Source organism: Erythrolamprus reginae, chromosome 2 (assembly GCF_031021105.1).
Source record: "Erythrolamprus reginae isolate rEryReg1 chromosome 2, rEryReg1.hap1, whole genome shotgun sequence".
In the NCBI taxonomy this organism is placed as follows: Eukaryota; Metazoa; Chordata; class Lepidosauria; order Squamata; family Dipsadidae; genus Erythrolamprus; species Erythrolamprus reginae.
In genome coordinates, this window is record NC_091951.1 from 275119404 (window position 1) to 275234480 (window position 115077).

General features: G+C 38.5%; 1 protein-coding gene and 1 long non-coding RNA gene across 11 annotated transcripts; both read right to left on the reverse strand.

Moving 5' to 3' along the window:
* Positions 1-2219: 2219 nt before the first annotated feature.
* TRPM6 (transient receptor potential cation channel subfamily M member 6) lies at positions 2220-101404 on the reverse strand. 10 transcript variants are annotated; one of them, XR_011558318.1, is made up of 41 exons: positions 100851-100875; positions 95929-96029; positions 90290-90369; positions 87228-87275; positions 86421-86459; positions 84949-85129; positions 81016-81229; positions 80216-80340; positions 78362-78533; positions 74746-74920; positions 72797-72920; positions 71039-71111; positions 70834-70934; positions 69863-69997; positions 68074-68127; positions 63624-63764; positions 62502-62636; positions 59791-60071; positions 55901-56129; positions 51769-51924; positions 48728-48871; positions 48129-48257; positions 42859-43110; positions 41134-41308; positions 39036-39150; positions 36865-37067; positions 35374-35506; positions 32446-33581; positions 29405-29511; positions 26135-26261; positions 23221-23318; positions 19601-19665; positions 19082-19107; positions 17500-17550; positions 15167-15232; positions 13731-14017; positions 11223-11305; positions 10000-10205; positions 4906-4957; positions 3957-4142; positions 2220-3119 (listed from the first exon to the last, which is right to left on the reverse strand). XR_011558318.1 is itself a non-coding variant. In XM_070742671.1 (41 exons), the coding sequence occupies exons 2-41, from the start codon at positions 96001-96003 to the stop codon at positions 2983-2985; spliced, it is 6231 nt and encodes a 2076-aa protein (XP_070598772.1). In that variant the 5' UTR covers positions 96004-96029; positions 101221-101238; the 3' UTR covers positions 2220-2982. The 10 variants fall into 10 exon arrangements, 9 of the variants coding, with proteins under 9 accessions (XP_070598772.1, XP_070598775.1, XP_070598773.1 ...); XM_070742671.1 differs by lacking the exon at positions 100851-100875 and adding an exon at positions 101221-101238 and having other exon boundaries at positions 4042-4142; XM_070742674.1 differs by having other exon boundaries at positions 4042-4142; positions 62589-62636.
* A 5875-nt stretch (positions 101405-107279) lies between these two features.
* Positions 107280-112077, reverse strand: LOC139162386 (uncharacterized). Its single transcript, XR_011558319.1, has 2 exons — positions 111687-112077; positions 107280-109640 (listed from the first exon to the last, which is right to left on the reverse strand). It is a non-coding gene; the product is annotated as an uncharacterized lncRNA (long non-coding RNA).
* Between the last annotated feature and the right edge of the window lie 3000 nt (positions 112078-115077).

Here is a 115077-nt window from a genome sequence, read left to right on the forward strand (position 1 = left end):
CAGGCCAAGGTCAAGAAGATCTTCCTATGAGAGTTTCTGATCTTGTACCAGAAAATACTCATTTATTATCATGACTCCAAGGAAAACACAGTACTAAACTGCAATACCTTGATTCTCATATGAAATTCATTCATTCATTCATTCATTCATTCATTCATTCATTCATTTATTTATATTTGTATGCGGCCCTCTCCATAGACTCGGGGCGGGTAACAACAGTAGTAAACAGCATATAACAAATCTAATGTTTAAAATAATTAAAAACCCTTATTTAAAACCAAACATAAACACAAACATACCATGCATAAATTGTATAGGCCTAGGGGAAAAAATGGTAGTTCAGTTCCCCCAAGCCTGATGATAGAGGTGGGTTTTAAGGAGCTTACGAAAGGCAAGGAGGGTGGGGGCAATTCTGATCTCCAGGGGGAGCTGGTTCCAGAGGGTCGGGGCTGCCACAGAGAAGGCTCTTCCCCTGGGTCCCACCAGACAACATTGTTTAGTTGACAGGACCTGGAGAAGACCGACTTCTGTGGGACCTAACCGGTCGCTGGGATTCATGCGGCAGAAATATAAACAACTGAATACAGAATCACTGTGGTAGATCCATCATAAGATCAATATCAAAACCCAGAAACTGAAGAGTTATTCCTTCTCTTAGATTAAAGGAAGGTTTGAATCTGAGCACATCAACTGTAACATCTCTACTGTGTCAGTGTTTGCTGTTGACATGGCTACAATTTGTAGCATTTATGATCACCCAGCAATGCAAGCAGTGAATTTAAAATTCTCCATGGGGCCCTTACTGGTGCAGTGTATATTGAGATTAAAAGGCTACTTATGTAAAGAGTTATTTCATGGTTGCTATCTGCCTGCTGTTGAGTTGAACCTAAAGTAATAAAGTGACCACAAAATGCACAATTTCACAGGAGGCAGTTTTTCAATGATGCTAAGGGGATCACCCTGGCACACATTTGTAACAAGAAATGCAAACAAAGCTGGATGGATGGATGGACGGATGGACGGATGGACGGATGGACGGATGGACGGATGGACGGATGGACGGATGGATGAGAGATGAGAGATGAGAGATGAGAGAGAGATGGATATTAAAAACAGCTTCAAAGGTTCTCCAGAAGGTTATGTATCTCGTAACAGAACTATGGTAATAAAAGTAAGCCGTAGTGATTTCAATAATGGTAAAAATGCTAGAAAATGTCAGGGGATACAAATGATCTGTCTTCCTACCCTAAAGCATTGAATTAACAATTTGGTTTTTTTCTTCTTCCCCCTTGGCTTTTGACAACACAGATTATATAGTCAGTTCCACATAATGTATTTATTTCCCTGTGCTTATAAGAAGACAATGATGGCCAGTACAGTTCATGTTAAATTGATCTATTCCTCATCTCTCCTAAAACAGATACAGAGAGAAAGTGAGAGGAGGGATGGAGGGGGAGAGAGAGAGAGACAAAGAGAGAAAGAAAGAAGGAAGGAAGAAAGGAAAGAAAGAAAAAGAGAGATCTTGTATAAAGTTTAAATATTGAGTAATAACAGATTTATTCTTTGTTTGAGATTTTTTTTTTTGTACATTGGTTACTAAAAGTTGGAGGACTCAAGTGAAATTAAAAGAGAACCATTCCAAGAACTAAATTATACTAGCTCTTCAGGTAACAAGTCACGTTTGATAATGTTGACAATTAATATTGACAAGAGTATTAAATTTGCATACCGCACTGTGTGTCTATGGTGCATTTCTATTTTTAAAACATTACTCTAATCCTCATTATAAAGACAGGAAAACATCTGTCAGATACATTCATGTAGGAGATTTAGCTATCTTTCTTCTAATAATTTATTTTAGGACAACACAGTGCAGCCTTGTGTTGTCTGAAATACCTCACACTATTTCAATACTAACATTCCATTCTTTTTGTTATTGTTGTTGTTGTTGGGAAGGGCTGCAGCTTAGTAGGAGCTCACATCATTTTGTGAGAAAAGATCTTTGTTCAATCTGCCTTTTGTCTGTAGGGATAATCTATGCCTGAAGCCCTGAGAATTTGATTTCATGCTTAGGATAAAAGACATGAAGTTAAATCAAATCATAAATCTGACTTGTAATAAAATCCTGTACCTTATATTTCCAAGTTAGATCATCAGGATATTATTTGTCAGTCATCCTAATTTAAAGTTTCATCAAATCCCAAGTAATTTACAGCACATTTATACAAGAACTGGTTTTATTTACACAGAGACACAGATAAACAATGAAAATCTAGATACAAAAATGTATTAGGAACAGGTCTTATGGGGAACTGGGGGTAAAGGTACATTCCCATTGGAATGAGTTCAAATGTTAATAGATATCCACCAGATTAAATTTAATAAATATTTTCAGTGTATGTGATCAGAACGTACTTGAAATAAAGTCATGGTCAACCCAAACACTCAAAATTTTATTAAAATTGCCAGCCATAATTATAGGATATTCCATTAACGTAAAAAGATGAACAAAATATTCATAAGATATAAATGCAAGATATTTTTTCAGATGCAACTTCTGTTTTCTTGGAAAATTTGAGCTTCAAGTTTTATCTGGCCATTTTGTGAATATGTTTGACCGCCTTTAACCAGGATTGAATATTTTTGGTTGCCATCTGGAGGATTTCTTTGAATTCGTTTCTAGGAAATTTTCCAATTTCTCATAACCATTGGAACTTTTTTTTAATTTTAAGTGACCCTTTTAAACATTCATAAAGTGAAGCACTGGCACTGTTGCAATTACTCCAGTGACCTTGGTGAATAATCTTTAAAAACAGGGGAGACTTCGTATTTTAGAAGGAATTAATTTGCGAACCCTTTCACATTAATGGTTTTTATTTCTTTATTCTAGAAAAGTACAGTCCGTAGATGTAGTGAAGCTCCCAGGATTTGGCCCTTCAGGGGAAAAAATAATTCCAATGATAAAAATTAGCAGCTCTTGTTTCACAGCCGAGTATAATATTCCAGTGGTTCATCGTTCCTATTGTTTGTAGTCTCATCTTCTGCTGCCATTGGTATTTCAGTTTCAATTTCAAAAGCTGGATTGACTCTCCCGGATGTATAATCATTTCTTTTCAAATCTATGAAAACAGGGGGAAAAGCTTTATCTTAGATCATGTATCTTTACTACATGCTGCTATAATCTCCAAAAAACATATAAGCAATATACAGCATTAAAATATCCAGTGCTATTGCTATTAATATATATATATGTCACATGTTTTTTTTGCTGAATTTGAAAATTAAGGGATGAGATATATATATGGCTGACTCATGACTCTGATCCCCCCTATAGGACATGAAGAGTGAAGAACTTTCTGGGTCATATACGTCATTGGACGTTGGCGGCTAATATGAACAGTGAAGGATATTCCAACATTTGCCCAGAGACAAAATCTATGAATAAATCAGATGGTACACCATAGAGATTCCCAGTTTGTAACTCAGTGTTCTATCATCTTAACAGCAGCAATTCTGGTCATATCTTGATCTTGATATCTTGATATAATATTGATATCTTTAAATATCAATGTTATCATTCTGAAGTTTGCTGCAGGACATGGTTGTGTGTTTAATATGACATTTTAGGGCACAGGTCCAAAGCCTACAAAAAGGGTTGACTTTAATGTGATAATATGGAATGCAATGTAATATAAACATTTTCTTTCTTTTTATTCTTTCCTTTTCTTGCCCCTTCCATCTTTGGAAAGGATCGTGAAAAGCCAAGTGAGACTTTTTGCATTAAAAAACTGCACCCCATATTTAAAGTTTGCCACATCCAGATTTGAAATACAAAATCAAAAAATAAGGCTTAGTATTGATTTTTTTTTCTAGACATATGTTAGTATTGTGCTGACCCTTAGAATATTAAAGGAAAATGTTAATTTGCACAACTCTTTCTTGGAATATTGTATTACCAACGTCAATGAGGTCAGTCAGATTCAGGGATAAGATCTAAAGCCAGATTTGTTCAAAAACATTCAGAGCTTTGCTACTGCATACCAGGAAGTTTGAGTTTCCTGCAACAAGAATTGCAGCAATGCTTTGAAATGAAGTTTTTGAAAGCTTCTTCTCCAAGATTTGCCGGTCCAAAGGGCATCCCACTAGAATTGGAAAATAACAAAGGAATAATAAATGTCACAATATATCTGCATATAACTTTTCCTCCTGCATATCACAAATACACTTCGTTGGATGCCCAGTTTTGGGAGCACCTGCTCTAAACAGATTGGAGGATGAGCGCTAGGAGGAATGGAATAGCAAAATGCTTCATTGTGTGAGCTTCTATTAGTCCAGAGGATGTAACATTTACTAAAAATTAATGTTCTAAACTCATAGCCACAATCTAGTTGGACACAGATACCACTTTGCAAAGTAACTGGAGGGTAAAACCTAATCCTTCAACTAGTGTCATAAGCATTACTTATGAGAAACTGTGGTTAGATAGCATTTCATTAACCATAGTCCATTTCTTGTGGATCCCTAGAATTAAAAGGCCTAATTAATCCACAAGAAGCAACATATTATCTTCAGCACTACCTTTTGTATCTGAAATGAACTTAGAAATCAGTTATATCCACTCAATAGAAGCTAAATATTTATCTCTTCTGTTGCCAGGTTTTTCGGTAAGTATCTGCATTTATAGCTTTATTAAATTTTCTTGTTACCTTTTTGTCCATACATTACATTATTCTTAATTGGACATTTTAAAAGATACATATACAAACTGTGCTGTTAACCAAAAAGAACATCACTGTCAGCAATGTGTAAAAATATGCATAAGTGCATTACAGTTAATATTGAAGATTAATTGAATCATGGAATATATGTCAAATTTTATATGATATATATACATGAGATACTTACTGTTTGTCTTCGGGTTTAATAACAGATGGATCTGTGAGGTTTTCTCCAACACCTGCAAAATTCATATTTATAATGGTTATTAGAAGGTAATTGTCTTCTTGAAAACCATTTGTAAAATTATAACCTGTGCAATTATTATACAGTTATCTAATCTTTGGGGTTATAGAGTAAAAATGGAAAAGCAATATTAAAATTATAAATTGCATCAGACTATAACAAACAAATGTTGCATACTCAACAATTTTTAAAACACATTTTAGCTTAAATGAAAAGCAAACATAAAAGCTATAATTCAAAAATACTTTGTGGATCCAAATGTATATTGCTGGAACTATATATAAATCGTATACAGTATATGTTTCAATGTTAGTGGAAACTAAGTTAAGAACTACTTTTCTCCCTGTACAAGGAAACTTTCCTATTCTGAATAAAATAGATAAACACCTTAGACATATTCCAGCTCTGATATTTTCCTATGCTGAATATCTAGATCAAGGCTGAAATTTGGATCCCCATTTATTTATGTCAAAGTTGCATAACTTTTATGGGTCATTCTGGAATTGCAAAAGCTTCCATAGATGACTTCCCTAGTCACAAAACTACAATTGTGTGGCCTGTCACAAAACATCCATTTATTAGAAGGCAAACTAATCCTCAAGGATTATTATTATTATTATTTATTAGATTTGTATGCCACCCCTCTCCATAGACTCGGGGTGGCTCACAGCAACAATGAAACAATGTACAACAAATCTAATAATTTAAAAACAATAAAAAACACATTATTAAAAGCAAACATACACACAAACATACCATACATAAACTGTATAGGCCCGGGGGAGATGTCTCAATTCCCCCATGCCTGACAGAAGAGGTGGGTTTTAAGGAGTTTACGAAAGGCAAGGAGTGTGGGGGCAGTTCTAATCTCCCGGGGGGAGCTGGTTCCAGAGGGTAGGGGCCACCACAGAAAAGGCTCTTCCCCTGGGTCGCGCCAAATGACATTGTTTAGTCGACGGGACCTGGAGAAGGCCAAATCTGTGGGACATAACTGGTCACTGGGATTTGTGCGGCAGAAGGTGGTCCTGGAGATATTCTGGTCCGATGCCATGAAGGGCTTTATAGGTCATTATCAACACTTTGAATTGTGACCAGAAACTGATCGGCAACCAATGCAGACTTCGGAGTGTTGGTGTAACAGGGGCATATCTAGGGAAGCCCATGATTGTTCTCGCAGCTGCATTCTGCACGATCTGAAGTTTCCGAACACTTTTCAAAGGTAGCCCCATGTAGAAAGCATTACAGTAGTTGAACCTTGAGGTGATGAGGGCATGAGTGATTGTGAGCAGTGAGACCCGGTCCAGGTAGGGCCGCAACTGGTGCACCAGGTGAACCTGGGCAAACGCCCCCCTCGCCACAGCTGAAAGAGGGTTCTCTAATGTGAGCTGTGGATCAAGAAGGATGCCCAAGTTGCGGACCCTCTCTGAGGGTTATGGACGGACAGATGGAATTGTCCCTGGGAGGCAGAACCCACAGCCACTCCGTCTTATCAGGGTTGAGTTTGAGTCTGTTGACACCCATCGAGACCCTAACAGCCTCCAGGCACCGGCACATCACTTCCACTGCTTCATTGACTGGACATGGGGTGGAGATGTACAGCTGGATGTCATTAGCATACTGATGATACCTCACCCCATGCCCCTGGATGATCTCACCCAGCGGTTTCATGTAGATACTGAATAGCGGGGGGAGAGGACCGACCCCTGAGGCACCCCACAAGGGAGTAACCTTGAAGTCGACCTCTGAACCCCCACTAACACTGACTTTGACCGACCAGAGAGGTAGGAGGAGAACCACTGAGGAACAGTGCCTCCCACTCCCCAACCCCTCCAGCCGGCGCAGAAGGATACCATGGTTGAAGGTATCGAAAGCCACTGAGAGGTCAAGAATCACTGGGACAGAGGATAAACCCCTGTCCCGGACCTGCCAGAGATCATCAATCAATGCGATCAAAGCAGTTTCTGTGCTGTAGCCGGGCCTGAATCCTGACTGTTGAGGGCCTAGATAATCGGCTTCTTCCAAGGACCGCTGGATTTGGAGCGCCACCACCTTCTCAACAACCTTCCCCATAAAGGGAAGGTTAAAGACTGGCCTATAGTTGTTAAGAATGGCTGGGTCCAAGGAAGGCTTCTTGAGGAGGGGGTGCACAAGTGACTCCTTTTAGAGATCTGGAAAGGACCCCCTCCCCAAAGAAGTGTTGACAGTTTCCTGGACCCAGCTCCGTGTCACTTCCCTGCTGGCCAAGACCATCCAGGAGGGACATGGATCCAGTAAGCAGGTGGCCGAACTCACAGCTCCAATGGCCTTGTCCACTTCATCAGGTGTCACCAGATGAAACTCTTCCCAGACAGGTGGACAAGTACGGGCCCCAGTCACCTCTGTTATCCAATTGGAGTCGAGGTCCACCCAGATCCGAGCGATTTTATCAGCGAAAAACGTGTTAAAGTCCTCGGCACTACTCTGTAAGGGCTCCCCAACTCCCCCTTGGTTAAGAAGGGAGAGGGTCACCCTAAACAGAGCGGCTGGGCGGGATTCCGCTGATGCAATCAAGGCGGCATGATACGCACATCTTGCCGCCTTAAGCGCCACTTTGTAAGTCTTAATATAAGCTCTTACAAGTGTTCTATCGGATTCGGACTTACTCTTCCTCCATCGCTTCTCTAGACGTCTCTTCTTGCGTTTCAACTCCCGGAGCTCCTTGTTGAACTATGGAGCTCTACGGGGTCTAGTGTATTATTAAACTGTATTATTAAGAAGACAGAACATTTAGGTAAACATCGATAAGGAATCTCTGATTCTATTATATTGTAATGCCATGCCATTGCCCATGTGTGAGTGCCCACACCTATAATTAAATTTCTTGGAAGGGTGGAAACAGCTTCCCTCACCCCCTGGAGGCTGGAAATGGCCTGTTTCCCAACTTCTGATGGGCCAAGTAGGCTTATGTTTCCCCCTTCCCCAGGCTCCAAAGGCTTCCCAGGAGCTGAGGAGGGTAAAAATGTTCTCCCCATCCCCCTGGAGGCTCTCTGGAAGCCAAAAATGTCCTCCAAGAGCCTTTGTACAAGCAAAAAATCACCTTGCCGGCACCCACATGCATGTTGGAGTTCAGCTAGGGCAACGGTTCATGTGCCAACAGATATGTCTCTGCGTGCCACCTGTGACACCCATGCCATAGATTCACCATCACTGAACTATACTGTAGTCCACAAATGCAGACACCAATGTTCCCTCTATTTTTTTTCCGGGGTGAGTGGAAAAGTATAGTTTCTGAGCAGCAGTCCCTTTGGGACTGGGTGGCATATAAGTATAAAGAAAGAAAGAAAGAAAGAAAGAAAGAAAGAAAGAAAGAAAGAAAGAAAGAAAGAAAGAAAGAAAGAAAGAAAGAAAGAAAGAAAGTGTGGGCATGCGCTATCACACATGAGCGAGTTCTTGCATCCATAATTCTATCTTTTCTATGTCTCCCTCCCTCTTTCCTCCCTCCCTCTTTCCTCCCTCCCTCTTTCCTCCCTCCCTCTTTCCTTTCTATCTCTCCCTCCCTCTTTGCTCCCTCCCTCTTTCCTTTCTATCTCTCCCTGCCTCTTTCCTTTCTATCTCTCCCTCCCTCTTTCCTTTCTATCTTTCTCTCCCCCTGCCTTTCTCCAAGCCCTTCCTTTTCCCTCTCCCTATCCTACTGGCTACTACCCCCTCTCCCTGCTTTCTATCTCTCCCTCCCTCTTTCCTCCCTCCCTCTTTCCTCCCTCCCTCTTTCCTTTTTATCTTTCTCTCCCCCTGCCTTTCTCCAAGCCCTTCCTTTTCCCTCTCCCTATCTAACTACCCCCTCTCCCTCCTTTCTATCTCTCCCTCCCCCTTTCTCTCTCTCTCCCTTCCTTCATCTTTCTTTCCCTCTCTCTCTCCATTCCTTTTCCTTTCTCTCTTCCTTCCTTCCTTCCTTCCTCTTTGTTTGCTCTTTCTCTCTCCCTCCTTCCCTTCCTCTATGTCTTTCCCTCTCCCTCCTTCCCCCCTCTCTTTCTCTCTCTCTTGCTTTTTTCCCTCTCTTTCTCTCTTGCTTTCTCTCTCATTCTCTCTCCCCTCCTTTTTCTCTCTCTCTCTCTCTTTCTCTCTCGTTCACCACGCCGGCAACAGAGAGAAAAAGAGAGAGAGAGAGAAATGGAGAGAGAGTGGAGGGCACCGTTGTCTTCGCCTCCGCCTGGCTCTGCAGCTAAGAGGCAGCAACCGTCAACCCCCTCGCCCTCCCAGGCGTCCCCAGCACCCGGGACTGTGTGGCTTTGCACCATGAAGAAAAAACTGCTCCGGCAGCAGGGAAAAGTCGGCCGGGCTTCTGGAACACCTGCCTTGCCTCTACTGCAGCCCCCTTGCTGGAAGTCTAGGATGAAAGCGCTCCCAGCGAAGGGGCTGCAAGAGGGGCGGGGCGGGCATTCCCGAAACGGACGGAAAAAGCCCTCCCTCGCAGCAAAAGCGCTCCCAGCCAGGGGGCTGCGAGAGAGGGCTTTCTCTGTCCGTTTCGGGAAAGCCCGCCCCGCCCCTCTCGCAGCCCCCTGGCTAGGAGCACTTTCGTCCTGAGGAGCTGAAGCCGCAGCCTCAGCCGCTGTGAGAGAAGTCGCGCCCCAAAGCAGGGGGCAGCGGAGGAGGAGAGGGGGCGGATCGGGAGGGTGGGGGGCAGGGCCGAGAGACCAGGAACTCTTCAAGCTGCCCCAAGTTTGCGGAGAGGGGCGGCATATAAATCCAATAAATCTAATCTAATCTAATGTGAGGGGGGCGGAGGCACCATGGAGAGGCAAGGGCGGCCGTGGCTCCCTTCTACTGCCTGCACCTCCCCGCCTGCCGCCCCCCGCAGGCTGGCAGGGGGATGGGGAGCACGCGACTGAGGAAAAGGGTGCGCGCAGGGGTATTTTGGAGCGCGCGCGCATGCGCTCACACGCGCAGCTTACAGGGAATGGTGACAGACACCCAAATAGATGTATTAGCCATTCATGTGTCATATACCATTTTTCTAGCTTTGAGTTTCCTAATTTTCATGGTACAGTCTTTTTTACTCACCTTGCAAATCTAATACAAGAAGTTCTCCTCGAGTATATTCATAACTCCAGTGAGAAAAAGCTAGCATAACTTCTTCCAGCAAATTGCTGGGTGTGATTTCATCCCCATTGTTGTTATTGTACTTGCGGAATTCTCCTGTCATGTATTTCTCTATTGTCAGCCACTGATTGGCTGAATGGCAATAAATTAAAAAGACTTCAAGGAATCTGAAAAGAAAGGATAGTATCTTTTCAGGAGATCAACAGTAGATAGTCTAAGGTTAAAGTTTTTGAGGTTTGGAGGTTTGAGGGGGGGGAACCACAGAGTCAGGAAGTGTATTCTATGCATTGAGCACTCTATTGCTGAAGTTGTATTTCCTGCAACCAAGTTTGGTGTAGTTTAAGTTTGTATCTATTGGGTGCTCATGTATTGTTTTGGTTGAAGCTGCAGTAGTCATTGACAGGTAGGACATTGTAGTAAATAATTTTATGCAGACTGAAGACAGCGTAGTTCTAAGTTGTTTAAGCCCAAAATTTCAAGTCATGAAATATCTCTGGACTCTCAATTGTATTAAAGTCCAATATGCAGTGCGGGTTTCAGAGAGATAAGCTGTATTCAAGAATTGGTCTAGCAAATGTTTTCTATGCTCTAGTTAGAAGTACAATATTACCGGAAAAGAAGCTATAGAAGATTAGATTAACAACTCAATGCTTTTTTTGCAATGTTGTTACAGTGGGCTCAGGCACTTAGATCATTAGATGTAGTTTTTGACATTTGAGCTTCAATTTCAATTTCTGTCCCTCCAAAGAACAATCAAGGTTGATTTCCTTTAGAATTGACTGATTTGACCTCCTTGCAGTAAAGAGTCTTGTAGCACCACAATTCTAAAGCATTCTGCCTTTCCTATAGTCTCATGCTGGGAAAACCATAGCTTTGTCTATGGTTTTATAGCTATATCATAGCTTTCCTCCCCAGGAGGAAAGCATCTTTTAATTTCATGGCTGCATTCATCTTGGAGGCCAAGAAAATAAAATTTGTCATGGCTTCCATTTTGATGGAATATAGACTATATATGTAAAACATATGAATAAATAGTTGTAATAATTGTTGGAATTCTAGTGCAGGATTGTATCTGCTTGTCTATTATTGACAGATATTATTAATTCAATTAACTCATACGGTAGTATATGGCATGAATAGGTTTAATCTTTTACATTTTATTTCTAAAAACACATTTTTCATACCTGGGAGTATATGGAATGGTATGAGGTTTCATTTGATTGAAGGTATATATCAATTTCTGAGCTGCCCTTTGCTGCTGTATTTCCTAAAAGTAATAACAACCCCACCCCAAAACCCTAGGTATATTACTTCAGTAATGTTTGCAATAACATTTTAACAAGTTAGCACTATTTCCACCCATATTTTAAGTACGTTCATCCTTTTTAGGATTGTTATGAAACAATGTGATTTGACTGCCCAATGACTCTTTCCAGAAATGAAGAACTGAATTATGAAATTCCAGCTTAGAGATCGCATCTAATTGACTTAGGTGGGGAAAACCTAAAAGTACTCCTAAATATCCTTCAAAGGACAAAAACCAAAAAATGGAAATTTTGTTAAAAAACAAAACCACAAAATAATTTACAAAGTATGAGTAAGATGTATTTCCCTGACAAATAAGAATACTCTTTCTGGTCTATTTCTGTTTCTATTACAATGATATTAACAGCTTTATGACCCCCACCCCTGTTGTGGTTAGCTCTGGCCCAGCTCCTGCCCCAAGGACTGTGGATGTGGAGGAGACATCCACATGCTGCAGGCCTGTTTTGCCCCCGGTGGAATCTGCTGATGAAGGCTCCTCTGACCAATAAGACATGAGTGACAGGGAGGAGGAGAGTGTGGCAGACAGCTCAGAAGGAGATCAATTATCTAGCTCCTCCTTGGATTCAGAACAAGAGTTAATGATACAGCCACGCATGCGGAGAGCGATGCATAGGCAACAACAACTGAGAGATTATTATCAAAGAAAATGAGGCCACCTGTGGTTGGGTGGGGCTGTGGCAATTAGTGGGTTTGGCCATTGTGGAGGATTATCTGATCGTTGTGTTTCATGACTGCTTTACTGACTTTGACCTTTCGTGTGCTGATTTTTCCCCGCTTTGAAACTAAACCAGGGCAAAGTGTGTTTCACTTTGTGAAAGAAGAAGGACTGTGAATTACCTCACAGCTGCAAGCTAAGTATCACAGAACTGATAAGGGACTTGTACAAATTACCAGTTTGGTTGAAGACGAGTGCTCTTTGCTATACCAAAAGAGGGCTTGGTTTAAGTGAATTTTCATTATAAAGTACATTGTTTTGAATTTTCAAATGTGTGTATGTCTGAAATTTGTACCTGTGAATTTTTGGGAGGAGTCTACCAGAAAGCCCGACAGAACAACCCCCACCCCCACTGCAGAATAACAGAGTTGGAAGGGACCTTGGATGTCTTCTAGTTCAACCCCTGCCTATGCAGGATATCCAATATCATTCCAGACAAATAGCTATCCAATCTATTCTTACAAACTTCCAATGATGAAGCACCCACAACCTCCGAAGGCAAGCCTTCACTTATTAATTGTTCTCATTTTAAAATGTATCTTTATTTCTAAATTGGTACTAGTTTGAATGCACTACAATCAGAGGTGGGCTGCTGCCCGGACGAGGGGAAATGCAGTGGGGTAGCGAAAATGGAGCTCTACCCCAGATCACCCAATTGCACTGAAAGATGTTGAAAGAAAATGCAGGGTGTCCTGCATAAGCCACACCCACAGTGTGGTAGTAAAAAGTGTGGTAGCCCTTCACTGACTACAATATACACTGCTCAAAAAAATAAAGGGAACACTCAAAGAACACATCCTAGATCTGAATGAAGGAAATATTCTCATTGAATACTTTGTTCTGTACAAAGTTGAATGAGCACAACAGCGTGTGAAATTGATTGTCAATCAGTGTTGGACAGTTTGATTTCACAGAAGTTTGATTTACGTGGAGATATATTGTGTTGTGTAAATGTTCCCTTTATTTTTTTCAGCAGTGATCTGAGAATACTAGTAGTTACTGGTGTCACTATTTGTGTGCTATAATGAATCTGTTTTAGCCATTTTTATGAATAGATATACAGTGGTACCTCTACTTAAGAACGTACTCTATCTACTTACGAACTTTTCTAGATAAGAACCAAGTGTTCAAGATTTTTTTGCCTCTTCTCAAGTATCATTTTCTACTTACAAACCCGAGCCTCTGAAACTGTAACTGGAAACTGGAAAAGGCAGGGAGAAGCCTCTGTGGGGCCTCTCTAGGAATCTCCTGGGAGGAAACAGGGCCAGAAAAGGCAGGGAGAAGCCTCTATGGGGCCTCTCTAAGAATCTCCTGGGAGGAAACAGGGCTTCCACCCTCCCTGTGGTTTCTCCAATCACACGCATTATTTGTTTTTACATTGATTCCTATGGGAAAAATTGCTTCCTCTTACAAACTTTTCTACTTAAGAACCTGGTCATGCAACGAATTAAGTTCGTAAGTAGAGGTACCACTGTACTTTTGGGGAAGCAGGGTTGAGATGGCTGTTCTCAGAGTTGGAACTTAGGTAACAATGGGATTTGACAGACCTCTTGGTGAACCACAATGGTGGATCACAGTGAGGGTTTCTTCTGTAGAGTATTTCTAACATCCTGTTTTTATTATTGGGGATTGCTGGTCAGATTATACTCACTCTGAGACACAGATGGAGGACTGTGCTTTCATGGAAGATTTTCTGCCAAGTCCGAACAACTTCAGGAAGGAAAGATTTTACGATGAAAACTTCACCTAACTTGAGCACATTATTTTCAGACCAGGTGCAGACAGCTTTCATGGCTCTCCTCAACCCTCCATCCATTTCCTCCTGAGACAAAACTTGAATCATGGCAACCATGCCGTGCTGTGACCAAGAGGACATGCTTCTATCAAGATTCGAAGGTGAACTTTCTTCCAGTCTATAAATGGTTACTTCTTCTCCAGCTAAATAAATTGGACCAATAAATAAATAAATTGGAGATGTTGTTAAAACAAATTCTGTTAGTAACAATAGAAAAACAATGATATTAACAAAAAAAAACCCAATGAGATTAACAATAGAAGAAAAATGGATTTATAATGGCAATGTTTTCTAATTATTTCTTGGTATGATATTATAGAAAATAATGCAAAAGAGATATAGATGAGAGAGAGAGAGAGAAAGAGAGATAGATGCACCCTGATTTAATAAAAATAACCAGGGACAATACCCTGTTTCCTTCAAAATGAGACATCCCCTGATAATAAGCCCAATTGGGCTTTTGAGTGCATAACAATAAGGCCACACACTTATTTCAGGGTTCAAAAAAATATAATACCGGATCTTATTTTCAGGAAAACATGGTAGCATGATTGCACATTTTAAGTCTAAATTTTAAGGGGCTACCTTTGAAAAGTGTTCGGAAACTTCAGATCGTGCAGAACGCAGCCGCGAGAGCCATCGCTTCCAAGATTCGCCCATGTTTCTTCAACACTCCGTGGCTTGCATTGGTTGCCAATCAGTTTCCAGTCCCAATTCAAAGTGTTGGTCATGACCTTTAAAGCACTACATGGCATTGGACCAGATTACCTCTGGAACCGCCTGCTACCGCACGAATCCCAGCGACCAATAAGGTCCCACAGAGTTGGCCTTCTCCGGGTCCCATCGACTAAACAATGTCGTTTGGTGGGGCCCAGGGGAAGAGCCTTCTCTGTGGTGGCCCCAGCCCTCTGGAACCAAGTCCCCCCGGAGATTAGAATTGCCCCCACCCTCCCTGTCTTTCGTAAACTACTCAAGACTCATTTATACCGCCAGGCATGGTGGAGTTGAGATATTCCTTTCCCCTAGGCCATTACAAGTTATGCGTGGTATGTTTGTGTGCATGTTTGGTTTTATAAATAAGGGTTTTTAGTTGTTTTATTATTGGATTGTCACATTTTTTTTTATCATTGTTGTTAGCCGCCCTGAGTCTATGGAGAGGGGCGGCATACAAATCCAATAAATTATTATTATTATTATTATTATTATTATTATTATTATTATTATTATTATTAATATGAATTTTCCTAATGACTAAAATGTTTTCATACATCAGCATGGAATCTGGTACTCACCAAAAAATTGCACTGGTGTGAAAGGGATGGTTTGAGCCAGCCTCATTAAGTTGTTTCTTTCAACAGCTGCAAAGAAACAGGTGAATCATATGATCTGAAAATTCTTGCCCACCATTTTAAAAAAGAAAATTTGAACACAGTTGTTACTCATACCAAAGGCCTTTGACTGGGAGACATAAAATACGATACAACATTCGAAGTGATCAGAATAATGTTTTAATTTCATTTATGGAAATAAAACTAACTTGTTACCCAAAGGGTATTTATTTCTGCATTTTAATTTTCTTAACACTCCTATTTTCTGGCAACCAGTTGGAATGGGCAAAAAATATTGAATGGGGGAATAAATCTACTAGACAAATATTGAGTTAGAGATGGAAAGGAACTTAAATGAACGCTATAGCACTGGAAAACCTTTCCAAGAAACCACTGAAATCATTTATTAAACCCTCAAGGGCCACCCACTGAATTTATTCTTCTGATTTAAATAAAATGGGCAGTATTTGATTATATCATTTCAACCCTACAACTGATCTAAAGCCTTACTGTAAAAGACTGACAAGAGTTATTAAGATTTAAAGGTGAGTTTCCCTCAGATCTTCAGCAAATTACTGATACTCTGTCTGAACTCAAGGTATGCCTTTCTATATTTCTTCTCAGATAGCAAAGCAGACTATATTATAGGCTGTATTTATTGCTGGATATACATCAAGGTGAGCTAATGGTATTTCAGAAATTTCTGGAAGTATTTTTATAAACTCTACTAGATATAAAACGATCCTTCATTTTATCCACATTTGCAACATAAATTTAAACTATCTTATGTTCTGTCTAACACGGCAAATGAGACCGCAAGCACAACATCTTATATATTCTAGACAATTTTTCTGCAATCGTTTACCAGAAAATATATTTAACACTTAGCTTTTTTTTTCTTCCTATATATATTTTGACATATCTTTCTGCCATTGTTCAGTTATCAGAATAGGTATTGTTTGAAACAAAAAAACGTCCTTGGCAAAAGATTCATTTTTCTGAGAAAAATTTTCCTCAACAAACACAATTATAATTTCTTCCATGTTGAGATTCTTTTTAGGTATGATTATACTGCAAGATTATTATATGCACAAACACGGAAAGGCTGAAATATCACAATGGAGGAATGATTGGGAAAAATGACAGATTTACGATGGCAAAATCATTTTATTAGTGACAGATCAACAAGTACACTTATCAGTGATTCAAAATTCCTTATGGACTTCTTGTTGAAAAAAGAGAAAAATGAACTTGTGATTTATGGGTTTGAAGATTAGAAAGGGTAACTTATGGAAAGAAAGACATTATGATATAACTCTAGATAAAGAGGACAAAATATAAAAGAAATGTATTTATAACTATTGTCAAGAAGATGGGGAGCCATTTATATATTTCTTTTCTCTTTTCTTTTTCTTTTTTCTATTTTTTATTTTTTCACCATTTTTACTATTGTCTTAATTTTCTTTTATTGAAATAATATAAAAATTATTTAATAAAATTAATTTTAAAAATTAATGTGTAAAATTTGAATAGATTTTCTTTTAGGTTTTATGAAAATCCAGCTTGATTCTATTTTTAATATATACTAAACTGACTGCAGCAGATTTGGTATATGCTGTTGTGTGTTTATAATGTAATAGCTTTCATACTCATTGCAATAACAATATACTAACTAACTATCATACAATTGTTACCTGCTACAAATATTTCATTAGCAATCTAACCCTGGACAATATTTGTAAATATCTGTGATATACATATGTTCTTAAATGTGTGACGGCAAGGCCATCTGCTGGTGGGTTTCACAAATTTCATCAGCTTTGAATATGTAGCTGCTTAGCAGGTTCATATGTGTTCAATGCTTCCGATACAGTGCGAAATCATTTTTAAGATATGAATTCACTAGGGATTGATACTAAAAGCAGATTTATTTAATCAGAAACTGAACTAACTGATCCTCAGTCTCATCTACTTCTTTTTATTATATTTCCTAAATATAATATAAATTATATTGATAAAAGAAATTACATTACAAAAGAAATTTTATTTCTATGGCTTTTGATTATAGATCTGTTGTTATCTTTTCCAGTAACCAATTTATTTTACCAACAACTACTTGGCATGCAGAAAGCAGTGCTAACATAATAAATTATCTTAATCTCCCCAAGATACTCTCTTAGGAATTATTTTAATATACGGCTCTTGATAATGAGCTACTTCAAAGTCAGATAATTATAAAATGATAGAGGGAAAGAATTAATATACTCAGCATACTCACTTAAATACTCACTACGTACCTGAGTAATGATGATGCAAATCTTGAGGGGGTTTTAAGGAGAGAGAGATATCTGAAATATTTTTAAAACATTTATGTTAAATATGGAAAGAAAATACACTGTTGTGAGTACAGCGAAGTCAAGTTTTGCCAGAAAGTAATTGGAATGAAAGAGAATCCATTTAAACTTTTTATTAAATTATCAATAAAAAGCTTATAATTATACTGGGGACCATAATATTATTTGTTTATTTTGACCTATATCTTCCTCTATTTCTAGCAGTCTTTGGGCAGAACACAACAGGATTAAAACAATTTTTAAAATATTGTCTTAATTGTATTTATATACAATTAAAACAATATTTTAAAAAGTTAACGATCAATGTCATAGGTACCAATAAAATTAAAATAACAGCTAAACATATACCAGAATAAGATGCATTCAACTGAAATTCTGTTCATTTAAAGAACACTGTTTCCCTAAATTTGAACATTTATTATACATTTTATAAAGATAGATCTGTTTTTATGGCAAAAGGCCAGGAGTTTAAATAACATATCAGGACAAATTATCCAGATACAGTTCAAAATTAAATTATGAACCAAATATAATGAAAAAAAGGGGGGGGGGGAGATGGTAGATGAATAAAATAATTGAAAAGACTTTTTAAAATTTTAATTTAAATATAGTGCTTACTGACAACACTAGAGACAAGTGTTAAAAGTTTGCTATTTTCCTGGAAGCATCACTACAGCAATCACTTAATTTTAAAAATTGCACTGCATTCTGTTGGCTCCAAATCAACAATTTTGCAATTAGTGGTATTATTAATTCTGTTTTCCAAGATTGGACAGGCCAGGAATATATGTGTGACCATATTGATTTCAATATTAGAACAGATAAAAAGATAATATTCAAAAGGAACACGATGACATTTTCCTGTTTCCTGTATAGAGGGGAATGGTCCCCCAATGAATATATTTTGCTGCATTGATACAGAAAATTTGAGCATACACTAAAATGTAGTGAAAGGTAGAGATCAAAGTAAAAGTGGTGTAAGCTGGTTGAACTAATCTGAACTGGAGAGATGTTTTTTTCAGAAAGGGATATTACAATTTGAAACTAACCATAATTTTCAGTAGCTTGATATAATAGCTGAACATCCATTACAGGTCTTCAACAGATCTTTGGATTTTTCTGGAGGCCTTCAGATATATGTCTGTCTGTCTGTCTGTCTGTCTGTCTGTCTGTCTGTCTGTCTGTCTGTCTGTCTGTCTGTCTGTCTGTCTGTCTGTCTGTCTATTTATTTAATTGGATTTGTATGCCGCCCCTCTCCAAGGACCCGGAGTAGTAATGCCTGATTTATGCTTTTTCTTTCTTTCTCAATCCCTATCTATTTTCCATTTATTGTTTGATATTTAAAAGGTAAGTCTAAACAAAACTCGTCAACAATCTCTACAAATGTATCTGCAGGATAATTGGCTATAGCAAGTTTTCATATAGGAAAGGGTAAGTGAGTTATTAGTGAGAAGCTCTTCTAAATTAACTTTGCTCTAAAGATGCATTAGAATATACTATTTACAAATAAAATACAAATACTTACTGCCATCTCCATCTAAACTTCTCAACCTTTTTGAAACAAAAAGTGGAATTAGATTTTTATCATTAACTTATCATGCACTCAGACACTAAATGTTTCACTGTATTGAGAAACCTTCATAGCTTTTCATTCATTTTAATTTTGCAGAAGATATATAATAGTCATTACAATTAAGACTAGGTTCATTGAGCATTTATACACCAGTGTTTCTTGATATCTTGTGACTATTGATAGAGAAACTATTTAATTGTAAATTCTATAATTTTTACTTGGCATTCATCTTCTTGAAATATCATAAGTGGTGCATGTAGAAATATATTTCTGTGCATTTTGGCACTTGTTTCAATAAGAATCACATGCAGATGGAATTCATATTTATATTCACATATAAATATAACCCCTTGTGATAAGCTTTTAGAATGGGACATCTCTATGAAGTTATCAGGCATGTCAGATAATAGAAATAATATAGTTAAAAACCATCAAAAATGCCATCTGCGATCAAACAGAAAGAATACTTACGAGTAGCTTCTACTCAGATTGTTCTTTCTATTCTTCCTGGTCCAAGCAATGCTGTTATTTAAATCCTGAAAGAAAGGTTCTTGTTTCTGTTATTTTTTTAATGTACAGGGTTCCCTCGATTTTCGCGGGGGATGCGTTCCGAGACCGCCCGCGAAAGTCGAATTTCCGCGAAGTAGAGATGCGGAAGTAAATACACTATTTTTGGCTATGAACAGTGTCACAAGCCTTCCCTTAACACTTTAAACCCCTAAATTACAATTTCCCATTCTCCTAGCAACCATTTAGATTATTACTCACCATGTTTATTTATTAAAGTTTATTTTATTTATTTTTTATTAAAGGTGGATGAAAGTTTGACGATGACATATGATGTCATCGGGCAGGAAAAACCGTGGTATAGGGGGGGGGGAAACTGCAAAGTATTTTTTAATTAATATTTTTGAAAAACCGTGGTATAGGCTTTTCGCGAAGTTTGAACCCGCGAAAATCGAGGAAACACTGTACAGGCATTTTAAATAAAAGTATCTCTTAGTTCATGATTACATAATTGTAGCTCCTTTTAACTACAGTTTATTGAATTCACTTATAATATTAATCCATATTTGTGACTCATCAGTTATAATGAGTCACAAATATGGCTTGGATTGGCTGCCGATCAGTTTCCGATCACAATTCAAAGTGTTGGTTATGACCTTTAAAGCCCTACATGGCATTGGACCAGATTACTTCCAGAACCGCCTGCTCCCGCACGAATCCCAGCGACTGATAAGGTCCCAAAGAGTTGGCCTTCTCCGGGTCCCGTCGACTAAACAATGTCATCTGGCGGGCCCCAGGGGAAGAGCCTTCTCTGTGGCGGCCCCAGCCCTCTGGAATCAACTCCCCCCGGAGATTAGAACTGCCCCCACCATCCCTGTCTTTCGTAAACTACTCAAGACTCACTTATACCGCCAGGCATGGGGGAGTTGAGATATTCCTTCCCCCTAGGCCATTACAAGTTATGCATGGTATGTTTGTGTGTATGTTTGGTTTTATAATAAGGGTTTTTAGTTGTTGGTTTTTTATTACTGGATTGTTACATGTTGTTTTATCATTGTTGTTAGCCGCCCCGAGTCTACGGAGAGGGGCGGCATACAAATCCAATAAATAATAATAATAATAATAATAATAATAATAATAATAATAATAATTATTATTATTATTATTATTATTATTATTATTATTATTATTATAATAGCTGGATTTTTAGTTTTTCACTTACAGAAAGGCAAAGAGCATCTAAGAATATATACCATATTTAAAGCTAAACCTCTAGTTTTCATCTCAAAATGTTTTCAAGACAACCTTTGTTTTTAATATTTAGTTACTATAGATTTATTCAATAGACCAGAAAACAAACCATGGAAAGTAGCTTCCAAAATAGCTACATGAAACTGGGAACAAATATGACTTCTTTATCAAATTGAGAAGATATGGTATACACAAGCTCTCTACTTTCCAAAGGATCTCTTTGAAGGATTGCCTATCACATTCAATTTGCCAGCAAATTTAGAAAAACCAACAGTGGCCACAGGATTGGAAATAGTCACTTTACATTCCAATTCCCAAGGAAGGCAATGCCAAAGAATGTTCAAACTACTGCACAACTGCACTCATTTCACATGCTAGCAAAGTTATGCTTAAAATCCTACAAGATGGGTTTCAGCAGTATGTGGACCAAGAACTACCTGAATACAGGCAGGATTTCAAAGAGGCAGAGGAACTAGAGATCAAATTGCCAACACAGGATGGATCATGGAGAAAGCTAGGGAGCTCCAGAAAAACATCTACTTCTGCTTCATTGATTATGCTAAAGCCTTTGATTGTGTGGATCACACCAAATTGTGGCAAATTCTTAAAGAGATGGAAGTACAAGACCATTTTATTTGTCTCTTGAGAAACCTACATGCGGATCAAGAAGCAACTGTGAGAACTGGACACGGAACCACTGATCGGTTCGAAATTGAGAAAGCAGTTACCAATATACCAAAGTATGCCATCACCCTAGCTATTTAACTTATACGCATGGCACATCATCAGAAAGGCAGAGCTAGATGAATCACAAATTAGAATTAAGCAAATTAGACAGCATACTAAAAAACAGAGACATCATCCTGCCAATAAAAGTGCATATAGTCAAGGTTATGGTTTTAGTTTTCCCCGTTGCAATGTATGGCTGCGAAAGTTGGACAATAAGGAAGGCTGAGTTCAAAGAATTGAGACCTTTGAACTATAGTGCTGGAGAAGACTCCTGTGAGTCTCTAGGGCTGCAAGGCGATCAAAGCAGTCAGTCCTAGAGGAGATCAAACCTGACTCCTGAAGTTGAAACTCAAATACTCTGGCTACCTATTGAGAAGGAAGCATTCACTGGAGAAGAGCTAATGTTGGGAACGATTGAGAGCAAAAGAAGAATGGGACAACAGTGTTGTGGTTAGCTCTGGCCCAGCTCCTGCCCCAAGGACTGTGGATGTGGGGGAGACATCCACATGCTGCAGGCCTGTTTTGCCTCCAGTGGAATCTGCTGATGAAGGCTCCTCTGACCAAGAAGACATGAGTGACAGGGAGGAGGAGAGTGTGGCGGACAGCTCAGAAGGAGATCAATTATCTAGCTCCTCCTTGGATTCAGAACAAGAGTTAATGATACAGCCACGCATGCGGAGAGCGATGCATAGGCAACAACAACTGAGAGATTATTATCAAAGAAAATGAGGCCACCTGTGGTTGGGTGGGGCTGTGGTAATTAGTGAGGCTGCTATAAATAGCAGCCTGTGGGTTTGGCCATTGTGGAGGATTATCTGATCGTTGTGTTTCATGCCTGCTTTGCTGACTTTGATCTTTGTGTGCTGATTTCCCCCCGCTTTGAAACTAAACCAGTGCAAAGTGTGTTTCACTTTGTGAAAGAAGAAGGACTGTGAATTGCCTCACAGCTGCAAGCTAAGTACCACAGAACTGATAAGGGACTTGTACAAATTACCAATTTGTTTGGAGACAAGTGCTCTTTGCTATACAAAAAGAGTGCTTCACTTATTTGCATTTTGGGTATAAAGAACATTGTTTTGAATTTTCAAACGTGTGTGTGTCTGAAATTGTATCTGTGCATTTTTGGGAGGATTCTACCAGAGAGCTCGAGAGAACAAACAAAGAATGAGGTCTCTGGATGGAGTCACTGAAGCAGTTAGTGTGAACTTAAATGGATTCCAGGGGATGATAGAGGATAGAAAGGAATGGAGGAATGTTGTCCACATGGTTGCAATGGATTGGACACGACTTTGCGACTGACAGCAACCACCTATATTACTCGTCAATGCTATTTCCTGAAGAACTCACAATTGTATAAAACCTCAGCTTTTAAATTTATTCTCCTCATATATCCTTGAGTTTATGTTTTGATAAGTTAGGGTTTTCAATCATTGATCTTTAAAAATATTATATATTAATTACTTATTTCTTTACCAGCATCTTCTGTGCTTTGCATATTTAAAAAAAATATCAGGTTTCTTTGGTTTACTCACCAGAGATTCAGCAATTAATATTAATTATTAATTATTATTAAATACCATCAAACTCTACCTTGCAAGTCTTACCTCTTGCGACTGTCTCAAGTAGTCACAGATTTGTACTGTCTGCCTCACCAGTTCTTGATTTTTCATTTCCTGATGCATACAGTTGATATGATCTAAACCTAGCCAGGTAAACGAATACAAGAGGGGTATGTTAAAAGTCATTGCAAGTATCTTGTTCCCCCCCAAAATGAAGATATCCATATCAATAAATCCATTTAAAGCAAGATGGTTCTTATCTTCTACCTTTGAGAAATAGGACTTTCATAAGGGTTATACAATGTCAACAGAGGGCTGTATCTAGCCAGCTTGCACTGGCTGCCGATCAGTTTCCAGTCACAATTCAAAGTGTTGGTTATGACCTATAAAGCCCTACATGGCATTGGACCAGAATACCTCCAAGACTGCCTTCTGCCGCACGAATCCCAGTGGCCAATTAGGTTCCACAGAGTTGGCCTTCTCTGGGTCCCGTCGACTAAACAATGTTGGCTGGCGGGGCCCAAGGGAAGAGCCTTCTCTGTGGTGGCCCAGGGCCTCTCGAATCAACTCCTTCCAGAGATTTGAACAGCCCACACCCTCCTAACCTTCCGTAAAATGCTGAAGAAACATAGAAACATAGAAACATAGAAGTCTGACGGCAGAAAAAGACCTCATGGTCCATCTAGTCTGCCCTTATACTATTTCCTGTATTTTATCTTAGGATGGATATATGTTTATCCCAGGCATGTTTAAATTCAGTTACTGTGGATTTATCTACCACGTCTGCTGGAAGTTTGTTCCAAGGATCTACTACTCTTTCAGTAAAATAATATTTTCTCATGTTGCTTTTGATCTTTCCCCCAACTAACTTCAGATTGTGTCCCCTTGTTCTTGTGTTCACTTTCCTATTAAAAACACTTCCCTCCTGAACCTTATTTAACCCTTTAATATATTTAAATGTTTCGATCATGTCCCCCCTTTTCCTTCTGTCCTCACCTCCCCCCTTTTCCTTCTGTCCTCTGGTGAGTAAGACCCACCTTTGTCACCAGGCATGGGGATAATTACCACCTCCCCCTTTGTTATGTTTTCGACCTTATTGTATGATGGGTTGAATGTGTATGATTGTGTAGTTAGGGATTTTATTATGCTATTAATGTTTTTAAATTGGTTTAAATTTTTTACTATTGGATTTGTAATGTATTGTATCACTGCTTTGTTGTGAGCCGCCCCGGGTTTTCGGAGAGGGGCGGCATACAAATCTAATAAATAATAATAAATAATAATAATAATAACAACAACAACAACAACAACTAAAATAAAATAAAATGAAAAAATAAAATAATAAAATAAAATAAAATAAAATAAAATAAAATAAAATAAAATAAAATAAAATAAAATAAAATAAAATAAAATAAAATAAAATAAAATAAAATAAAATAAAATAAAATAAAATAAAATAAAATAAAATAAAATAAAATAAAATAAAATAAAATAAAATAAAATAAAATAAAATAAAATAAAATAAAATAAAATAAAATAAAATAAAATAAAATAAAATAAAATAAAATAAAATAAAATAAAATAAAATAAAATAAAATAAAATAAAATAAAATAAAATAAAATAAAATAAAATAAAATAAAATAAAATAAAATAAAATAAAATAAAATAATAATAGCTGGTACAGGCCACACTGCGTTCCAGCAGCGAAAATGAAGCTGTGCATGCAGCTCTGCATTACCAGTGTGTGCACCTGCGCATACCAGTGAGATTCTGTGCATGCGTAGGAAACAAAATCTCGTGAGAGGATATGCGCGTGTGAAAGAGATTTCAGCAATTTTTTGCTTCCTGCGCATATGCAGAAGCTAATCTTGCTGGGGTGAGCATGCCTCCACACCTGCGACTCGGAGCTGCGCATGCATCATTCTGGTAAGTAGCAGCGATAAGTAGCAACCCTCGCCTATGTACCACCTTTGCAGCATCCCCTTAGTCACGTGATCAAAATTCAGGCTCTTGACAACCGGTTCATATTTATAACAATTGTGGTGTCTTGCAGAGGGGTCATATCATCCTCTTTTGCAAGCTTCTAACAAAATCAATTGGGAAGCCAGATTCACTTAACAGCCATGTTACTAACTAACTTAATAGCCGGAGTGATTTACTTAAACAACTGTGGCAAGAAAGATCGTAAAATGGGCCAAAACTCACTTAACAACTCTTTCACTTAGCAACAGAAATGTTGGGCTCCATTATGGTTGTAAATTGAAGGTCACTTGTTATTAATATGATCTGGATAAGATAGGTGAAAATTTGGGGCATGGGGCTGAAGCGTGCTAAATATTTTAAATCTTTCTGTCATTCTGGGATAGAGCAGGAATGACTTGCACGTATTAACTTCCTGTGGTATTTAAGGCATGAATTTTACATTTAAAAAATTCCACAAATATAAAAAGGCTAAAAATACCCGCTTTCTAGTTGTATCAGTGCTTGGCTGCTGCAATTCTCAGACAGAAGAGGAGGAGAAGTGGAATTTTTAGCAAAATAAAATTAACCTATCCTGCTCTTTGGAACTGATGAAAGTTTTTGCTGGTCTCATGCAATTTCTTCCTACTGTACCACAAATGGAAACCAATATACTAATGAAGCCAACATTCAATAGTAAACCCTGTTAACTCTGTAGAACAGTCATACATTCCATAGGGACCCAGGATTTGCTGTAACTTGCATATCTGTTATTTGTTATTTATGATTTGTAAATGTGTTTATTCTGTCCATCATGGTAGATGATGTGAACTTAGATTAATATATTTGTTATTCTTCAAATTGATAATATTGTAATTCTTCCCAGAATTAGGTTAGACTATCTTTAAAAGATTGTTCTCTGAAATAGGTTCTTTTCAACAATATGCATGGTTTTCTTTTAGTCCTGTATGTAATCTTCATGGGCCTAATATGACATACTTAGTTGCTTGAAATGAGACACAGTCAACCATTTGGCTCTGCGTTCCTCTTTGTCTTCGGTAGGTTTACTGTCAAGCGGTTCCAAATTCACTTGGATGCTCTGAGGGCAACTATCTACTGTAATCAACTGCCAAGAGAAAAGAGAAAATAAAAATCATCAGAAGGCCCAGAAAAACAACCAGTTGAATATTCAGCTGTGGTGGCCTAGTGGTGGAGCTCTTGCCTCAAAATTAGGAGGTTGTCGGTTATATCCTAGGTAGAGGCAGATGTAGGGTCTCCTATTGGGCAGGGGTTGGACTAGATGACCTGCAAGGTCCCTTCCAAGGCTGTTAATATGTTAATTATCATCTGGATTGCTGTTAGGGTCTCGAAAAGCAATGTCTTTTAGCCCCATACAAACAGAGATTAGGGAGTTAAGGGGAAATATTGCATAGAGTAGAAGCAAGGTTCAAAATATACTGTACATAGCCCCAGTTTTTCATCCAAAGTCAAATCAAAATATTTAAATAAAAGTATTTGCATGCTCCATGCATTGTACTCATTATGTAACACAAGTGATTGGCAGATGGGAAGAACCGATTTTGCTTATATACTAATCAGTTGAAATGGGGAAAATGTCATGAAATGTAGGATTAAAAGTCACAACGCTTTGGAGAATTCTATTTATGGGATGAAATAGAGTGATTAAGTAAATGGTACTATATAAAACATGTATTCTTCCTTCAATTGCAGATGACTCATTTAATCAAATATTTGAAAATTCAGAATATGATTCACAGAACGAAAATTATCTCTGTGGATTAACTACTCCAAAATCTGCTGTTCTGAAATAACCTTCAGAGGAGATGAACAGCTTTTCTTTGAGAATATCGTAACTATGCATTGTAGTTTATAAATAGCCATCCTCTATTTCAGTGTTTCCCAACCTTTTTTGAGCCGCGGCACATTATTCATATTTTCAAAATTCTGGAGAACACTGAGGGGGGGGGGGCGGGGGGGACTAAAGAAAAGTTTGGACAAAAAAAAATCTCTTCCTCCATTTCACTCTATTTCTCCCTCCCGCTTTCTCTCCCTTCCTTCCCTTCTTTCTCTCTCTCCATCCCTCTTTCTTTCTTTCTTCCTCTCTTTTTTGCTCTCTTTCTCTCTCCATCCTTCCCTCCCTCTATGTCTTCCCCTCTCCCTCCTTCCCCCCTCTCTTTCTCTCTCTCTCTTGCTTTCTTTCTCTCTCATTCTCTCTCCCCTCCTTTTCTCTCTCCCTCTTTCTCTCTCGTTCACCACGCCGGCAACAGAGAGAAAAAGAAAGTGAGAGAGCCGGAGAGAGTGGAGGGAGAGAGCCAGTGGCTGTTGTCTTCGCCTCTGCCCGCCGGCTCTGCAGCTAAGAGGCAGCAGCCATCATCCCCCTTGCCCTCCCAGACGTCCCCAGCGCCCAGCCACGCGCCGCCTCCCGTTAGCCTGGCTGACTTTTCCCTGCTGCCGTTTTCTCTTCATGGCGTAAAGCCACAATCCTGGACTCCCGGATCGCTCGCTTCTCCAGCCAGCAAGCCGGCTGCCGGAAAAGCATCGCACTTTTTCAATGTGCGGCGCTTTCCTGGGCAGATGGCTTTGCTGACCGGAGAAGCGAGCAATCCGGGAGTCCGGGACTGTGTGGCTTTGCACCATGAAGAGAAAACGGCTCGGGCAGCAGGGAAAAGTTGGCCATTTTCTCTTCATGGCGCAAAGCCACACAGTCCCGGACTCCCGGATTGCTCGCCCCAAGGCAGGAAGCGGCGGTGGAGAAGAGGGGGCAGATCATGCCCCAAGACAGGAGGCGGCGGTGGAGGAGGGGGAGAGGGGGCAGCTTACAGGGAACGGTGCTCGCAGCTGTCCCCCGGCTACTGCCAGATGCCGCTGTTTCCAGCGCTTTCCTGCTGGGCCCCAAAGAAGGAAGGTGGGAAAAAGGAGGTGCGAATAATGAAGCTCTCCTTTTTCCCGCCTTCCTTCTTTGCGGCCCAGCAGGAGAGCGCCGGAAACAGCTGCATCGGGCAGTAGCCGGGGGACAGTTGCGAGTGGGAGCTCCAGGTCCGAGGCACCGGCGGTCCGGCACCAGCAGCGCCCCGCCCAGCTGGAGCTTCCCTAGGCTTCGCGGCACACCTGGCCGTGTCTCGCGGCACACTAGTGTGCCGCGGCACACCGGTTGGGAAACGCTGCTCTATTTGAAGGACTAGCTTCTAGTTTTGATGAATGTTTGTCCTTTGCTTTGGTAATGCACTGTCTGCAAACAAATAATAGATATCCCCAGAAGTTTTAATCACACTCAGACAAACCCATACCCACACCCACACCTACAGACACACCCACACTGAGTAACTATGTATATTTGTGTGTGTGTGCATATAAATGTATGTATGTACACATATGCAATCATAAACACATATGCACACTCTGTGTGTGTTTGTGTGTCAGTGGTAGATTGCTATCGGTTCATACCAGTAGTGGCGGTGGCAGGAGGTTCCGCCCACCCACCTGGATGTCATCACAGACAATCAGCACACACGCAGAATGCATACGTTCACAGTTCCGAACCAGTAGTGAAGGCAAGTGAAACCCACTACTATGTGTGTGTGTGTGTGTGTGTGTGTGTGTGTGTGTGTGTGTGTGTTTTATGTCGGATCACCCTGGTATATTGAAGGAACGTCACAGCTCCTTTTTGCCTCTAGGCCCAACCCAGGACCATTTCAAGGCAGTTAATTTATTCATAGCCGACAACTATATTCTGTATGTATCAAATGTTTTTAGTTGGAATTTTTTTTTAAATTAAGGGAGACTAGGATGGTCCCATTTCGGCGTTGTTCTGGCCTCATCAGCTAGCCACACCCTTCCTTACTGGGATTCGGTCTGGTAGTCTCTGCCTTGTAAGGCAGAGAATTAGCAGTTGAGCCATCAGACCTGATCCCTTCCAGCTCTGTACCAGGGAGGGGCTATATGGTTTTTTTTATGTCGGATCACCCTGGTATATTGAAGGAACATCACAGCTCCTTCAATATACCAATATACCACGTTCCTTTATAGTTGTCGGCTATGAATAAATTAACTGCCTTGAAATGGTCCTGGGTTGGGCCTAGAGGCAAAAAGGAGCTGTGACGTTCCTTCAATATACCAGGGTGATCCGACATAAAAAAACATATATATATATAGTGTGTGTGTGTGTGCATGTGTATGTATGTATATGTGTATATACATTTATACACACAAACTCTAACAACATGTAACTCTAATTCTATTAATACCTACTGGAACTTGAAGGGCCCCTCGCTTTTTCCTTGACGATCTCCTTTCTTTGCTTCCAAATTTTGCCTTGGCCCACACTGACTGACAGAGCTGAGTAGACTTTGAAAATTCTAAGAATAAAAAAGGAGGAGGAGACAAATTCATATTTCAAATAAGTCTAAAAGTTTTGTTGTGAATTAGGTCCCACAGAGTGGATCTTCTCCGGGTCCCATCAACTAAGCAATGTCGCCTGGCGGGACCCAGGGGAAGAGCCTTCTCTGTGGCGGCCCCAGCCCTCTGGAACCAACTCCCCCCAGAGATTAGAACGGCCCCCACCCTCCTCGCCTTTCGTAAACAACTTAAAACCCACCTCTGCCACCAGGCATGGGGGAATTGAGATCCTCTTTTCCCCTAGGCCTTTACAATTCTATGCATGGTATGTATGTATGTATGTATGTTTGGTTTTTATATTAATTGATTTTTAATCATCAATACCAAATTACTATTGTACACTGTTTTATTGTCGCTGTTAGCCGCCCCGAGTCTCTGGAGAGGGGCGGCATACAAATCCAATAAATAAATAAATAAATAAATAAATATATTGTGGTCAATGAAGTTTACTTTTAGATATGCCTCTTTTTAGCATTAACAGCCTACAACACTCTTGGAAGTCAATAAATAAAAGTAGCTTGCCACAGATTTCTTATAGGATGTTTTGTAGCAATGTTTTTTAAAAACATTGAGTATATGTATTTATCTAGCACGTACAGCCTCTATTCTACAACTAAACAAGTTCAATTTTCTGTTTAATCATAGAATAATATATATTTTTATTTTATAAGTTTCCAACAATTTGTGTAATTTCAACATACTAATATTCCATGTTTCCTTGTCTGTCATTTTTGTAACTACTTATTTAATTACAAATATTCATCGGCCCATCTTAAACAACTCCAAGTGGTTTACAATTTATTTCCTCTTTTCATGCTTCTATTTTCCAGATTATCTCTCCTATCATCGGCATTGTAACAACTGACTATGGATGAAAGGTAAACCCAATATATATCTAGACCCAGGATAGTTTGGGGAAGGCTGAATTATCACAATTGATCTTCACATTACGCTGATGAATAGCTAAGGATCGGCAGCTATTTTTTCTTTTGTAGACATCCTATTCCAAGATACTATTAATATCATTAGTGACTGCAGTTGCCATTTTGCTGATACTTGAGGTAAGATGGCTCTGTTTATACAACAGACACACACTATTACTATTAACACACTATTGCTTAGGGCTTAGGGTATTGTTTGAACCAAACCTCTGGCTAATATTAATTTAATTTATTTGTATCCCGCCTTCTACATACACACACAGAGAGAGAGACAGACAGACAGACAGACAGACAGACAGACAGACAGACAGACAGCTAAAAGAAGGCAGAAAAATGCAAATATAGAAAAGCTCTTTTTAAAAAATAAAAAATGCAGGTATTCCTTGACTTACAACCACATTGGCACCAGATTTTCTGTTGCTAAGTGTTGTGGTTAGCTCTGGCCCAGCTCCTGCCCCAAGGAATGTGCAGGTGGATGTGGGGGAAACATCCACATGCCGCAGGCCTGTTTTGTTCCCGATGGAATCTGCCGACGAAGCCTCCTCTGACCAAGGAAACGTGAGTGACAGGGAAGAGGGGAGTTTGGCAGACAGCCCGGGAGGAGATCAATCATCTGTATCATCCTTGGATTCAACAAGAATTAATGACACATCCATGCATGCATAGAGTGATGCATAGGAGACAACAACTGAAGGATTATTACAAGAGAAAATGAGGCCACCTGTGGTTGGGTGGGGCTGCTGTAATTAGTGGTACAGATAAAAAGAACAGCATGTTGGTTTAGCCTTGTGGCAGTTTATCTGATTCATTGTTTCGTCAAGATCATGGTTTGTGTGCTGTTCAAGATTGTGTGTGGACTCTCTGGACTTTAGAATTGGACTCAATTTCCCAGTTATTGGGTGAACAATTGGATTGCATTTAACCTGTGCCTTGTGTGTACCAGAAAATCCCTTTGACATTTAAAAAGGGAGCTGTTTCTGTTTTTCTGTTTATAAAAACTTTTGGGTTTTCCTTTTATCGTGTGGTGTGTGTCTTCCTGGACTGATTAAGCAAGGTGATTGTTAAGTGACTTGCACCCGATTTTACAACAGTCATTAGGTTAATCACTGCATTTGTTAAGTGAATCATGCAGTGGTCGTTAATCTGGCTTCCTTCATTGACTTGTCTTGTCAGAGGTCAGCTAGGAAGGATACAAATGGCAACCCCAGGGTGCTGTAGCCATCGCAAATACATGCCTTTGCCAAGTGCTCAAATTTTGATCATGTGACTGTTGGGGATGTTGGAATATGATGATTGGTTGTAAGCAGTATTGGGCTGCAGCTAGTATGGTTGGGTACGCAGTCCCGGTTGGAAAAATGGAGCTGCATGCACAACTCCAGCTGACTGGCAAGCGGGCATGTGTGTCGGCATGAGATTTGGTTTCTGCACATGCATGAGGAGCCAAATCTCCCATGAGGATGCTCACGTGTGTGAGATTTCACCAATTTTCGGCATTTTTTTTGCTTCCGTGCATGCACGGAAGCCAAGAAATTGCCGAAAATTGGTGAAATTGCACACGCACATGAGATTCGTCTTCTGCGCATGCACAGGAAGCTGAATCTCTCACTGATGCACGCGCCCTGCCCGCTGCCAAGAGCACACCAATAGCACCAGCAACGGGCAGCCCTTCACTGGTTGTAAGTCTTTTTTTCTCCAGTGCCATTGTAACTTCAAGGTTGCTAACCAAATGGTTGTAAAGCAAGAATTACCTGTAAATGCAATAGAGCAGGGGACTCCAACCTTGGCAACTTTAAGCCTGGCGGACTTCAACTCCCAGAACCTGGATGGGGAATACTGGGAGTTGACGTCCTCCAGGCTTAGTGTTGCCAAGTTTGTAGAGCCCTGCAATAGAACTCTCTCTTTGAAGATAAAAGCACAAAAAGAGGAGAAAACTCAATTTTCTGTTGTTATTGCCTCTTATTTTGCAGGTTTTTGCTGTCTTCTCAGCACCGCGGGCACAAAAGCTTCTCCCCTTGTAGAAAGGCCAATTTCTCTTGAGAGGGTTGATCCAGACAGACATACTGCGCTGGAAAGTCAGGCGAGACTGCGAGCTGTCACTACTGTACTCTGATATGTCCGAACTGTAGGAGAAAGATTTGGACTCCTTGATCTGCACGTGCGGAGGACTGTAACGGCCGTCTTCTTTGTCACGGAGCGTTTGTTGACATGCTTGCTGTCTTGACCAATTGCCACAATCTCTCTTCTCGTTGTCTTCCAGGAAGCCCCAATTTACATAACCTTTTCCTGGTCCGTCACAGTGATAAGGAGAAGATCGAGAGATCTCACTGATGCTATTAACCGCGTGGACGGACAAATGGTGTTCGGCAGCAGTTTCATTTTCTTTCTTAGCCAAGGAAGCATTCAGCTCCTGCACTTGGCTGATAACCGGCATTGTTTTTGCCACATCATTGGCACTGCATACATGGCATTGAAGGGCAGTGTCACTCTGTTCCGTTTCGTCTTTAGCTTTTAAGTCCTCGTCCTTAAGTTCACTCAGAGTAGTCGAAAAGGCCAAACTTAAACCAGCATCTTCAGAAGCTCCTTTCTGATCCGGAGGCACAAGAAGAAACTGTCCGTATCGAGAACCTGATTTATTCCCTGAAGATAACTCCGAAGTCTGAAGGCCATTTTCCACTTCCTGTTCTTGATCTTTCTTCATTAATTGGATTTCACTATAGTTTAGACTGTCCAGAATGGGATGGGTCCCCACTAATGACCAATGGCTTCTGGCTAGGTTCCTCTGAAGAGAAGGTGGCATGCTGTAGTAATTGTACTTTATAGTCTCACCTTCCATACAGCTCAATGTCTTTGAACATGGAGTGTTGCTCCAACTATGTGGAATCTTCCTACAGGCCTGGTGTTTCTGTTCAGAAAGAAAGACTTCACCTTCTTGCAAAGTATCTACAGCTGAAATGACTTTGAGAGTATCAACCGTTAAAACCGAGAGGTCCTGTAAGTGTCCCAGTTGGCTGTCCAAGGCAAGCAAAGAATCTTTGATATAAATTACTTTGTCGTGAGTTTCCTTCAGCTGTGAAAACATTTCTTCAACTCTGAGGGAAAAACATACAAAAATTATATTCCTATGCATGGTTCACTACACTAAAGGAATGTATTTACTGTACTTCCCAACCGGCAAATTAGATGTTCATTAGATATGAAGTCAAATTGTTTCACCACTTGCATTTTCTACTCTGTAACTCTTGATTACTACAAGCTGTTTATGATTCATAGAATAGTTTGTCATAAATGTGAACATCTGAGACACAATTAAATAGTTTGCAATCTACTGAAATCATTTCAGTGCCCAAAATTTGGTTTATGTGGTCATTTATTTATTCAATTCAATTTATTTATTCAATTTTTATGCCGCCCTTCTCCTTAGACTAAGGGCGGCTTACAACATGTTAGCCAGCATATTGCCCCCACAATCTGGGTCCTCATTTTACCCACCTCGGAAGGATGGAAGGCTGAGTCAACCTTGAGCCGGTGATGAGATTTGAACCGCTGACCTTCAGATCTACAGTCAGCTTCAGTGGCCTGCAGTACAGCAATCTACCTGCTGCGCCATTCCGGCTCTTTGACTAATAGAATAGTATTTATTCAATAAACTTCAGCATAATCCAAAATTTAATTGAATAAATCTTTGCTTTCCGCATTAGATTGAAGAATGTCTAAATAATTTAATAGAATAGCATAGCTTAAGGAATTTATTCTTTTTTTTTTTCAGAATGACCAGCCGATAACCTGGTGTTTCCTTGGTATTTATTTATCCCAATCCTGTATTAGACAAAATACTATGGGTGTAAAACACCCCTGTGTGTGTGTGTGTGTGTGTGTGTGTTTGGTTGCAATTGCTTGAGGCATTCCAGAGTTATACTGGAATACACACACACACACACACACAAAAACTAAGGATGCTAGGTGTGTCTCACTCCCACAATATTTTTTTCCAGCTAGAAAGTCATCTGTGTACTAAGTTTAGTTAAAATTGCTCAAGAGTTATGCTGGAATATACATATAAACATCCTTTTATACATACATACATACATACATACATACATACATACATACATACATACAGTGAAGGGCTACCAAAATTTGTACTACCACACTGTGGGTGTAGTTTATGCAGGACGCCCTGCATTTTCTTTCAACATCTTACTGTGCAAATTGGGTGCTCTGGGGTGGAGATCCATTTTTGGTACCCCACTGCATTCCCCCCCCCGGTCTGGGCAGTAGCCCACCCCTGAATACATACATACATACATACTGTACATACGTACAGGGGTGGGCTGCTGCCTGGACGGGGGAGAACGCAGTGGGGTAGCGAAAATGGAGCTCCACCTCAGAACACCCAATTTGCACTGAAAGATGTTGAAAGAAAATGCATAAGCCACGCCCACAGTGTGGTAGTAAAAATTTTGGTAGCCCATCACTGCATACATACATACATACATACATAGATACATACATACATACATACATACATACATACATACATACATACATACATACATAAAATATAGAATACATTTTGTTCCACTATATTGCGTAATACAATAATGAAATATTTAATTAACATTTAAATATTTAGGAGCAGTTCAACATGCTTTTGTTGCCAGAAATTATATGGGGCAATTCAAAATTGTAAGGTTTGATAGGTTTGCACATATGACCTGGCTTTTTTACATATGGCATTGCATACATGAACAAAAGGAGCAATGTTTTCATTACGATGGTGTTGTGATTGGCATCTTATCTTATTGGCATCTTTTGGACCCGCCCCATCAATGTCACTGTGGCTTGGCATCCAAGGAAGTATTATTACAAGACATGGCCTACCTTTCATTTGTAACACGGATCTGTTCACTATCACTGAAATGAAAGCTTTCCTTCTTTTCATGTAAATACTGTTCCACACACTGTTCTTCAAAATCATGAAGTTTTTTTAATTCTTCATCACTCAGGTACAGTTCTGGGTAAAGCAATAACAAATCAACAAGCCACGCTCACCCCAGCTCCACTAATGGGGAAAATGTCACGAAACATTACGTGATGGCAACATGAGTGTTACACCCTTTTTGTACATTGTATCTTTTTCCTTTACATTGTGTCAACACCGATTACAACAAATATGTAAATAGACAGTATTTTTAGAATTTTTGCAGCACACCTACACATTCAAGTAGGAATGTATAATAAAAAGAGCAGCAGAACCTCTCAGGTTCTGAATTTAAAAACTCCCATTTAAACAGAATTTATATTCTTATTTGACAATACCAGTGATGGGCGCTGCTTACATGGTCCAGTGCTTTACCCTGGTAGGAAATTCCAGGATGCGCATACAGCTGTGTGTCCCTGATGCATGCACACGTGCCCCAGCATGAAATTTGGCTTCTGTGCATGCGCAGAAAGTGAAATTTTGTATGAGGAAATTTGTGTGGGCAAGACTTCTGCGCATGCGTGAAACAAAAATATCAGTGAAAGATGCCAAAACCTTGCCCCCACATACATCCTCGCACAAGATTTTGCTTGCGGCACATGCACAGAAGCCAAATCTCATGCCGATGGGCACGCAGCCACCGGACGCGTGCACACCTGCATCAGTCTTGGAGGCCACACTGGTAGCCCTGAAGAAGAGTGGACCTTCACTGGACAATACCTATAGCCACACAATTAAAAGACATGACTTTTCATGGTATGTCATGATACTAATTTATTTATTTATTTATTTATTTATTTATTCATTCATTCATTCATTCATTCATCCATTCCTTCATCCATCCATTCATCCATTCATCCATTCATCCATTCATCCATTCATCCATTCATCCATTCATCCATTCATCCATTCATCCATTCATCCATTCATCCATTCTTCATCCATTCATCCATTCATCCATTCAATTTTTTTAATACTGCCCTTCTCCTTAGATTCAGGGCAGCTTACAACATGTTAGCAATAGCACTTTTTAACAGAGCCAGCATATTGCCCCACAATCTGGGTCCTCATTTTATCCACCTCGGAAGGATAGAAGGCTGAGTCAACCTTGAGCTGGTGATGAAATTTGAACTGCTGACCTACAGATCTACAATCAGCTTCAGTGCTCTGTAGTACAGCACTCTACCTACTGCGCCACCCTAGCTCTACACAACTGTTACCACTATATAGTAACAGCTATGTAGCTGTTACTATATAGTGGTAACAGTTGTATTTCCAGAGTTTGTATGACATAGACTTCATATCAAAGAATGCCATTATGGTCTCTCTCTTTTTAAAAAATAACATCTATATTTGTCTAAGAAATCTAAATGTAGATAGGCTCTGCTTACTGAGTTCAACATGCTCCTTCTCCTCTTGATCCAGTTCACTTGGGAGCCGGCGGTGGCAAAGACAATTTAGCACAAGGCCAATGTGGCTCAATATGATGAAAGGTGGGGGAAGCCATGGCTTTTCGTGGTATGTCATGATATAGCGGTAACGGTTGTATTTCCAGAGTTTGTTTGACATAGACTTCATATCAAAATAAACATTACTGGAGATTAAGAAGGAAAGAGAGAAGGTGGATCAGATGGCTACTTTGCAAAACAATTTACAAACCACAAACTTCATAACCATTGACATCGTATTTATGTTAGATAGAAGTTAAATTATATTTCTAGGGAACAAAAAGAAATACAGGGAGTCCTCAACTTGCAACAATTTGCTTAGTGACCGTTCAAAGGTACAATAGCACTGAAAAGAAAGTGAGTTCTGACTGTTTTCACACATAGAACCCATGCAGCATCCCCATGGTCAAAATGATCAAAATTCAACCACTTGGCAACTGACTCATATTTATAATGGTTGCACTTTTTGTAACCTTCTGACAATGCAAACGTCAATGGGGAAGCCGGATTCCCTTAACAACGGTGTCATTAATGTAACAACTGCAGTGATTAACTTAACAGTTTCAGGAGACTACCTAACAGAAAAAGGCATAAAATGTGGTAAAAGTCAAATGTCTCACTTACCAACAAAAAATTTGGGGCTCTATTGTGGTTGAAAATCAAGGACTACCGTGTAGTCCTTTAAAAAATATAAACAGTGATTATATTCATTTGTTCAGGCAGGGTTTGCTGCTCCCACCACTTCTGGTGCACTACGCGCAAAGCTTTGGATTTCTGGCGTGCGCGCACACGTGTCCTGGTGAGATTTTGCTTCTGCGCATGCACAGAAAGGAAAATCTCATGAGGGGACATGCGCTCACATGAGATCTCCACCCATGCGCAGCAGCAAAAAATTGCCAAAATCTCTCACGCATGCATCTCCCCTCACAAAATTTATTTATTTATTTGTTTGTTTGTTTGTTTGTTTTGTCCAATACACAATAATACACAATGAGGGTTATAGAGGATATAATCAGGTAGAATGTATTAAAGGGAGAATAGAGGAGAAAATAAAGGAGTGAAATATAACTATGAGAGAATAGCAGAAAAAGATACAGGGATAGAAGAGAATATACTGTATATGAGATATAGGAGAGACAATAGGACAGGGGATGGTAGGCACTCTGGTGCACTTATGTACCCCCTTAACTTTAACTTTCTAGATTTAACTTTTTTTAAATATATTTTTTTTAATTAAATTTTTATTACAACAAACAAACAAACAAACAAATCTTAAAGAAAAAGTGCCCAACACCAATAAACCCCACCACCATTTAGGGGGTTAAATTATTTACAATAAATTTCAATTTCTTCCTTGGCTCTGGTTTACATTTCTTTACATACAAAAAGTGATTGGAATTTATTTTTCACATTGTCGTCTAGATTTAACTTCTTAGATTTAACTTCCTGCACATGTGCAGAAGCAAAATCTTACTGGGACGTGCATGCGCAAACACCAGAAACCCAAAGCCATGTGCACAGCTCCAGTTTTACTAGCGGTGCAGCGTCTTCATCCGTATCGGTAGGAACCTGATACTGATGATGTTCCTTTGCAACTGAGACATGTATAACTGAAAAAGAAAAATTGTATGACTCTGATAAGGAAGATACCAAATCAAAGAGTTTGCTTTCTATGTCAAAGGTCTACCTTGCCTTTCACCCGATAGTAATGATCATAAATCGTATGAAAGTAAGAAAAAAATCCTAGACATGTATACAAAGGCAATATGTAAGCAAGAATCCTGGGGGGGGGGGGGGGGGGATTCAGTGTTGAAATCATTTGTTAGGTTTAGATAACATCTAGTAAAAAACAAACGTCATGATCATAACATTGGACTTATTATGCTTTTTCTTCTAAATTGTGCCTTGGAATCTATTTGTTATAGCTGAAGGAAGTTGATTTTTACTTTTAGAAAATCTGTAAGCTAGATAAACTATCAATAATAACAATAAAATATAAACATTAATACCCTACAGATGTGTCTGGACTATACTCCCTCAAATTTTCTTTGGAACTTTAATTCCAAAGTGTCTTAAAATTATCAGGATGGGGATAGAAGGAAAGTAATACTTACTTGAAGAAAGCAATAAGTAGATTTACCATAATGATGTATTGTACAAAGAGGTACACTGCTTGAAGAAATGGGGTGAGGAATGAACCTGGAGGGCAGTCTTTATCTAATTCACAAGCTGAAAAAATATAAAAGAAACTATAAATTGGACTTGTGAATATTAATATAATGACACATCCATTCATGAATTAGGTGCTCCAGCCAGTTTAAACCAAATAATGAAGTTTAATCGACTTGATGGTAATAAATTAGCCATAAATGAACTATTTCCAACCATTTTATTTTTATTTGTTTTTATTTATTTCTTTTATTTTTCATAATGAAAGAACTGCAGAAAAAACAATTGCTGCCAACCTGCCTTCCATCGAGGACCTGTATACTGCACGAGTCAAAAAGAGGGCGGGGAAAATATTTACTGACCCCTCGCATTCTGGACACAAACTGTTTCAACTCCTATCCTCAAAACATCGCTACAGCGCACTGCACACCAAGACAACTAGACACAAGAACAGTTTTTTTCCAAACGCCATCACTCTACTAAACAAATAATTCCCTCAACACTGTCAGACTTTTTACTAAATCTGCACTTCTATTCTACTAGTTTTTCTCATCATTCCTATCATCCTTTTCCTCCCTCTTAGGACTGTATGACTGTAACGTGTTGCTTGTATCCTAAGATTTTTATTAATATTGATTGTTTCTTCATTGCTTATTTGACCCCCTATGACAATCATTAAGTGTTGTACCACATGATTCTTGACAAATGTATCTTTTTCTTTTATGTACGTTGAGAGCATATGCACTAAGACAAATTCCTTGTGTGTCCAATCACACTTGGCCAATAAAAAATTCTATTCTATTCTATTCAAATCATGTATTTACAGAATTTAATGACACCTGGCAAGATGATAGTATTCTTAGAAAAACACATATAAACTCATTATGTTTATTCTATATTATGAAGGTTTTAAAGTCAGAGAAGTAGGTGAAAGTATCTGAAAATTATTGAACTATGACCTCATTAGAGATTATAGTATAATAATATTTAAGGTGTAGTGCAATATCTAATATCTAACATATTTAATCATCTACCTAATCATCTAGTCATCTAGACTGTCTTTCTTTCTTCCCCTTATTTTAAGAAAGACTCCAGCTAGGAAATTCAATCATCAAAATCACAAAGGATAGGGGCATTTTTAAAAATGGTTTATCCAGATATTAGAGCTTTTCATTGCAGTAAAATTGGAGAACAATGAAATTATGCTTCATTTGTATCACAGGCAGGGGTTGGCAGCAGGCAGGACGGGGTGGAACGCACTTCCACCAGCAGAAATGAAGATGCGTGCGCAACTCCAGCTGATCAGTGGCTGTCACTTCCTGGATTACTGGTCTCGGCTTGGCTCTCTCCTGCCCAGCTCTCCTCCAGCCTCACATGGCCACCTCCCACCTGAGGTGTAAGCACCTGAGGTGCAAGCAGAAGGTGTGGGTGGAAGTGGTGTTGGCAGCATTTATGCTTCTGACAGCACCCGTTTGCCTAGCTACCCAGCCTGAGGTGGGGGGACGACCCAGAAAGGAGACCGCGGGAAAAGCAAAGCAAATTGTCACCCCATCGAGCGACACTGGTAAGGTTGTAAGTCGAGGACTTAACAGTTCACTTCAATTATGATGATCATTCAAGTCACTCCCACCTGGTCACATGACCAGCAAGCCACTCCTACCCAATCACATGACCATTAAGCTGCACCCACAAAATAAGCCACACCTACAGCATATCAGTAAAAATTTTGGCTGCCCATTACTGATCACAGGTTATATAACACAATTAAGGCAAATATTTTCCACTATTTATTATTCCTAGCCATATACTAAGTGGCTGTCTTAATAAATAAGCTACGCCTTTATTTATTTGTTTTATTTGTCCAATTTGTATTTCACAAAAAGTGAAACTCTGGGCAGCATACAGAAAAACCTACTATTAAAGCATATTGACTACAAATCCATGAAAAACATTTAAGATAAGAAATGTAAATAGAAGTTTTACTTGAATGTGATTTCAAATATGTGAAACTTAAATGCAACATTTCAACAACATGAGACATACCATCAATTTCTCCCGCATACACCTCACCAAATATCATCCAATATGGCTGAAAAACAATATCTCGTGCAAGAGTCCATGATGGCTGCTCATTTGGAGAAAGTATTGCTTTTCGTGAAACACCAAAGCTTAATAGTACTATGGCCATCATAATTACAATATAGAACATGTTTGCTGTCTGTAATGAAAAACAAAACAAGGTATTGAAATAGTAAGAATTTAAAGCAAAGAAATTATGTTGTTGCTTTTAATAAATCTGATTGTGCAATCTATTAAAAAATAATATTAAAACATATTAAAAGATACAAAGTTGCCAATTATTCAATAACCATGAATGATAATGATAATGATAATGATGATGATGATGATGATAATGATAATGATAATGATAATGATAATGATAACAACATATTTATTATCTGACTATTTCCAATCAAATTCATGGGCTTTTCATAAATCCTTCTTCCAACATATTTGAACATTTCATCCAGTCATTCAAATGACCCAATACATATAAATCAGGAATTCTTTGTTTAGCATATTATTCAAACTGGAGATCCCATTTTGTTATTCCCAATGAATCCAAGATTTAAGTCAAGAATAAATTGTAGATTAATTATGAATTACAATGGAAAAGAAGGAAAAGAGAGACAGGGTAAGAAATATTACCAAAATACTTGAGTTAATACATAAAGCTGAATAAATTCCTCATTATATTAGCAGGAGGTTCCAAGTGTGAGCAACATCCACCAACATATATTTATTTCATTTCATTTTATTTTATTTTATTTGTCAAATATGTACATGATAGTAATTTAACATAACATAACATAACATAACGCAACGTAACGTAACATAAGTAAAGGAAAGATAAAAGAAAATAATAGGACAGTAGGACAAGGTCGGTAGGCACAATGGTGTGCATATGCACACCCCTTACAAACCTCTTAGAAATGGGGAGAGGTCAACTGTAGATAATCTACGGTTTATGTTTTGGGGATTTGGGGAAGAAACTACAGAGTCAGGTAGTGCATTCCAGGCATTGATCTCTCTACTGCTAAAGTCGTATTTTCTGCAGTCAAGTTTAGAGCGAGTTTATTCAATATCTTGAATACAGTAAGTCAAGTGTCCTTCCTCATCACATTTTATTATTTAATGTATATTTCAGTATTGCAGTTCTACTGACTGTATGACCGCAACATTTTATTTATTTCACTTTTATCTCACCTTTATTCTAATATGATTTGATTGCTTATCTGTACTCAGACTGTCATTAAGTATTGTAGCTTATGATTCTTGATGGACTTTTCTTTTATGTACAATGAGAGCATGTGCAAAAAGACAAATTCCTTGTGTATCCAATCACACTTGGCCAATAAAGAATTCTATTCTATTCTATTCTATTCTATTCTCCATTATTGTTTCTAAATAACACAAGGTGGTCAATAAAGAATTCTATTCTATTCTCCATTATTGTTTCTAAATAACACCAGGTGACAAACATGTTAAATACTTCTTCTGCCTCCTATGTTCCCAACAACAATAGCAACCCTGTGAGATGAGTTGGGCTCAGAGAAAGTGTCAGGCCCAAAGTCACCAAGCTGGTTTTTCATGCCTAAAGCAGGATTAGAACTTATGTTTTCATGTTTCTTAGGCACCTTGGCGAACTATTAAAGCCTTGATAAGAAACTTTTATATTTATTCATAAGAGCACCCAAGAGTACTTACCATTTTGCCTATCATTGTCAAATAGGGGCCAGCATGCTGATTCATGGCAAAAAAATCAAGAAGTTGAGCATACCAGAATATTATATCCAAACAATAAATTAATCTTCCTATTGTTCGAAGTGGAGGATTTGCCCAGCGCAAACCAAATCCGGTCATGAACAGGATGATAGCAATAAAGTCTGTAAAATTCCAGTATTCATAGATCCATACTTTCACCTTTTGGATGAACTTGCTTGGCTCTGAAATAAAAATCTAAAGGCAGAATGATTTGTTATAATATTACTATATAAACAAAATTATGACTCTCAAATGAGTGGCACAAGGGAAATGAAAAATGATACTCCGTTTGACCTCAGAATCATTGCAATGCCTCTACTACACTTACACATAAAATTAATATTTTCCAGAAATGAAATAATTATTGTCACCATCATTTGTTATATTTATTGTTATATTTATTTTTTCATCCATAAAACACAAATTATGATATGACCGAATTATCAGATTGAAATAGATATATTTTTACATTTCATGAAAGCTAAATTGTAATGATAATTTAGAAAGAAGCCAATTTAAAATTTTCAAAGATCTTTGTTCATTTTCAATGTTGATGTTTTGCCAAATATGAGTAATTTTAGATAACAAGAAAAGATAATGATGTCTTCTTATAGACCTACAATTTATATAAATTGCACATATTGACCATATCAGATGTCGACCTCTAGGTCTCTCCCTTGTGGGGTGCCTCAGGGGTCGGTCCTCTCCCCCCTACTATTTAATATCTACATGAAACTGCTGGGTGAGATCATCCAAGTGCATGGGGGTGAGGTATCATCAATATGCCGATGATACCCAGTTATACATCTCCACCCCATGTCCAGCCAACGAAGCGGTGGAAGTGATGTGCCGGTGCCTGGAGGATGTTGAGGCTTGGATGAGTGTCAACAAACTCAAGCTCAACCCAGACAAGACGGAGTTGCTGTGGGTCTTACCTCCCAAGGACAATTCCATCTGTCCGTCCATTACCTTAGGGGGAGAATCACTGGCCCCCTCAGAGAAGGTTCACAACTTGGGCATCCTCCTCGACCCACAGCTCACATTAGAGAACCATCTTTCAGCTGTGGCGAGGGGGGCGTTTGCCCAGGTTCGTCTTGTGCACCAGTTGCGACCCTACTTGGACAGGGAGTCACTGCTCACAGTCACTCATGCCCTCATCACCTTGAAACTCGACTACTGTAACGCTCTCTACATGGGGCTACCTTTGAAAAATGTTCGGAAACTTCAGATCATGCAGAATGCAGCTGCGAGAGCAATCATGGGCTTTCCCAAATATGCCCATGTTACACCAATACTCTGCAGTCTGCATTGGTTACCGATCAGTTTCCGATCACAATTCAAAGTGTTGGTTATGACCTATAAAGCCCTTCATGGCACCGGACCAGATTATCTCAGGGACCGCCTTCTGCTGCACGAATCCCAGCGACCAGTTAGGTCCCACAGAGTGGATCTTCTCCAGGTCCCGTCAACTAAAAAATGTCGCTTGGCAGGACCCAGGGGAAGAGCCTTCTCTGTGGCGGCCTCGGCCCTCTGGAACTAACTCCCCCCAAAGATTAGAATTGCCCCCACCCTCCTTGCCTTTCGTAAGTTGCTTAAAACCCACCTCTGCCGTCAGGCATGGGGGAATTGAGACCCTCTTCCCCCTAGGCCTTTACAATTCTATGCATGGTATGTATGTAGGTATGTTTGGTTTTTTATATTAATGGGTTTTTAGTTGTTTCTAACATCAGACTACTATTGTACACTGCTTTATTATTGCTGTTAGCCGCCCCGAGTCTCCAGAGAGGGGCGGCATACAAATCCAATAAATAAATAAATATCTTCAACCTGACACATTCTAATTTTTTGGTGCCTTGATTTTCTATTGCAAATACTTGAATAGTAAGTGGGGGTCTAAATACTTGTGTCTTCTTTATTCTTGGAACAATAGGGGAAAGGTCATATCTAATTTATTCATGGGTTTTTCTCAGGTTTTATGGATTTTGTCTACGATGTTTCCTTGAAAGTTTTGAAATTTGAAATTTTCTTTATAATAGATGTGATCCTGCATCATTCATGCTTTATTTTTCCCAGTTAAGTTTTAAATTAGATCTTCCTCCATAGCTTCTAAGAGGGTTTATCAATTATCTATCACTTAATTGCAGAAGAGTAATGAATACCCTTTGGAAAAAATAATCTTTATGTGTAAAATGGTGACACTCAAATATTTTGACAAGTTCACTTGGACGTAGCTCATGTTTCTCCCTGGGGTTTACCTATAAATAATAACATCTTCATATTGAAGATTCATATTGAAGCCAAAACATCCCCAATACAACAGGAATGGGGCTCACATCAAGTTTACTCATCAACCACATATCAAGATCAGAAAATTAGTATCGTACAGCAACTCAAGCTACTTGTACTTATGCTGAGAATAAAATATCGGCACAAAGAAATCTTATGTCCAAATGAATACTTTCATAGGAAAGTTGTAAAGTGAAAATCTAAGCCATGGCCTATTTTTCAATAGTCCATATCTTAGACTTTCAATTGGCAACTTACCTGTGAAAGTATTTGTGGTTAGGGTTCAGAAGCACGTTTGTTTGTTTGTTTTGTTTGTTTGTTTGTTTGTTTGTTTGTTTGTTTGGTTGGTTGGTTGGTTGGTTGGTTGGTTGGTTGGTTGGTTGGTTGGTTGGTTGGTTGGTTGGTTGATATGCCGCCCTATTCCTCAGACATGAAGGTTGCAGATAAAAGAAACTATTAAATTCCTTGAGCTGGAAAACCTTCATTTTGCATTAAGATCATGCAACAACAACAAAAATATAATGAAATTGCATTCTCATTGCTTTAAATATTTTTAATAGTCTATGATTCCTAAAAGTCATTATTATCACTGATCAAGCCTAATTGTCTTGACGATTAATAGATATTTGCAACTTTGGAGAAATGGTTAAGGTAGCTAACTGGCAGGAGGGCAGCAAAGAATCACTTGCTGAAACTTTGGAAAAATAATTTGGGGCCTTTGGCAGATGGATTAATTGAAATTACTCAGGTTACTCAAATTACTGATCAAATGCTATTAAAAAAATTTCTGAATCTTAGATTTTTTGTCTGTTCTTCCAATTGAAACCTATTTCTACGTCTATTTGTTCTCTGTTTCATTAGAATGACCATAAGGCTGCAATAATGATATATCTGTTTAAAATATAGCTAACACTGGCAAAATGAAGTATTAATAAACAGCATATAAAACTGAGGAAGCAAAAAGGAAATCAAAAGAGTTTTTGTCAAATGAAATATGAATTAATAAATGAATTTTATTCTGATACAAAAAAAAAATGTGGCCATGTTTTAAAGGCATGCCAGTCCTGAAAGGAATTTTTTTTTGACATTGCAAGAAAACAAATTTAGCCAGATTGCTGGGGTGGGGGTGTTTTGGAACAAAAAGAGTACCCTTCAGGGCTTTTTCAGCAAGGCAAATTATGAACTGGATCTTTGGAAGGTCATAAAAAAGATTTAACACATTATACAGTACAAACTAATTATACGCTGCTATGATCGTGCTGATAAGCTGCAAAGTGAAGGAGCAATGTTAAAATGTTTGCTTCCAACAACAAAAAAATAGAGAAACATATGAATACTCTCAGTATACAAGTCCCAATGAACTGAATGATACTATTAGAAAATATACTAATATTTAAAAAAATGTTGGTCAGGAGTTAACAATTACTTGATGCAATCTAAAAGGCAAATGTCTCCACAGTGCACAGAGCAAACACTTGTGAGGTTAATTACCCATATGTACAACACAATGTTCTGCAAAATTGTACTTGGTAAACCAATAACCAGTGCACAAAGCTGTTTCAAATAGGAATAGTTTCACAATTACTTGTTGTATCAAAGCCAGATCTCTAGGATACACATAGACAACACTTAGTTAATTTATAAACTTATGACTGAATTTTTTTTAGAGGAGGGATGCACAAAATTTCTCGGGCAAAATTTGGTCTTTAAGTAGTATGCTAACAATTGCACTATGAAAAGAAAGAGGCAAAAGCAGCACTGAAAAAAAATCATTTGATTTCTATTTAATGTATATATTTACCTATTGCATTTAAAAATTATAATTAGGTAACAATGTTTGGTTCCAGGATCAAACCCATCAGCAAAAACCTAGATGGCTGCTGCCAACCCCAATTCTGTGAAATTGGTAGAAAGGGAAATACTGCAAAACAAAAATGCTGTGCACAATTGTTAATGTCTGCTCTCGGAGATATTGAGTTGTTTCACCCACCTAAAAAGGATTGTTGAAAGGCTGCATTGCCAATGCACATTTTTGACCCCTGTTCAATTTTGTTTTTATTTTTTCAAAAGATGCAATTTTAATATTTTTCAAGAAAAAAGTAAGTCGATTGAAACTTCTTGCAGATTTATTTGTCTTTCATATATAGGTGGTCCTTGACTTACAACAATATTCATTTAGTGACCTATTGAAGTTCCAATGGCCCTGAAAAAAGGGACTTGTTATGACCATTTTTTACACTTACTGTATGATCACACTGTTAGTATCTTCTTGGTGATGGAATTTTTTCACAGTAGAAGACAAGGGGAAGCACTGAAAAAATTGCCAAAAATTACAAAAAAAAAAAGATGGCAACATGCACGCACCGGCACAGACAGAACTGGATTCATGATACCATCTTCACATCACTAGCGGGTCACTAATGGTTTGGATTATCTGGTCTGAACTGGGAGGAACCCACCCCTGGATAAGGGGATCACATAACTATAGGACACTGTAACCATCATAACTATAAATTAGTTGCCAAGTTCCTGAATTCTGATCACATGACCAAGGAGATATTAAAAAATGTGATCATACAGTAAGTGTGAAAAATAGTCATGTCACTTTTTTCAGTGATTTGCCATGTTTTTGCTTCCTGTGCATGCACAGTGCAGCAGTAACAGCCGATAAGAGGAATCCGCCCCTGTCTCAATTATAGCTGTTAAGTCAAGAATTACCTATAATTGTACATATACTTGGATGCATTAGAATAGAATAGAATGGAATGGAATGGAATGGAAGGGAAGGGAAGGGAACGGAACGGAACAGAATAGAATAGAATAGAATAGAATTCTTTATTGGCCAAGTGTGATTGGACGCACAAGGAATATGTCATTGGTGCATTTGTATGTACAGCAATAACACAAACATTAGATAAAAGGCCTACCTCTCTCACTTTCTCAATGGAGGTAGTAAAAATGTAGGTAATCACAAGCCATTCCTGAGCACTGGGGGTTGGTTTCATCTTCACCAGGATTGTATAAGTAAATAGCATGAGAAATACTAAATAGGCCATCTAGCAAATATACAATAGACATTTTATGATTGACAGCTTTGCCAAAAATGAGCAACTTACATCATCACAAACTATTGTTATTTCATCATTCCTTCACTTGCCTGAACTGGATATTGCGAACACTAAGCCCATGGAACCAACGCTGATATTTTGTAAGATTGAATTATAAATATCAGTCAACTAAAATAAATATGCAGGTTTATATTTAGCAATTTTGTTTTCTTACCAATGCAATATTCTTAGGAAAACAAAATCCATTTCATTATTTCAAATGAGATAATTTTGCAATATATTATTGAAAACGTTGAAAATCTAAATAAAATAAGTAAAATAAAATTCAACCAGTTAAATTACTTAAAATGCCAACACTCTTATTCGCTCTTATGAATAGGTCTGTTTCAGAAGCATGCAGAAGGATTGAGTTATCAATACACATTTTGGTAAAACGTAGTGTAACAGCAATAACTGACCATGTGGAACCAGAACTTGACAATAGGGGCGTTGTAGAATTCATAGATTTTCCTCGTTCCGAGAAGGCTTTGTTGTTCATTGTTGTTGGGGAAAGTCGGTTTTTCAACTTGCTTCTCAACCTCTTTCTCAAAATCATAATTGTTCTTTTAAAAAATACAAAATGTTTAAATTAGTTGCCATCCAACTAAAAAAATAAATTCCAGTACAGTGTTCCCTTGACTTTCGTAGGGGATGCGTTCTAAGACCGCCTGCAAAAGTCAAATTTCTGTGAAGTGGAGATGCTCCCTTCCTTCCTTCCTTCCCCTCCCTCCTCCATTCCTGGTTTTACTTACCCCCAGAACCCACAGGGGCAATGGGGCGGCAAGCTGGGGGCTTTGCTGTGCTCGCTGCTGGCGTCTCCCATAGCGGCGACAGCAGCACCGATGCTCAGGGTCAGGGCAGGGGAAGGAGAAGCTCAAGGCAAGGGGGATCCAGGCCAGGACTCGAAGCCGGGATTCCAGGCCAGTCATCTGGGAGGTTGGATGCTACCACTTAGGGAGACGGCTTAGATGGGTGGGCTTGGCTTCAAGTGGAGCATACCAACGCTCTGAGAATTAAAGGGGAGGGATCAGGAGGCTGGGGCGGAAGCGGAGGTTTTATTTAAAGACGGCTTCTTTAAATAAATTTTAAAGATAAAAAAATACAATGGGTATACCACGGGATTTCAAAATTTTTATTTATTTATTTATTTATTTATTGAAAACCCATGATATAGGCTTTCTGTGAAAGTCAGACCCATGAAAGTCAAGGGACCACTATATAGACAAATAAGCAAACATTCTGAATGAATCAATCCAATGATGGGATACAGGCAATGTTGGCTTGCAAAGTAGTCCAGCTTGTGTAGACTGGCCCAATATGGCTTAGGGCCAGACTATCTTTGAGACCACCTCCTACTGCATAGCTCTCAGCAACTGATAAGGGCCCGCAAAGTTGGTCTTCTCCGGGTCCCGTCAGCTAAACAGTGATGGCTGGTGGGCCTGTGGGGTGGGCTTCTCTGTGGCAGCTCCATCTCTTTGGAACCATCTACCCCCTGCGATTTGGACTGCCTCCATCCTATTAGCCTTCCACAAAGCTGTAAAGACCTGGCTTTTCCGGCAGACCTGGGGTAGTTGATCAGATGGCATTCCATCAGAATCCAACCATGAAAGATTTGTTTAGTTTTTAGCTGTTGCGAATGTTCATTGTGGGTTTAAAATTGTTTGGTGCTGATTTTAAGGGGTTTTATATTGTACTGTTTTTAGGGGGTCTTATATTTTATATTTACAGGGTATGCATATCTTTGTATTTGGTTGCAAGCCTCTGGGAGTGGAGCGGCATATTATCATTATCATTATTATCATTATTATCATTATTATCATTATTATCATTATTATCATTATTATCATTATTATCATTATTATCATTATTATCATTATTATCATTATTATCATCATTATCATCATTATCATCATTATCATCATTATTATCATTATTATCATTATTATCATTATATAACAAATAATAATAACAAATGGATACAAACTCTCAAAAGAGCAAAATTGAGATCCTGCCCTAAGGAAATAAGATTTTCTAAAAGAACTCATAGTCTGAAGACAGTATGTTATCTGTAATACAGGGTGCGTTCCAAAAGTAATGCAGTTGAATTTCCCGCGCTGCTCCTATTGGTCGAAGTGGGACCAAAGCACTTGGAGTAGGGGGGGGGGGGTGCTAAGCTTTGCCGGAAAACTGGTCTCAGTGCTCTCCAAGCTGTGGAAGTGGCAGGATTCAGTTATTATAAACCTCTGCGCACTGACCGTATCATGAAAAAAACTTTGAACTTTTTGAACTTTGCAATGTATAGAAATTGAACCTGATTATTTGGACAATGTCATCACTGGTGATGAAACCTGGGTGTCTGAATACAACCCAGAAACAAAACGCCAAAGCTTTGAGTGACACACCGATCAGTCCCCCAAGCCCAAAAAGGCAAGAATGAGCAAATCAAAAGTGAAAACAACGCTCATTGTCTTTTTCAACAGTAATGGAGTGGTCCATAAGGAGTTTGTTCCTCAAGGACAGACAGTTAACGCTGCCTACTACGTGGATGTGCTGGAAAGACTCCAAAAAAGGGTCATCAGGACGAGAAAAGAATCTCCGCTACCTGGCAACTCCATCACGACAATGCACCTTGCCACAATGCACTACGAGTCCACGAGTTCCTGGCCAAACACCAGGTGCCAATGCTGCCCCCCCCCCTATAGTCCTGACGTTGCCCCAGTAGACTTCTTTTTGTTCCCTCGGATTAAGGCAGCCCTGAAAGGAACCTGTTTTTCATCCATAGAAGAGATCCAATCAGCCGTGACGAAGACCTTGTGAGAGGTCCCCAAAGATGCCTTCTAGGGTACGTACTGATCATGGCAGAGTCGCTGGGAAAAAATGTGTAGAGACCCAAGGAAAGTACTTTGAAGAATTTTAAGTGTTTGTGCAAATCTGTTCAATAAATTACTTTTAAAAATAATAATTGCATTACTTTTGGAACGCACCCGGTATATAATATGAAAGACCAATTCACAATATATTATTAAGTGGGCATGAATGATTGGAAGAGAGAAAATAGGATAAAAGATGAGGAAAGTGGTAGATTCCAGTCAAATGATATAACAAAGATACAAACCCCGAAGGTCCTTGGTGTTTAAGCGTGAATGTTTTCTTACTGACATATCATTACCCAAATTAGATAACATCACCAGGGCTAGCAAATCTGATAATGTTACCTAATTTAGGTAATGAAATCTATGCAGGAAAATAAGCAAACTCATAGAGTTTGACCCCTCAGGTCAATCCAGAGCTACCAGTAGTTCATTTGATTGATACAGAAACCTGCCCCTAAAACTGTGTAAACTTTATCTTTTTCGTATGGCACAATATTTAGACCAAAACACTTTCTAACCAAAAACATAATCTGCTTTTACTTTATCCAACAAAATGAAATCCAGATCTGCTTGTTCTACATACTCACCAATGATAAGTTATCTTTTCCACTGGTGGTGTTGGGATCATCGTGGTACCAGGTGAATTGGTGGGGCTCCTGCGACTGAGGCACATGGGACATTTCAGCCTTGTTTTTAAAGTCCAGCATCAAGATGGTAGGAGGTAGAAGAATACTTAGAATCACCTAAAAGAGCATCAAATGTTTATTATGAAAGGGATTTTTCTTTTAATTCTTAATATTAGCAATAGTTATTATTGGACAATAACTTACACAGCAGTTTTAAAAAAGCAAATCCCATCCTGACAACTTGGCATCTAAAATTTGCCAAATTTATTTATTTATAGGCCGCCCAACTCCTGCCAGATTCTGTGTGGTGTACAACAATCCAGACAATATAAAAACAATTTAAACCCCAGAAAATAAAATCATTCATTCCCACTTGGTTGGAGGTAGATCGTATTGCTCAGCGACCCCGAGCCTACTGGCAGAGCCAGGTTTTCACAGCTCTCCGGTAGGACAGGAAAGTGGGGGCGGTGCAGATCTTTGGGGGCAGCTGGTTCCAGAGAGCTGGAGCCACCACAGAGAAGGTCCTCCCACACGGCCTTGCCAGCTGACACTGTCTAGTCGACGGGACCCAGAGAAGGCCAACCCTGTGGGTCTCAATTGGTCACTGGGAGGTATGCGGCAGAAGACGGTCACGTAAGTAGTCTGGCCTACTAATATTAACTTGGCTAGTCTAATCAAATATTTTGCACTGAAGCTAGTCTGATCACAGCTAAATTAAATTCACCTGATTGCAAAAATAACAATAAAAATATTAACAGGGAGACATCATAGCCATGGTTGGAGGGACTGAAGAGTTTCAACCTTTTGCCCTCCTTGCCTTCCTAGTCTGTAGGCTGGAAATTTCCTACCTGGTTTGGAGGAAAAGCTTTGTTCATATGGAAGGTTTTCTCTTATATGTGAAATATGTGCAGTGCCCATCATACTGCAGTTCCATAAACTGCTTTATCTCAGTGCACTTTGATTCCAACCAACTGATTTATGGTTGTCTATCTTGGGCTTTATATGTTTTATTTATTCAGCAGATTTTTATACCGACTATCAGACTTGCGTGCCTTTTTTATGGTTATTTATAGAGAACACAATACAATGATATTAAAACTACAGGTGAAAACAATTTAAAAACCACATTAAAATATATATTTATGTTTTATATATAAATATACATTTTAACTGTGTGTGTGTGTGTATGCACACAGGCTCACACAAACACACACATGTATGGTTTCTCTTTAGTTATTTATTTATTGGTTTGATTTTATCTCAGCAAGTGACTGACTGGCATACGTTATAAAACATAAAAACAATTAAACTATTACAATAATGCAAAATACAGAAAGGCACAAAACCAAATCTTCATGGCCTTACAAAAAGCCAACAGGGTTGAGGTCATCCTGATATCTGAAGGTGGGTTCCTCCTGGTTCAGACCTCTTCTATAGCAAACCGGTAGTAAACTGGTGATGATGTCATGGAGCCGGTTCTGTTGTTGCAGCTCCGTTGATGCTGCCATCTCTTTTTTATTTTATTTTTTCAAAAAATGGAATATTTTGCTGATTTTTTTTCTTCTGTGCATACGAAGAAGCCAAGTTTCCAGCACTGTGCATGCATTGCCATCTTGTTTTCAGCTGACATTTTTTTGGCACCGCGTGGCATGGGAGGAAGTGAACCGGCGATGAGTTAACCCGCCCTGGAAGGGAGGCTATTCTAGAAGGTGGGGGTTGTAACATAGAAAGCACATTTCTTAGCTGAGGGGAGCTACAACCTGAATCGAACTGGTAGAAACAACCAGGAGAAGATTTCCCTTGGGAAACCCAACCCCAAGCCATGAAGGGCTTTGTAGGTGACTAGTATTGCAAACACACAGGCAACCAATGCAGCTCTTGAAGCAGTAATTTTACATTCACAAAAATAGACCTGAGAAATGGACGACATGATTGAGAAAGAAAATTGTTTTATATCCATGTCTTCTTATTACACATGAAGATAAGTAAATGGCCATTACTGACATACATCGGTTTAATCTTCGTCCAATCGCTCTCTCTTTCTCCCTCTTCCCCATCCCAGACCACCTCACAGGGCTGTTGTAAGGCAAATAGGAGGAGGAATTTATGTTGGATATGTCTGCTGCCTTGTTTGTAAAAACAAAGGTGAGATACACACAAATAAAACAAATAAAATAATAAAGTAAACCTTAGAAAAAGAGGTCAATTTGAATTTATACTTATACTGTTATAAAATAAAACTGTCACTTCTTTATGTTTATTTTTCTTTGTTACAAAAAAACAAGTTACTCTGAAACAATCAAATGTAGGAGTGTTATAATCTATGCAGAGCCAAAGGACTTCTCCTGAGAGTACAAAACATAGATGAGGTTTATGTTACATGAGTACAGAGTCCATTCCTTCCCCACCATAATCCAAGGAGGAAATGCTTTCAAAAAGAGATAACCAACAATTCAGAGTTTGAGAAACAAGAAAGAGTGCATTATAAGTTACTGTTGAGTTCTCATTCTCTGACTCAGTTGTGTTAGAGAAATTACGGGCAGTTTTTCTCCTGCATTTTTGTTACTTCATCAGACATTGACATTTAAGATGTTGGTGTTACCAGAATCTGAAAAAGTATGCATAGATGTAGGCAATTATGGTCCCCTTTACGGCTTGTGGACTTCAACTCCCAGAATTCCTGAGCCAGTATTCCCAGAATTCCAGAGTCAACATTTAAGAATTCTGGTAGTTGATGGGTTGTAAAGAGCCCATAGTTTTCCATCACTGGAATATATGTATATATAGGTGGTTCAGGCAGTTCTTATGGATATACCTCATGTGGACCTCTTACTGTTTTTCACCTGATGTCAAGAACTCACACATTTAATTTAATTTAATTTAATTTAATTTAATTTAATTTAATTTAATTTAATTTAATTTAATTTAATTTAATTTAATTTAATTTAATTTAATTTAATTTAATTTAATTTAATTTAATTTAATTTAATTTAATTTAATTTAATTTAATTTAATTTAATTTAATTTAATTTAATTTAATTTAATTTAATTTAATTTAATTTAATTTAATTTAATTTAATTTAATTTAATTTAATTTAATTTAATTTAATTTAATTTAATTTAATTTAATTTAATTTAATTTAATTTAATTTAATTTAATTTAATTTAATTTAATTTAATTTAATTTAATTTAATTTAATTTAATTTAATTTAATTTAATTTTTTAATTTAATTTTTTAATTTAATTTTTTAATTTAATTTAATTATTAGATTTGTATGCCGCCCCTCTCCGAGCACTCGGAGTGGCTCACAACAGAATATCACAAATCCAATATGTTAAAAAAGCACATAGAAAACCCATTATTAAAACCATACAACTCAGTCATACCATATACAAATCTACCATAGCCTAGGGGTAACTCAGTTACCCTATGTCTGGCGACATAGGTGGGTTTTGAGTAGCTTATGAAAGACATACTGTAGTCCTCCTCTCCAATAACTGATAAACCATGTACTATTCCGGTATAACAAAACCATGTGATATTAGTTTTGTGGTTATTCCAGAATCCAACTTTACTGCATTACTCACATGATCACAATTATGAAACTGACTAAAACATTCCTTATCCTGCATTGGTGCAATCTTGCAATACTTTTTTTAAAAACTTCTCTTTCCCAATATTGCTTGAAATAGGTCATCTACAACTGTAGTGGTGTTAAAAAAATATTTTTCCTCATATTCTGACACTGACCAAGTTGTATGAAAAAGATTAAACTTTAGCAGCTATTATGTTGGGAAGAAGTTAAGTGATTGGTAATGATTGACAGCCTAGATAGGGACAAAAAAGAGGGTCAAAGAGAATAGAAATTGTAATGGGGGCAGTTCATTTCTCAATAACATATTTGAAAAGACCAGGACAAGTGAATAGATTTATGAAACTATCTCAGCAACAAGGGCTTTCTCTCTTGAAACTGAAACCACTGAACTAAAATGAAGGAAGTCTTCATATAATTCCAGTTTAAACACCTTCAATTGTGTAGTCTAAGAAGGCTGGAAAATGCTTTTGGTTTAGACAAAGGACAAATTGTTTACCTTAAACCATGAATTCTTTCTCATTTTCAGACGCCCCATCCACATATCGGTCAACAGCATCTGGGTGCATGTATGAGACACAAAAGGTCTCAAACCCACTGACACAGCCAGTTTCAGACATGTTGAGTTACTCCAGTTCTTCAGCTCATATGTCAATAGCTTCATGGCCATCTGCTCATTTTGCTTGAATGCATTATCTAACACATCTAGAGCAAGCTGCCCAAACTCACTATAACAGCAAAATAAAGTAGGGCAAGGGGAGGAGAGTTATGACTGTTAGAATAGAATTGATCATAGTAGCCAAGGCGTCTTTGCATACATCTCTGTATCATAAGAACGTAAGAACATAAGAAGAGCCATGCTGAATCAGGCCAAAGCCCATCAAGTCCAGCATTCTGTGTCACACAGTGGCCCACCAATTGTACATGGGGATCTTGAGCAGAAAGAGAAGGCAAAACCCTCCCTTTCCCCTGACACCCAACAAATGGTACCCAAGGGAATCCTGCCTGCCTCAACCAACATAGAGGCGGCACATGGACATCCGTTTCAATAACCACAGATACAATTGGCACCCATGAATCTGTCTAATCCTGCCTTGAAGCTATCAAGGCCGACAGCTGTCACGACGTCTTCTGGAAGTGAATTCCATAAACGAATGACCCTCTGGGTGAAGAAATATTTCCCTTGATTTGTCCTCACTTTCTTACCTATGAGCTTTAGGGAGTGCCCCCCTCATCCTAATATTGTGTGATAGAGAAAATAATTTTTCTCTATCCACCTTTTCTATCCCATGCATGATAATATACACTTCGATCAAGTCATCATATATGCAACATGACTCTAAACATTTTATTGAATGAGAATTATGGCAAGGGTGATTAAGAGAACAATCAAATGCAACATTATATTTTTCTACAGTTTTAAATTAAGCTATTTCTTTCAGAAAATCCAAGCATCCCTCTATATTGTATTTTTCATAGTATAAGATGCACTTTTCCCCTTCTTAAAAGAGGCTGAAAATTTGGGTGCATCTTATACTCTGAATGTAGCCCCACCCACTCACTGGCCCCTACCTTTTGGCCTCTGTGCATCCTCTTCCTGGCTGCAGAGATTGCCACAGACAATGACTTGTGTTTTGGGGCTCTGAGCACATTGTATTTTCAGCCTCCAAATGCTTCCATGATGCCCAAAATGGCTACCTGGAACAGCTGCTGCCTTCTCTTACCCCTTCCTCACTTTGCCTGCTTTATTCATTTATTTGTTTGTTTGTTTGTTTGTTTTGTCCAATACACAATGAGAGTTTTAGTGGGTATATATATATATAAAAAACACATAGTAAAATACATGATGAAGGTCATAGAGGAGATACTCATAGTAAAATATATCTAAGAAAGAATAGAAAAGAAGATATAGGAATAGAACATATCGATGATAATAGAAGGAGAGATCAGTGAATAAATGAATGTAAAAGAGATATAGGAGATCAAGTAGACTGAGTTGTCGAAAGGTGGCACTCATACAGCTCGTAGTGTACTCCCAACCCCCAACACTTACCTCTTAGATCTTAGTCTAGATAATCTAAGGGTAAAGTGTTGGGGGTTTGGGGATGACACTACGGAGTCTGGTAATGAGTTCCACGCTTCGACAACTCAGTTACTGAAGTCATATTTTTTACAGTCAAGTTTAGTCACTGGAGCTCCCAGCAAGATCAACTGTGTTATTGAAGCTGTTTTTCAGACCAAATACAAGCTAAGTGATCTTCCATGCTTTGCCTGCTTTTCTAATTTCTGATCCCTCCAACAATCAGCTGTGCTTTAGAAACCTAGCCCCAACAATCCCCAAGTTCAAAACCAGAGAGCCAACAAATGTGCTGAAGCTTACCAGGCTAAGAACTAGCCAGATGAATACCTGGTAGGCAGAATTCCCCCGCCCTATTTTTCTCCCCAGAAACTTATCCTCCAGACTCCAGAGCATTTAATACTCCAAAAAAAAAAAAAAGATAATTTAATCTGAAAATCACAGGCTCTGGGTTTTTTAAAAAAAACTATGTACTAGTATCAAATACATCTTTGAAAACTGCAGGGGAACTATTTAAGGAAAGGGCATGGTGTTTCAGAATTTGAAATTTTGTTTTTAAAATAGATTTTATGTTTTCTGCTTCAAAATGGCAGGAAAATAGCCTTGGTGACCTTGGTCAAAGGGGGGAAATTAAATTAAAACGAGCTCAAGGCTTTTATATATTCCTCAGATACGTAGTCCTGATTTATGGTCAAATTCTCATCAGCTTTAATATATTCCAGCTATATTTTTAAGCCTATTTTACTACAATCATATGCATAATTACTCAGATTAATCCCATCATGTCTAACAAGACTTAGTCTTTTATACTTCTTATCAGCCTCCATTAATCAGATAAAGTGAAGATGAATCAGAGATAGAAACAGTAAGAAGAGATAATCTTCATGCTGATGCTATGACATAGTAACTCATTTCGGGGATAATGTCAACATTTCAATATATTGTAACCTAGGCATCCTTCAGATACATGAAATAAAGTGTCTCAAATAATGAAATTAAACATCAGTTTAAATATAGTTCATAAAAACATAGTTCATAAATAAACTAGAATTTGTATTCATCATTTTTATATAACGTCATGTACTGCAGCATCATAAGAAATAAAGAATGCACATAAGACATAAGACTTCCAGACAAAAAATTGAATTGATGTTTAAGGATGATTAAATATACACTGCTCAAAAAAATAAAGGGAACACTTAAACAACACAATATAACTCCAAGTAAATCAAACTTCTGTGAAATCAAACTGTCCACTGATTGACAATTAATTTCACATGCTGTTGTGCACATTCAACTTTGTACAGAACAAAATACAGTGATACCTTGTCTTACAAACTTAATTGGTTCCGGGACGAGGTTCTTAAGGTGAAAAGTTTGTAAGATGAAACAATGTTTCCCATAGGAATCAATGGAAAAGCGATTAATGAGTGCAAGCCCAAAATTAACCCCTTTTGCCAGCCGAAGCACCCATTTTTGCACTGCTAGGATTCCCCTGAGGCTCCCCTCCATGGGAAACCTCACCTCTGGACTTCTGTGTTTTTGCGATGCTGCAGGGGAATCCCAGCATCACAAAAACGAGTGCTTCGCTGGCAACGGAAGTCCAGAGGTGGGGTTTCCCAGTGAAGGGAGCATCAGTGAAATCGCAGAATTGCAAAAACACCAAAGTCCTCGAAACCCCACCTCCAGACCTCTGTGTTTTTGCGATGCTGCGATTTCACTGAGGCTCCCTTTGCTGGGAAACCCCACCTCTGGAGTTCCGTTGCCAGCGAAGCGCCTGTTTTTGCGCTGCTGGGGTTCCCCTGCTGGGATTCCCCTACAGCATCACAAAAACACAGAAGTCTGGAGGTGGGGTTTCCCATGGAGGGGAGTCTCAGGGGAATCCTAGCAGCGCAAAAACAGGTGCTTCACTGGCAACCGAAGTCTGGAGGCGGGGCATCCCAGCGGCGGCGGTGGGTTTGTAAGGTGAAAATAATTTGTAAGAAGAGGCAAAAAAATCTTAAACCCCGGGGTTGTATCTCGAAAAGTTTGTATGACAAGGCGTTTGTAAGACGAGGTATCACTGTATTCAATGAGAATATTTCATTCATTCAGATCTAGGATATGTTATTTGAGTGTTTCCTTTATTTATTTATTTTTTGAGCAGTCTATTTCAAGCCAGCTCTTTGCAGGCAGAGCTAAAAGTTTTTTCAGATCAGATTTCACCTGCCATAAAATAAAACTGTATTAAGCAACCGAGAAAAAAGTATCTAATCATTCTACCCGTAAGTACTGCAGATCATTATTATCCAAAGTGAAAGGAAATTCCTTACTTTGAATACTTCTTCAGTTCTTCTGCTGTATCATCCTCCATGCTGCATTGTTTGGCTTCACGTGCCATGGCTCTGTAGAGTTTGCAGGCTACCACAGCCTTGACCATTGCTTCCTTCCCATGCTGCCAAAAGAACATAGCCATCTTCTGCCTTTTCATCAAAACTGCCCAAACCAAGAGATCATTGTAGGGGTAAATAAAACCAACTGACTTTTGGTCATCGAATACTGTGAATTCATCTTTGCCCTTTTTCTTGGATTTATGGAGATTTGTTGGTTTTTCCTATAAGTTGATGAATAAAAAGTCAATATAAGTCATTAAACTTTCAGTCTTTTGTTTCTATCTTTTTTCCCCCAGTTAAGCTTAGGCTTGTGTCTTGGAGCTACAAAGTTAGAAGCAGAAGTAGGAATATGTAATATTTAAAAGATAAGAACATTGTATATGAAATTGTAAGTTCACAAATGGAGCTGCAATACATGAAACAACTGGCAGAAAACTGTATGCAATTATTGCATGTTTTTTGTGGTTGGCTTGTGCCTAGGCAATTAAGCACAGATAAGGTATATTTGAAACAAGTACTAGTATAAGTACAGATAAATACAAAGTCCATAACCCAGACCACAATTTCAACAACTAGGGGAAACTGCCAAGTCTCATCAAGTGGTGAGGACTAATAGCTGGCTATATTTATTCTGTTGCCTTTATGGATAAACCTTATTTTGCTCCAGTTATAACGTTAGTGAATATTGATATCCTTATCTATTTAAACTAAAACAGATTAATGAAAGCAACTGTATTCTCCTGGCTTTGTTTTTCTGTCAGTGAATTTTTTTAAAAAAACACACCACAATCACTGTCTTTAACATCTGATGCTATGGAAGAATATAGGGAAATGCTTAAATGAAAAATGGACAAATACTGGAACTTATTTATGTTTTAGGGAACTGTCAGATTGCCTGACTAGTAGGTTACAAGCCCAGAAATACTCTAGATGTATAATTTATTGCTTGGATTATTTCTAAATTAAAGTCTAGAACTCTTTTGAAACTCTTTTAAACCTGTGTCTAAAACATGTCAGTCTGATAGTTGAAGGCAGAGAGGAGGGAATGCATGGAACATCATGGTGCTGAGTCCCACTTCACTCTGCATTTTCCACCACATCTGTGACCAGTGAAGGGCTACCAAAAAATTTTACTGCCACATGGTGGGTGTGGCTTATACAGGACAATCTGCATTTTCTTTCAACATCTTTCAGTGCAAATTGGGTGCTCTGGGGTGGAGCTCCATTTTCACTACCCCACTGTGTCCCCCCCCCAATCCGGGCAGTAGCCCACCCCTGTCTGTGGCCCACCAGTTGATCTACCCAATTGAACTAATGGATGAAAACAAAGGATGTGGGATAAGGAGTAACTGATCAAGAGACTGAATGCTAAAAATATGTTGAAGGCTTCATGTGGAACCCACACAGAGGTTGGTTGCTCCCGTTTCACATTGGTTTTATAGAACTGGTAGCAGGAATTTCCCAACACTCACAGAACCGGGAGCGATTGCAGCTGGTCATGCCTGAGAACCAACTCTAATGGCGGCATCAGAGATACCAACATCTTGTCCATTAAAAAAATGCATTGAGAGAGGTGAGTAAGCACCACTTTTAACAACTGGAGCAGTTTTAAACTTCAGCTAATGATGATTTTAAGCTGCTCCAGTTGTGAGCTGTCAATGAGATGAAAGCAATGTCATTAAAAAATATTTCTGGAACATATTTATGCTTCAGTTTCTGTATTGGGATATATGAGGTGCACCATGGGTGTACCTGCATATCCATGTGCAATTTTGCCACCTGCTAGCACTCAGAGCCACGGGGGCGAACATACATCACTGTTCCACCTTAGCAGCCCATCTCTGGGTCAAGCAATAAACTAGAGTATAATTTATAATGAGCCATAATTCCAATTCTATAACTGTGTAATCTGTAATATTTTTAATTCTATCATCAGCCATGTTTAGTGGGGGGGGAGGGACGGGAAATGAATGAAGAGTTTCTCAAAGACTTAGGTGGGCTGAGAATTATTCATTCTTTTAGCAAAACCCTACAATAGAAAGAACTATTGCAGACAGTCAAATCTTCTCAACTAAGATTTATTCTCGAAGTTTTCAAACTTGGCACCTTTAAGACTTGTGGACTTCAACTCCCAGAATTCCCCAGCCAGCTGATGCCAAATTTGGGTACCCGCTCCCAAAAACTTTACTACCACACTGTGGGCATGGTTTATACAGGACGTCCTGCATTTTCATTCAACATCTTTCAGTGCAAATTGGGTATTATGGGGTGGAGCTCCATTTTCACTACCCCACTGCATTCCCCCCCACCAATCCGGGCAGTAACCCACCCCTGTCTGTGACCCACCAGTTGATCTACCTTAAGTTAGCTCAAGCAGGTTAAAGTATTTTCCCAATTATCTCTTTCTATTATCTGACTTCAGCAAATACCTGAAATCTTTCTCCACCTCTCATTGCACAGACTAAAACAAGAGAAGTATAGAAAGGCAGTAGTATTTCTAGCTCTTATCTGGTTCAACTTTGTCTCAATGTACTAAAGGAAAAAAAATAACGTCAGTATGCCTGACTCTTTCATCTTGTCAAGTGAACAAACAGGATCTCCAGTCTAATGTCCTTTTGACAAACTGCACAAGTAAACAAGATTCACAGTACTTTGTATTTGTATGGCTGAGCTGTTCTGATAAACTGGGAATGCAAAGTATTTTCAACAGTTCCACTTCGACTCCCAGTCTGATTAACCTGATGAAGCGAGAGGTTCTGCACCAGCCTGGAGACAACTTCCTGATTCTAAAGATTCATTATGAAATAGAAAGAAAGAGTTTAATTAAAACTAGGTTGCTCAAACAATATATTCTGGTCATGACAATGCTGATTAAAATGCATTTATTATTATTATTATTATTATTATTATTATTATTATTATTAATTAGATTTGTATGCTACCCTTCTTCGAAGACTCAGGGTGGCTCACAAGATAATAATAATTATTATTAATAATTTATTAGACTTGTATGCTGTCCCTCTCCGAAGACTCAGAGCAGATACAAAAACAACACAACAAATCTAATAATTAAAAATTGCTACTAAAATCCCATATATAATAAAATCTGTCAGTCAATTCATTCACAACCACACATTACATCTCGTAAACAGAGGAAGGAGACATGATCTAATTGCCCCATGCCTGGCGACAGATTTTTAGATTGAGGTACCACTGTACTTATAAAACTATACAGAGTTTAGTTTGCTTTACAAAAATCATGAGTCATGGTTGCAAGCTAAGTCCATAAATTCTTCAACATTTCTTAGATATCAAGGAAGTTCATTTTAAACTAAACTCAATGATTATAGGTAGCTTTTGAAAATAACCTCTTTTTATTTCTGTATTAGATTTATATCTCAATTTTTGTACTGGAGTTCAAAGCAGCATACTTAGTACTCCCTCCTATTTACCACACAGCTGCAACTCCTATTTACCACACAGCTGTAGTGTAGATTGGGTCAATATTTTAAAAGAAATAGACACACATCTGAAATATTACACTGATTGTGTGCTGATCTAATCAGGATCACCTGTTTATTATCTATGTCAAATTTGCACTTAAAACCAAAGAGTAGAATTTTCTTGATTCTTCCGTCCCTCTCCACATTAGTTGAGCTTTCTATGGTAAGAATTACAAAGTCAGCATACAGAAAGCATAATGATTATTTTTGAACAAGGGTGCTCTCCATACAATATAAGAAAATGAGGCATGGAATCATACACTTGTTTACCTTATGTTTCTGGTAAATATTATTGTATAAAATTCTGAAATGTTTTCTTGTGTAGCTGCTCTGATAAGCTCCACCAATCAAGTATTCTATAACCAATCCAATATCAATCAAAGATATTTTTTGGTCCACTGGAAGAGTACTCTGTAACACAAATATTTAAAGTCTTACATTGTAACAAATATTTGTTTTGCAACTTATTTAAGAATTTTTAACATATTTAAGAAATCCCAGAACAATATTTTAACAGCCTTATTCTTCTTGTCTTGTGGTGAATTCAAGACATTAGTTTTGTTAATACCGTATATACTCGAGTATAAGCCGACCCGAGTATAAGCCGAGGCACCAGTTTTGCCACAAAAAAAACCTGGGGAAACTTATTGACCCGAGTATAAGCCGAGGTTAGAAAATGCAGTGGCTACTGGTAACTTATAAAAATGGAAACCAATAAAATTACATTAATTGAAACATCAGAAGATTACATGTTTTAGAATATTTATTTTAAAGAAAACCAGTAAACTAGCTCTGTAAATTTAAAACAGGATTCTTTCTCATCATGTCATCATTAATTGGATTTACATTATTGTTGTTTTTATATATGCTGTGAGCCCCCCTGAGTCCTTGGAGAGGGGCGGCATACAGATCCAGTTAAATAAATAAATAAATGAATGAATGAAAGAAAGAAAGAAAGAAAGAAAGAAAGAAAGAAAGAAATCTGTATATCCAAACAGAGCTTCAGCATTAGCTGCTGTGAGGTTATCAGTATAGAAAACCAGATAGGTAGGTAGGTAGATGATAGATAGATAGATAGATAGATAGATAGATAGATAGATAGATAGATAGATAGATGATGACAGACAGACAGACAGACAGACAGACAGACAGACAGACAGACAGACAGACAGACAGACTAGTGAGACAAGCAAAACTTGCTAAACACAGATAGCTCTTGTGGTTTTGTATCCTAAATATGCAGGTCCTATTAAGAATCAAACTCATTTTTAAAATATGTAAAATGCTTCCTCTCATACTTGTTAATTGAAACTTGCTCTCAAACCCACTTTATAAAAGGCAACTTTTATAGATCCACAAACACACTTTAGGAATTCCTGTCTAGCTCTTGCCTTATTAGTTCCTATCCAAGCAAGGATAGCAACTACCACAAAATACCATTTTTTAAACAGTTTAAATCCTTTCAAAGGAGGGGGAGGAGAATCGGACAGCAGGGGGCCTTTTTAATCCAACTAAAGGCAATGCAGAGAGAGCAAGGAATAGTTAAGGTAAACCTGTTGACAAATACACACAGGGGGTAAAAAAAACAAGCCTCCCAGTTTCAGCAAGGGAAAAAGGAGGCACTTTGGCCACACACCCACTCCTTTAAAGAGGTAGCTGGCTTTTTTCACAGTGGGGGGGAGAGGGGGCATGCACACACACGCACACACACCCTCTAAAATTCATCCTCCCCCTTTTTCTTTGTTGCCTTGGCTTCCCTTTCATTCACACCCCCACCCCCACGCTGCTCTAGGGCTTCCTCCCTCCTGCTGATTCAGATAGGGTTTATTTGTTGACAAATACACACAGGGAGGGAGCAAGGAGTAAAAAAAAAAAAAGCCTCCTGGTTTCAGCAAGGGGAAAAAAGGAGGCACTTTGGCTACACACCCACTCCTTCAAAGAGGTAGCAGGCATTCTTCGCAGGGTGGACGGGCGTGCACACACACACACACACACACACACGACCTCACCGGCTTCCCATTGCTTTTCCCCCCTCTCGGTTGGAGCACTTGGCTGGCTCCTTTGCTTGAGCCAGGGGGAGGAGGTACCAGCCCCACCCCTCCCACAGCTCCTACGGCGCGCGAGAGGGGAAAAAAGCCAGTGAGGTGTGGGGGGAGGGTGGCTAGAAGACAGAAGCAGGAATCCACCGCCCCTGACCTCACTGGCTTCCCATCGCCTTTTTCTCCTCTCGCCGTTGGAGCTGAGGGAGGGGTGGGGCTGGTGCTTCCCCTCTCTGGCTCAAGCAATGGCGCCCTCTTGTGGTGACTTTTTCAATGACCCGAGTATAAGCCGAGGTTATGTTTTTCAGCCCATTTTTGGGGCTGAAAAACTCGGCTTATACTCGAGTATATACGGTACTTCCTCTCACATTCTTGATTAAACTGTGATTAATATAAAACTTTTCTAGCCCATGGTTTATCCATTCATTTTTATTTCCTGGGCCAAAATTAAAGCTGATTACCTATGAAACATTGTAATCTAATATGGTGTCAATAAAAGCTTGTGAAACAATTATTTCATAAGAGTTTGAAAACAGAGAAAACTGCCAAACAAATAAAATGAAGCGATAAAAGTCAAATTATGTATTTGGTGGCCAAATAAAGTGCCTGGAAGAAAATAAAATATTTACTTTGTAATTAAATACGTCTCCAGAAAGTTAACTTGAATATAAGAATCATCTTTCTTCTTTCTTTAAAAATACTTAGCTAGGTGAAACATCCAAATGTCACAGGCCTGTTTTGCTGCCGACAGGTTCGGGCAGCGAATTATCTTCTGAACAAGGGAATGACTGTGAGATGGGACCTTCAGAGGGGGGCCTGGCAAGCAGCCCAGGAAGAAGCCAGTCATCATCTTCCTTATCTTCGATAGACTCTGATGAGGAAGTTGTGATAGACCCACGCATGTGTAGAGCTATGCATAGAAGAGAACAGCTTCGGAGATATTACAGGAGATAATAGAGTCCACCTGTGGTTGGGTGGGGTTCAAGTAATTAGGGTTGCTGTTAAATGGGCATCGTGCTGGCCTCGCAGTTTGGAAGATTATCTGATCATGCTTGTGGAGTTTGCATTGCAATCCGGATTTTCCCAGGACCTTGTGTTTGGATTTCAGGACTCTGACCATAAATCATAGTGAGTTTACAACATCTGAAGAGGAGTAGCTGTGATGAATTCACAGCTACTGGTTAATTGACTTGAGTTTGTTTGTTTTTACAAGTAAGCCCTTTGAATTCAAAAGAGGGTTTTTCTTCTATTTTTCTTTGGATAAAGAAACTATTGTTGCCTTTTCCTGTGTGTGTGTGTGTGTGTGTGTGTGTCTGTCTGTTTTTGATACTTTTACATTTAATTGAAGGCCCATGCCAGGAGCCGCAGAACACTATGTATAGGAAATTTACATCAGCTATATTCAGCTTACTTACAAGTAGATATTCAACCAATCCAGGTTACAAGTAGATGCTAAACCAATCCAGATTTCTAGTAGATGCTAAACCAATCCAGGTTCCTTTGTCTCACTATTACTACTCTACTCAATATTTGACTCACACTCAAACTGCTTCAGCCAGCCAACTAACAACCTCCACCATCAACAGCAAAAAACAGACAACCACAGAATCATGGTGAAGTTGATTTGCATCTTATAATGCTCTGCCCCAATCAAGTTGCAGTTCATACCCAATGACTCAGCATTAGTATGCATAAATTCTACATTTTACCTTATATGGTAATACACTGAAATATCACCCAGGATTGCTAATCCTGGCACTATCTTGTACATATTTGACAAACAAATAAAACAACAATAATAAAATAATAATATATAGGGGCTTACTACCACATGTGGTGGACATGTCATGGGGCCAGGAAATATTGGAAAAAATGTTCTATGTTCGGTAAGAGAAATTGTATCACTTAATGTAGAACTAAAACCTGAAATATTTCTATTCGGCATAATAGATCCAAAAATACACAAAGATATATGATATTTGATAATCCATATCTCAACTGCGGCGAGGATTTGCTATGCACAATCATGGAAGAAAGAAACAATTCCCACCAACAAAATCAACAAAATATTTGAAGTGGCAGAAATGAGTAGACTAACTATGAGATCAAATGAAAAAGAAGACACTGATTATTACCAAATTTGAGACAAATGGTATACATGGTTAGATAAAAGGAAGAAAACTTAATAATAGTATAGAGATATTAAACTCTGAGAACTCGCAGAGATAGTAGAGTTTATAAAGACAATAATGAATGAGAAAAGAGTGACTTAGTATAGAAGATCATTCTAAGAGACAAGTCAACTTTAAAATAAAGTATTTAATAACAATAAACTGAAGAGGAATTATAAGACCGATTATGAGATGTTAATGTGTTAAACGATATGAATAACCTCATAAAATTTGATATTAAACATTTAAGATTGGGATAGCCAAGAGAGAAATAAGATTTTTCTCTCTTTTTAAATGGTATTACTTTTGTCTTTGTTTTGTTTTTTCTTTTTTGTTCTTTCTTGTTGGTGTTTTGACTTGTTTGCTTGTCATTGCTACTATTATTATTATTATATATATTGTAAGCTATTCTTGTAAAAATTAATACACATATATACATTTGTTATTAAAAATAGTGATAAATTACTGCCCATAAAAGTCCTTGCTCTTTGTATTTTAGAAGGGAATTACCTGTTTCACGTCACAAAGAAGATGATGCAAAAGTAGATTTGTTGGCCCTTGTTTCTGAAATTTAGAAATTAAAAAAATAATATGAATAAATGAATAGCGTGAATAAATATCGCTAAAATAATATTTAATTACAGTATTTCTGTAATTGTTCATGAGTTTTCAAAAGCTTTTAAGAAACTTGCATGAAGAAATTGTGTGAAAATTTCAGAATCTCACAAAACTTCAAATTTCTTTTATCAGAACTTGCCAAATCTCAGCGTGCAAGTGTCAAAAAGTATTCTTCAAAGCAATTGAAGTGCACCAGTTGCGGCCCTATTTGGACAGGGAGTCACTGCTCACAGTCGCTCATGCCCTCATCACTTCGAGGTTCAATTACTGCAACGGTCTCTACATGGGGCTACCTTTGAAAAGTGTTCGGAAACTTCAGATTGTGCAGAACGCAGTCGCGAGAGCCATCGTGGGGCTTCCTAGATTTGCCCACGTTTCTGCAACACTCCGTGGCCTGCATTGGCTGCCGATCAGTTTCCAGTCACAATTCAAAGTGTTGGTTATGACCTTTAAAGCCCTGCATGGCATTGGACCAGAGTACCTCCGGAACCGCCTGCTACTGCACGAATTCCAGTGACCGATAAGGTCCCACAGAGTTGGCCTTCTCCGGGTCCTGTCAACCAAACAATGTCGTTTGGCGGACTCCAGGGGAAGAGCCTTCTCTGTGGCAGCCCCGGCCCTCTGGAATCAACTCCCCTCGGAAATTAGAACTTCCCCCACACTCCTTGTCTTTCGTAAATTACTCAAGACCCATCTATACCGCCAGGCATGGGGGAGTTGAGACACCTTTCCCCCAGGCTTTTTTATATTATGTTTGGGTATGTATATGTTGTTTGCTTTTTTAAATATGATAGGGTTTTATGTGCTTTTTAATATTAGATTTGTTTTCGCTGGAATATTGTTTTTATTATTGTTGTGAGCCGCCCCGAGTCTTCAGAGAGGGGCGGCATACAAATCTAATAAATTGAATTGAATTGAATTGAATTATTGGAACTGAGATCACATTCTGGAACCCAGAATCTTTAAAAAATGTCAGAATGAATTCAGAAAGATTTTTGACTTTGGTTTTCAACTCAAGAGAGGTGGGGGGAGAAGAGTATAAAATTTGGGAGTTTTGTTTCTTTTTTATTTAAAAATAACCAGGATTCGTCTTAATCTTTTTCAAATACATTGCTTATGTTTACATCCTGTGTTATTATTTTTCAAGGATTTTTTTTATTGTTGTGGGTTTTACAATCTTCAAGTGGACTGAGATGTTTCCAAATGCTGAAAAGAAAAAAGATTGTTAACATTGGGGCCTTTTATTTGCTTCCTTTTATTTAATTCGTTTTACCATGTTACATAACATGGTAGTTTAGATGTTACACAAAACAAAATAGAGTTGTCCATTAGAACAAAACTGGCAATGGAAAAAAAGCTAAATCAGAATATAAGAAGCCAGATTTTGGATAATTTTTTCTCTATTTTATAACAATATAATATGATTTCTAAACATTTTAAATATGTTTTAGCTGTTTAGTATAGGTTTTTATTTTCCCCTGGGTTAAAGGAATATTTTTTCTTGGGGAAAATAAATAAATAAATATATTTCAAGGACCTAACATTTTTATGCATTTTTGTTTATCCTGTAATCTATTTATACAGTAATGACGAAGGGTGTGGTGCTGTTTTGTTTCTTTGATTTTATTGTTTAAAAGCCATTTGTCATTATTAAAAGCAAATCATAATTTCAGGGACTCACAGTATTGTACAGCTCTTCCAACCGGGATATCGTAAGGAAGCGGTGTAGATTCACACCATGTTCTATTAGCAATTTCACAAATTCCACCCGGTCCATAATGAGGGCATCCTGCATTGCTTGTTCAAGGGAACCAACCTTCATGAATAATAGGAGGAATGCAAATTTTTGTTAATATTATTGCAGTGCTGATGGCAATTCAGATGTAAGATCCATCATGTGCATGATAAGACAAGTAAAACAATGCAGAAAAGCAGAACTGATGGTGTTGTGGTTAGCTCTGGCCCAGCTCCTGCCCCAAGGAATGTGCAGGTGGATGTGGGGAAAACATCCACATGCCGCTGGCCTGTTTTGCTCCCGATGGAATCTGCCAACGAAGACTCCTCTGACCAAGGAAGCGTGAGTGACAGGGAAGAGGGGAGTTTGGCAGACAGCCCAGGAGGAGATCAATCATCTGTATCATCCCTGGATTCTGAACAAGAATTAATGACACATCCATGCATGCGTAGAGTGATGCATAGGAGGTAGCAACTGAAGGATTATTACAAGAGAAAATGAGGCCACCTGTGGTTGGGTGGGGCTGCAGTAATTAGTGTTACAGATAAAAGTGCAGCCTGGTGGTTTAGCCTCATGGCAGTTTAGCTGATTCATTGTTTCGTCAAGATCATGATTTTTGTGCTGTTCAAGATTGTGTGTGGACTCTCTGGACTTTAGAATTGGACTCAATTTCCCAGTTATTGGGTGAGCAATTGGATTACATTTGCCCTGTGCCTTGTGTGTACCAGAAAATCCCTTTGACATTTAAAAAGGGAGCTGTTTCTGTTGTTCTGTTTATAAAAACTTTTGGGTTTTCCTTTTATCGTGTGGTGTGTGTCTTCCTGGACTAATTACCCTGTAATTACGGGCGGTTGAAACAAGCCGGCAGAACAGATGGTAGTCATATGCCGCAGAAAGAAATCAAATATGAAATTTACCTTCCAGTGTTGTCCATAAACCAATATATGTTTTTTAGCAATGTCCAGTCTGTTCCAAGCCAGAGCCAGATTGAGCTGATCTGGAGCAGACATATATGTGCCTACGAACAAACACATTCTGTGTTACGTTTTATACCCAGAATAATGTAACTTCTACTTCTTGATTTGATTTTGGAAGGACATGAGAAAAGACAATATAAAATACCTTTCAAGAGTGCAGTCAGGATTGCGAGATCCATGTCCTGGTGTTCCTCTGATTCAGCATCAAATATTGTTATCTGTCAAAGAACAACATAAGTTACCAGAGGAAAGAAAAGTGAACACCATTAGATTATTTCTAAGATCTCCTAAGTTACAGAGAAAAAGATTGACAGGAAGGAAGAGAATCAATGGCCCGAAAAATATGAAAATAAGTTCAGAAGGAATAAGATGTTAAGCTGTATGAAGAATATGAAACAAATGCTGCAGTCAAATGGAGTCTGCATATATAAGGGAAGAATTCAAATCATTTCATAATGCGTCCAAAAAAAGAATGATGGACACTTAGTCATTTCATATCTTAAGCCACATTATCATAATTAGTGATTGCAATATCAATATGCAAACTAATATACAAATTGTAGCAATCAAAGGATTTTCCCAACCAAGGAAAAAAGTGTAAGAACGAGTATTGCTATGTGTTGTGATTCAGCCTGAGGCTCCTCAGGGACCGGCTGGATCTCTGCCAGATCCATGCCCAGAGGAGGAGGACAGTGAACAGGAGGGGGAGGACCAGGCAGACGGGGGAGAGGAACGTCAGGAAGAGGAGGAGGGAGAGCAGCCTGAGACCCCCGGGGGGGGGCTCTCCCCAGCTAGTAGCCTGGATTCATTGGATGAAGACGCACAGGCTATAATAGACATGAGGCAGCGACGAGCAGCTCAAAGACGGGGCCAATTAGAAAGGTATTTCCATCCCTGAATTGGCAACAGCTGGGTTTGGGTGTGGTTCTCCTCAGCAGGGTTGAAAAGGCAGGCCCGCCCTTACAGTCTTGTGGAGAGTTATCAATTGGGAGTCCTGTGACCTTGCTTTGATTCTCGGCGTCTCTGATCTTGGCTTGTGGCCTAGAAGTCTGGAAGACTTGGGGGAGGCGTGGGTTTTATTATCTCCAGCGTTGTTTTTGCCAGCAAGAATCCTGTTTTATTGCCTGGCCTTCGTGAAACCTCTGTGAAGCTTCATAGTGTTCCTGTCTGTAAGAACAGTTTTTGTTACCTGGCTTTGCTTTGAATTATATAAACTGCCTTTGCTTTTTACCAGTGTGTCTGAATACTCTTTTTGGTTGGTGTTGGCGTCTGGGGGGACCCAGACAGAACACTATGCAAGTACAACAATGGGTATTACCACAAAAATGCATACTGTTAGAGAGATACGGTGCATAAAATGTTGCATATTAGAATTGTTTGAAAAATGTATTTCGTGAGAGGAACAATTAGCAAAATGAATTTGTTATGGAAATTCTATTGATAGATTCTGTAAAATATGGGAACAAACATGCAAACTGAGACAAGATGGCATAGGATCTATGACTAACTACAAGACAAATAAAAACAAATTGAATTCAACAGATTAATTCATATGCGTTCCAGATAAATCCTACTGTAATTGATCAAAACGTATTGAGAAATTATTTTTGTTTATGGAAGATAATAGAAAGAAGAACGTAAGGATTACTGATTCATATCATTGGTGCAAAAATATCCAAGATTATCTTGAAGGATACAATTCTGGCCATCTTAAAAAAAAGTCTGCACAAATTATTTCTCACTATTAATATTATAATATTAATAATTATGACATATCAATAATTATTATTTCTTATTTTCCATTGATAATATTAATTAAACATCATCTTGGTATGAATAATAATTCAGTGACAGAGAAGAGGATGGGATTAATAAAAAGATACAATGAAATCAGGATACTTACAGAATCCCTATGTTCCATACATTCCATTAAAATTTTCAACAAATGATGGGACTGCTTTTGCCCAAAACTGAAGCTGTTCTGAATCTTTAATAATATCTTTTCCTTGAGTTGAGCATTCCAGTTTCTTAGAGGAAAATGAATGGTCAGATATTAGTTCATTATAGACATCTTGTCATGCTCCTTGCTAGCGTAAACCTTTTCCAATAGCACCAGCAATACTTGTTATGCTGTACTTCTCCTAAATATACTTTGACTTGCAACATTCATTTAATAGCTTTTCAATGTTACAATGGCAAAGGTGGGTTTCAGCAGGTTCTAACCAGTTTTGGAGACCCAGTAGAAGAACTTTTGAGTAGTTGAGTACCGTTTCTCCGATCGGTAAATATCACCTATGGCTGCCCCCACCTCCATCTATAACTGTCTGGTTTGGTGCTGCAACCCAACAGGACCAACACAGACTTCAGAGGATAATCAGAACTGCAGAAAAAACAATTGCTGCCAACCTGCCTTCCATTGAGGACGAGTCAAAAAGAGGGCGGGAAAAATATTTACTGACCCCTCACATCCTGGACACAAATTGTTTCAACTCCTACCCTCAAAACGTCGCTGCAGAGCACTGCACACCAAGACAACTAGACACAAGAACAGTTTTTTTCCGAACGCCATCACTCTACTAAACAAATAATTCCCTCAACACTGTCAGACTTTCTACTAAATCTGCACTTCTATTCTACTAGTTTTTCTCATCATTCCTATCACCCATTTCCTCCCATGTTGACTGTATGACTGTAACTTGTTGCTTATATCCTAAGATTTTTATTAATATTGCTTCTTCATTGCTTATTTGACCCCTGTGATAATCATTAAGCGTTGTACCACATGATTCTTGACAAATGTATATTTTATTTTATGTACACTGAGAGCATATGCACAAATTCCTTGTGTGTCCAATCACACTTGGCCAATAAAAAATCTATTCTATTCTATTCTATTCTCTGCCTCCGAATCCCAGCTGATTGGGAGGAAATGGAGATTTTGCAGTATCCTTGCCCTGAAGTGGGGTGAGAATGGATATTTTACAGTATCTTTCCCCTGCCACGCTCACCAAGCCACTCCACTCCCATCAAGCCACGCCCACAAAACCAGTAGTAAAAAAAAATGAATCCCACCACTGTACAGTGACACTTAGAAAAAGTGGCTTATGATTGCTTTTCACACTTATGACCATCGGAGCATCTCCATGTGATCAAAATTCAGGTGTTTGACAAAGGCAGGTATTTGTGCAGGTTGGGCTGTGTGATTTGAACCTTCATAGCAGGTTTCCCAGCAAGCAATTTCGATGAGGAAAGCTGAATTTGCTTAACAACAGTGTGATTCACTTAATGACTCTGGTTATTTGCTTAACAACCAGGGTAAACAAGGTAATAAAATCCATTTAACAACTTTCTCCTTTAGCAAAAGAAATTTTGGGATCCACTGTGGTCATAAGTCAAGGATTACCTATAATGAAGGGCTACCAAAATTTTTACTACCACACTGTGGGCGTGGCTTATGCAGGACACCCTGCATTTTCTTTCAACATCTTTCAGTGCAAATTGGGTGCTCTGGGGTGGAGCTCCATTTTTGCTACCCCACTGCATTCCCTCCCCGCCGTCTGGGCAGTAGCTCACCCATGATTACCTGTCACCAAATATGTTTTAAACAGAGGTTGTCTTATAAAAGACTATTTAAATCAGGGGTCTCCAACCTTGGCCACTTTAAGCCTGTCGGACTTCAACTGCCAGAATTCCACAGCTGGCTGGGGAATTCTGGGAGTTGAAGTCCGACAGGCTTAAAGTGGCCAAGGTTGGAGACCCCTGGTTTAAAAAATCATTTTAAAATGTGAGCTGTTTATTTTGTCACACAGTTTCTTCATTCCATATTTGAAGGACCATCATGAAAATACTCACGTGTCATCTGCAGTGTGTTTATAGGTAAAAGCAAGCAAGTCTGCAGCTCTTCCAGTTCCTTCACATATTACTACTGGAACAGCAGGTGTGTTCCTGACATATTCCCGGACTGTCAGGATTTCATTGGGACCGCCTTCTACCACTAGCCCAACTAAGGGCACGCCTTGTCCCGTTCCTATTTCAAATCACACAGATATTGCTGCCCTTAATTTAAGGCATTCATTTATTTTTATTTATTCATTCATTTGTTTTATTTGTTTTGTCAAGTATGTATTGGCGGTATACAAAGATATAATAATATTATATGCAATTACATGCAAAAGTAAGAATATAGTAGAGGCCTTTACAGGAGCAGCTCTGGCACAGCTGGTTAAGACACCAAATAGAGGGGAGAATATTCTAGATTTAGTTTTTACGAATGGGAATTGGGTTTCAGAGGTCAAGGTGGGAGAAAATTTAGGTTGCAGTGACCATCTATGTTTGTGGTTTGATGTAAAAACTCATTGTGAGCAATCCTATAATGCAACCAAAGTATTGGATTTCAGAAAAACAAATTTTAATGCAATGGGGGAATATTTAGATAATGAATTAAAGGGGAGAGATAAAATGGCAGGAGCGAGAACCCAGTGGACTGTATTAAAAAAGGCCATCTTAAAAGCCACTGGACTGTATGTAAGACAAATAACTAAAGGTAAAAGGAAGAAGAAACCGCTATGGTTTAGCAATGATGTAAGGGCTATAGTCAATGAAAAAAAGGCTGCCTATAGGAGGTATAAAGAGTCTGGAAGTATAGCTGATAGGGAGGTGTATAAAATGAGACAGAAGGCGAAACAGATAATATATGCTGCTAACGCCTCAAAAGAGGAAGAAATTGCCAAATCTGTAAAGAAGGGGGATAAAACCTTCTTCAGATATATTAGTGATAAGAAGAAGAAAAACTGCAGCATTACGAAGCTTAGTACCAGGAATAATACATGCATTAATGGGAATAAGGAGATCGCTGACCATTTCAATAGCTACTTCTGTTCAGTTTTCTCAAAAGACACCTTACAAAATAATACTATAGAGGGATATAGCATTGCTTCCAGCTGTACGGATTCATCTCCAGTGATCTTAGAAGCCGATGTCTTAGAAGAACTTGAACGATTAAAGATAAATAAGGCAATGGGTCCAGATGGCATCCACCCCAGAGTTCTTAAAGAACTCAGATCTGTCATTGCTACCCCCCTGACTGATTTGTTTAACCAATCCTTGTTAACAGGAGAAGTTCCTGAGGATTGGAGAATGGCCAGTGTTGTGCCTATCCACAAGAAGGGCAGTAGAGAAGAAGCTGGTAACTACAGGCCAGTTAGCTTGACATCAGTTATAGTTAAAATGATGGAGACTCTACTCAAAAAGAGGATAAATCAGCACCTAAAAACAATAACTTATTGGACCAAAATCAGCATGGCTTTACTGAAGGCAAATCATGTCAGACTAATCTCATTGATTTCTTTGACTATGTCACAAAGGTGTTGGATGAAGGTGGTGCCGTGGATATTGCCTACCTGGACTTCAGCAAAGCCTTTGATACGGTTCCACATAAAGAGCTGATAGATAAATTAGTGAAGATTGGACTTAATCCCTGGATAGTTCAATGGATTTGCAGCTGGCTGAAGCGTAGACATCAGAGAGTTATTGTTAACGGCGAGTATTCTGAGCAGAGTCAGGTTACAAGCGGTGTGCCACAAGGGTCTGTTCTGGATCCTATTCTTTTTAATATGTTTGTGAGTGGCATAGGGGAAGGTTTGGTAGGGAAGGTTTGCCTATTTGCCGATGACTCTAAAGTGTGCAATAGGGTTGATATTCCTGGAGGGGTCTGTAATATGGTAAATGATTTAGCTTTACTAGATAAATGGTCAAAGCAATGGAAACTGCAGTTTAATGTTTCCAAATGTAAAATAATGCACTTGGGGAAAAGGAATCCTCAATCTGAGTATTGTATTGGCAGTTCTGTGTTAGCAAATACTTCAGAAGAAAAGGATTTACGGGTAGTGATTTCTGACAGTCTCAAAATGGGTGAACAGTGCAGTCAGGCGGTAGGGAAAGCAAGTAGGATGCTTGGCTGCATAGCTAGAGGTATAACAAGCAGGAAGAGGGAGATTATGATCCCGCTATATAGAATGCTGGTGAGACCACATTTGGAATACTGTGTTCAGTTCTGGAGACCTCACCTACAAAAAGATATTGACAAAATTGAACGGGTCCAAAGACGGGCTACAAGAATGGTGGAAGGTCTTAAGCATAAAACGTATCAGGAAAGACTTAATGAACTCAATCTGTATAGTCTGGAGGACAGAAGGAAAAGGGGGGACATGATCGAAACATTTAAATATATTAAAGGGTTAAATAAGGTCCAGGAGGGAAGTGTTTTTAATAGGAAAGTGAACACAAGAACAAGGGGACACAATCTGAAGTTAGTTGGAGGAAAGATCAAAAGCAACATGAGAAAATATTATTTTACTGAAAGAGTAGTAGATCCTTGGAACAAACTTCCAGCAGACATGGTAGATAAATCCACAGTAACTGAATTTAAACATGCCTGGGATAAACATATATCCATCCTAAGATAAAATACAGAAAATAGTATAAGGGCAGACTAGATGGACCAGGAGGTCTTTTTCTGCCGTCAGACTTCTATGTTTCTATGTTTCAATATTTATATACAGTACATGATACTGGTAAAAGAGAAACATTAGCACAGGGGACAGAAGGCACTCTAGTGCATTTATGCATGCCCCTTACTGACTTCTTAGGAATCAGGAGATGTCAACAGTGGACAGTCTAAGGGTGAAGTTTTGAGGGTCAAGTGATGATACTACAGAGTCTGGTAGTCAGTTCTATGCATCAGCTACTCGGTTACTAAAGTTATATATCCTGCAGTCGGGTTTAGAGCGGTTTACTTTAAGTTTGTATCTGTTGTGTGCTCGTGTGTTGTTGTGGTTGAAGCTGAAGTAGTCATTGACAGGAAGGACCTTGTAGCAGACAATTTGTTAGGTGTTGGGGTTAGGGTTTGGGTTAGGTTAGCTTTAGTGTTAGTGTTAGTGTTAGTGTTACGGTTAGTGTTAGGGTTACGGTTAGGGTTGAGTTTGGGTGGGGGATGGGGGTTGGGATTGGGATTGGGGTTGGGGTTAGGATTGGGGTGTGGTGGGGTGGGATGGCTGTTGGGTTTGGGTGAGGTTAGCATTAGAATTAGAGATAGGGTAGCAGTACGAGTAGTTGCATGAGTGCATTTCTCTCACCTTTCCTACTGGTTCAGAAGTGTGTATGCGTGCCATATCTAGGTACTGACCCTGTGTGCATGTGCAGAAGACTTTGTACATGCGTAAAGGATTATTTGCTATCCCTTTCAATCAGTAACCGAGGAACCAGTTTGGGTATGTGGCAAGCCAGCCTTCACTTCTGGTTCAGCGACCATGGCCAAATTTTCCCCACCGGTTCCTGCAAACCTGCCCAAACCGGAAGCAACCCATCACTGGGTAGAGGTAGGGTTGCCAAAATACATAATCCTTCTATCCCCAAAAGATCAATTAGAAAAGTACACCACTAGAAGTAATACAGAATAAGGATTTCTTACTGGTGTGTATTTTTTGAAGGGATAGATACTTTTCCAGACTTCTCCTGAGTTTCATCTCACTGCCATACTTGCCCACTGTGCCATCATCAACCAGTATGAAATGGGAATGCATGCTGTTGAGAGTGCTCAGCTTGCTAAGTGGATTGCCAAGTGTCTGATACAGGCAGACTACCTAATGAGACACAATTTTTAAATAAAAAAACAGCCCTTCCAAAGCACTATTTCACACTCATTAAGATGGACTAAAAAAACCAAAACAAAATAAAACAAACATTTGTAGCTCAAGAAGGCTGGAATATTGTCAATGCTTAAAATCAGTCCCCTGATACCTAGCAGAGAAACAAAAGTTATCATTCTTCAATTATGAACCTTTATACAATTCTTTGCATGCTATATCCAGAAAACTAACAGCCTTAGGTAATGAGAAATTCCATATCGGAGGACGGGAAGAAGATTTTACAGTTGAAATATGGAAATATTTTTTCCTCTTCCACTATAGTATTCTATTCTCCTTCTATACTTTTTGTGAATAATGTTCTTTTATAGGATTAGTAGAAAAAAGAAAGAGCATTTTATTTCTCATTCTTCTTCTTCTTTTAAATGAAACAACAATGATCTTGCTAACAGGAAGATGGAAAGATTTTATCTTCATAATAGCTGCTTAGTGAGGTTTAACATGATTGATTAATTTTCAATACAGGAATATGAAGCTTCAAATGGTATCTTACATTGCACAATGAAAATTAATATTATTTACTTACATAAAACCTTAAATTATAATAATGATAATGATAACAGCAACAACAATAGAGTTGGAAGGGACCTTGGGGGTCTTCTAGTCTAACCCCCTGCTTAGGCAGGAAACCCTACACCTCTTCAGACAAATGGCTATCCAACATCTTCTTAAAAACTTCCAATGTTGGAGCATTCACAACTTCTGGATGCAAGCTGTTTCACTGATTAATTGTTCTAACTGAATGAATGAATCATTCATAGTTCCAAATATTTTTTATATACTTTGGGATTCTGCTAAACATCTTATAATTATAAATTCTACAGTAAATCATACAAAAATAAACACAGTACATATTTCTATATGGAAATATACATTATTTCTCTACAAATGTGAAAGATAAAATTCTCAACTGAGTATACAAATAAAAAGAAAAATTCCACCTGATATTCCCCTACCTATAAAATATATTATAATTATTTTTTAAAAGAGTTTGCTATTTGAAAATTGTTCAAATGTGATGAAGAAAGGACTCTTTATCCTATAAATATTAACATCTGTGTTATACAGACTTTTAATACCCAAGTTTCATTTCTAAAAGAAGTTATGTTTATAGCTTCAGAAAAAATATGTAACAGGTGTAATTGTGAGTTACTAGATTGTAATGGACTGGGACTCTAATTAGGTGACAATTTGTATATAAGAGATGGAGTAAATTTGGATCAAAACTAAGGGGCTTCTTGGCCATATTTCTCTGTCCAACCAATTTCATAATGGGAGGTTAAAATAGAGATATAGATTTAGAAGTTGAAGATGCATATAATAAATGATTAATAAGATATTTTAAATTAGTAAATGACCAGTAATATACAGGGTAAATGCCTAGACACTAAAATTTGCAGCTACATAAACAAGTAAATAGAAATATTTATCCTCACATATACTAGATACACATGTACTATATACTAAATTAGTAATGTTATCCAATCATCTTGTTGCTGATACTTACACAGTGCAACATTGCAAAGAGTTCATTAAGAATAAATAAATAAATAAATAAATAAACAAACAAACAAACAAATAAATAAACAAATAAACAAACAAACCATTTGGAAACTCACATCTTTGCCAATAAGTTCTTTCTGATTTTCAATGATGCCCCAAGGGGAAATTCCAATAGCACAGATCTTTCTTAAATATTGAGAAGCATGGAATTTCAATGCATTTCCCACATGCTTAGATATTCCTAGACAATTAAATTGAAATAGGTGACATATTATCATTACACATTTATAATATGATCAGATTACAGAAATGTAATATATTGTAACTCTTCCAAATATAAACAAGAATCAGAGCAATGTTGAACCTGATGGAATTACTACATCTTAATTATGTGCCTCTGTAAAACATCCACAAATAATGTTGCAATGGTTACTCACTTATAATACATGATATTTTTTCTGAAGAATGAGACAACACAATATTTTCCTATATGCTTTACGTTAAATATGATTGAGAATGCTATGTGGAACATAGATGCACATTTAAATTGTATGTAATTGTAGTATTTATTAGGCTAAGAGAGTGCCTGGATTAAGAAAGGACTAGAACTCAGAGTCTCCTGGTTTCTAGGCCAACACCTACATGAAACTTTAACAAAACTTTATTTCCACAAGTTAATATTATCCTCCAAGAGAGCTTGGAAGAAGATACTACAAGGAGGTAAGCAATATATTTGGGGAAGGTACTAGCTTTATTGTGTGCTTATTACAGATATAAACAACTCTGCTGCTACCTGGTATAGTCTTAATATACTTAATATATAACTCGTAACAAACAGGGTGAAAGCAAGACTATTCTAGTGTTCCAAGATCTCAGAAATGTTTGCCCATCAAATATTAAAGAGAGATAAGTTTACCAGTGTTAATGCCTTCTGTTAATATCCAAGCTCCTGTAGTTTCAGCAGCTTTGACCAATCCTTTGCTGAAAAGTTGCGCCAGTTTAGATGGAAGTTTGAAGTTTTGGATGCCACCGTGAACTGAAATGACCAATCTGGGAAATTCCACCTGCCATTCTTTAATCATGAGCTGCAACAGTTGATCTAGCTTTATGTCGTAAGAAGTTCTGATATACTGTGGGACAAAAATAAAACCCCAACATCTGTAGTTGCTCAAACACAAAAGCAACATCGATAACTATATGTTTACAGGGATAATATAAAAACTTAATTCTAACTTCCTCAGGCTGCTGTGAGTTCTAATCATTGTCTTGCTTTACTGTCAGCTCTTAGATCAGTGATAGTGAACCTATGGCACGGGTGGCACAGGTGGCATGCAGAGCCATATTTGCTGGCACACGAGCTGTTGCCGTACTTCAGCTCCAACGTGCATGTGTGTGCTGGTCAGCATATTTTTGGCTCACCACAAATACTCTGGAATGGCATTTTTGGCTTCCAGAGAGCCTCTAGGGGGATAGGGGAGGGCATTTCTACCTTCCCCAGCTCCAGGGAACCCTTTGGAGCCTGGGGAGGGTGAAACACGAGCCTACTGGGCCCACCAGAAGATGGGAAACAGGCCATTGCCAGCCTCCCGAGGGCCTCCAGGGGGTGTAGGAAGCTGTTTCGCTTTCCCAATGCATTTAATTACAGATGTGGGCACTCACACATGCACGAGAGCGCACGCCCATGCTTTTTCGGCACCTGAGGAAAAAAAGGTTCGCCATCACTGTCCTTGATTAAGGTTGTAAAACTCACGGTTGTGGGCTAGATGTGTCACACACTGGTCACGCCCACACCTGGTTTAGCGAACGGGGCGGAAGTCATGATACCTCACATGACAACGCCATGATGATGCAAGTTTAACACCCCTGTCCTAGGTCAAAGAAAGAAACCCTACAAGTTTGACTGGAACTATACTTCATTAATATAAACTGTATGAACAAAATTTTAAAAACCTTTATTTTCCCTTCTCTCTTTTAATACCCTAGAGAATTACAGTGGAGCCAGTTTTAGTTTCTATCTCATGTTTTCTCTTACCGAAGCTTTTGTTTTCATAATCATTTCTGCATATTTTGCTGCAAGGTCATTTCTGGGTCTCTCCAAGCTTCAAGACTTTTTCAATCCCTGTAACACTGCCTACAATTTTCAGTTTCATAATTTTTAAATTATGCTTCACAACCTTAATTGTCTACCTGATGTCTTTTCCTTTCCTTGTACCACAACATCAACAAAAATAGAAATCCACTGATTAATATGATTTCACTAATGTTTTAATGTTTTCCAAAAACTGGGTTGGAAAGGTGTACATTTGTCACAAAGGGAGCACTTTAATTAAATTATTTCCCTGCGTTAATTAAGTTATTTTCTAGCCTAATAGATGAGCCAGACCAGGAAATCAACTCAACAAAAAGACTAAAACCAGTTTTATTAAGACTGGTTGTTATAACAGAATCTCGCAAGTCTGATTGGGTAAATGTCTATAGAGATTCTCAATCATCCAGATCCTGATTGTTCCAGAAATCAACTGGATCTTCTTGAGGTTTTTTCCTTTGAAAACATTTCACATTTCAACATTTTGCAAAACATTTTCAAAGGAAAAAATCCAAAAAGGTCAAGTTGCCTTTGGGTCTGATTGTGTATTACCTCCTGCTTCTTATATTTCAGAAAAGGTGTCTGTCTGAGTTTCTTCTGAATCCTATGTAGTTGCTCTGCACCTTAAAAAAATGCTTTGATACCTTATGCCTAGGCCCATGATGGTGAACCTTTGGGACATACGCCATAAGTGGCAAGTGGAGCCATATCAGTGGCTCAGGTCCAGTGTGCATGCACACTGCAGTCAGCTAATTTTCGGGCCTTTTGGGCCCAGTGGGAGTCAGGAAACAGGCTGTTTCCAGCCTCTGGAGATGGTGGGTGTTGTGGTTAGCTCTGTCCCAGCTCCTGCCCCAAGGAATGTGTAGGTGGATGTGGGGGAAACATCCACATGCCGCAGGCCTGTTTTGCTCCGGATGGAATCTGCCGACGAAGCCTCATCTGACCAAGGAAGCGTGAGTGACAGGGAAGATGGGAGTTTGGCAGACAGCCCAGGAGGAGATCAGTCATCTGTATCATCCCTGGATTCTGAACAAGAATTAACGACACATCCACGCATGCGTAGAGTGATGCATAGGAGACAACAACTGAAGGATTATTACAAGAGAAAATGAGGCCAACTGTGGTTGGATGGGGCTGCTGTAATTAGTGCTACAGATAAAAGTGCAGCCTGGTGTTTTAGCCTCATGGCAGTTTATCTGATTCATTGTTTCGTCAAGATTGTGATTTTTGTGTTGTTCAAGATTGTGTGTGGACTCTCTGGACTTTAGAATTGGACTCAGTTTCCCAGTTATTGGGTGAGCAATTGGATTGCATTTAACCTGTGCCTTGTGTGTACCAGAAAATCCCTTTGACATTTAAAAAGGGAGCTGTTTCTGTTTTTCTGTTTATAAAAACTTTTGGGTTTTCCTTTTATCATGTGGTGTCTGTCTTCCTGGACTAATTACCCTGTAATTACGGGCGGTTGAAACATGGCGGCAGAACAGTGGGGAAGGACCATTTTTGCCCTCCCCAAGCTCCTAGAAAGACTCTAAAGCCTGGGAGAAAAAAATGGAACTTCTGGTCTAACCAAAAGTCAGCAAAGGGAATGCATCTGGCCTCCAAAGGACCTCTGAGGAATGGGAAAAGCCATTTTTGCCATCCCCAGGCTCTTAGAAAGGCTCTGGAGCTTTGGTAAAGCAAAAAAAACCAGCCTTCTGGTCCAACTGTAAGTTGGTAAATTGGCCATTTTCTGCCTCCAGAGGGCCTCCGTGCTGGAAGGCAGTTTTCACCCTTACTCTCTTCCCTAAAAAGGCTCTGAAGCTTGGGGAGAGAAAAAAATAGGTGGGCTATTTCTTGCCAGGAGCGAGGGGGGAGGTCATGTGTGCATATGCAAGGGAGGAGCGTATGGAATTATGGGTGTTGGCATACATGCACTCCTGCACTCCCGCCCCATTTTGTCATTTTTAACATTTGTTAATGTCCGATATGTAGTGTGGTTTCCAGGCAGATGAACCTTATTTGAGAATTGGTCTAGCAAATGTTTTGTACACTCTGATTAAAAGTACAATATTACCAGAGAAGAAGCTACACAAGATTGGGTTAATCACTCTTAATGCCTTGTTAGCAATGGTGTTGCAGTGTACTCTGGCATTTAGATCATTAGAAATTAGTACTCCAAGGTCCTTTATTGAGTGAGGATCATCAATAAGGTCGTGATTATCTAGTTTGTATTTTGTGTTCTGATTATTTTTGCCAATGTGTAAGACTGAGCATTTGAGATTTGAAGTTGCTACTTTGAAGTTGACTATTTTGATACATATTCAAAGTTTTTTTTTGAAGGGTTGTAGTATTGTCGATAGTGTTGAATAGTTTTAATCATCTGCGAAGAGGATGCAGTTGCTTTTTATATTATCCCAAGGGTCATTTATGTAAAAAATAAATAGAGTTGATACAGGGTTTGACAAAACGCTTCCTATTTTGACCACTTGTCTGTTTGACAGGAATGCAATCATGTTCCTTATTTTCTGCAATTATTACAATGGAGGTGTTAAGACTGGTATTTCCATCATGTTGCATATGTATTCTTTCCTGATATTCAGGTCAACATGTTGTGACAAAACATTTAAAGAAAAGCACATTTTTATAGATTCTCTTTATTCAATCTCACAGTAGTTTTATGTTTAGCACTAATATTTGTTTTCTAGAGTTTCTACAGCCGTTCTTCTACAGAATTCTGCAATAAATTCAATAGTGTTACAAATCCAGGTTTAAAATTGTACAAACCTTGGCATGGTACGTGTGATCGCTGTCTTGAAAATTGATTGTACCAAATGCATCAGTTGGACTAATCTTTGTATCTTTTTCAATAGACCATTCCACATTATGTTTTTCTTTTTCAGACTGAAATGCAGGATAACCATAATCTATCCCATGGTGATCACCAATTAGCCGACCACAACAACATCTCAAATAGAAAGATAGTTTCCATTAGTATTAATTCAATCAATGTTGATGCTCTTTTTTTAACATTAAATTGCCATACTAGCTACTTAAGCTCAAAGTTTAATATTAGAAATATGAGCATTATTCTCATGTTTTTTGAAACTAAAAACATAACTACATATTACAATATATGAAAAACATGGAAAAATCATAAAAGAAGCGTATGAAAAGGCCTCGGTTTTTTTATTTTTAAGCTCTTTTGTAACACAAAAGTCTCTCCCCCACCCCATAAATTGTCTCAATTGTCCAGAGCTTGTTTTAATTGATTATTCAAAAAGAAAAGAAAAGAAAACTCACGACAAGGCACTTTGTCAAAACAGGTAAATAACTAATTTAAGTTTAATTTTTTAAAAAAATATTTCTAGTACAGAAACATAATATCCAGGATTGGACAAAGGAATTGCCAAGATTGTATTGTTAGTGCTCAGGGTATCTTTGATTAGCATAGAAGTTAACCACAAAACCATTAAATTCCATTTCAGTGTGTTACATTACATTATTTTAATAATGAAAATATGAATTCTTTCTTTGAGCTAAGAGCCAAGAGCCAAAAATGTCTCTATTTGTTAAGAACACAAAAGAAAAGGAAATGAAAAGATGGAGAAACTATTGAGAACATTGCAGATAAATATCAGTTTCTAACTTCTCCTTTATTGTACTCAATAAATGTCCAATATTCATAGACATTTTTTCCTGTATCCTTGATTTCAGTTCTTATTCAAGAATTGAAGTTTCAAAGATAGAGTATCAAAGATAAGGGCATCAAAACTATATTCCAGATATTTATGTTTGGCTTGTTCAGTGATGTGCTACCAAAATTTTTACTACCACACTGTAGGTGTGGCTTATTCATTTTGTTTCAACTCCTTTCAGTGCAAATTGGGTGCTCTGGAGCTCTAAAGTTTGCTACCGGAACTGTGTTCCTGACTGTTCCCGTAGGAGCCCATCACTGGGTTTGTTGCATAATATAAAATATACATTGGAGTCAGTCTTGCTTCAATTTAGTTACGTCATTTCTCTGAAATATTTTAGCTGTGTTCTATTTCTAAGACAAAAGTTATTAATATCTTTGGAATTTTATTTGTAAATCATCAGTATAACATGATCACTGGCAAATAAGTTGTTCCTTCCTTCCTTCCTTCCTTCCTTCTTTCTTTCTTTCTTTTGAAGAATGCTTAAATAGTAAGTGCATCATCTGTTAATAATACTCAATTCTTTGTTTTTGCAGAGATTAAGATTTTAGATGGTCTTACCTAATCAGATTCTGGCATACTTGACATCCTGCAGAACCTCTGAAAAACAGTTTCCATAAAAGTGCTGGTGCATGCACGAAACATTGAAATCAGTTGAAATGAAAAGTTTTGTAGTAAAAACTTAATACATTGAATATGGCATAAGCTTCCAGTTGTTGTTATTGCAACAAGAAAAAAATACAACTACCCTGTTGCAATTATGCATGATTCCAACGTGGGGTAGTTGTGTTAGTCTACCAATGCAATAATTATAAAATATACATGCTGTTTAATAAATATACCTGAAACTACATTATAATACATGACATTCCTTAGGATAGTGATGGCATGAAAGCATGATTGCTATATGTGATCTGTTACACATAAAACGTCCTTTACAATTGACTGATAATTGGATGAATTTGTCAGTGCCAATGTTGTTCAAGCTCCAGATGTCTTGAGATTGCATTCAAGGTGCCTATTACTATTGTTATTGTTCCGTTTTTATTCCCTCTTACACACACACACACACACACCTCAGGGCAGTGAATTGACTTAATACTTGTGTCTTAAGAATCTTTGAGCTGGGTTGAGCTGAGACGATGCCTGGTATTCACCTATGTGACTTTCATGGCTAAGGGAGGCCTAGAAATCTCCTGCTTTCTATATTCTTAACCACTAAAATAAAATGGCTCTATAGAAGGATTGGAGAAACATGGAAGGAACCACAATAATTCATTTTTAAAAAAACTTGATTGGTACACATTATTGGATAAAATGGGCAACTTAAGAGAATAAAAGAATAGTGTATATCAAGAATAAACTTACCTGTACAGTAGTCCACTGGATTGCTGGTAATGTGAGTGTTGAAAACATCTGGGTTAAAACAAAAGGATAGGTTAATAGGAAGGATATGTAACCACAAGTCTGCTACTTTGACTCAACCAGGCAAAAGGGGTCGATAGAGATTTATTGAAGTAGTAGTAATAATAATAATAATAATAATAATAATAATAATAATAATAATTATTATTATTATTATTATCATTATTATTATTATTATTATTTATTAGACTTGTAAGCCGCCCCTCTCCGTGGACTTGGAGTGGCTCAAGTTTAGTTTGCTTAAGCCTAAAAGAGTCCTGAAGTCATTGTGTTTTAGTTTGCTTAAGCTTAAAGAGTCCTGAAATCATTTTGACTCTAAATAAAGATGTGTTTTTGTTGTTGTTGTTGCAACAAGAGACTAATACAACTACCCTGTTGCAATTATTATGCATGATTCCAACATGGTAGTTACGTTAGCCTCACAATGCAATAATTATAAAATATGCATAATTGTACATTATTATATAAATAAGGATGTGTATTAGGAATATAAGGAAGAGTTAACGGCCAAGGAAGTTTACAGAGCTCAAAAATGCAACAATGAGGTCAGGAAGGCAAAGGTAGAAAATCAGCTACTAGAGAGACATATGTCAATATTGCTGATATGTCTCTCTTGCTAGCTGATTTTAAACAATAAAAAGGTTTATTCCAAGATGTCATTAGCAAAAAGAACAGAGGTCTTGTGCGCAGTGCTTATTCCAAATTGGGCAATCTTCACAGATGACCAAGAAAGCAGAATGATAATGTCCTTTCTGCCTTTACAAAGGACATGGTGATTTTCATAGTGTGAAAATATAATAAGGGAGGATGCAAGCAAGTAAGGATGTAGTAAAGGATCTCATAGTTAATACGAATGTTTTCAAACCTCAGGCCCTAATGAAATACACCCTCCAGTATTGAAGAGCTGTTGGGATTCCTGCCAACTACTTAAAGAACAAATATGGTCTGTTATTCAAGAAAAGATATCTCAGGAGTGATTAACCGTGAGAGCCTAACAACACCTAAAGCTATGTTACAGCGTATAATGAAGCAGGCCCTTTAAAAACCTCTTGAAGACAATGCTTCAGTTTGTCCAAACAGGTAATATGAGATAAATCTCATTTCAAAATAAATCTATGTCCCAAAAAAAATTGTCAAAATTTCTATGTGAGCAGACAAGAACAATGTTTTGGATATAATCTCCCTTGCTTTCAGCCAATTGTTTGTCATGGTTTCATATGATATCCTTCCCTATTCCTGTCCTCCACCCTTTCTCTCATCCAGAAAACAAAACCAGCTCTTTCTTTTCATTGAAAAGGAGCTTCACAACAAAGTACAGCTGACCTCCTGTCCAGGGGTGAAATGGTCCCAGTTTGTTCGCGCCTGTTGGTTGTCAAAGAGCTGGTCGCAAAGGGAGGGTGAGTCTCCGCCCACTCACCCGGATGCCGCCATTTGGGTTCTTTTACCCTCTGTGCATGCACAGAATACTTTCCGCATGTGCAGAGGGTAAAATGGTGGTGTTCGGGCAGGTGGGCGGAACCTCACGCTCCCCAACAACCGACAGGCACAAGTGAACCAGGAGAATTTTACCCCTGCTCTTGCCCCTTCCCCCCACTAGCTATAGTATCTGTCAGTTTTTTAATACACATCCAGCCTGTTAGACAGGTGGCAAGAATGCCACCTCCCCCAGCAAATAAGGGATGAATATCTCCGGGGCCGCCTTCTGCCGCACGAATCCCAACGACCAGTTAGGTCCCACAGAGTTGGCCTTCTCCGGGTCCCGTCAACTAAACAATGTCGTTTGGCGGGACCCAGGGGAAGAGCCTTCTCTGTGGCGGCCCCGACCCTTTGGAACCAACTCCCCCCAGATATCAGAGTTGCCCCCACCCTCCTTGCCTTTCGTAAGCTCCTTAAAACCCTCCTCTGTTGTCAGGCATGGGGGAATTGAGACTTTCCCTCCCTCTAGGCTTATAAAATTTATGCATGGTATGTTAGGATGTATGATTGGTTTTTAAATTGGGGTTTTAAATTAACTTAAACTTAAATATTGGATTTGTTTACATTGTATTATTATTGCTGTGAGCCGCCCCGAGTCTGCGGAGAGGGGCGGCATACAAATCTGATTTATAAATAAATAAATAATAAATAATAAATGAACAGGTTTACTGCAGGGTTGTCCCATATAGGAAGGCTCATTTTCTATTGCCAAAACTCCTATAGGCTGCTTCTCCAGGTGCTCATTCCAGCAGAAAAGCAAAGTTACAGTCATCTAATATTTCACTTAGACACCACTTAACAGAGTCACCAGAGCCAATTGTGATTGCAAAACAAATGCTACCTGTATCTAATGACTCAATGATCTTTTTATGCTAACTTTATTCCAACTCAGACAAATAAACTTAGTTTATAGTTGTTGTTCATTATAATAACTGCATTAACATATTGAACACCAGTCCATCATTTCTCATACTGCATTTACCATTATTATTATTATTATTATTATTATTATTATTATTATTATTATTATTATTCCTTTGTATTAATTCCGTTGCCTTAATATAAACCAATCTAAATATGCAGAACACTGAAGTAATATGTGAAGAGTGTTTAATCCATGGCAAATGTATTTCTTCAAGTGCCATCTAGTTTGTACAAGTACCACTTTTAAGAGAAAAAGCTGGAAATGCCACGTTAACCTTTAGTTGTACCTTTAAGCTGATTCTTTACAGAAATGAAAATCATAGTACTTAAGTTTGTGTTTTAAATACCTGATCCCTCACACAGGCCACTGTTTTATTTAAAATCTTGCTTGTTGAAGAGCTCTGTCTGAAAAGCTTATATACATTTTTTATTATTTGTCATAACTTATTTGGTAGTAATAAGATTTGAGATTTTTCTCATCTCAACATGTCTAACTTTGCTTTTTACGCAATGAACACTGACACTGTTCAGTATACATTTATACAAAATTTATACACCATACTCCTTGTACCATTCAAAAAACCCCCCAAGAATAAACAAAGTACCTGTGAGAATCTTTTGAGCTGGGTACAAATTTTGCACATTCTCTTTTACTGAAGACACCTTCAATCCAAGATTTCTGGGACTGAACAGAAATATTACATCTCAAAGAGATTTTCTAAAAATCTTTGATATACAAAAATAAACAACAGTTCCATAGGATCATGAAGAAGTTAATACTATATTGCAAATATTAACATGGAATTGAAAAATAATAGAAGTTCCATATAAGACGATAAGTTTACACAATTCTTGCCTTTGAAATCCTTTTTAAACTCACCCAGGCCTAAACATAGAAGCAATCTTGCAGATCATTGAATAAAATAAGAAGTAATGAGAGAGAAATCTTACCTCTCTAAGATGAAAAAACATTAAAGGCCAGCAACTATTTTATATTTCAGCAAGGAGAAAATCCTTTATTGAAGACAATATTCTGCTCTAAAGAACTAGGACTATACTAGTATGGCTCTGTAAATGATGACCATATAAAGAAATGTTTAGAAGAAATGCTGATCTATAAAGATTTTAGCATGCCCATGGATATCTCCTTGTAGATATTCAAGAATATCTTTGTAGATATCCATGTAGATATCCGTGTAGGTATTAGACAACTTGTATTGCTTATTTTAATATAAGAAAAGTAGAGAGCATCCTAAAATCTAGGAATCCAGGGCTTCACCATGTTGCTTTGCAATGAATGGCTGTTTGGTGGCAAATAGTAAATAGGTGATCGCAATAACTTTGTGAATATATAGGTCTACCTATCTGGATGATAGCAAGTTTTTTAAAAGCATTTGTGCCATATGATAAAGTTTCAAATGTATCTAACTAGATCAAAAATTTTTGAAATGCTTAATGTAGACATTTGTTTGATTTAAGATTTGTGTTCAATGGTTGACACATTTTTAAAATCCACAAGTAATTCATAAGGATCTCTCAATGAATTTCCAGAAATTCTTAATAAATAGCTATTGACAATTTACCAGAAGGGCAAATCATCTACAGTGGTACCTCAAGATACGAACCCCTCATAATAGGAACTTTTCAAGATACGAACCCAGGGTTCGGAATTTTTTTGCCTCTTCTTACAAACTTTTTTCACCTTACGAACCTGCCAAGCCGCCACTGAGATTCCCCGCCTCCGGACTTTTGTTGCAAGCCACGCGCAGGTTTTTGCCATCCTGGGATCCCCTGAGGCTCCCCTCCATGGGAAACCCCACCTCCTGACTTCCGCGTTTTTGCAATGCTGTAGGGAAATCCCAGGATCGCAAAAACGGGCGCTCTGCTGGGCAGAGTAGGGCGGACAAAAACAGGAAGAAAAGACTCATGGAGCTCAAGGGAGGAGAAAGGTGTGGGGGAGATGAGGAGAGAGAGGTGGGGAAAAGCTCATGGAGCTCAAGGGAGAAGAAAGGTGTTCGCCTCAGCTTTGTCTGGCCGCCGCTTTTTTTTTTAAGCCTTAATATTTTGGATTCTCCTAATGGGCTTGCACACATTATTGGCTTTTCCATTGATTCCTATGGGAAACATTGTTTCATCTTACGAACTTTTCACCTTACGAACCTCGTCCCAGAACCAATTAAGTTCGTAAGATGAGGTATTACTGTATTGCAAATGTTGCTGTCTAGTAGAATCGGTATCTAACTAGTGAATTGAGAAATCATATACAGTGGAACCCCGACATAAGAGCTGCTCTACTTAAGAGCAACTCGAGATAAGAGCTGGGAGGGGAGAGATATTTTTGTTCTACTTACAAGCCCAAATTCGAGATACAAGCGCCAAGGAGCTGTCTCCTGAAGCCAAACGCTAACTTCCGCGTTCGGCTTCAGGAGACAGCTGCGAAGCGGCGCGCGTGTTTTAAAAGGTTGCAGCCGGCCTGGGGGGCTCGGGGGGGTGCTTGCAGCTTTCTTTCTTGCTCTTTTTCTTTCTCTTTTTTACCTTCCCTTCCTCTATTTCTTCTTTTCTTTCTCCTTCCCACCTTCTTCCCTCCCTCCCTCCCTTCACTCATTCCTCTCTTACTCTCCCCTTTCATAAGTTTCCTTGCTTCCTTCCTCTGTTCCTGTCCCTTCCCCCTTTCTTTCTTTCTTTCTTTCTTTCTTTCTTGCTTTCTTTCTTGCTCTTTTTCTTTCTCTCTTTTACCTTCCCTTCCTCTATTTCTTCTTTTCTTTCTCCTTCCCACCTTCTTCCCTCCCTCCCTTCACTCATTCCTCTCTTACTCTCCCCTTTCATAAGTTTCCTTGCTTCCTTCCTCTGTTCCTGTCCCTTCCCTCTTTCCTTCCTTCCTTCCCACCCTCCGTCCATTCATTCACCCATTCCTCTCTTGATCGCTTAAAGCCGGTCCCTGGTGCAAAAAGGGTTGGGGACCTCTGTCCTACAGGATTGGGTGGCAGAGAAGTTGAACATATGTAAATTTAAAAGTTTAAGAAAGTTTACAAGTAAAGTGAAAGAAACTTCATTATTCATTTATATGTACATGTACATTTCTTCATTAAAAACATGTCTTTCTGCATAATTTAGACTAACTTTGTGAGTTTTTTGAGGGCTGGAACCAATTAAAATTATTTACATTAATTCCTATGGGGAAAAGTCGTTCGAGATAAGAGCTGCTCGACTTAAGAGCCCAGGTCCAGAACGAATTAAACTCGTATCTCGAGGTACCACTGTATTATGCTAGAATTCTCTATGAAAATATTATTTCAATTAAGCTATTGAACTGAGCTAGAACAGGGAAAAGAGCAAAATTCCAACATCTTGGTTCTTTGCAATGAATTCATCCGTCCAAAATTGGTCTAGAATACAGGGGGTGAAACCTGTAGTTCTGTAGATGTTGCTGTGCCACCCCTATTGGAAGCACAGGAGTTGTGTACCAAACCACCTAAAAGATCCCAACTTCTCATGATGTTACTCCGAAGGTTTGAATTGTTGAAGGATTCAAACCAGGGGTGAATTGCTCCTGGTTCGCTCGTGCTTGTTGGTCGTAGGAGAGCCAGTTGCGAAGGGATCATGAGGCTCTGCCCACCTACCCGGATGCCACCATTTGGGTTCTTTTACCCTTTGCACATGCACAGAAGACTTTGCACATGTGTAGAAGGTAAAACAATCCAAATGGCGGCATTCAGGCAGGTGGGTGGAGCCTCTCACTCCCTTCGTGACCAGCTCTTTTACGACTGACAGGCATGAGCGAAACAGAAACATTTCACCCCTGGTTTGAATCCTTAAGCAATTAGAACTTCATGGTTGGAGAAGGTTATGACCTATAAAGCCCTTCATGGCACCGGACCAGATTATCTCAGGGACCGCCTTCTGCTGCACGAATCCCAGCGACCAGTTAGGTCCCACAGAGTGGGTCTTCTCCGGGTCCCGTCAACTAAACAATGTCGCTTGGCGGGACCCAGGGGAAGAGCCTTCTCTGTGGTGGCCCCGGCCCTCTGAAACCAACTCCCCCCAGAGATTAGAATTGCCCCCACCCTCTTTGCCTTTCGTAAGCTGCTTAAAACCCACCTCTGCCGCCAGGCATGGGGGAATTGAGATACTCTTTCCCCCTAGGCCTCTACAATTTTATGCATGGTATGTCTGTATGTATGTTTGGTTTTTATAATAATGGGTTTTTAACTGTTTTTAGTATTTAATTATTATTATATGTTGTTTTGTTATTGCTGTTAGCCACCCCGAGTCTCTGGAGAGGGGCGGCATACAAATCCAATAAATAAATATAATAGATAGATAGATAGATAGATAGATAGATAGATAGATAGATAGATAGATAGATAGATAGATAGATAATAGCAATGAGCTCAAGAGATTTGACTGTGACCAGGAGCGTTGTTGTTGAGGTTTATTTATTTATTTTTGTTTATTTAGTTTTGTCATACAAATATAGTATTGTAATATGTTTAACATAATATAAGTATAAAGTAGAGATAGAAAAGACAAAAAGACATTAGGATAGGGACGGTAGGCATGAAAGTGCAGAAAAGGGGAGAGGTCTATTGTAAATAATGTAAGGTTGAAGATTTTGGGATTGGGGAAGGAAACAAGAGTCTGGTAGTGAATTCCAGACACTGACCACTCTATTGCTGAAATCGTATTTTCTGCAGTCTAGTTTGGAGCGATTTACATTTAGTTTGTATCTATTGCATGCTCTTGTGTTGTTGTTGTTAAAGGTGAAGTAGTCGCTTCACCGAGGTGACAAAGTATTCATGAGGCAATGCAGTTAGTGATAAGCTGGCAAGTGGCATCAATTGAAAACCATGTTAAAGATCCTGCTCTTGCTACCAGGTGGGTTTTTGAATACAGCTGAAGCTGCTCGTTATAAAGCTCCATGTGGCTTGGTTCTTAGGTAACTTAAGGACTGTTGCTTCTTCAGTTTCTTGATAGTAGTTGAGAGTTGATAGTAATTCTCAATTTTCAGATGCGTAGAATTGAGGCTCACTTGCATTAGCAATGTCCCAGGTTCACATGATTTGCTACCTTTCCAGCTAGCTTGCAATAATCATCGTCAATTGGGAAAACTGGATTCATTTAATGGCTGTGTGATTTGCTTAATGATCCCAACAAAGTAGGTCTCAAAATTGGGCATGATTAATTTAATAACTGCCTTACTAGTGATGGAAGTTCTAGTCCCAATTGTAGTTGTAAGTCGAGGGCCACCTGTATTTTCTTTCATAATGGCCACTATTTTATGGAATAGTCACCCCTCCAGAGACCAGGTCGCTATCACCTTCCATTTTGGAAAAAAAATTCTGCCGTCAATCTTCTCTGCTTCTATTTTTCTATTTTCCAAGAATTCAGCTACAAGTTCAATTTTCTGAAGAAAGGGATGCTGTCAACAGCTCTTATTCTATTGTCAGTATTATGAGAATTTTATGCTTTTGTTATATGTTCTTGTGGTGTTATTCAATCTGCTGTTGACTATTGTGGTACATTTACACAAGTAATTAAAGTAATCTCCAGTTTAAAAATGAGTTCTGTTCCCAAGCTCTGTCTTTAAGTCAAACTTGTTTGTAAGCCAGAACAGCAGAGGTGGCATTCGACTGGTTCAAACCAGTTCGGGTGAACTGTTAGCAGCAATTTCAATTAGTTCGCCAAACCAGTAAATACCACCTCTGACCGGTACCGTCTATGCTTGCCTAGTTGCCCAGTCACCACTAGCCCCTTCCAATCGTTTGCCCCTTCTGGCCGCACACTGCTTGCCCTGCCCACCCACCCTACCCTATATATATTGCCTTCGCCACATAGCCCAGCTAATAACCTCAACGTCCACCTTGACTCATTAAAGGTAAGCAATGCATGCTGCCTACTTGCCCTTCACCAGGCCTAAGGATGTACCATTCCCTAATACCCTGGTGCCACTGTCCACTCGCCTCCCATGTTGGGGAATATGCCATTCCCTGACTCTGGCCTTGCTCCAAGCCACTGCCCACTTGCCGCCTACCTTGGCAGGGTTGGGGATAATGTACCATTCCCTGGCTCCAGTCTTGCCCAGAAACCGCCGCCCACTCAATGCCCATCTTGGCTGGGCCAGGTATAATGTGTCTTGCCCCAAAGCTGCCATCTGCTCAGCTGAGTCGGGCAATTCCTTCGCTTCAATCTTGCCCTGGAGCCACCACCGCTTGCCACCTGCTTGCCCTCTGCCTTGCTCACCTACCTTCACGCCTGGGAGGGGGCATGGTGAGGCTTGGCCACCTTTTGCGCCAAGAATCCTCCAGCCGCCAGCAGTCATTTTCAGCTGCCTTCTGAGCAGCTCCACTGTGAATGGAGGGAGAAAAGTTCAGCTTCTCTTTCCTACAACATTCAATGTGGCTGCTTCTCGCCTTCTTCTTGGGTGAGCCAAGTTAAATGTCACCGCAGAGAGAATCTGAACTTTTCTCCCTCCATTCACAATGGAGCCACTCAGAAGGCAGGTGTCACAGTCTGTCCCTTTAAGGTACTTTGACCCGTGGGAAGGAAGGGGCTGAGGCACTATAAATGGACCGGCTCCACTAAGTAGGGATGGAGAAAAGTTTGGTTTCTCTCTCCTGCAACATTCAATGTGGCTGCTTTCACCATCTTCTCATTTTTGCTTTGTGTGTATTGTCGAAATCCAGAACTTTTGAATAACATTTATCTTTTATCTTTTCCCAAATTGCCAGTAGTGAATTCCTTATAATATGTCTCTGAAAGTAACGATGTATTTTTTTTCTTCTCATACCACATAAATGCGTGCCATCCAATCTGCAAGTCATATCCTTCTAAAATTAAGTCTTTTATTTCTAAGTAAAATCCAGTCTTATCCATGTCATTGCTGCTGCTTGACAATAAATCTCCCAATTTGGAAGTTCAAATCCACCTCTTTCTCTAACATCATGTAGATTCTTTAGATTAATCCTTGGTCTCTTCCCTTGCCAAATAAATTTAGAAGTCATTTTATTTAGTTAATTGAAAAAGGATTTATCAATTTTAATAGGAATTGTAGAGAATAGAAACAATAATCTTAGGAAAATATCCATCTTAATGATTTCTTGCTTTGTGTATATGAGCCATTCATGAGATGGGGGCGAGAAGCAACCAGGTTGAATGCTAGAAGACTTGGTCAAACTTTTCTCTCGGTTCTGCGGGAGTGGCTTAATAGGGTGGTGATACCACACCTTGCCGTGAGTGATGTTAAATTGGCGATGCCCACTCAGTCACACGACCCCCATCAAGTCGCACCCAGTGAGCCACACGCACAGTACCGGTAGGAAAAAAGTTTGAATCTCGATACTGCAGAACAATATTATGTAATACTGCATAAGTAGTACCGTGTTTTCCTCAAAATAAGACCCTGTCTTATATTTTTTTTGAACCCTGAAATAAGCACTTGGTCTTATTGTCATGCAATCAAAAGCCTAATTGGGCTTATTATTGGGGATGTCTTATTTTGGGGAAAACGGGGTATTGTGTAATGAACTTGAGCCATTGTGTATTTAATTTGAATTTTGCTGCAATACTCTCCATTTGTAACTATGGGTCATTCTTAAACAGAGGCATTCTTAATCAAGGGACTTGCTGTATTCTCTTTTTTTTTCTTCTTGTAAAGATAGACAGTAAGAGATGATGAGTAACTTAATGTCATTCAGTGAGACTTATAGCTATCTGCATATTTGAGTCTCTTGGCTTAAGACTGCCACAATCACAATGTTTGTTATTTAAGTTATGAGATGAAGAAAGCATCCCTCCATGATATCAGTATACAGTGGTACCTCTACTTAAGAACTTAATTCGTTCCATGACCAGGTTCTTAAGTAGAAATGTTCTTAAGTAGAAGCAATTTTTCCCATAGGAATCAATGTAAAAGCAAATAATGCATGCAAACCCATTAGGAAAGAAATAAAAGCTCGGAATTTGGGTGGATGGAGAAGGAAGAAGAGGAGAACAGTCGCTGCCAAAGGAAAAAGGTGAGGTGAGGGGAATAAAAAAAATCCAAAACTTTAAGGCTTAAAAAAAGGGGGGACTCTGAGTCAGGGGGGAGGAGCATGTGCCTCCAATACACCAGGTGCGAGGCTGCCTCCCATACACTGCCACCCATACACTGGCTGCTGCTGCTACCTGCTGCCTCTTCCTTCCCATGCTGAAGGGCTCCCCTCTTCTCTCGCTTGCTTGCTTTGTAGCCGGTGACTTTCCTTCGCTGTGATGACTCCTCGGCTGCCCAGAGTGAAGGGAGCATTTCTTTTCTCTGGGTGCTGGCAGAGGTTTATTCCAAGCGCCCAGAGAAAGGAAAATGCTTCTGAACTGCCAAAGCCTCCTTAAATACCACCAAAAGGCTCCTCTGGCAGCCCAGAAAAGCCCAAAAGGGATGGGATTAAAGGGGGAATGGCAGGAAACTGACCGGGCCTTCGTGCTACTCTCGGGCTCGGGTTCTTAAGTAGAAAATGGTTCTTAAGAAGAGGCAAAAAAAATCTTGAACACCCGGTTCTTATCTAGAAAAATTCTTATGTAGAGGAGTTCTTAAGTAGAGGCATCACTGTATTGCAATTTTCATGTTTTAACGGTTTTCCCATTTCCCACTCTTATACAGATTATTATTGGTCTTTTCACCAACTCCATGAGAAATCATGGTACTCCCTGGGAAAACTTTCTCTCATTCTATTTCCTTCTAGCAGGATAGAAACTTATAAATTCTCACAATTAAAGGATACTTATATCCCTCTTCTTTGAAAAATGTCTGACTGAGATTTCTGAGAAGGCAGTATAAGTCTAACTGCTTTGTAAATATGTGCCTTCCTACACCCATCATTCAACTTTCATTATTGTGTTTCAGTTGCACTTCTTTCTTAAAAACTCAATACTTATATAAAGATGCTGTTTAAAAACTCAGTATCTATCTACCTATCTACCTATCTACCTACCTACCTATCATATAACCAGTTAGAGTTGGCTGATAGGATATTATGTTTGCATACCCACTCCGAAATCCAAAAGACAGATTCAGATAATTCAACTGAGACTTGGCTGAGAAAGGAAATCAATGTTTTCCAGAAGTCTACATGTTTAACATCTCAACTGTTGATTATGCGAATGTTTATTTCCCAAGAGTTGCCATTGCAGAAGAAAAAATAAAGTTGATCTTAGACTTCTCAATGAAAGGTACACTTAAATGCTGATAACAAGTTTGTAGATCCTCCAGAATAAATATTGCTCAATTCAAGTTATTTCACATGTATAAGCATAACCATTCAGAAATTGTGAATTGGAAAAAAACCCCTAAGTTTCAAAATATATATATTAAAATACACATGTACACATGCACTGAGTAGGTTTATTTTACGTGTTTTCTTGTCTATGGGAAAATAAAAAGTATGTACATTATGCAAAATTAAATATTATTTTGCCATCTATAATATAATGTGTTACTGTGTCTTAGAAACTAACATTTAGTGCAGGATATACTTTTATACACCAGGTTTACCACATCAAATAAATTATTATTAACCAGGATGACTGTCCCCTCATATATAAAAATATTGCGAAACACGCATATTTGACTACACAAACACACTATAGATAGGAAGAGTGCCTTGATATGTAACAGGTATATATAAAGAAAATGATCATTTATACATATACAATTTGGACAATTCTACAGGAACAAACTGAAGAGTTGCTTGGTTAAGTTACAATTCACTGACTTCACATTTGTCTCTTTCTAGAATTTCCTTTTACAGTGATCCCTCGATTTTCGCGGTCTCGATTATCGCGAAACGCTATACCACGATTTTTCAAAAAATATTAATTAAAAAATACTCCACGGTTTTTTTGCTATACCGCGGTTTTCCCCACCCGATGACGTCACTCTCTTCCTTCCTTTCTCATCTTTCTTTCTCTCTCTCTTTCTCTATCTTGCTTCTTCCTCTCTCATACTCTCTTCCTCCCTCTCTCATCTCTTTCTTTCCTTCTCACTCTTTCTCTATCTCTCCCCCTCTTTCTCTCGAGCGGCGGGCAGGCGAGCGGCGGGCGGGCAGCAGCGAGGAGCCGAAGATCGGGGTTTCCCCTTTGCGTGGGCAGCTGGGAAGACCCAGGGAAGGTTTCTTTGGCCGCCCAGCAGCTGATCTGCTCGGCAGCGCGGCAGCAGCGAGGAGCCGAAGATCGGGGTTTCCCCTTTGCGTGGGCGGCGGGGAAGGAGGGCGCAGCTCCGGCCGCTCGCCTGGTAGCGGCGAGGGTGCCAGATGCGCTGGGGGGGCGGGGGCAGCCGACATTCAAAGCAATCTTTGTCGGCTTCCACACTTTCATCGCTCCCCGGCTCCACCATCTGCGCATGCGCGGCCATGGAAAAAGGGCGCGCATGCGCAGATGGTGTTTTTACTTCCACACCACTATACTGCGGAAACGTAACCCCCGCGATAATTGAGAGATCACTGTATATGAATAAAGGTCACTGGTAAAAAGTGTTTTCTTGAAAGAGTGATAAAGTTTGATGTGAAGAACCATGAATGAACCACTGATGCTCCAACCAATGTGATTAATATAATGTAATATCAATAGAGCTGGCATTTGAAATTATGGCAGTGATAATATTTTTGTGTTTAGTAGTCTAAAATTACTAGATTTGCCTATATAAAAGGAATCTATTGAGAGTGTTACTAAACATCTCCCCTGGGCACGTTAAATTTATATATGGTATGTTTGTGTGTGTGTTTACTATTACATGGGGTTTTCTTAAATCGTTAAATATTTTAATTAATTGGATTGTTGTGACTGTTTTACTTGTTGTGAGCCGCCCCGAGTCTTCGGAGAGGGGCGGCATACAAGTCCAACTAATAAATAAATAAATAAATAAATCTCTGGCAGTCATATTGCCGAATGACATTTCCTAGCCTTCCTAAGAAAATTGGTGAATGCTAGGCGTCTTTTCCTTGTTACAAAGAGCTTCATAATGTTTGGTCACTTTATCTCCTGCATACCCAGAACTAGAATCCCAAGTACAAATCTGATTTTTTTTTCTTTTTTCAACCCGCCCGCCCCCCCAGCTCCGCAATGATTATATCTTCATACAACACCGTATCTTATTTTTCTAACTCAGTTACATAGAAGTCTGAAAACACCTGAACATACTTCTAAGCCACGATCTGCATTCTGTCTCTTCTCACTTATAGCTACAAAAAAAAGAAATGACTATTGAAAACAAGAGCCGAGTATATAACAATTTATCTACCCCAAGTATAATAATACCCATGTTGATAAGCATATGGTACATAGTGTTTCTATTTTCTTCCAGTAAGGTACAATTGTGAAAACAAGATCAGCAGTATGCCTGAAGCAGTGTGCAAAAAAAGTATCATGGAAGAAGCAGATTTAAGACATACTTTTGAGTTAGAAAGATTAGCAGCTGCTTAGGAGTACTGCATTAAAATATAGTAGCAAAAAAAACCCTCGGTCCAACCTTGTCCATCTGTCCAATTTTACGTAATTTATTTATTTTTACCTTGACTTGAACTTTCATCCTGTCTGGTGTTTCTTCCTTACTTCACAAATTGGACCTTCACAAGCTGGAGTTGCACTCATCTAATCAATGTTGCACTCTCTCTTTTCCAGTCCCTGAAAGCTGCTTCAAGTATCACAGAAACACAGAAGGAAAGTCCATTCAAAACTCAAAAGAGCACTTTGCTTGATCCTTGGACTACACCGTTGGTTAATGTTCCACTTTCTTCTATCAGAGACTGGCAGCTGACTTTATGACCCAAGTTCTTTTGAGGATTCTTGAAGTTACATACTAATGCTCCCTTGAAAAATTCATAAACAACAGACAGGCCAAGGGGCAGGGTCAAACTATCCAGTTTGGTCTGTTATGAATTCCAGCATGTGCTTCTCCATCTCAGATGAAACACTGCATGGTTCCTCCCTGCCCGTAAGTTAAAATAATATATGCAAAGGAGTAGAGTTTCAAACTTCTCGGAACCTTCCTACTTTTGGGAGGAACTGATCAGGCACCGCAACCAGCCAAACTTGATTTTTCAAAATAGTAAGGTAAGACAGAGTAACTGCAATCACATTGAAGCACAATCTGGAAACCAAAATAATTTTACTTTGGTATCATGAATAGTGGTTGGGCTTATACCGTGCAAAGTTTAATACTTTTTTTTTCAAGCTAAATCCTAGTATTGAATTTTTGGCCCTAATTTATTTGCACAAAGAAAACAGAACAACTCAGATTATCACCCCTCCTGAATCTAACTCAATATGATAATCAGACTCTTTTCTTGACATCTTAACAAGGCATGTATAAAATAAAGAGTTGAGCAAAACTTTCTCATATTGTTATACCAAAAAAGGAAAATTGAGACAAGCAGGGGGGGGGGGTGTTTCCCATGGGGTTTTTTTGTCACAGAGACAGACAGCATCAAGGCATACCAATTATCCATATATTATGTAGATAGCCTCAGAAATGACACTAAAGAGAATCTGTATCAACTGTCACAAAAACAAAAGCCTGTGTTAATTCCAGGAAATAGAGCTATAAGAAAACTCAGACTAGATCCACCCTAATTCAGAGATGTGGAGGAAGGACTAGAAAATACAGCCAAGATTCCCTTTCACATTCTGTTATAGCCAGCATTAATTCAATATCAGACTTTTTTTTTCTGATCTGGCCTATTCTGAAAGGATGATACTCAATTTACAGAAAAATAGTCCAGAAGATATAAATACCAATACCAATATTCTTAGCCTGCCCTTTTACAAATAATCAGACTTTGTGTTCAGATTATGCACAGCAAATACTGATAAATTTAAAAAACAGTATACGGTGGCACCTGTACTTAAGAACTTAACTTGTTCTGTGACCAGCTTAACTAGAAAAGTTTGTAAGTAGAAGCATTTTTCCTCATAGGAATCAATGTAAAAGCAAATAATGTGTGCAAACCCATTAGAAAGGGAAAAAGCTCGGAATTTGGATGGGAGGAAGAGGAGGAAGAAGAGGAAGAAGAGGACAGTCGCTGAAGAAAGGTGAGGGGAATCAAAAAAATCCAAAACTTTAAGGCTTAAAAAAAAAGAGGGACTCTGAGGTAGCGAGGAGCACGTGCTTCCCATGTACTCGGCGTGAGGCTGCCTCTCATACACTGCACCAGAGAGAAACCCAGAGAGAATGGCAGGAAACTGGCCGGGCCTTCGTGCTGCTCTAAAATTTCCTGGAAAATTTTTCCGGGCTTGGGTTCTTAAGTAGAAAATGGTTCTTAAGAAGAGGCAAAAAAATCTTGAACACTCGGTTCTTATCTAGAAAAGTTCTTAAGTAGAGGCGTTCCTAGGCAGAGGTACCACTGTATTTGGTTGGGGGAAGCTTAGAGCTAACACACATATATTTTGCAATTTAATACAAATCCTTACTGTTTTCTATCTGAAAATCCAAAAACTCAACAGAGCAGAAGCATGTTCAATATGCACACACTTTATACTTCTGCTTTTGGCAGATTTCCAATAAGTGTTATCCACAATTGTTTGACTAAACTTCAGCAGAGTGAACGATTGAAGGACAACAATTGTTACCGGTAACAATCTTTTATAACGTCAAGAGCTCTCTGAATGCATTTTATCAATTCAGCTTCACTCCCTTTCATTTTTCAAGTAGTAAGGGAGGAACCTATTCTTACTCTTTCACTAGACATTCAGAAAATCTCTATAGTTTAAAAATTAAGTTATTCATGGGATAGCTGAACACTTTAGAACAAGTGGACAAAATCCTGCTTTTTTGAGCTCTGGAACATTTTACACACCTGTACTCCTTAAAAAGAAAAAGAAAACGCAAACAAACCACTTTATTCTCTCCCTACAAAGTCAGGTTTTCAGAAGGTGGTTTAATGGCAAAGCAGAATTTTGGCAGATCCTCAAAATTCTACTAGAAACTCAGGACGACCACATTTGGCTCCAGAAATAGGTGCCAGATTCAGTCAGAACCACAAGCAGGTTATAGCAAAGAATTTGGTTTGAAAGATGTTTAACTCAGCAAAGATTTCTAATGGTAAATATTTGGCCAATAATCTACCTTTGAAGTAAAGCTTCTTCTTCTTGCCATTATTAATCAATAGCTTTCTGAGGTGGCAGATCTAAAAAAAATACTATTGAATAGTAGAAAAAGTCCAACATATTCATTACAGCAGTGTTGTAACATATTTTTACTTTCTTTAAAAATATGTAACGTTACAAATTCAATTACCTAAAACCCAAGTTTCCGTTAAAAAATTTATTTGGCTCAAGCACCTGACACAAAACTAAGGTAGCACTGCTCTTATTTTAATTGCTTCAGAAATTAAGGGATTTCTACTTAGAAACTAAAATAGATAGATAAAAACAGAAGCATTCAGTATTGTTCAAATGCACACAACAGGTATGAGAATTGAAGCATAAAACTTCCCAAAATAGTTTTGCTTTGGCCACTAACTCATTTTTGCTTCATACATTTCATATGTAAAACTATCCTATCCTTAATTGTCCTTTGCACAACTGAGCATTCCATAAGTAAATCCCATGAATCTGAAATGAATAATTTATCTTATTAAAGAAATAATTGGTATCTTGCAATGCTGTCTTTTTTCCTTTTCAGAATATATCCAGCTCTGCATTTGTGCATCACTAATGTAAAAAGGATTTGTGATTATTTTGAAATGTTATCGGTGAAATATGTAAGATATATTGCATTTTTACACTTTAATTATTCTTTACAGTAAGAAATAACATTCCCTCACCCTCCCCCAAAATCAGTGTAATCACAATTCTCTGAATTGTTGTATTCACAGGATGGCTTAACTGTATTATAGACAAGAGAGAAGTAAAACTTTTGACACAATTTAAATCCCATAAATAATTTTAATTCTTTACATTTTGATCCTTATACATACAAATCAATATGTGAAAGTCCTAACATAAGTTATTGATACACCTGGACTAGTCTGAGGACTCAGGTAACTTTTCTTTACATGCGGCTTTATCCAGTGTTATCTTTTGTGGAGAAGTATATGCCAAAAGACCAATAGGTAAGAGGGGGGGAAAATCAGTACTACTGTTTTCAATCTTTCTCTGGTTCTTAATTTTTCTCATGGTGAAAACATTGATTCATTGAACCGAATAAAAACTTTACTTAATTTTATTCAAAGTTTTTCCATATCAAAAATGCACACATCACAATAGAAAAGTCAGCTTACTTACCTTCTTCATTCTCATCACTAAAACTAAACTTTAGCCACTGGATTTCATACTGAACTTTCCATCTACATCACAATCAGATAAAACCTGCTTTGCCCTAACAGCTAATGGAAACAATGCTGGAAAGTAATGATTACAACTGTCCATGTGCTTGCAATTAAAAGCTTTAATGGGAACAGGGAAAAAGATGAACTCTGAAAACTCTGGTGACATACTTGTACTGCAGTTAAACTCAAGAAACTACAACTTATACTCAAAAACATGTGACAATATGATTTCACGTTTATATACCATATTAAGGAAATGATTAACATTCAGAATGTTTCTTGTTCGTTGTTTTAAGTAGCAGCTTAGTTCAGAATAAAAGTTTTCCAATGGAAAAAAAATCCAGTTCATCATGGATCTCTTTTCCTAATATAAGCTCTGACTTGTTCATTCTGAGATAACCAAAAAGCATTTTTACTTTTTTTTTTTTTTTGCTAATCTTAATGCTACTAAATAGATTTGTCTCTTTAGGAAATGCAAGATCTATTTCACAGACAGAAGCCTGGAAAAACACCAGGCCCAGACAAGATAACTCCTTGCTTAAGTCTGTGCTGACCAAGTGGCCCCCATCTTCAACAAATCACTAGAGATGTGCTATGTTCCTTCTTGTTTCAAATGCTCTACTATCATCCCAGTACCGAAGAAGCCCTCCATCAAGGAACTGAATGACTACAGAACAGTTGCTCTAACATCTGTAGTTATGAAAACCTTTGAAAGGCTAGTGATGCCCCACTTGAGAACCATCACGGATCCACTGTTAGACCCCCAGCAATTTGCATACTGAGCAATTAGATCGACAGATGATGCTGTTAAAATGGCTCTGCACTGCATCCTACATCATCTTGAATCTCCAAAGTCCTAGGTTAGGGTCCTTTTTGTAGACTTTAGTTCAGTATTCAACACCAACATACCCAACATTCTTTTAACTAAATCAGTACCTGACCACACTTTTAAGTGGATCACAACTTCCTAACAGACAGGAAGCAGGTGAAGCTAGGCAAAATCACATCAGATACCTGTACAATGAGCACAGGGGTCCCCCAAGGCTGTGTATTCTCACCACTTCTCTCTATATACCAATGACATTTCAAATGATCCATCTGTTAAAACTACTGAAGATTGCAGACTATACAACAGTGATTGGTCTCATTCCAGACAATGATGAAACCGCAGACATGTTGAACAATTAGCCTCCTTGTGCAACCGTAACACTCTAGAACTGAAGTCAAAACTGTAGAAATGGTTGTTAGACTTTAGGAGAAACCCTCCCATCCTACCACCTCTCACAATACTAGATAACACAGTATCAACAGTAGAGACCTTCACATTTCTAGATTCTATCATATCTCGGGACCTAAAGTGGTCACCTAACATCAAAAACATCATAAAAAAAGCACAATAATGTTCTTTCTGTGCCAACACAGGAAGCTCAAACTGCCCTAGGAGCTGCTGATACTATTCTACAGAGAAATTATTGAGTCTGTCATCTGCACCTCTATAACTGTCTGGGTCGGTTCTGCAACCCAATAAGACCAACACAGACTTCAGAGGATAATCTGCAGAAAAAACAATTGCTGCCAACCTACTTTCCATTGAGGACCTGCATGCTGCCCAAGTCAAAAAGAGGGCTGTGAAAATATTTACCTACCCCTCACATCCTGGACATAAACTGTTTCAACTCCTACCTTCAAAAAGTTGCTATAGAGCACCACACCAAGACAACTAGACACAAAAACATTTTCCCCCCAAACCATCACTCTGCTAAACAAATAATTCCCTCAACACTATCAAACTATTTACTAAGTCTGCACTACGATTACCACTAGTTTTTTTCTCATCATTCTTATCACCCATCTCCTGCCACTTATGATGGTATTACTGTAACTTGTTGCTTGTATCCTTAAGATTTGTACTGCATTGTTTATTATTGTCGTGAGCCAACCTGAGTCTTCGGAGAGGGGTGGCATACAAATCTAATAAATTATTATTATTATTATTATTGTTGTTGTTGTTGTTTCCTCATTGCTTATTTGACCCCTATGATTGTACCTCATGATTCTTGACAAATGTATATTTTATGTACACTGAGCATATGCACTAAAGACAAATTCCTTCTGTGTCCAATCATACTTGGTCAATAAAGAATTCTATTCTATTCTATTAGTTATTGTTGCAAAAAATATTGATGCAACAATTATCATTAAAAAGCTTGTTGTTTGTATATAGGCGAATGGGTCCTTACAAATATCTTTTTGTTAAAGTAGAATGTCTTTACTGCAAAAAGCAAGAAAAAAGTCAAACTTCTGATTTACAATGAACATTTTAATTAATTATTAAAATACAATATCCAACTTATGGCTATCCAAGAATGTGTTCATAAGGTAGGTGACCTTGTGCATTTTTCAAATAGTAGTTCCTTTTACAAATGCAGCTTCTTTTGATCATTTGTTTCTTGTCTTATTCTTCCAAACTTTAGTCCATGACTCAAAATAATGAAATAATGCTGGTAAAGAAACAGGAATGTTTATACTGATGAAATCTTGTAAGAGTAACTTTCTTTCATTCCATAGCAAACAGATAAATGGAGAAGAATGGAGGAGAAAGGATTTGCTTTTCTTTGGAATTGAAGAGTTTGCTTGTGAATTCTTATGAAATATAGCAACCAAAATTTAAGTACAAAATTAGAAAGTGGCTGCTATACAGCCGCATTTGTATTAAGAGGGGGGGAGTCTGCAATTGCTGACTAAAACTTAAGCATCTTAGAACAAAGACTAGTACGTTCAGCAGTTCTTATTTTTGAATAAGCATGCAAAACTAACTTTATGCAGTTATCGGTATGAACTGTATAACTATTGGAAAATATGCAGTTAGTGAAAAGTCTTCTTATAAGTCTTATGATAATTATTTATCTACAAGGAAAATTATTTCAACACCTTATTTTTAAAAAGTCTACAAACATTGCCTATGCTTGTTTATCGACATGCAAATTTACAAAAATGGCATCTACTTTTAAAGTGAAAATACCATTATAAATAAGAAATAATTTGTGAATTATTTTTATTGCAGTTTTTTTTATTTTTAAGTCAGTAGAAATTTATTAGACATTTAAGATAATTTTAATATGCTTGTTATGTTTTTTAAAAAGCACTCTGTAATCTGAGTAAAAACTAACGATTGTCAGAATTCTACTGAAGATTTCAAACAACTATCATTCAGTAAATGACAGCAAAGTCAGTATTCTTTAAAAAAAACTTTTATAGTATGCAAGTTTTTAACTATACAGTATAGTTATGCAAAATATTCAGTGTGTGGAACAGACAGTTCTGAATATTCTATGACAGATTGAAACTCCTATGTTTGGCTTTTGGCATGTTTGAATCAGTGTTTGGTGTGAATAAAGAACACATATTCTAGGTTGAGGTGTTGAGTGGCAGATTGAATGACCAGGAAACCACTGATGGAAACAGACACCTAAGGGTGTGGGCCAAACTACATAAACACAGACAACATGGGCAATATGCAGCTAAAGGAAAACTATGGAGGAAAGTACACACAAGAAAGTGGGGGAGGAGTGGATTCATTGAATATGAACTGAAGCGATAACTGAAGAGAAAGTATAGCAAGACAGGGGTAATGGGGAACACTGATTTGTATTTAAACATGATGGTAGCGGTGTAGAAAACAGAAGTGGAGTACAGTAAATAAAAATAGGGCAGCCATGGGGACTACATGGACTGGAAGAGAAGGAGGTTTAAGTGTACTAGCTTTACTTTGTTCATCCTTTAAGACTCTTCTAGATTTGTTTCAGTCTAAATCTGTTAACAATTAAGACATTCCAAGCTGAGTGCAATTTCCCTCATGGTGCAATCCAGCTCCAAGCCACTTACTGTAAATATGCCCAGAAACTACATCAGATGATCCATCGTGTAGGTTTCCCATCATTTCCCATCATGATTCTTCAATTTGCCTGCAAACCTCTTAAAATTATTAGCCAGGTTAACCAGTTATAATAATAACTGATTTAAATTACTCTCAGCAACAAAATTTATTACTATGGAAATTCTTGAAAGAAAGTGTTGGCCATTGTAATTTCAGTTTTGCAGAGACATGTGATTATATTTTGCTATTCAACTTTTCTAGCCATAAGTAAAATGCACACATAACTTGTACTTTTTCCATGGCAGTATAAATAGCACATATCTCTTTTTAGAACTTTGCACACCTTTCATTTATACTGGCAATAAGCTAAAGCAATTTTGTTCATATGTATCAGTTTTTGTAAATTCCTTTAATCCTCTAAATTTCACAATCCACTGGTTCTATACATAGCTTCTCTAGTCAGTCTTTGATGAATTATATAGTATATGACTCTTTCATTTCAGAAGAATTTAGAAGTTATCCTATCTTCAAACTTATTTAATCCTTTTGTAGTTTCAACTCTGCTTACACTTTTAAGAAACAACAGTGCAAAATAGTAACCACACTCCATAATCTATGACAACAGATTACTCTTCAGGTTTCCATTTCTGATAATGAGGTGTTACTGGAGGATCTTGTTTCTGCTATGGAACCTTTTTCTAATTCTTGAATATCAGACAAATCAATGGTAGGTAATGGTAACTTCCAGAACTGAAAGGAGTTGTAGTTCCAAACGTCATCTTCAGGCTATGAAAACAAAATGAAAAACAAAACCCACCACCAACAAAATTTAATTAAAATGCTAGAAATTGAGACTTCATAGAAAAAGAAAGAACATTGTATAGAGAAATATTCATACAAATATTCAAGTGTTCTTTAGTTTCCATCATTGTAGTGGCTCAATCAATTTAACATTCTATTGTTGATTTACAACAATAGAAACAAATGCATTTTTCTGTGTGCACTTTCTTTTAAAGACTCGTACTTGTATTTGAATGTGATAATATTCATGTGTTATATAAAGCAATCACACAGAAGTTGCTCAACACAGAACTTAGAAAATTTGACTTCTATCACCACCTGGTGGCTTGAACTGGAAAAAATATTATTCTGTGATAATACATTTTGCATTCTCATTAGTTCATAGCTAGGAAAAAATTATGGTTGCCTAAAATTAGAATTATGCCACTTCCTTATATCTAATTTTTAGATCTGGGAAGACACAAAACTATTATGCATATGAAAAAAAAATATTTTAATTATGTGGTAAAAAGAACCTGGCAGATCACCATTAAAAAAGGAATTACATTTTTCTATTTATCTCCTTTATTCTGTCTCTGAGCGATTGACATTGTACATGTATAACAATCTGATCAGGACTGAACAATGAGGCTTTAAATTTTGTTTATAGACAAGCTATGGGAAGAGATCATTCATTACATCTTAAGGAGATAATTTAGTAAAATAATTTAAATTTGTTGTTGAAGAACATTCATTTATTTATATGTTTCTTTTCTTTTTCTTTACTATATTTTTATTTATTTTCTATTTTTTCTTTTCTGTACTAATTTTTAATCTATATTAGCTTTTTATAATAAAATAAAATATTCAACTTAAAGGGGCAAGTGTGTCTTTTTGCCTGAAATTTGGAACATAAATGATATCGACTGTTTCATCTAATAGCCTTTTCACGCTTGGCAACAGATTCATATTTATGATGGTCACAGTATCCCGGGGTCATATGATTCCCCACATTTGTGACCTTCTGACAAGCAAAGCCAATGGGGAAACCAGATTCTCTTTAACAACAGTGGCTAGAAAGGTCATAAAATGGGACCAAACTCGCTTAACAGACATCTTGCTTAGCAACAGAAAAATTTGGACTCGATTGTGGTCGAAAGTCGAGGACTACCTGTATTCCCTTTCTTTGTTTGCCAAGGTTTGGGCCACAACTTCCCTTCACTGGCCAGGGCTGTGCCTCATTGACAGGATAGGAATAGAATAGAAAATGAATAGGAATAAAATAGGAGTAGAATAGAATAGGAATAGAATAGAAAAAGAATAGGAATAGAATATAACAGAATAGGATAGGATAGCATAAAATAGGAATAGGATAGAAATGGAATAGAAATAAAAATAGAATAGCAAGAGGAGAGAAAGGAATAGGATAGGAATAGAATAGGAATAGGGTAGAAATAGAATAAAATAGAACAGAATAGAATAAAACAGTAATAGGATAGAAATGGAATAGAATAGGGAAGAATAAAATAGGAATAGAATAGGATAGAAATAGAATAGGGAAGAATAGAATAGGAATGGGATAGAAATAGAATAAAATAGAACAGAATAGGAATAGGATAAGATAGGATAGGAATGGGAGTTGGAATGGAATAGGAAAAGAAATAGAATTCTTTATTGGCCAAGTGTGATTGGACACAAAAGGAAATTGTCATTGGTGCACCTTATAGTAAGCCCTTTATTTGTTAATCACCTAATAGTTTCCCAGCCACAGATTTGAACTAACTAGCATCCATAAGGATTCCGAGTCGCCCAAGTGGGAAGGGAATCCCAATCCGTCGCAATCAAAGGCTGGGCAGCCCAGACAGAAGAGTCCAAATGGATTTATTTGCTCCTCGAGGCCGTCGCCGTCCTCCACTTACGGCAGCTTTCCCGCCCGAGGCTCTGGTTCGCCCGCCCGCGCCTCCTTGGAAGCAACGGACAGACCGCTAAACTGCAGTTTCCCCGAAGCGCCCCCCCCCCCATCGCCCCCAAAGCACAGGTCACTTTCTTCACCTTCTCGGGCCCTCCCTGACCGCCTGTCGCATCTCCTCCGGCGAGAGCCGCCGCTTCGGTCGCCATCCCAGCGACTATCGGAAGCCGTTGCTCGGGCTCCCTGCGCTCCGTTCCTTCCGCGAGCCTCTTGCCGGCCCCCGCCTCCTCGCCTCCCTCCGCGACCACCGTCCATTTGCGCTTCTTCTCCCCGCCGTTTTCCCGCCAGAGCGCTGCGCCTCGCGATTCTCGCCGTTCCAGATCGCTCCGCGCGCGCTTCGAAGGAGGCGCGCGCGGAGAGGAGCGCGGCTGGCACGGAGCGCGACAGGCCACTGCCTCCGCTCTTCGCTTAGCCATCAAGGAGGCCAAGCTCCGGGGGGGGGGGGGGGGCTGCTAACCTTCACTGCGCAGGCGTAACTGCTACAAGCGGGGGCGGGGCTACTGGAAGAGCGCGCAGGACAGCGTTATACTTTTGGTTTGTATTGCGGTCGCGTGCGCCCTCTGTCGGGGACGTCTTAAGTAGCAGTGTATGTCCTGCTTCCTTTTATTCTTGATGGCTTGGAAATGAACTAGGACCACCTTGATAGCCTGTTGGTAAGCTTGGGGTTTTTTTTGCAAACGTTTCATTACCCAGCTAGGTAGCATCATCAGTGCCTCAAATAAACCTCAGTGTTTATTCCTATTTTATGTTCTCGGGGTTTGCACCGTCAGTGTGGGTGGAAATGGTTTGGGTGGTTCCTTGGTTGGGCTTGGTCGCTCATGTGTGTCAAGTCATCAGAGAGCCAGTTGCAAAGGGAGGTTCTGCTCACCTGCATGGATGCTGCCATTTGGGTTCTTTTATCCTTTGCGCATGCACACAACACTTTGCGTATGCACAGAGGGTAAAAGGATCCAAATGCTGGCATCCAGGTAGGTGGGAGGAGCCTTGTACTCCCTTTGCGACTGGCTCTCCGGCAACTAATAGGCAGGAGCATTTCATCCCTGGGTTGGGCTATTCATTGTCAGCTTGATTAGGGCATTGTTTGCTCTTTTATATTAATCGCCTAATGTCAATCTTTGTATTACTCTTTTATTTTTTATTTATTTTGACAAGTGCGTATTTGTAATGTACATAGATATATCACGGTTTATATACATAAGATGGGTACTGATAAGAGGGAACAATTGGACAGGGATAGTAGGAAATACTGGTGGACTTATGCATGTACTTTACTGACTTCTTAGGAATTGGTCAACAGTGGACAGTCTAAGGGTAAAGTTTGGGGGGAGGGGTTGGTGATGAAACTGTAGTGTTAGGTAGTGAGTTCCTGGCATTAACCATTCTGTTGCTAAAGTCGTATTTTCTAGTCAAGTTTGGGGCAGTTCACTTTGAGTTTGTGTCTGTTGTGTTCTCATGTATTGTTGTGATTGAAGCTGAAGTAGTCATTGGCAGGTAGGGCGTTGTAGCAGATAATTTTATGAGCTATGTTTAGGCCGTGCTGAAAGTGACGTGGTTCTAAACTTTCTAAGTCCAGGATTTCAAGTCTGTTGTGTAAAGTATTCCGTTGCAAGTAGAGGAGTGGTAGGCTCTTCTAGTAAAATATCTCTGGACACTTTCTAATGTATTATGTCCGATATGTAGTGTGGGTTCCTGACAGATGAGTTGTATTCAAGATTGGTCCTTGATGTTGGTTAGTGTGATATTACCAGAGAAGCTACGCAAGATTAAGTTAACAACTCTTGAAGCCATTTGGGCGATGCTGTTGCAGTGGGCTTTGGCACTTAGGTCATTTGATATGAGTATTCCAAGATCGTTGACAGAGTGAGGGTTATCTGCAAGGTCTTGTTGATTCAGCTTAGGTTTGGTGTTCTGATTCTTTTTGCCAATGTTCAGGACAGAGCATTTGTTGGTTGAGATTTGGAGTTGCCAGATGTTTGACCATTCTAACACAAAATCAAGGTCTTTTTGGAAAGTAAGTGTTGTCGGTGATGTTGAATTTTGCAAGTCTGAAGGTACACCTTCCTCCATTACAGTGCAAAAAACTAGAGGGTTCCTTCTCAGATCATTGCCATGACCTTATTCCTTCTGCAGACTTGATTATTGCCTAGTTCGTCTCCTAAGATCCTTCTCATATACCTGTGATGGCGAACCTATGCCATGTGTGAGAGGTGGCATTCTGCAGCCTCTAATGGCACGTGAGCCGTCACCTCAGCTCAGCTCCACAGCGCATGCACCTCCCAGCTGATTTTTATCTCTACACCACATGTGCGTGTGGTGGGGCACATGCAGGATGCACATGTGCATGCACAGGGACAGTGCGGGGATTGTGCATGTATGCACAGGACAGTGGAGGAGTGGAAGGGATCACTCACATGTATGGTGGTGCGGAGAGACCATGCACATATGGTGGGGGAGAGCACAGGAGGGGTCATGCACGCTACGCAAGGGCAGGGCACGCATTGCATTATGTTGAGGGGTGTAGATGTGTTTTCGGCACGCGCCAACAAAAAGGTTAGCCATCACTGCCATATACCATTACACTTATGGAACGAAAATTTATGCAGGTACATTTGCATATATGCATTGAAGAATGGAAACAAGACTACTGAATACTGACCAGAATTCCTCATAAATGAAAGAAGTGGAGTCGTGTGTATCAAAACATTTTAATTTTCTTGACAAAAAAATAAAAATGTGGAGAAAAAAACATCAGTGAAAAAACAGTACAGAAAAAATAATAATACGTACTATATATTCTTCCCTTCCTTCCCATTTATTTCCAAACTGCTAACTACAACCTAAACATTTGCATTTTACATCGAACATTTGACTGGGAGGTAATCTCATTATTATTTTTGATTCTGTTCCTAGAAACCTCAGTTTTCTTTGCTGTAGTTTATTATAGAACCATTCCTGCTGGAATTTAATTTTTTATTATGCATATACACAACGCTATCAATTTTGCCATTGTTGCATACTTCAATTTCTCCTAATCTCATATGATCAGCAAAGTTTATTTCCCAATTATTGTTTTTTTAAAATTATTGCAACTATCAACATGTAGCTTAACGAATTGTGCTAAATTTCATTTGTGTTTTGTAATTATCTAGTAATAAAATATGAGGCTTTGATTAAAGCTTTCTCTGTAGAATTTAAGTGTTTTGATATATTTCTTTCTACTTGCAATTTTACACGACCACAAGTGTTGAATGTTGCTATTTTAGTGAAGTATTTCTAACATTATAAGATTTGTCTATTTTAAAAACTGTTGGGATTCCTATACCCTGTATACAACATTTTACATTATTTTTCCATTAAATTATATATTAGAGTAATTGCTATTGATTTGTCTCTATAGCGCTCCTCATTGTCTTAGCCCAATTCGTCTTAAAAGTTTGAAAGCATTGTCTTTAGTTTTCTGTCCCTCCCCCACAA

Excerpts from the sequence above, each read along its gene's own strand:
- TRPM6 (XM_070742670.1), bottom strand. Across the intron at positions 90,370-95,928 it reads GCCCCCTCCCAGGCGTGAAG|TCCCAGAAATCTTGGATTGA; the intron begins GTAGGTGAGCAA and ends ATTTCTGTTCAG. Across the intron at positions 51,925-55,900 it reads GAAAGAATTCATGGTTTAAG|GTGATTCTAAGTATTCTTCT; the intron begins GTAAACAATTTG and ends ATGCTCTTTTAG.